This window comes from Lissotriton vulgaris, chromosome 7 (genome assembly GCF_964263255.1).
Source record: "Lissotriton vulgaris chromosome 7, aLisVul1.2, whole genome shotgun sequence".
In the NCBI taxonomy this organism is placed as follows: Eukaryota; Metazoa; Chordata; class Amphibia; order Caudata; family Salamandridae; genus Lissotriton; species Lissotriton vulgaris.
Genome location: NC_141695.1, coordinates 988,090,135 through 988,234,313, shown reverse-complemented (window position 1 = coordinate 988,234,313; position 144,179 = coordinate 988,090,135).

Below are 144,179 nucleotides of genomic sequence, written 5' to 3'. Positions count from 1 at the left end.
TTGACCCTGAAATGATCTGGGGGATTTTATGATTTTTTGGACCACAACTCATGATCAATGATTTTTTAAAATTAGTTGTTAGGCCTAAATCGGCCATAAAAAGGACAAAACCTGAGATTAAAATACGGAGTGCCTTGGGAGTGCGGCCCATCAGGACCGCATTGTCTGCATAAAGGAGGGTGGGTATAGGGACTCCATTAATATAGGGCACATCACTAGTTAGGGTGCTCAAAGAGCCGCTTAGCTTATTGATATACAAGATAAACAAAAGAGGGGCCAGCACACACCCTTGTCTGACCCCCCTACCAATGCTAATATCATCAGAGACTTCACCCATTTGATTCACACGTACACATGCTTTGAGGTCACGATGTAAAAAAGCTAAAAAATGTACCAAATGGTCATCTAAGCCGTATTCAAGAAGGGTAGACCAGAGGCGGGAGCGGTTAACGAAATCAAAAGCCGAGCTCAAATCCATAAAACCAAAATATAAAGGGGATTTCTTAGCGATGTTATATTTTGCCATGATCAGGTTCAAATTCAAGCATTGTTCCACCGTTCCGACACTACTACGGAACCCAAGCTGGCTAGGGTGTAGGATGTTATTCTCATCAGTCCAAGTTCTTATCCTTTTAAATATGATCCGTCCCAAAACTTTCAAGGTGTTATCTATTAAGGAAATTGGGCGGTAACACCAAGGATCCAGCCTGTCACCCTTTTTAAAAATGGGAACAATAATGCTACGTGACCATGTTTCCGGGATCTGCCCGTCAGTTAAATTGTTAAAAACATTGCATAGCAATGGGGCCCAAAAGTCGGGCTCAAATTTTAACTGGTCTATAGAGAGCCCATCGGATCCGGGCGCTTTATTCCCGGCGCTTTCTAAGATAGCATCAAATACCTCAGTTGTGGAAATAGACAATGGGTGTAGAGGGGGTAACAACAAGGGAGGATTATCTGGTGTTGCATAGATTTTACCAAAATGTGCGACCCATGTAGGACCAGTAATGTTACAATTGATTTCAGTCAAATTAGAACCAATTGATCTTATTTCCTTTACCTCCTTCCAGAACCCAGTGGTATCTTTCAGGTCAGCAGATCGTGCCAGGGAATCCCAGTGGGTTTTAAGTAATTCATTTGATCTGGTGCTTAAGGCACGCTTGTACTCTGCTCTGAGCAGCCTTACTCGTGGTATATCCCTCGGTTCAACTTTTAAGGCAGCTCTAAGCATCCTATTTGCTTTGGAGCATGGGGCATCAAACCATCTAGGCGTTTCCTCAGCCTTACTAGAGGCTGGTCTGGAAATTTCACCTTTAATTACGGTACAAAGTTCAGAAAATGATTTAATCACATTAACCCCATGGTCCTCAGTGGTAAGACAATCTTTGATCAAAATTGGGTATTTTTTACAAATTCCTGCCAGGATTCCCTTATTGTCTGCTCCCTTCCAGATTACCCTCAACTTGTCTGTCGAGACTTTCAGACCCCTTGCGCCTATTTCATGTCTTGGACACTTACCCTTCGGCAATGATAAATGGATGGCAATTGGGTAATGATCGCTGTGAATTTCACACACTACTTCTGCCCTTATTAATGCCTTTGCAACGGCGTGTGAAACGAAAACATAATCAATTGTTGTACCACCCCCATGTCCAATAAAGGTGGGAAATGGGGATGCGTGGTTTTCCATACCTGCATGTTCCATGCAATTAACAAGTTCACTAGTAGCAAGAAAATCTAACAGTTCTATACCTCTTTTACATGGGGGATTTCTTGGGTGTACATGTGCATTAAAATCCCCCCCTAAACAAATGCCATCAAATTTCCCATGTACCTGTCCATCCATAATTTCATTAATAAAATCAAATAAGAGAATAAAATTTGGGTTGGGTTGGGACAAAAAATCATTGTTATAGAAGTTGATTAAACACAGTTTTATCCTCTGGGTATATGAGAGTGCCATGAAACTAGGACAATTTGTTTGTAGTTCGGCAATTTTAGTTTCAGCAGAAATTTTTATCCAAATGGACAATCCACCACTAGGACGACCAGCCAGAGGGACCGGAACAGTCCTGTTGTGGCAACTGTACCCCTCAAACAATAGGTCCTCAACACACCAGGTTTCTTGAAACATTAATATGTCATAACAATTGACACAGTCCCTCCATGAAGGAATTCCCATCTTGGACTTCAGGCCCGCAATATTCCAACTAAGAATTGTTAGGTTATTGTTTTTATTTTTCCTCAAACAAGGACCCTGGTTAATTCTTGAGGCGGATTTAGTTGTAACATGCCCCTGTTGATCGCATAGTGTACTAGATGGAGAGATCTCCAGTGTTAACGGGGCCGCCTCTGGGGGTGATTCCACTAACTGAACTGTCTCAAGGCACACGGAAAGTAGTTCGGTGCTTTCAGAGGGCAGTCAGTCCAATGTGTCCAGGTCCTGGAATATTCCAAACCTATTCTGTAATGGAAAAGCTGGAGGGGGTTGCATCATCTTGTGGGGAGGACGGTAAAAATATTTTAATGGTAGAGGGGTCACCACAGTAGATGGGCCGTGTCGACCAGGGTTGTAGTTCAACAGGAATTTTGCAGTGCCCGGGTTTCTAAAGTTAATTACAATACAGTCTCCATTGATGTTTTTATAAAGGGGACCGACCCAGGTTACTCGCCGCGTGGTTATGATCTCTTTTGAAATATCATAACCCACTCCCTTGTACTTTGTTAACCAGTCTATACACTTATTGTGCAGTTGAACCCATGATTCTCCTTGACCTTCCTTAAGCGGTGGAATACCAGCCAGAACTAGAACATACGGACAAGCCTCAGGTGGAAGATGTAGGGCCGGACCCTGATGTTTGATAGGCCTGTTGTCCTCATGCGTGGTCTTTTTGTTGTGATGGCTGGGGTTAAGAGGACCCTTCTGTGCTAAGGTGGTCTGCTTCGCTGTGTTACTCTTTTTAATAGAATTAATTGAGGATCCGCTTGCAGCGTTAGCGGAAACAGAGGGTTTGGATGAAGTAACATGTCCATGTGTAGGGTTACATGGGAGTAAGGGGGTGTTGGTTTGATGGTCAGGCGAATTACTGCCTGTTGTGCCCTTACTTTTAGTCACCTTAGGTGTAACAGACTGTGTTGGGTTAGTAATGGCTTGTTGTTCCACTGCCCTGATGTTACCATGGTCGCCAGTAGTGGGGACACGAGTAGTGGATTCAAGATCTTTTAGCAGACGTTCTACTCTCATTTTGTCCAAGTTCGCTATACCTTTTCTCTTTGCATCCTCATTTTTAATTATATTCTCCAATTTGTCAAGTCTTTTAAAAATATTATTAAATTGTTTGATCATTTGACCTTCCAAATTTTTAAAAATGGTATCAGCAATGGTCTCAATAAGGTTCCCCTCTGACTTGGAATAGTGACTAGGTTTGTCAATTCCGTTGGGGGAATCAGTCTGGGTGGAAATAGATATGTAATTTGACCCGTCGTTATTTATAACGACGACGTCACCCAGATGCGGTTGTTCCTGTATAGGTACAATATGTTGGACCAGCTTCTGTCTCTTCCCCTTATTCCACATACTTTGTGGGGTTGGTTGGTTAACAGTACTTAGTGGCTGCTTCCGTTTGTTGTGGGTTATTTTAGCAGGGCCCCTCTTTCTCTTGGCTACAACTTTATCAGATACCTTGTTAGCAGCCTCTGTAGATGTTGTTACTGAGGCATGGCCAAGAGCCACTTCTGGTGCTATGTACGTGACAGTGTCATCATCGTCTAAGACAATTGGTACATCAACAACGGGATGTGTGGGTTTTACAATAGTTATTTCAGGGTTTATATGGGTATTGCCATTGAGGCTGCTAGTGGCATGTAGTTGATTAATACTCATTGGACCCATAGAAAATCTCCTTTCAGTCTCAACAATCTCGTTGAATGCAGTGTCTATCAATGCCTCGAACGACGTTAGCAGTGTTACAGGGGACTCTGCGTCCTGAATAAGGATGTCAACATTATTACTTGTTGCGGTACAATCAGCCATTGTAGGAAACCTATTGGGAGACTAACCTTATTGAGAAGTGTTGGTGGGGTGGCCCCCCCGACCACTGGTGACCTCTGAGGGCCTCAGAGGGCCCGCCCTTTGCCCGGGCTTCGCCCCAGGCGTCCCGCTCGCGTCCCGCGATGCGGGGCTCTCCTTCCTTTGAAAGGCTCTGGCGCCCCCACGCAGCGCGACCCGCGTCACTGCAGACGCGCCGCCGCGAGGCCTGCCGGGATTTGTGGTCTCCCGGAGCGGCGGCGCGGAGTCCGGTGTCCAGGGACTCTTGGCGGTGGCTGGCTGCTGCTGCTGCTGGCTGCCCTCTGACTCGTGGCGGTGGCGGCAAAATCGGCGATTTCAGGTGAGTTTTGCTTCCCCCCGCTCTGCCGGGCTCTCCTTCCTTTGAAGGGCTCTGGCGCCCCCACGCAGCGCGACCCGCGTCACTGCAGACGCGCCGCCGCAAGGCCTGCCAGGATTTGTGGTCTCCCGGAGCGGCGGCGCGGAGTCCGGTGTCCAGGGACTCTTGGCGGTGGCTGGCTGCTGCTGCTGCTGGCTGCCCTCTGACTCGTGGCGGTGGCGGCAAAATCGGCGATTTCAGGTGAGTTTTGCTTCCCCCCGCTCTGCCGGGCTCTCCTTCCTTTGAAGGGCTCTGGCGCCCCCACGCAGCGCGACCCGCGTCACTGCAGACGCGCCGCCGCAAGGCCTGCCAGGATTTGTGGTCTCCCGGAGCGGCGGCGCGGAGTCCGGTGTCCAGGGACTCTTGGCGGTGGCTGGCTGCTGCTGCTGCTGGCTGCCCTCTGACTCGTGGCGGTGGCGGCAAAATCGGCGATTTCAGGTGAGTTTTGCTTCCCCCCGCTCTGCCGGGCTCTCCTTCCTTTGAAGGGCTCTGGCGCCCCCACGCAGCGCGACCCGCGTCACTGCAGACGCGCCGCCGCGAGGCCTGCCGGGATTTGTGGTCTCCCGGAGCGGCGGCGCGGAGTCCGGTGTCCAGGGACTCTTGGCGGTGGCTGGCTGCTGCTGCTGCTGGCTGCCCTCTGACTCGTGGCGGTGGCGGCAAAATCGGCGATTTCAGGTGAGTTTTGCTTCCCCCCGCTCTGCCGGGCTCTCCTTCCTTTGAAGGGCTCTGGCGCCCCCACGCAGCGCGACCCGCGTCACTGCAGACGCGCCGCCGCGAGGCCTGCCGGGATTTGTGGTCTCCCGGAGCGGCGGCGCGGAGTCCGGTGTCCAGGGACTCTTGGCGGTGGCTGGCTGCTGCTGCTGCTGGCTGCCCTCTGACTCGTGGCGGTGGCGGCAAAATCGGCGATTTCAGGTGAGTTTTGCTTCCTTGGTATATTCCAATATATGCTAAAGACAGAAATGGAATTGGTCCAATCAACATTGTGCACAAAATGAGAAAACAAGGAGACATGTAAATAAATCTGTTTCTGCATTCCTCAGAGATTATAGCATGGGTTCTATTTACCACAACGACTTGCGTTACCACATGCAAGACATCTATAGGAGAGATGGTGTTCATTTCACGGATGAGGGAAACAGAATCTTCCTCTGCAACATCAGGCTCTGCATCGGTACTTACTTATAAATGCAGAAAAAACTCAATTAACACAAGGGCTCTTTTCAGAGCCACCTTATATCAAAGCACTCAAACTTCTGATTTATCTCCATTTTCACACTCTTGTAAATAGGTGTGCGCGACCGAGTGCGCGCACCACGCAACTTTAAAAAAAATATATATATATATATATTTTCGCCTTTTACGGCCTTACTGCACACCCTGAGACAACCTACGCAGCAAAACAATCTCTACCTTCTCCCCTTTCCATGTTCCAACGCTTTGAAATCAACAATATATTTACTCGCAATGACAAAATGGCGGTCAACACTTCCTGATTTCCTTCGAATCGAACGTTAACAGACGTCACGCAGCAAAATTCCGCTCGCGCGCGCAGCCGCTTGAGTGCGCGCACCCGTCCGCGCGTATAGATATATAATTGACTTTAACTTTAATTTCCTCAGCAACTACTGAACGGATTTACACCATTCCAAAAAAAGCGTAATCTGCGAGCCGGACTCTACAGTTTTGCCAAATTTCTTATAAATCCATTCAGCCGTTCGACCTGTAGCCGAGTCTAAAGGTCCTATGGAAAATAACATGGAGAAAACACATTTTGGGACCCCCTTTTATCTCAGCCCCCACTTGACCAATCCCCCCCAAACTTTTAGGGAAGGAGCGCAGCGGACCGAGCCATCTTCTTTGAGAAATTCGCTAAGATTCTTCAACCAGGGCCAAAGTTATTCCAAATAGAATGTTGAGGATTTCCTATGGAAACTAGCTCCTAACTATAACTACCTACTGGCGACCGCCAGTAGGTAATATATATATATATATATATATATTTTACCTAATGGCGGTCGCCAGTAGGTAGTTATAGTTAGGGCCTAGTTTCCATAGGATATCCGCAACATTCTATTGGGAATAACTTTGGCGCCGGTTGTTGAATCTTTGCGAATTTCTCAAAGAAGATGGCCCGCTCCGCTCCTTCCCTGAAAGTCTCGGGAAGATTCGTCAAGCGGGGGCCGAGAAAAAAGGGGGGGTCCCAAAACATGTTTTCCCCATATTAATTTCCATAGGTCGATTAGACACGGCTACAGCCCGAACGGAATTAAACCAAATTTGGGAAAATGGTAGGGTCTGGTACACAGATCACGCTTTAGGTCAAATGGTGTAAATCCCTTCAGTAGTTCCTGAGAAAATCAAAAGAAAAAAATATGTATATCCGGGCGGAGCCCAACCACACATCTCATCGTGAGATCTGATTGGCTGTCAGCACTTCATCCAAGAAGTGTTGGCAGCCATCTTGGGACCAATATACATGATAGCACCTCATTAAAAAGCATTGCAGTTAATAGAAGGTTTTAGGACTTTAGTTACATTATAAATCATTTGTTGATGGGACAATACTCATTTTAGGAATTGTGGTGTGTTCTAGGTTGATTTTACCATGTGAAAAAGCCTTCTGCTGGGATATCATGAATCATGTTTGAAAGAAAACTATTATCTCATGCTTTTCCCACAGTGGTTTGAAAGGGAATCTATAAGCTAAACTGAAAGCATATTTTCTGTAAATTCACATTATCTTTCTCAGTCATGTGAGAATGAAGTCTGACATTCTCAGTAAAACATGTACATCCAACAAGGACAGAGACTGTCAGTTGATTCCTTTGTGTTCTACTGCAGCTTCCCAGAGTGCTCTAAAGAACAACTAGAGCTCTAACAGTCCTACTTATTACAAAGGTATGGAACACGTGAAGCTATCTTGATTGGAATAAAGTGGTAACTCTTAAAACATTCAATTTAAAAAGGAACAAAATGAGGGGGTATATTTTGCCATAGAAAGTATGATTAGTGCTGCAGAAAGAAAAATTAGGGCACATTTTGAGTGACTTCTCAAATCCTCTTCTATTTCATTAAAAACGTCTGACATGCAGTCTCCCAAGATGGCCACCAGAGACAAAAGAGCCCAAATGTAGCCCAAATATCACCCATATGTATCCCAAGTATAGCCCAATGACAGAATGTCCCAGAGTGTTCTAAAGAACAACTAGAGCGCTAACAGTCTTACTTATGACAAAAGTATGGCACACCTGAAGCCATCTTGATTGGAATAAAGTGGAAAGTCTGAAAACATTTAATTTAAAAAGGAACAAAATGAGGGGGGTCATTTTGCCACAGAAAGTATGATTAGTGCTTCAGAAGGAAAAATTAGGGCACATTTTGAGTGACTTCTCAAATCCTCTCTATTTCATTAAAACATTCTGACATGCAGACTGAAACATGCACTTTCAATACCAGCAGCAGACTTCCCTGGTGAGCAGTAGCTTTACTACAGTGATCTAATACTCAACTAGAGTGCTAACATTCTGAATTTATGGCAAATATGTGTCACATCTGAATGCCTTCTTGATGGAATCAAAGTAGAAAACTGAAAGTATTTCCTACTGAGGAGACTGTAGTAAATGAGGAAATTAGGAAACTTCATAACAAATAGGTCTCCCAAGATGGCCACCAGAGGCAAAAGAGCCCAAATGTAGTACAAATATTAGGGCACATTTTGACTTCTCAAATCCTCTTCTATTTCATTAAAACAATTCTGACAGGCAGACTGAAACATGCACTTTGAATACCAGCAGCAGACTTCCCTGATGAGCAGTAGCTTTACTACAGTGATCTAATGAGCAACTAGAGTGCTAACATCCAGATTTAATGGCAAATGTGTGACACATCTGAATGCCTTCTTGATGGAACCAAAGTAAACAAGCATTGAAAATGCAATAGATCGCGCCCTCGTTTAAGTTAAAGCCATTCTGTTTGTAATGAGGTGGCTTTTTTGCTTTGCTTTTATTAGTGTTTTTCAAACTTTCATGTAAATAACATGCATATGTATGCATATATGTATATGTATGCATGCATGCATTTATATTTGTATTTATATAGATATGCAGATTATATATGTTTATATATGTATGTATATATATATATATATATACGCATACATATATATATAAATTCACATGTATATATATATATATATATATATATATATATATATATATATATATATATATATATATATATATATATATATATATATATATATATATATATATATATATATATGTGTATATGTGTGCATGTAGAGAGAGGTAGAGAGGAAGAGGTGTAGAGGTAGAGTTGTAGAGGTATTGAGGTATTGAGGTATAGAGGTAGAGGTAGAGACGTAGAGGTATAGCGGTAGAGACTAGTAGAGAGACGTAGAGAGTAGAGAGTGAGTAATAGAGAGTAGAGAGTAAAAAGTAGAGAGCTGTAGAGAGCAGTAGAGAAATTTGCAGAGAGTGAGTAGTAGAGAGTAGTGCAGTGAATAGTAGAGTGAGTAGTAGAGAGTGAGTAGTAGAGAGTGAGTTGTAGAGAGTATAGAGAGTAAGTAGTAGAGTCAGTAGTAGAGAGCAGTAGAGAGTGAGTAGTAGAGAGTAGTAAAGAGTGAGTAGTAGAGAGTAGTAGAGAGTGAGTAGCAGAGAGAGAGAATAGTAGAGAGTAGTAGATAGTGATTAGTAGAGTGAGTAGAAGAGAGTAGTAGAGAGAGAGTAGTAGAGAGTGAGTAGTAGAGAGTAGTAGAGAGTGAGTAGTAGAGTGAGTAGTAGAGAGTGAGTAGTAGAGAGTAGTAGAGTGAGAGTAGTAGAGAGTAGTGGAGAGTGAGAAGTAGAGAGTGAGTAGTAGAGAGTAGTAGAGAGTGAGTAGTAAAGAGTGAGTAGTAGAGAGAGAGTAGTAGACAGTAGAAAGTAGTAGAGAGTGAGTAGTAGTGATTAGTAGATAGTGAGTAGTAAGGAGTGAGTAGTAGAGAGAGAGTAGTAGAGAGTAGTAGAGTAGTAGAGAATGAGTAGTAGAGAGTGAGTAGTAGAGAGTTGTGGAGAATATTCCAAAGTTTGGCACAGCACCACTTGCAAAATAAGTCCAATCAAATCATATCACTTAGAGTCCTTATTGAAGCGCTGAATCTTGGTCTATATTCAAATGCTTTTATTTTCCTTAAGTTTATGTACCACAGCCAGCCGACGCGTTTCGTCCTGTACAACAGAACTTCTTCAGGGCGTACTTATTTCCTTCAAGTTATGTCGGTATCCTGTTGTCATATAACTAGATATGTCTTCCAAATGTTAGAAGAGTCGTAACTACATTCTTATTCAAAGTGACTAGGTATCAATTTTGAAAGTCTGACATAATATCGACAGACAGAATATCGAAATACAAAAATATCAGCACAAAAATATCGACATCAAAAATATCGGAGTCATTTCTTCATAAAGGTAAGTACAAAAATATCGAAAAAATAATATCGTAGTACAAAAATATTGAAATTAAAAATATCGTTTTTTTAAATGTATTAATAATAATGTAAACATAATTTTAAAATACATATAATTTTACAAATATTAAATAAAAATATTAAAACAAAATTAAAACTAATACATATACATTTAAAATAAATAAAACACTTAATAATTCAATGTAATTTTCTTTTTTTTAATTTCATTTAATTGATTTAATGTAAAACTGACCCTGAATCCTAAAAATACCCCTTTACCCAAAAACTGAAAACTGACCCTGAACCCTAAAAATACCCCTTTACCCAAAAACTGAAAACTGACCCTGAACCCTAAAAATACCCCTTTACCCAAAAACTGAAAACTGACCCTCAACCCTAAAAATACCCCTTTACCCAAGAACTGAAAACTGACCCTGAACCCTAAAAATACCCCTTTACCCAAGAACTGAAAACTGACCCTGAACCCTAAAAATACCCCTTTACCCAAAAACTGAAAACTGACCCTGAACCCTAAAAATACTCCTTTACCCAAAATTAATTAATATTATTTAATTACCAATTAATTATTAATTAACAATAACAATAAAGTAAATATATTAGCACATTAGCTGTAATTAATTTAATTTAATAATTAATATTATTTTTTCCCAATTAATTAATTAAGAATAACAAAAATGATATATAAAAAAATTACTCTAATTATTGTAATTAACTAATTAATATTAATTAATTACCAACTAATTACTAATTATAAATATGTACAAAATTATATTAATTAATTAACTAATTAATATAAATTAATTACCAATTAATTATTAATTAAAATATTTACAAACATATATTAATTAATTAAATATTATTAAATTACTTCCCACCCTATTCCCCTATAAACCCATAACCCGCTACAGAACATATTTATCAATTAATCAATTAATTAAAATTAATTAAAAATTAATTCTCAATTAATTAATTAATAATTCCTACTAATTAATAATGAATTTAACATAATTAAATTACTTCCCACCCTATTCCCCTATAAACCCACAACCCGCTACAGTAGTAAAAGACAATATTTAATTAAATTACATTAAAAATAAATAATAAAACATAATAAATACAATATAATATACACTAAATTTATTTAAAAATTGATATTAGTAACATCGAAATTATTTATTTCGATATTATTGACATCGATATTTAAAACTTTGATATTACTGATATCATACTAATATCGATATTAAGACTGTCGATATTACTTACCTTCGATATTTTGTCCCATCGATTTTTTAAACTTCGATATAATTGTATTTTTTGTATATTTTGTCTGTGTACCATCAATTTTATCCACACAATTTGGACAGACTTGAGTAATTTATAGCATCCTCAAAGTCAGTCTTTCAAAAATTCCAAAGTATAGGACATGATAATCCAAATCCAAATGTTTCTCAAGAAAAGTCATTTTCAATCGTTCGGAATATCGGCGTTTGGGCAGATATGACCCACGGACATGGTTTATGACTTTTCTTGAGAAACATTTGGAATTGGATTATCATGTCCTATACTTTGGAATTTTTGAAAGACTGACTTTGAGGATGCTATAAATTACTCAAGTCCATGAATGCTGCTGGGAACGCCCCCAGCAACGCCCATTACACACCTCCTTAATGCAGGACACTGCGTTAAAAAGACTGATATTCATGAGGCAGGATTACGCCACAAAAAGTGGCTTAGTCCTGCCTGATAAATGTCACTCAGTCTTCTGCGCTACCGGAACATCACAAAAAGTGATGTTCCGGAGGCGCAAGGGGCTCGTAAATAAGGCCCCATAGGTTTCACACTCGTTATAGTTAGGAATTAGCATTTAAAAAACGTTTGAAATTCACTGAAAATACCATAGGTTTCACACCAGTTATAGTTAGCTGGACATTTTACTCATACAAAACCATTGAAATTCCCCCGTTATAGTTAGTTGTACTCACTATAACTTGCACGCCCGCAATCCACTGCTGATGATGTCCCATATTACATCATTCATGACATGGTCAGTGACATCACTGATGACATCACTGATGACATCTCAAATGACATCACTGATTACATCATCCAGTGAATGTGGTTTGCTTTGATATTTAAATATGTATTGTAAATACACTACTTTGCATTGAAGAATGAGTGGATATATAAATATAAATGTGTGGATGGTGGATTTAGTAACAGTGTTATTGATTGTTTCCTTGACTAATTTGTAGAGTCTCACTATATATAATGTGTAGTTACTAAACTGTGTGAAAGTCTTTATTGCTTTGTCTTAATTGCTATGTTAAAGACTATATTTGTTATTGGTTTCTTAACTGAGTATTTGTATGGGTAAATGAATGTATATGTGATTTGGTGGGGGGGGTGTGATTGCCAAAACATGTGTGAATAGTTCATTCAGTAGGTATATGAGGTTAAGACTACATGGTATAACAGTTGTTTCAGTGAGTGTATATGTTTATGGGTGTGGTGGTGATAAAATATTTCTCTCAATGGTACATCTCCATTAAACTTGAAAAAAAGGCAGTGTATGTGACAGTTATATCTTATTAAGTGTGCCTAAGACTTAGAGATTGTATGAGTCACTAAATGGATAACTGTATACTAGTAATAGTGATTTTATAACACACTAAGTGTGAGTTACTATCTATATAAATAGTTGAAGTGGTGTTTGTATAAGTGTGTAGGTGAGTAAATGTATGTATAATCAATTGTTTTTGACTAAGTCAGAAGGATATCTTTATAAGTGAATACAATGTTTGCTGGTGTGTAATGTTGAAATAGGCGTATAAGTATATTTGATAGTGTTCTGTTGATTATTCACTGCATATAACACTGAATCTATAGGTAAGTAGGTAAACAGACAAAAAATCGACTACAAAATATCAAATGGACATAATATCCAGTTCAAAATATAGGCTGGAAATTATATCGAATGGACAGAATATAGACATCAAAAATATCGTTTTGAAGGTAAGTAATGTAATATCGAAATTTAAAATATAGATAGTCAAAATATCGAAGTACATAATATAGATTAATAAAAATATCAAAAATTTAATCATATCGAATTTTTTATAGTGTATTTTATGTGTTAAAAGTGTTTATTTATGTTATAATTTATTTTAATTAATGAATTTCATGTTATTTAAATTTTGCGTAATTTAATTCTGTAGCGGGTTGTGGGTTTATAGGGGAATAGGGTGGGAAGTATTTTAATTATAATTAATTAAATATGTAAATGTATTTATTGGTATTTGTTTATAATTAATTGTTAATTTATTTTATTTTGTAATTATTTACAATGTAATTGCCAATTCATTTTATTTAATTGATTAATTGATAATTATGTTAATTTAATTAATGTAATTTTTGTAGCAGGTTGTGGGTTTATAGGGGAATAGGGTGGGAAGTAATTTAATTATAAATAATTAAATATGTAAATGTATTTATTGGTATTTGTTTATAAGTAACCTTATCTACTGTTGCACTCTTTGGAGTGGGAATAGTAATTTTACACTTCCGCTATCCTACGGTAAGAATGGTGGATATTTTTTTAATTATATTATGTTACTATATACATATATATGTTTTAACAAATATGATTGTACATTTTTTTATTTATAACTTTAATTAATTATTTCATTATTATAAGTTAATTTAAGTGTTTTTAAATATATTTTAGTAAATAATTTTTAATATTAATTTAATTTAACATTGTTTTTACTAAAGTCGATATTTTTACAAACTATATTTTAATCTGTGATTAACTGAGTGGGTGTTTAGAAATTTCTATTGGTGTGTCAGTGGTTTCAAATATGGCACTTTCTATTTTACAGTGAGTGATGAAAGATTAGACTAGTGTGTGATGAGGTGTATTTGATTGTCACATGGATGATGTCATCAGTGATGTCATCAGTGATGTCATTTGAGATGGCATCAGTGATGTCATCAGTGATGTCACTGACCATGTCATGAATGATGTAATATTTGACATCATCAGCAGTGGATTGCGGGCACGCGAGTTATAGTGAGTACAACTAACTATAACGGGGGAATTTCAATGGTTTTGTATGAGTAAAATGTCCAGCTAGCTATAACTGGTGTGAAACCTATGTTTTTTTAGTGAATATATATATATATATATATATATATATACACGTTCTGAATGTTCCCTATTCCTACATAATTCATACCTACTAATTTACTATCAGTATTTTTAGCAGAATGACAGAACAACTGTGTGGCACAACAGAGGAGGAACAGCAAAAACGTTTACAATGGCAGACAGCTACAAAGGTATCTAGTCAAAGTTCAACCAATCAGTGGCTGTGTCTGCTATGGCACTTCCTCCAGCAATGATTTTCTTTTCTATGTTGTTCAAGTCTTCAATGGCCTTGGTGATGGAGCCATTTTCTTCATTGTTGGCAATGTGCAACACAAACTCCCTATCCAAAGGCATACTTTCCTCTTGATATTTCGAAGCCAGAGTGCGGTTGCCTTGATCTGGAACATCACAATGATGGTGTTGGAGAAAAGAGCCGGACCCTGTTCAATAGGCAGAAGTCCTTCGGTATGTTTTTGAACGCTGTCCACCCATAGTACTCAGCAAACCACCAATGTCGGTGGAGCAAGATAACAGAGCCAGAGATGGGCATGAATGTGGGAGATATTTGCTGCTGGAACGATCATGGAGACTCCATGCATTGATCTAGTGAGCACAGGCTGCACCCTCGAGGAGGCTGTTGAAGATAGAGACATTCTCTGCAGGCCCAGTAAGAGTCCATTAGGCTGGAGGTGCCATATCGCATGTCCAAATTATAAATGGTGCCGTTGCTTCCATAGTTGCGCCTAATAGGTACTGTGCCATTTCCTAGAAAACAGAGAAGAGGTGACTTTAATTTGTAATCTTTTTTTGTAATCTTTTTATAATATTGGACATTTTCTCCCCACCCCAAGTACTTCCAGTCTATCCCATCTTCATAATCTTAGTCTACCCTATGTGGCCCTAAGGACTCTGCTCTATACCTCAAGTGACCTGGGGCACTCCATTTGTCATAAATTTAAATTTGAGCACATAAGCGTAAAGCCGTTCTATTTTGGCATGGACACTGTAGGGTGTGGGGCAAAGAGCCATGACATTCTGGTAGTGATCCTGTTATCATAAACCCATTGTTCCTCCCAAAGCTACACTGAAGTCGTCATCAGGAACTCCTATCATAAACATCTTTGTTCCCTTCCCTTCCATTCTGGAATTGTCAGTGATAACCTAATGCATCATTGGGGTGTGGTCCAATACTGTTCTATTTACCAACCCTTTAGATTTGTTGGCCTCAATAATCTGAACTTGCCCCTGTATTCTGTAGAGGAACAGGTGTAGGAGATATTCCAAAGTGTGTGGTGGTATTTCCCTTGATCTGCGCCTACTGCATGGGACTGTTTGTGCCACATAACAGTATTCCTTAGTCTTCTGCCTACAATGTGTTGTTATCTGCCTTAACCACATTGTGTCGTGAAGGGAATCATGAGTGGCATGCTGTCTATCTACTGGGGCATCCCGAAAATGAAAAGACAATAGAGGGGGGCGTAGTGTGATATAAATGGTATCGTCCCCTTCAGTATTATTTTCAACAGGGGAATGTGATGAGGACACACAGTGGAGATAGGTTTTTGGGGTGATGACGGTACTGGCAGAGGATGTTAAACCTTTTGCCTTTCTATGGAACCACTTTCAGTACACGTGCTGGCAGGTATATTGGGAGGTGACATGGAGTGCATAGTGGTATTGGAAACTTCAACATTTTGAGGAATACAAGCCTTTCTATCAATACAACGAGATATAACAGTGAACTAATTACATATTCCTAGAGCCACTCCGACAATAATGTAAAATATTATGATACAAATACATATCTTCGCATAGGACACTTCTTTGTGGCGGCGGCTGAGCCCATAGACCATCAAACATTCATCATCTTCTTCTTCTGGGACAGTCAATTGGAACACGTTACCCTCCGTCGTTCAGTGTTGAGGGGGTGCAGGGTCGACCCTGAAGTCTGTTCTGATAATAATTTGCTCTTGGCAATAGGAACAGCTGTTGGTGAATAGTCTATGACATAAAAATGTCCTTCAAATTGTGGATCACCATCTGATATTTTTTCTGGACAAAAATCTGGGTTCAAAGGAGGGTATGTCGGAAATCAGGAATGATGGGGCCCTTCACCTTCCGCCTGTACACCTGAGTAGCAAGAAACTTTGCAGCGCGTGTTAACTCATAAAAATACACTTACATTCACTTTTCATAATTTAAGAAGAACTTTAACTTTCACTTTTAGGTCTAGTTGCTGGTACTGATACATTTATTAATTGTTCAGTGACAAGCTGATGGGGTGTTAAGAAAACAGGGTGATCCATAGGAAGTAAACTGTTTTTTTTTCTTAATTATTTTTTTTCTTTCTTTACCTCAATTGTGGCCCTTATCTTGTTTATTTTATTTGTACGCACTCCAGTCAGGCATTGATGACTTTTGGTTGCTGCTTGAATATCACAGTGGACACGTAGTGCATCTTTGATCAAAAGATGAGGGAAACTTGTAGTAGGGCCTGTGGTATGACATGTTTTCTTGTTGCAGCCTGCCTAGAGATAAAATCTAGGGTATCTAGTTGTACTCCCCACTTTTTTCTAACCAGACATGAGGTGATGGAAACATGAATATTGAGTAAATGTATGCAAACATCCCAAAAACAGGAAACCTGGTAAACTTCTTAGGGACGTAGTTAGGAACCCAAAAATAATAATGTTGCAAAACCTGGAAACATCAATTAACTCCAAAATTGAAAGAAGAACCAAAACATTGTACTGTAATGGTTCCCAGGAGATAGGAACGTCTTAATAATCTCCATTCCAGCAAAACAATTGTGAAATAAAACTCATAGTAGTTGAATTGCAAAATATATGCAACTACCTCTGAAGTCTGCAACTGCAGTTTAAAAGGCACTTTTAAATTTACACACATTTTATTCTGTCAATATTGCAAAAATAAGCATCGCTACTCCATGCATATTCTTCTTCTTCATTGAAATACACTTTGGGGCTGATTCCGATTCGGGAAAATGCCCTCCGAATAGCCATACTGAGCTTTTTTCCGTACGATTCGTATGGAGAACCGTACCCATACGTACCACCTAGTACGATGTTTACCCAAAGCAGTTCTCCATACGAATCGTACCAAAGAACATACAACTCACTGATCCGTACGAATCTCTTTCGGAACGTAGGTACTTGGTGGGTCGTACGGCATGTTTACGAACCATACGGATCACTGTGAGAGTCTAATTCGTATGGATTTAGCCTTGTTTTTTGTACAGTTCGCATATGGAAATGGCTTCGAATACAAATCGTCGTATGGATTTGTTTCCCGAATCGGAATTGGCCCCTTTATGTTATCACTTCTTATTCATTCCTTGCATCTCCTAGTACTGGGCGTATGTGGAGGAAGTTGGTGTGGCAGCTATCTGTGGTAATCTATTCCTACGCATCTCTGGTCTCTGTACCAAAGTGGACCCTAAAACTGAATTCTAGAGAGGTCTAATTCATATACTTAAAATGAGGGAAGTCTGTGAGCAAAGCCCTGATGAGCTGCGCCGTTGGGCTCAATTCTTTTATTCACAAACCAAGCCGACATCGAGCCCACCACAATGCTTTTTAATTGATGCCAGGCAAAGAGGTTGTTGATCAGTCCTTTTGCTTTAGTACAGTGGTCATAGAGGATCGAAGCATATATATATATATATATATATATATATATATATATATATATATATATATATATATATATATATATATATATATATATATATATATATTCGCTCCACAACAGCCAGTCAGAGCATTGCGGTAGTCGTGAGCGGTCCGGGCCAGGCCACTGGCAAACCTTAAATATCACTCCAATCGCTTCTTGATCAAGAAGGTCGCCCAGACACACTGCGTTCGCTTATGACCATTTATTTCGGCAAGTAAAAAGTTACGACGCGTTTCACCATTACGGCTTATTCACGCCCGTCAGACCCACGAAGTCGGCCATTTTTAAATTACCAAAACACACCCATTGTGCATATCATGTGACAAACATTGTGAGCATGGCGGACATCTTTGTCTAGGCAAAATTATATATATAAAGTGCATTATATACGATTTCATGAGACATTTGTTATAACAATCACTGTAATATGCCCACATAGGTAATCTTATTTTACATTCATAGTGTCTTATCTGATATGTTAAACCAAATGTGCATAATTGAAATTCATTATTGCACTAAATTACAAACATGGATAGCCTCGGTAATTGCAAACTGATGGATTATAACACAGGCGATAAACAGTGAATGTGGCAAAGTTAGAATTACGCTCGTCACAGTCGTCATCTTTCTCTACGAGAGATCCAGAATCTTGCAGCGTAATTGGTGCGCTGTCACACGTTGTTTGTAAACAAAACCACAGTACCGCCCCAGTGGGCAAGTAACCCTTTCCACACAGTTTTAGTACCGCCATACGATGTGAATAACTCATCGTTATACTATAGTCCTAGCCCCAGTGGGCTTGTAGTCCAATTATTCCATCAGAAAGTCCATGCCATCCACGTGAATTCATATCAGTTGCCTTTCAGTCCTCCAATGCTATCTAAAAAGATTAAAATATACAATCAGATGGCTGACAATGTAACATTTTCCTATTCATACAGATGTACAGATAGTTCTTCGCTCATGTTAAGCCCTCTTGGGGCCAGGCTCTGAAAATCGATGATGTACTTTGATTCTAATTTTCTCAGTGATAATACGTAGTTAACACCTCGTACCCCCAAATCAACACAATCTATGACTACCATTCGCATCATATCTTCATTCTGCATGTGTACATCAAAGAAATGTCTTGCAATGGGATATTGTTTGTTGTGGGAGCGTATGGCCCTCAGATGTTCTAAGATTCTTTTTTTGGCCTCATGCTTGGTGCTTCCCACATACCACTTGTTGCAAGGACAAAGGAGTATTTTCACTAAGATATTTTTTTAGATGTTCATCTGAGTTTAAAACATGCCAGTGTTTTTTAAGAATGTTACGAACTTCCCAAGATTGTCATTTTGTTTAACTCTCACCTGTAGCAATTCTTCTCTTGTTTTGGTACCAAAACAAGAGAGGAATTGCTACAGGTGAGAGTTAAACAAAATGAGCCAGATACCATCAGGTTCATAACCACATTCTCAGGACAATCTTGGGAAGTTTGTAACATTCTTAAAAAACACTGGCATGTTTTAAACTCAGATGAACATCTGAAAAAATATCTTAGTGAAAATCCTCAAATTACGTTCAGCAAAGGAAGAACCCTCAGGGATGAACTTAGCCAGAACTATGTTACCAAAGCAGACCAAAAAGATAACTCTATCGGTGGGGGATACAAAAGATGTAGAAAATGCAAAGCATGCAAGAATTGTGTTGATTGTAATACTATTACCATACCTGGCACTACACGTGAATTTGTCATTCGCAAACATCTCACATGCAATACTCCTTACAGTGTTTACGTACTCATTTGTCCTTGCAACAAGTGCTATGTGTGTCACTGACCATGTCATAAGTGATGTAATATGTGACGTCATCAGCAGTGCATTGCAGGCGTGCAAGTTATAGTGAGCCCAACAAACTATAATGTGGGAATTTCAATAGTTTTATGTCAGTAAAATTTAAAGCTAACTATAACTGGAGTGAAACCTATGGTTTTTTTCAGTGAATTTCAAAGGTTTTTTAAATGCTAATTCCTAACTATAACTGGTGTGAAACCTATGGTTTTTTCAGTAAATTTCATAGGTTTTTTAAATGCTAATTCCTAACTATATATAAGGCCCAAAACCTATGTTTTTTTCTTTGAATTTCAAAATTATGTTAATAGCAAATGTCTATAGCTATGAAATGTAATATTTTTGAAAATGAATGAATCCTATATTTTATTTGTATTTAAAACAATTTTTTAAAGGTATATTTTTTTTTTACCCTGGAGCGCTCCCGGGGCGCGCCCCGGTGAGTGCCCCGGCTAGCGTAGTCTTTTGAAGCGCCCCAGGGCGCGCACCGGAGAGCGTCCGCCGCGAACGAAAACATCATTGTGACGTATCGCATAGCCGCGTCTACGTGATACGCACGGCGTAAGCGCACCCGGAAGCACTCGAGCGAATACGATCGCGCAACGTAAACATCCGACGCGCTTACGCGACGCGACCCGGGGCAAGCCCTCGGGCACGCCCCGGGGCGCCGCGTAAGCGAGTCAGGTCACGTGACCTGAAAATAACACTTTTAATTGGTGCAGAACAGCTTTGGTTTCATAATGATGAAATCCCTGGTCTTGTGACCTGAAAATAACACTTCTCATTGGTTCAGGCCTTTTTTTTTCCAAATGATGAAACACCCCACCTTTTTTCCTTATTCTGACTTTGTCCTTTGACTTAGGAAGACCTGTTTTGCAATCTTTGAGGTATATTTTGTACTTTGAAATGGCCACAGTAGCAGCAGCAGCTGGAGCCTCTGCACCACCACTACCACCACAACCACCAAGAGGGCCACCACAAGATTACATTGGTGGTCAACAAGAGGAGGAGGAGGAGGGGAGGAGAAGTTGGCTACCAGACCACAATACCCCGTACCAGCCAAAACCACACATTGTATGGGAGTTTTTTTGGATCCCAGAGGGCAAGAAAAAAGTCAATGCGGCCAAGGTGACTTGCCTAATCTGTGCATGGAACTTTCCAGGGGAAACCCTAATAAGAAATACTCTTTTGGAAACAACACCATGATTCGCCACATGCAGCGCAGGCATCCAATCAACTATTCTGCTGCAGAGATGAGGGAACTGGCCAGTAACCTTCCCCAATCTTCAAGCTCCACCTCCCAAAGAAATCAACCCACTCCAATGGGACCAGAGGCAAGGGAGACGATCCCTTGCATTCAGCCACGGTTTGGGGATTTCCGTATAACATGTATACATTGTGGTAAGACCATCTCGTATGGTGAACTGAGCATAAAGCTCATCGTCCTTGCTGGGGACAATTACAAATGCCCCAAAAAACCCTAATTTTTTCTTATTTTTTTTCTGCTCCAGTTGAACCATTTTCAATTCCCTGTTTTTTTGTTTATCCCCATAAAAATACCCCAAAAAATATAAAATAGTTCATAAAAGCGAAAAAAAGTACAAAATGTTCCAAAAACACTAAAAAAATATAAAACAACAAAAAGAAGAAAAAAACAGTTCTTTCATAGCCCCCACATCAAACCTAGGGGGTCAGGGGAGTCTACCCTGCCCCCTTATGGTCATTTCCCCCTTTTTTTCCTCCTCTTGTGTCTCTATCCTTCCGAGACACAAGATGGCGGCCGGTCCGGACTGTTTCGAATGTTTACAGACACCCGAGAGCCAATCAGCTTTTCGTGCGCTCCCCGGGGCGCGGCCATAGATATATATATTTTTTTTAACCTAAATTACTCAAAATCCACTGGAGCACATATCTTGAGACATAGCAAAGGCACATCGGGCTACCAGTCCCTGCAATTTTGCCAAGTTTTGTGCGAATCCATTCAGCCATTCGGGCTAAAAGTGAGTTCGACCGCCCTATGGAAATTAACATGGGGAAAACACGTTTTGGGACCCAGCTTTTATCTCGGCCCCCACTTCACAAATCCTCCCCAAACTTTCAGGGAAGGACCGGAGCTCCACGAGGCAAATTTGACGCCAAAGTTATTCACAATAGAATTTTGAGATTTTGCATTGAAAAAAATCCTAACTATAACTACCTAGTAGGTAATATGTATATATATTCACCGAAAAAAACATAGGTTTCACACCAGTTATAGTTAGGAATTAGCATTTAAAAAACCAAATAAATTCACTGAAAAAACCATAGGTTTCACACCAGTTATAGTTAGCTGGAAATTTTACTGACATAAAACCATTGAAATTCCCACGTTATAGTTAGTTGGACTCACTATAACTTGCGCGCCTGCAATGCACTGCTGATGACGTCACATTTTACATCACTCATGACATGGTCAGTGACATCACTCATGACATCACTGATGACACCAAACCTATGGTTTTTTCAGTAAATTCAATAGGGTTTTTAAATGCTAATTCCTAATTATAACGGATGTGAAACTTATGGTTTTTTCAGTGAATTTATTTGGTTTTTTAAATGCTAATTCCTAACTCTAACTGGTGTGAAACCTATGGTTTTTTCAGTGAATTTTATAGGTTTTTTAAATGCTAATTCCTAACTATATATAAGGGTCCAAACCTATGTTTTTTTCAGTTAATTTCAAAATGTTGTTAATAGTAAATGTCAATAGCTATGAAATTTAATATTTTTGAAAATGAATGAATCCTATATTATATTTGTATTTAAAACAATTTTTTTATTGTGTATTTAAAAAAATTTTTTTTTGCTTTGGAGCGCTCCCGGGGTGTACCCCGGTGAGCGCCCCGGAAAGCGTTGCGTAAGCGCGTCGGGTCATGTGACCTGAAAATAACACTTTTAATTGGTGCAGAACAGTTTTGGTTTCATAATGATGAAATCCCTGGTCTTGTGACCTGAATATAACACTTCTCATTGGTTCAGGATTTTTTTTTTCCGAATGATGAAAGACCCCTCCTTTTTTGCTTATTCTGACTTTGTCCTTTGACTGAGGAAGACCTGTTTTGAAATCTTTGAGGTATATTTTGTACTTTGAAATGGCTACAGTAGCAGCATCAGCTGGAGCATCTCCACCATCACCACCACCACCAAGAGGACCACCACAACATCACATCCACTGGAGCACATATACAAATCCTCTATCTTGCTAATGTTTATTGCAAGCATTATTAAAAAGCAAGACACAAACCAACAGCAAAGAAACTCAGGGCCTTATTTATGAAGGCCTTGCGCCACCGGTGCGTCACTTTTTCCCATGTTAAAAGTGACGCACTGGCGGCACAAGGCAATCATAAATAAGGCCCAAATGTAAATACCATTGATTTGCCCCTAAAATCGTTTTTTGAATAACATTTTAGAAACACAGCGCAGGTCCTATGTACAAGCATTCAATTTCACTACTGAAACTTCACTATTTCACAAAAAACAATTCCTCTATCTTGCATATGTTAATATCAAGCATTTCCAAAAAACATGCCACAAACCAACAAGAAAGAATCTCAATCTGCTTCCTAATTTGAGGTAACGCAGGTGACATCATTCTAAAAGGTTCAAATATATTTCTTTACAGAGGCAGACAATATTAATTGCTTCTCAAAAATATAAAAGCCATTCTTTTACCCCAAAATCGTTTTTTAAATAACTTTTTACAAACACAGCACAAGTCCTATGTACAAGCATTCAATTTCACTACTGAAACTTCACTATCTGCTTCCAAATCTTCTCCATAGAGCAAACAAGTCTCTATCTAAATTAAATGAATCATTACTTACCTTTACAAATGCTATGGGAGATTGAGAACAGTATCAGACACACACACCAATTTTTCTTTAGCAGAGCAAAAGGTATGCACTCAATACACTGAAACCAAGACTGGCACAGAAAACCTCTAAATCTACACACATATGCCTCATTTCAACCAATCAAAACTCTTCCCTCACTATTTTCAAACCAACACCCTTCCCCCTCTCAGACCTTTCTACCTGTTACCATAGCAACTCCCTCCTAACTGAACTCTCAGGTTCAAAAGTTTATTCTACAATGTTGCAAATTAAGTCAGCAAGGATGTTTTACCTCTCAATACACCAGCTTATCCAGGGCATTATTGCTTTAATTGACTTTTTCTTAAACATTCAAATTGCTTCTTTCACACAACACAACTATGCACCCTAACTTTCAGTTTTCAACTATCTGAATCCACCAATCATTGCTTGTGATTCAAGAGCAGGGAAACTCCAAAATTATTTTTTTGTAAACTCCTACTGTTCCAACTGCCTTTTCATTCCCACACTTCATCTGACTGCACCAAAACCTTCTCTCATCATGTATTCTGTGTGGATTATTAGACATAGCTACATCCACTGGGCTCAAAGGTATGCAGCTAGCAGAAATTTTCACAACCTTGATTTATCAAATGTGGAAATCAAGTGGATTGGCCAGAGAGGATTGAGATGTCACAAATTGATACCATTGGTGGAAACTTTTTCGCATCTGCCAAACCCTGACCTATTAATAGTGCACTGTGGTGGAAATGACTTGGGCACTTTGACTAGGGTTGGTCTGGAAATGCTTTTAAAGGACACCTTTGATCAATTGATGACACTTTTTCCACAAACTGACTTGGTATATTCCAATATATGCCAAAGACAGAAATGGAACTGGTCCAACCAATTTTGTCCACAATTTGAGAAAGCACGGAAACATGTGAATAAATCTGTTTCCGCTTACATGAGAGACTATGGAATGGGTTCAATATACAACAATAACTTGCGTTACAACATGCAAGACATCTACAGAGGAGATGGTGTGCACTTCTCAGATGAGGGGAATAGAATATTCCTCCTGAATTTAAGACTGTGCATTGGAACCTACTTGTAGGTACTTAAATCAGCCACAGAACCCAAAAGCTCTTTTCAGGGCTACCCTACCTCTGATCACTCATAATGATTTTCTTTTTCTACCTTTTTTCACTATTTTTCACCAAAGTACACTCCCCGGTATGCTCCCCGGTACGCTTCCCGGTGCGCGTACCGGGCGCTCCCCCGTGAAAAATGTAAAAATGTTTTTTTGGGGGGCATATATGGGCCTCTTAAACCCCCCTCAGAAAACCTAGAGGGTCAAAAAGTGTCTACCGGGCCCCCTTCTACCCATTCCCAACGTTGTTTGTGCTCCATCTTGTATCTCAATTCTACCGAAACACAAAATGGAGGACTCCCGTAACGCTGCCGGTGCGCGTACCGGGGCACGCACCGGTAAGCGCTCCCTAAAAAAAGGTGAGAAAGTAATTTACAGAAAAACCACTGGAGACTCTTTCACCAAATATAGAATAGGCCCCACTACATAGCAGTCCCTACCATTTACCCAAATTTAGTGGTATTCCATTGAGCCATTTGGGCTGTAGCCCTGTCTAAATATCCTGAGGTAAATTACATGACAAAAACACATATGAAACTGTTTGAATTTTCAACCAATTAAAATGTTACTTACATTTTGTACTTTTTTTGCTGACATTTGATTGGTTAAGAACATGAATATATTTGAAAAATGAGAGGGAAACACAGCCATTTTAACTAATACTACCTAAGGTACATTTGGAAAGAATTTTGACAGAAAACTTCAACTACTTTGAAAAAGGTAAGTTGTTAATTTGAAAGGAGAACTATGTTATGCACTTTAAGTTAATTTGGGAAAACGTTTTCTGATAGTTATTTACTGTCCCTCTGTAAGAGCTAGAGATTGAGATAGACTTCTCTGTTATTATTATGAATTGAGTTAGGCTTCTCTGGTATAATTATGAATTTACGTAGGCTTCATCACATGCACTTTTTAATAGTTCTACTTCCTGCCTGAAACCATACACTGCCCAAAGATAACTTCACTGTTAAAAACTCAAAAGTACCTGTCTGAACTTAAACCCAACAGTGCCCTAACTCTACTGATATATTTATTTTTTATGCAATTTACAGCAAAAAAATGGAAGGAGAAAAACAATCAACTGTTATTTCTTTGGAAGTAAAGGTGGAAAATCCAGAAGAACAAAAAGATTAATTTAATTTCATGGATGACTCTTTCGACCAACAGTTACTAATATCTTTGGAACAAATAGAATCATGTACTAATGATTATGAGGAAATTCCGGACGATATTATGTTAGAAGTTTTATTAAATTTTGAAAAAGAATCAGAAGAATAAATTTATATTTAATGATTAAAAACAGTTTGAGACATTATTCATTTTAATATGTATTTCATGAAGTAGTACCAAAATGATTATATTATAAAGTGAGACTTATAGTATACTATGCAACTTTTTTGTGTTACATAGTAATTTTACTCATAGTTACTACCTTTCTCCCACTATATTATCTCCAATGTGTATTTTACATCTCTATTTCATCATAAGGGAACAAGATAGATTGCCCATGATCCCCTAGGACTTCTCAGGGATTGCTTAAAATATCTGTTTCTGCTTTCCTGACACACTATGGTATGAATTCCATATACCACAATAACTTCTATAACAACATGCAAGCTATCTACAGAGGAGACGGTGTAAATTAAATTTAAGACTCTGCATTGGTACCTACATGTAGGTACTTAAATAAAATTAAAATAAAATTAAAAAAAATAAGAAAAAGAACATTTTTGTAAAACAGCTACTTTTTTTTAAAACTGTCATTCTTTTTCCCCATGGTACGCTCCTCGGTGCGCTCACCGGTGCGCGTACCGGGCCCTCCCCCGCGAAGATCGAAAAATGTTTTTGTTTTTTTTGCCCCGTGGGGCCCTTTTATGGCCCCCACATCAAACCTTGGTGGTCAGGGGAGGTCTACCCTGCCCCCTTATGGTCATTTCCCCCTTTGTTTTTGCCACCTCTTGTGTCTCGATCCTACCGAGACACAAGATGGCGGCCGCTCCGGACTGTTTCGAATGTTTACAGACACCCGAGAGCCAATCAGCTTTCCGTGCGCAAGTCGCGTAGCGCGCCCGGTGCGCTCCCCGGTGCGCGTACCGGGGCGCGCTTATAGATATATATATATTTTTTTTTTAACCTAAATTACTCAAAATCCACAGGAGCATATATCTTGAGACATAGCAAAGGCACATCGGGCTACCAGTCCCTACAATTTTGCCAAGTTTGGTGGAAATCCATGCAGCCGTTCGGGCTAAAAGTGAGTTTGACCGCCCTATGGAAATTAACATGGAGAAAACACGTTTTGGGACCCCCCTTTAACTCGACCCCCACTTGACAAACCCCCCCCACATTTTCAGGGAAGGAGCAGAGCGGAGCGGGCCACCTACTTTGAGAAATTCGCGAAGATTCGTCCACCGGCGCCAAAGTTATTCCCAATAGAATGTTGCTGATTTCCTATGGAAAGTAGATCCTAACTATAACTACCTACTGGCGACCGCCAGTAGGTAATATATATATATATATATATATATATATATATATATATATATATATATATATATATATATATATATATATATATATATATATATATATATATATAACCTACTGGCGGTCGCCAGTGGGTAGTTATAGTTAGGATTTTTTTCAATGTTAAATCTCAAAATTCTATTTGGAATAACTTTTGCACCGGTTGACGAATCTGCTTGAAAATTTCCTCAAAATGGCCTCTTCGAGCACCAGTCCTTCCCTGAAAGTTTGCGCGCAGAAAGCTGATTGGCTCTCGGGTGTCTGTAAACATTCTAAACAGTCCGGAGCGGCCGCCATCTTTTGTCTCGGTAAAATCGAGACACAAGAGGTGGCAAAAACAAAGGGGGGAAATGACCATAAGGGGGCAGAGAAGACCCCCCCGACCCCCTACGTTTGATATGGGGGCCATTAAAGGGCCCGCGGGGTCTCCAAATTTTTTTTTTCGATTTTCGCAGGGGGAGCGCCCGGTACGCGCACCGGGGAGCGTACTATGGAGAAAAATGAATCACTTTTAAAAATTGTATGTTTATTAATTGTTCTTTTTGTTGTTTTTTTTATTTAAGTACCAACATGTAGGTATCAATGCAGAGTCTATAATTAAATATACCTAGTTTCCTTTGTAGATATCTTGCATGCTGTTACAGAAGTTATTGTGGTATATGGAACTCATAACATAGTCTGTCAGGAAAGCTGAAACAACATTGAGTCAGGAGATGATAAAGAGATGTTAAATACACATTGGAGATAATATAGTGGGAGAAAGGAAGTAACTATGAGCAAACTTTCTATGTAACACAATAAATTTGCACAGTATATTATAAGTCTCACTTTATATTTTAAACAATTTTTGATTATTAAATATAAAATTATTCTTCTGATTTTTTTCATAATTTAATAAAACTTCTAATAAAATGTTGTCTGGAATCTCTTCATTTACATTCTGTGTTTCCATTGATTGCACACATTCAAGTAATTCAAGGTCCAGAAAATCATCCATAAAGTCAATGTTATCATTTTCAGCATTTTTTCCATCCTGGTTGTTGTTCAAAACAATTTCAAAAGATATATTCTTTTCTCCTTCCATTTTGTTGCTGTAAATTGCATAAAAAATAATTATATCAGTAGAGATAGGGCACTGTTGGGTTTAAGTTCAGACATGTAGTTTGTATTTTTTAACAGTGAAGTTATCTTTGGGCAGTGTATGGTATCAGGCTGGAATTTGAAATATAACAAAGAGTATGTGATGAAGCCTAAGTAAATTTATAATAATACAAGGGAAGCCTAACTCAATCCATAACTATAACAGAGAAGCCTATTTCAATCTATAACTATTACAGAGGGATAGTATATAACTAACAGAATATTTTTTGAAAAATTAACTTAAAGTGCACAACATACTTCACTTTCCAAAATAACAACTTACCTTTGAGAAAGCAGTTGAAGTTGTCAGTGTTATTTCTTTTCAAATGTACTTCAGGAAGCAGTAGTCAAAATGGCTGTTTCCTTCTCTTTTTTTTTATTTATTCATGTACATAACCAATCAAATGTCAGGAAATAATCGTAGAAAATGAAAGAAACTTTTTAATTGGTTGTAAATTATCATACTTCATATGTGTTTTGGTCATGTAATTTACCTCATGATATTTATTCAGGCCTATAGCCTAAATGTCTCAATGGAATTCCACCAAATTTGGGAAAATGGTAGGGACTGCTATGTAGTAGGGCCTATTCTACATTTGATGAAAGTGTCTTCAGTGGTTTTTCTGTAAATACTTTCCCACCTTTTTTTATGGAGCGCTTACCGGTGCGCGCCCCGGTACGCGTACCGGCAGCGTAACGGGAGCCCTCCATTTTGTGTTTTGGTACATTCGAGACACAAGATGGAGGGCAAACAATGTCCGGAATGGGTAGAAGAATTCCAAATAAGAGGAATCGATGTTGATCCCTTTATACCGGTTAAAATAGAAAATCATAAATATCAAAAAATGTCATTTTATCAAGGCATAAAATCCGGTCCTCGCGATGGCCTTACGGCAGCGCCTGAAAAGCTAAAAATACGGATATCAAAAAATGACCGACAGGTGATAATTAATAATCCGTTGCCCATCAAACAAACTAGGGTAAAGGATATTGATCAGGAATGGAGTTGGTTGCCCGCTGTCTTATCAGATAAATCAGGTTTTGCAGCCAAAATGAATTCAGAGTTTTAACGATAACTTAAAAATAATATCGTGGAACATTGCTGGATTAAACCAGAGCTCAGAAAAGCTGTTATTTTTGCAGTCTCTTGACGCTGATATTATCTGTTTGCAGGAAACGTGGTTGGCAGGGAACTTTCCGGTTGTAAAAGATTATTATGTTTTGGAGAGTAGTGCTATTCCCTCTATGAGAGGCCGAGCAAAGGGAGGGTTAGCCTGCCTTCTGTCCAACAAGGTTAAATGGAATTATACTCACTACCAGGATCCAAATAAATTATTTCAGGCAATAACTATAACAAACTCCGCCATGGACGCCTCTCAGAAATCATTTGTAATAATAAATGCTTATTTGCCCCCAGAAGCAAAGTATAATTCGAGTATTAAGATGATTAGTTCTTTTATATTAAATTTACAGGAATCCCCTTTTCCCCCCCACATTTTACTACTAGGAGATCTAAATGGTAAAATATCTAATTATGCCCTTGAGATATTTAGGAATAAGATAAGAGAGGAAGCATTTATGATACCTAAAGCTATCTTTCCGGAGAGCATTACAATAAATAAAAGCGGGAAATTAATATTAGAGAGTTTATCCGAGGTAGACTGCATTATAATTAATGGAAGGTTCCCTTCGGATATTCCCGCCCATTTCACTCACAAATTAGGAAATGGTGGTTCTATCCTCGACTATATGATAGTTGATAGTACCTTCTTTTGTTTCTTAGATGATTTTTCCGTTCTAGTTACTGATCTTAGTGATCATAATGTTCTACTTTTAACACTAAATATAACATCATCTCAAAGTGATTCATGGAAAATTGGTAATGATTTATTGAACATTAATAATAAAGAGAAATGTTATTGGAATTTAGGGTCCATTAGAAGTTTGTCTAATATATTAGAACACACAGCTGAGAATTTAAGTTCATGGGAAGGTAGAGAGCTATCTTATTTTGCGTCTCTTTTACAAACTTTAAAAACTAAAGTTCGAAAGCCACAATCAAGAAAGCCAATTCCTAAAATCCCTCCTGACCTTCGTTACCTAAATAAAGAAATAAATAAATTAGTCAGGGCTCAATATCTTTCCTTTATTCCTGAACGTAGGCAGAGAATTTCTCTTCTGAGAAGAAGAAGAAATAGGTTAAAGGTTAGATTAAAACGGGAGAAAGAAGATGCTCTCTGGGTTAAGCTTCATGAGGCATCTAAGAATGGGCAGGTAAAGTTTTTCTGGTCATTAATTGGAGAAGGATGTGGGGTGCGATCCAGACCCTCTCCTATATCCATTAATGAGCAGACATGGGTTGATTTTATACATCAACTATATAATAGCAATGATGAGAAGTTCTGTTCTGATAAACTGCAGGAGGATTCAACCCCATATGACCCTCCTTCTGAATTAGAAATAGTTGCAGCAATCAAAGCTTTACGTTCATCTGGCGCACTAGGCCCAGATGAAATCCCAATTTCCGTGCTAAAATCCTATAGCACGTTATGGGGAAAAATCTTATACCCAGTCTTTAAACTTTGCTTTATTAATGGCACGGTTCCACATTCTTGGAAGGGGAGTTTACTAATCCCGCTCCACAAAAAGGGGGCTAGAGACTTACCTCAAAATTATAGACAAATAGCCCTCTTAGATGCCATAGGCAAAGTTTTTTCTAAATGTTTATTGAATAGTTTAAATGATTGGGTAACGAAATCTGCAATACTCCCGTTGGAACAGACTGGATTTAGGAAACAGCATGGTACTTTGGATAATCTTACTGCTCTTCAAATCCTGGTGGAAAAATATGTTTTAGTTCGTAGAGGGGGTGTATTTGGGGCTTTCATTGACTTCTCTACGGCTTTTGATAAAGTGGATAGGTCCCTGCTGTGGAGTAAGTTAACCAAATTAGAGATACCATCTAGTTTATTAAAATTAGTTATCGCACTACATACAGATACTTGGTGCAGAGTTTTAATGGGTGGCGAGCGAGGACTGTCTAGGGTTATACCCACAGATAATGGTCTGAAACAGGGCTGTCTATTGGCTCCCCTGTTATTCTCCCTATATATCACCGACCTCCCCAAAGCCATTTTATCAACCAGTAATGGTATTGCTCCACTTTTGGGGAGAGATCCAATAGCGTGCTTAATGTACGCAGATGATATCTTAATCTTGGACCTCACCCCAAAAGGTTTGAATAACCGCTTACAAGCCCTGTCCTCCTACGCTAAGGCTCACTTTTAAAAAATCAATATCTCAAAGAGTAAAATAATGTGCTTTCAGAGAAAGAGAAATTCCAAATATGAAAATTACTACTGGTCCATTGGGGGTGAAAGATTGTAAGTAGTGAAATCTTATCCCTTCCTTGGTAAGATTGTCATGAACAATCTTAGTGAAAAAGCCCACACGGAGAATAACAGCAGAAAAGCCCTCGTTCAAGGGAAGAGTCTTATTTCCCTCTACAAAGCGACTGGCAGAAGGCATTTTTCCATAATGCTCGAGGTTTTCCGAGCAAAAATCCCTGCATCCCTAATCTATGGATTAGAAATAGTGGACATGGCATGCTGGAATTTTTTAGATTCTACTGAAGGAAAAATATTACGCAATTTAGCCTCTGTCAGTACCGCAAATTCTACCTCCTCTTTAACACGAGAATTTGGATTGCACAGCTCTCGGGCTCAGGCATCTGCGAGTGTGGTGCGTTGGGTCTATAACATTGCAAGAGGAATGCCTGGCACATTGAGATATCCAATAAAAAATGAGCTGTTGGGTACCTTTATTGCTCATTCCTCCATTGTGAGGAATTTCCGACAGGCTGTTGTGCTACTACAGCTAGACGAACAAAGTCTTTTCACATTATCTGACACCCAACTGAAGTTATCTTTAAAATCTGCCTCTTGGGAGCTGAGCTTTAGAGTTGATAGTGGGACCAGTAAAGCGGTGAGTGGAATGTTCCCTATTGGTAAATTTTGTAAAATAAAAACTCCCCAACCATACATATGCTGGAATCTTCCTCATGGAATTAGGCGATTTATGCTGCTGTTAAGGTATAATCTGCTCCCGTTAAATTGCCTTCTGTCCAAATGGTATGGTAGTTCAGATATCTGTAATCATTGTAACCTTAATACCCAGGATATGTACCATGTTGTTTTCGTTTGTCCGGCCCTTATGGCATTTAGACGTAAATGGCTAAGACCTATGTGCCTCCAACTGGGCATTCGTACTGCTTATGATTTCATTGAAGCAATGCTTAATCCCCCCGATGAAATGTTTGGTTTTAAATTATTTTATTTCTTTAAATGCTTTTTAACATTATATTGATTACTTAATACTAGGTATATTTCCTTTGTACTTTTTATGGAATTTTGTTGTATGACTTTATGAATTCTTATGTGGATCTCTTTTGAGTTCCGTTATCATAATAAATAAAATTTGTGAAAATTTGTGATTTGGGTAGAAGGGGGCACCGTAGACATTTCTTGACCCTCTAGGTTTTCTGAGGGGGCCTTAGGAGGCACATAAAGGCCCATAAAAAAAAATCTTGAATTTGTTGCGGGGGGAGCGCCCGGTACGCGCACCGGTGCGCGTACCGGGAAGCGTACTTTGGTGAAAAATAGTGAAAAAAGTTAGAAAAAGACAAACGTTTTGAATGATCACAGGTAGGGTAGCTCTGAAAAGAGCTTTTGGGTTCTGTGGTTGATTTAGGTACCTACAAGTAGGTTCCAATGCACAGTCTTAAATTCAGGAGGAAAATTCTATTCCCCTCATCTGAGAAGTGCACACCATCTCCTCTGTAGATGTCTTGCATGTTGTAATGCAAATTATTATTGTATATTGAACCCATTCCACAGTCTCTCATGTAAGCAGAAACAGATTTATTCAGATGTTTCCGTGTTTTCTCAAATTGTGGACAAAATTGGTTGGACCAGTTCCATTTCTGTCTTTGGCATATATTGGAATATACCAAGGCAGTTTGTGGAAAAAGTGTCATCAATTGATAAAAGGTGTCCTTTAAAAGCATTTCCAGACCAACTCCAGTCATAGTGCCCAAATAATTTCCACCACAGTGCACTATTAAGAGGTCAGGGCTTGGCAGATGCAAAAAGGTTTTCACCAATGGTATCAATTGATGACATTTCAATCCTCTCTGGCCAATCCACTTGATTTCCAAATTTGATAAATCAAGGTTGTGATAATTTCTGCTTGCTGCATACCTTTGAGCCCAGTGGATGTAGCTATGTCCAATAATCCATACAGAATACATGATTTGAGAAGGTTCTGGTGCAGTCAGATGAAGTGTGGGAATGAAATGGCAGGTGGAACAGTAGGAGTTTACAAAAAAATAATTGTGGAGTTTCACTGCTCTTGAATCACAAGCAGTGATTGGTGGATTCAGACAGTTGAAAACTGAATGTTAGGGTGCATGGTTGTGTTGTGTGAAAGAAGCAATTTGAATGGTTAAAAAAAGTCACTAAAAGCAATAATACCCTGGATAAGCTGGTGTATTGAGAGGTCAAACATCCTTGCTGAGTTAATTTGCAACATTGTACAATATACTTTTGAACCTGAGAGTTCAGTTAGGAGGGAGTTGCTATGGTAACAGATAGAAAGATCTGAGAGGGGGAAGGGTGTTGGTTTGAAAATAGTGAGGGAAGACTTTTGATTGGTTGAATTAAGGCATATGTGTACAAAGTTAGAGATTTTCTATGCCAGTCTTGGTTTCAGTGTATTGAGGGCACATCTTTTGCTCTGCTAAAGAAAAATTGGTGTGTATGTCTGACACTGTTTTCAATCTCCCAAAGCATTTGTAAAGGTAAGAAATGATTTATTTAATTAAAATAGAGACTTGTTTGCTCTATGGAGAATATTTGGAAGCAGATAGTTATGTTTCAGAAGTGAAATTGTATGCTTGTATATAGGTCCTGTGTTGTGTTTCTAAAATGTTATACAAAAAACGATTTTGGGTGTAAATGAATGGTATTTTCATTTGGCCCTTATTTATGATTGCCTTGTGCAGCCGGTGCATCACTTTAAACATGGGAAATAAGTGACGCTCTTGTGGCGCAAGGCCTTCATAAATAAGGCCCTGAGTTTGTTGGCTGTTGGTTTGTGTTCTGCTTTTTGATAATGCTTGATATCAACATTTGCAAGATAGAGGATTTGTATTTTGGGAAACACTCCTCTTAACTTACACTCATTGCTATTTTCTTTCCCTCTGTCACTACTGTTTTTTTTCTCTGGTTCTGTCACTATCTGTCATTCCCCATACTTAAGTCTCCTTCCTTTTACTTTCATCACCCATTCACATTTTCCCAAAACCTCTGCTTTAGTCTTCTTCCTCTTTCTTCTCTTCTTTTGCTCCCATATTCATTTTCTTTTTGTCAGTTACTTCCTCTTACACCTTTTCTCTGTCTTACTATCTATTACACAGTCCTACTGTGTTCCTCCCTCTAGCTCTCTTTGTCTTAACACCACTCTCTCTGCCCCCATTCCTCATGCTCACTCTTTCATTATTTTTTTTTCTTTTTTTTTGTTGGTGCGCTGACGGGGCGTTCACCGGTACGCGCACCGGGAGCGTACCAAAGTCAAATATGAAAAAAAAGAAAATACTATTTTAAAACAAAAATATTATCTTAATATACAATATAGGGTTCATTTTTAGAAAAACATACCTTTCTCACTTAAAGACATGATTATATATTATAGGTATGAAGCCCTATAAAAAGTTAAAAATTAGCAGTTAAAAAACCTATGAAATTCACAGAAAAAGACATAGGTTTCACACCAGTTATAGTTAGGAATTAGCATTTAAAAAACCTATGAAATTCACTGAAAAAACCAGAGGTTTCACACCAGTTATAGTCAGGAATTAGCATTAAAAAAACCTATTAAATTCACTGAAAAAACCAGAGGTTTCACACCAGTTATAGTTAGCTGGAAATTTTACTGACATAAAACCATTGAAATTCCCACGTTATAGTTAGTTGGACTCACTATAACTTGCGCGCCTGCAATGCACTGCTGATGACGTCACATATTACATCACTCATGACATGGTCAGTGACATCACTCATGACATCACTGATGACACCATCCTTGTGACAGAGTGACAGACCTCCTTTCAGTGTAATGTAACCCTTGAAACACATATTCAAAAATAGAATTAACATTTTTTTAAAAATGGAGATAACCATATCAGTTACAACAACCAATTCAGTAATTCCACCATCTATATACACATCTACTCATTCACAAACAGTTCAATATACTCACTCACACATATACTCACTCATCATATGTAGTGATACACCTATACATCCTGTTACACACCGACAGTCATCCAAAAGTTACTCACACACATACTCACACATGCAAATAAACTATTGAACATCCATTTATTTCCATATAGAGCTATACACACACTACCACCTTACTTCTATTGAAATTTAAAGATATTTATTCTCTTAAGCAATCCCTTATAGAAACACATACTTATTTAAACAGGAACTCTTACAATCTCTTACTCTCACATATACTCACTTATATACATCAATATTCATATATACTAGATTAAAACATATGTAGTTACTGATAAAGACACTAGTAAGACAGTCATTCACTCACTAACATACACATATACACACTCATACACCCATACAGTCCTGCACAAATGCTGTCTTCAAAACACATACAGAGAGTCAGTCAATTATGCATCTATATGCTAACTAACACCCCCACCAAACCATACACACACTCATACTGATACTAAAAAAAATCCAATAACCCCTATACACACACATGTAGCTACTCACCAACCCATCCAGTCACTTATACACAAAGTGAAACACTGATACAAACATTTAAATATTTAAACAATACTCACTAATATATGTATTCAGTAAGATACACTTAATAAGTCAGTTAACCAATCAATTAAAAAAACATACATTAAGACTTTTATTTAAACATGTATTCTTCCATTGACCTTTACATATACATATATAAAACATATTTATTTTTGAGAAAGACACACATTCACTGGATGGTGTCATCAGTGATGTCATGAGTGATGTCACTGACCATGTCATGAGTGATGTAATATGTGACGTCATCAGCAGTGCATTGCAGGCGCGCAAGTTATAGTGAGTCCAACTAACTATAACGTGGGAATTTCAATGGTTTTATGTCAGTAAAATTTCCAGCTAACTATAACTGGTGTGAAACCTCTGTTTTTTTCAGTGAATTGTCAGTTACTTTCTCTTACACCTTTTCTCTGTCTTACTATCTATTACACAGTCCTACTGTGTTCCTCCCTCTAGCTCTCTTTGTCTTAACACCACTCTCTCTGCCCCCATTCCTCATGCTCACTCTTTCATTATTTTTTTTTTCTTTTTTTTTGTTGGTGCGCTGACGGGGCGTTCACCGGTACGCGCACCGGGAGCGTACCAAAGTCAAATATGAAAAAAAAGAAAATACTATTTTAAAACAAAAATATTATCTTAATATACAATATAGGGTTCATTTTTAGAAAAACATACCTTTCTCACTTAAATACATGATTATATATTATAGGTATGAAGCCCTATAAAAAGTTAAAAATTAGCAGTTAAAAAACCTATGAAATTCACAGAAAAAGACATAGGTTTCACACCAGTTATAGTTAGGAATTAGCATTTAAAAAACCTATGAAATTCACTGAAAAAACCAGAGGTTTCACACCAGTTATAGTCAGGAATTAGCATTTAAAAAACCTATTAAATTCACTGAAAAAACCAGAGGTTTCACACCAGTTATAGTTAGCTGGAAATTTTACTGACATAAAACCATTGAAATTCCCACGTTATAGTTAGTTGGACTCACTATAACTTGCGCGCCTGCAATGCACTGCTGATGACGTCACATATTACATCACTCATGACATGGTCAGTGACATCACTCATGACATCACTGATGACACCATCCTTGTGACAGAGTGACAGACCTCCTTACTTCTATTGAAATTTAAAGATATTTATTCTCTTAAGCAATCCCTTATAGAAACACATACTTATTTAAACAGGAACTCTTACAATCTCTTACTCTCACATATACTCACTTATATACATCAATATTCATATATACTAGATTAAAACATATGTAGTTACTGATAAAGGCACTAGTAAGACAGTCATTCACTCACTAACATACACATATACACACTCATACACCCATACAGTCCTGCACAAATGCTGTCTTCAAAACACATACAGAGAGTCAGTCAATTATGCATCTATATGCTAACTAACACCCCCACCAAACCATACACACACTCATACTGATACTAAAAAAAAATCCAATAACCCATATACACACACATGTAGCTACTCACCAACCCATCCAGTCACTTATACACAAAGTGAAACACTGATACAAACATTTAAATATTTAAACAATACTCACTAATATATGTATTCAGTAAGATACACTTAATAAGTCAGTTAACCAATCAATTAAAAAAACATACATTAAGACTTTTATTTAAACATGTATTCTTCCATTGACCTTTACATATACATATATAAAACATATTTATTTTTGAGAAAGACACACATTCACTGGATGGTGTCATCAGTGATGTCATGAGTGATGTCACTGACCATGTCATGAGTGATGTAATATGTGACGTCATCAGCAGTGCATTGCAGGCGCGCAAGTTATAGTGAGTCCAACTAACTATAACGTGGGAATTTCAATGGTTTTATGTCAGTAAAATTTCCAGCTAACTATAACTGGTGTGAAACCTCTGTTTTTTTCAGTGAATTTAATAGGTTTTATAAATGCTAATTCCTAACTATAACTGGTGTGAAACCTCTGGTTTTTTCAGTGAATATATATATAGATATATACATACCCAGTTACTGAACTGCATGACGTGAAACCTGAAACCCTGTGTTTAATCTCGGCTTCCCCATTTTACTAAATTGCCTGATCTTAGGCAATTTATTTATTTTGTTCTCCTTTTCTAGCTTTGTTCAATACATGCATGTCTGTCATGGTGGGGAAGAAAATCAGTCTCTCTTAATTCATTCTTCAAAGCTATTCCTTGAAACAATCATTTTTCTCAATGCACTTGACGTAATCTGATGTACAGGACAGGAAACTTATACACTAAAACATTTTTTTTTCTTCAAAACTGTTAATCCAATCACACATCTCTTTGTGTTCCGCTAACTGTATACATATAACAGACCTGAAAAACTACCGGCCCATCTCTCTCCTCCCCTTTGCGGTCAAAGTCACTGAGAGACTCGTAAACACCCTGCTGACCGCCTTCATAGAAGAGAACTCCATCCTAGATACCTCCCAGTCTGGATTCGGCAGCAACCACAGCACCAAGACCTCCCTCCTTGCTGCCACTAACGACATCCGCACACTACTCGACCAGGGACACACCGCAGCCCTCATCCTTTTAGACCTCTCCGCAGCCTTCCACACTGTGTCTCATCGCACTCTCACAGCCAGACTGCGCGATGCTGGAATACACGGAGCCACCCTCGACTGGATATAATCCTTTCTCTTTGGCAGAACCCAGAGGATCTGACTTCCTCCCTTCCTCCCAAACCCACAGAAATCAACTGCAGAGTATCCCAGGGATCATTACTCAGCCCCACGCTCTTCAATATCTACATGGCCCCACTTGCCGCCATCGTCAGACAGCATGGGCTCAGCATTGTATCCTACGCCCAGCTCATCCTGTTGCTCACGAAGAATCCTGAGGACACCAGACACTGTTTCCAGGAAGGTATGAAGGATGTCGCAGCCTGGAGGAAGGACAGCTGCCTAAAGCTAAACTCTGAGAAGACCGAAGTCCTCATCCTCGGGCCCTGCACCTCTGCATGGGACAACTCCTGGTGGCCCTTCGCCCTAGGGAGCCCATCCACCTCTACGGACCATGCTCGGGTTCATCCTTGACTCCTCCCTCTCCATGAACTGCCAGATTAACACCGTCACCTCCACTACTTTCAACTGCCTTCACATCCTCTGGAAGACCTTCAAGTGGATCCCCCCAGACTGCAGAAAGACCGTAACCCAAGCACTCATCACTAGCAGGCTGTACTACCCCAACAACCTCTACGCTGGAATCAACAAGACTCTTCTTCACAGGCTCCAGACCATCCAGATCGCCGCAGCCAGACCCGACATCGGAACACTACACCTACGAGACCGCCACTGGCTCCCAAACGAGAAGAGGGTCACCTTCAAACTCCTTACCAACACCTACAAATCCCTCCACAACATTGGACAAAAATACCTCAACGAGCTAATAAGCTCCACTCCGCCGATCTCGCCCTGGCAGAGGTTCCCCGCATTTGCTGAAACAGAACCGGTGGAAGAGCTTTCACCTACATTGCAGCCAAAAACTAGAATGAGATCCCTGTGAACATCAGATGCTCTCCGGCCCTGCACTGCACACGTTCAGAAAGGACCTCAAAACCTGGCTCCAAGACTGATCTGGAGTCAACACCCTCAGCAGCGCCTGGAGACCCTCACGGGTGAGTATCGTGCTTTACAAACCCCTGATTGAATGATTGACATAAATTTATATATTAATATATTTTTTTTAATTTCCTGTTGTTTTGTAACTACAGGAAATCTATTGCAATATGTCTTTCTGCCTGGCTCAACACCCAGAATCTGTGGCCAGTCAGAAGCGTTACTTTGAAAGGCAGCCCAAGAAAAAATCTGTTAACCCTTCAACACCACGTAACATCTAAACACATGTGTTGTGTTTAATTTTACGTTATGCTAAATAGAACCTATTTTAACATAAAATGTCTATTCTGTAAAGCTCACGTTCACTCAGAATGTTATTCTGATGCATAAATAGCAGATCTTTCTTGTTAACCAACTCAATAGTACTCATTTTATCCACCTCTGAGTGATGAAGGGCTGAACAGACCTGGCATCTATCCACCTCAGAAGGATGAAATGCTCAGTAGACCTAGAAGCATTTGAACCTGTGACCATGAAGTCACAAGCAGTCTCCCACAAACCCAACTCACGTTCATTATGTGACATGCATGTTGTGTAATTTGCCATATTTTCTAGTCTATTGCTCCTAAGGGCCAACAATAATGTATTGGACCTGTATTTTGAAGCGTATTATTGTGGATAGGAGATAGATGTCATTGAATCTCCAGCCAGGAAATGTTATATGTTATCCAAGACGAAAATTTGGTGTAGTTAGTGTGCATACCATTCCATCAATTTGTTTCTCCTCTTCTCCTCTGTAGTTCTGTGCACATGAAATCGTGAGAGAAGTACAGTCTTACTTGGCTAATTCCTTTCTTCTGTCTAATGATTACCATCTGCTCCGATATTTACGTTGCTCTTAGTCTAGTGTCACTGATTTCCTTGTTTATCAGCCACAATTTTGAAAAATTCCTTTCTATTAGGTAACTGTGTGCTCTGTAGCTGTACTTCCTGGATCACTGCTTCCATTCAGGCCACCACCACTGCCTGGAGGGGTGACACTCCCTCCTGCTTGAGTTGTTGTTGAATTGGATGCAGGTAGGCGTAAATTATTTGGGGCTTAGTTGCTTAGTGCTGCAGTCGTTTGTGCTGGTGTAAGCTCCTTTGAAACGTGCGTCTACTTAATCCAGCAGCCTTGGAACTACAACTTCTATCACTGACCGGGGACCAGTAAGACATTACAGTGTTTGACCTGAATTTACTATGTCAGTTTTCATTTTGGGAGGGTGGATAGAAGGAGAAGGTGATCTTGTAGTGGAAGGGAACAATGGCTGCCCATCATTTGAAGTCGGGGCAAAGTCTAGTGTGTAATAGTAACCAGAGACGTAAAACATCAGCTGTGTGTTGTGGTCAATAAAGCCCTGCGAAATCCCTTCTCCCCCTCTATCTGCTACTTGACTAAATAGTCAAGTGGAGGATCCATTACTATGGGGCCAAGCACGCAGATGAGGTGAGGTGAGAATCCTGTGGTGTGATGGTGGAAGCATTGTGAAGGCTGCTATTTGGAAACAAAATGTGACAATGCACTATTTAAACACGAGTTAAAATAAGTTATGGGCAGAGAACGAGAGGTGGCAGGGCATGGTCAATGTAACAGGACTTTAACAGAGGCCACATATGTAATCAACATGCACACAACATATAAATCTGCATTTATACACATTGGGTCAGATTTATGATGCCCTTGCGCCGCAATTGCGTCACTTTATTTGACGCAACTGCGGTGCAAACAATGCGCCCTATTTACAACGTGATGCATCTAGGAGATGCGTTACATTGTAAAGCCCTGCGCCATAAGGAGGCGTTCCTGCGCAGGAACGCCTCCTGAAAGTGGCTGAGTGAAATCTATGAGATTTCACTCAGTCACTTTCAGGCCAATGCTGCGTCAAAACCCTGCGCCTGCTTGAAGCAGGCGTAGGTCTTGATGCAGCATTGTGTAGATGCGGCACCCCCGAGCCTTGCTGGAGCTGCGTCGCGCTTGCGACGCAACTCAGGCAATGCACCACATTTGCGGCACAGATGCGTCACGCATCTGTGCCGTTTTGTGCACCATGGTGCTCCGCATTATAAATGTGGCGCACCATGGGTGGCGGAGCTGTGGCGCACTGTGGCGCTCGTTAAGTGGCGCATCCCTGGGGATGCGCCAGTTAACATAAATCTGCACCTTAGTTATTATTATCTCGCTAAAAAAGGAAAAGAGTCTTCAATCGATGCACCGGGCACCGGTCTTTTGGAGAAACCACAACAGAATCAATAGGAGGTATGGAGACAGAATAACAATGAGCTGGTCATGTAAATATGAGTCGAAGTGGCAAAATCAGGCACCTGAAGCCCAAAAGGAAGAGAAAGGGAACAGAGAAATGCATTAGTTCGACATAAGAAATGTTAAAAAAGCAGTTGTTTTTTGCAACCGGGGAGAACAGGAAGCTTCAAAAGGAAGCTAACTTTGAATGAAACAGACTTTCTCTTTCCTCAGCTACGCGCTTTTAAAACCACTTTCTCATGTAATTCGATAATTTTTCAAAGTTTATGTATTCTTCTCTATAGGCCATTAACTATTTCATTCAGAAGCTGGATATTCGTAATGCTGTTTTAGCACGAAAGAAACTCTCTTGCCAGACACTGCTGACGATCACTTACTTGCAGAAGCTGGACATTCGTAATACTTTTCTTAGCACTGTAAATGGCCCTTGCCAGTCACTACTGATCACTTTTTTTGAAGTCCTGACTAGGGGTGGGCAGAATTTGTGTAGCCGCGCTACGCAAAGCTCAGCGAAAATGTAAAAAAATCTTCGCAAGCATGCACAAGTTCAACAAACACGCGGAATTGCTTGTTCCGCCCGTTCGCGATGCTTTTTTCCTGTTTGCGAATGCTGTTTGCGTGCTCGGGGAGAAATATCTCGCAAACACGCATTTTTTAAGTGGGAACAAGCAAAAAAGTCCGCGATCTACAGCTTCGCGGACTTCTCTGCGGAACGCGTAATTACCCGAATTGCATGAGCAGAACGGAATTTGCAACCCAGCCTAGTCCTGACCCGCTCAGAACACGCAGGAGCTGGGAGATGCAAGGTGCCACTCCCCTTGCCTATCTTAGAGAGTAGGCGCTTGACCGTTGCGCATCAGCTATCGAAGAAGATACGCTGGCTTGCCTCTAGGCGCATGAGAAGACCTGACATATACTTGTCCTATCTACCCGCATGCCATGTTCCACTGACAGACCAATGAAACATGCGATCCCTATCTAATTTTAGACAAGCGATTTGAAGAGAAACATATAACATGAAACCCTGTGCACGGGAAAATCATAGCCTTATAAGTCAAAATCTAACAATAACTCCGGTTCAGCGCCTGCTTACGTGTGGCACTGTTCGCAGAGGGTTTTTATTTTAACGTGGCAACACCCAGTCACCCAAACATTAGGGGTGGGCGGACATCTCCGTTCCGCCCATGGAATGTGCGGAGATTTGCCCTTGCGCAAAAAGGGCGGAAATTTGCAGCAAATCTCCGCACATTCAGGGGCGGAAATTTGCAGCAAATCTCCGCACATTCAGGGGCGGAAATTTGCAGCAAATCTCCGCATATTCAGGGGCGGAACGAAAGTTGGCCCCCGCCCGCCTCCCGCCTGCCTTATTAAATTATATTTAAAAACCTTCCCCATCGCAGCTTCATCTTGGAAACTGCGCATGCGCAGTCCTGGCGAGGAATGCGCATGAGCAGGCTCCCACGCATGCGCAGTTTGCAGATGAAGACGCTATGGGGAACGTTGCGGCAGCAATAAGGTAAGTTTTATTCAAGTTTCATTTCAGGCTTTTAAATATAATTTAATAAGGCGGGCGGGAGGCAGGCGGGTAGCGGGAGGCGGGCGGTGGGAGGGAGGGCGTCGCGTAACGGAAATTTGCGGAGAGGCACGGAGATTAGTTTAATCTCCGTGCCTCTCCACGAAAGTCCATTACGCGACTTCCGCCCACCCATACCAGACACCCAGTCAGCAAGGACCCGTGGCTTTGGGCAGTATTAACCCCACAAGTGCTCGACCTACCACAGCCAGAAGCTTTCCCCAGGACAAGGCAAAGAAAAAAAAATATTTGACTTACTGTGCCATGCGTTGCTGGTCAGGCAGGAAGAAGTACCAAAGGGGAATCTCTAGCCACGGCCACAGAGGAAATATTTCCTTGTCTTGCAGATTGGAAAGTCTGTAGGCACGGCTGTAGTGGTCGCCAACTGTTGTAATGCACCGTAAAAAAACACCTGCAACAACAAGGTTCCAATGAGCATTCTGCTGGGGAGAAGAGGGGGTGAAAGGTAGAAACCAAAGCAAGGGAAAGGAAAAACTAGTACTGGATACAACACATCTCCTTCCTATGGGAAACAAAGAAGGGAGCAAGGAAAATATTGCAAAGGAAAAGCTAACATAACCACGAAACATAGACAGTAAGAAAAAAAAACAGGACCAGGAGGAGATGGACTAAACGAGATCATAATTTTTATGTCATGGAGGTTTAGTACACTGCCCCCTCAGAGAGATTTTGTCATAGTCACAACCACTAAAGTATTCTTCTCCTTCCTCCTCATCAACGTTAGCAGTATTATCTTTCACAACTCTCTCCATAGTCCACATTTCGTTGTTGTCAAGTACTACAACATTTTTCATTACCTTGCAAGTCTTTTTGGGAGCTGAAATTTTTGTAGAACCAGGATAAACCGAATGAGGCAATTTCATTCTCATCTGGTCTCTCGCCTCCCAGTTTTTAGGATCTTGGCCCATTCTGCTGTTGGATTTATCAGAATATTTCAGCTGGTAGGCTTTAACTCTTTCTATGACCTTCCCATGATCAATTTCAGTAGCAATATCCCCCAATCGCCATCGGGGACACATCTTAGTAACTGGATTCCTCCCTTTTTAGGATTAGAAAAGAGAAACCCCTGTAATTGTGTGAGGGCTGACACTGTAAGACCAAATAATTTATCCCAAAGCAAGTCAGCATTCCTGCATACATTAAGTTGGATGCAATCTTTGATCATTCGGTTGACATGCTCAAGCAAACCATTCGCACTTGGAAGGTATAAAGCAGTTTGAAGATGTCTAATAGGATTTTGTCTAGGTAAGCTTTCATTTGTGCAGATATACATTTTAAACTATTTAGGTGTGTGAAGAATTGCCCTCTTTCTACATGGTTGCCCCCACTTTTTGCCGAACTGCTCATGTGCTTTGACAGAGTGTTCCCTGGGCTCCTGCCAATCAGGGACACAGGGCCTATGTTCCCTAATCCTGCATTGAAAACAAAACCCAATTGGCATATCCTGCCACATGTCAGCCCCTGGTAAATGGTACCACAGGTACCCAGGGCACTGTGACCAGGAAGACCTATAAGGGCTGCAGCACTTTTTGTGCCACTGTAAGAGGCCCTGTGCCATCACACTCACACACTGCCTTTGCAGGCTGCGTTTCTTGGTGCATAACAAAGTGAAGAGTCCACATGTGTGCAAACCACTGCCCTGGCATAGATCAGTTATCGCTCATGCTTGGTGCCCTATACAAGTGGTGAGGGTGCAGGTACATGAGCCCTGTAACCCTACAGTTTCTAAGTCCATTCTTAGACATTATAAGTGCAGTGCTGCCATTAAGTGTACATGGTGCTCGGAGTTTGTCATTCTGAACTCCACAGCACCAAAATGGCTACATTGAAAACAGAGAAGTTTGGTATCAAACTTCTCGGCACATTAAACCCACACTGATGCCAGTGTGGGATTTAATGAAAAATGCACACAGAGGTCATCTTAGGGATGCCACCTGAAAAACGACCTACCACAAGTATCCAGGCTGAGTGGCTGCTTTCAGCTGCCACCACCAGACATGTTTCTGGACCCCTGGGTCGAGAGCCTGCTGCTCTCGGGGGCCTGAAACAATGCACATCCTGGGATGAGGTGCTAAACCTCCTCCCCCAGGATGGGCAGGCCCACAAAGGGGAAGCTTTAAAGGCTTGCCACCTTTGTGAGCTTCGCCAGGCTACTTGCTGCTTTCAGCAACTTGTCCCCACTGGTTCTGACCCCCACTTTGTGTGGGAGAACTGGTGGGAAAAACAAGTGAGGAAGAGAGATGTGCCCACCTCTGCCAACTCCACCCCTCAGATGGGGGAGGCGAGTTGAAGCCAACTCTCACTCCCTGCCATCTTACAGATGGGGTGACAGAGCCAACCAGAGTGAGGCATCTGTCCCCTTCCACTGGAGGGTGGCATGATAGGAGTTGTACCCACCTCAAGGAGGGACCAACTGGTCCTAACTTTTATTTACATGTTACATGTAACACCCCCAAATCTAGTATTTAGGGGTACCCCGAAACTTGATTCCTCAGACAAGAAACCAGGGGAAGAAAATAAGAAGGACCGAAGCTAGCAAGAGGAGGACACCCACTGACTTGGCCCCAGCCCACCAGACCTGTCCCCACCTCGAACCAGCTCCAGTGAAATCCTGGGGTGTCCTGCAGCCAAAAACCTCAAGAAACCCAGAGGACCTGCCTGCCTTCAATCTCAAAGGCTTTGTCTCCGGAAGACCCGCAAGGATCTGCGAGTTTGCACAACTCTCCACCCGACGCCCACAGCCCAAGTTTGAATGACAAACCCCAAGAGGAGGTCTCCCCGTCGATCCTAACCTGAGATCCGGTGACCCCTGACCTGTCTCTCTGCCTGCCTGCTATCCACAAAGCCCTTTCACACCAATTTACTATTCCTCAGCCTGTGCTCACAAGCTGCCGATGAAGAAAAAAAAACACAACATTGTTTAAGAACTAGTTGGCACAGTGTGGTAATCGTATCCTACCGTTATTTTCAATATACAATTTAGTTATTCATGTCTAATAGCTATTGTTCATGTCACATGGAACTGTAACATGTAATGTGGAATTCACTGATGCAGGAGCTTCGGTTTGAATATAGCAGAAGTGGTTGGAGTTTGCATCAGCACCATGTCTTAACTCTCTGCACAAGAATGTTTTTGAAGACAATAATGTATGGTTTGACCAGAAGTATACAGAATTTGCTTCTCAGAAGCAGAATGTTTGTGTGCCTCCTCAAAGTTCGAATGTGGATAGAACTATTACCAAGTCTGACATGCACCAGATTGAATCTACTGTACAACAGATTCCTAACTGTTCTACTGTTGATAATTTCGGGTTACAAAAAAGCAGTACCAGGGTAACTAAAAAGTTTGATGATTACTGTTCTACTGTTGATAATTTCAGATTACAAAAAAGCAGTACCATGGTAACTAAAAAGTTTGATGATTACGTTTTGGAAATTCTTTGTTTTCTTTGTTTTCTTAAAGCATACATGTGGTAATCGTATCCTACCTTTATTTTCCTTATATAATTTAGAGTCATCCAACTCTAATGAGTATTGCTTATGTCACATGAAACTGTAACATGTAATGTGGAATTCACTGATACAGGAGCTTACGTTTGAATCCAGCAGAACAGGTTGGAGTTTGCCTCAGCTGGATGCCTTAGCTCTTACACCAATGGGTCCATTGATGGCACTTAAATAAAGACACTTTTTATATAACTTTCAAACTCCATTGCTTTATTACACACAGCCACTTTCTTAGACACACCTGATTTCACCATTAGTCTTCTATGGCATTGCAACATTCTGCATTATATTCTTCACGAGTATTTCTTTATTCCTGCTTGCTAAAACACTACATTTGTGTCTTCAGACCGGTAGAGGTGAATATTTCGCTTCCTACTCCCTGTATAGTATAAACACTACTTACACAGGTATGCTACAGCAGCCAGTATCCTACAGCGCCCACAGCACATCACTTTACAGCAATCAGCTCACGGCTTAGGCTCACGGTTTCATCCCCGAGTCTTCAGACAGGTAGCAGTGAGTAGTTTGCGCCCAGTATGCTACAGTGCCCAGAGCACATCAGTTTATAGCACTCAGCTCACAGTTTAGGCGCACGCTTTCATCTGTGAGTGTACCGACCCCTCACCTCGGCACCATCTCACTCTGGGCAAAACAGCACGTTCACACCGGTAGGGGTAAATACTTTGCTTCCGTCAGTACGCTACAGCACCCAGAGCACATGAGTTTACAGCACTCAGCTCATGGTTTAGATGCAAGCTTTCATCGTTGACTGTACTGACACCTCACCTCAGCACCATCTCAATCTGGGCAAAACAGCACTTTCACACCGGTTGGGGTAAATACTTCGCTTCGGCCAGTATGCTAAAGCGCCCAGAGCACATTAGTTTACAGCACTCAGTTCACAGTTTAGGCTCGCGCTTTCATCCCCGAGTCTACCGGCACCTGACCTCAGCACCATCTTACAGTGGGCATAACAGCACTTTCACACCAGTAGGGGAAATACCATGCTTCTGTCAGTACGCGACAGCCCCTAGAGCACATGAGTTTACAGCACTAAGCATGGGTGAATTTTGCGAATTCGCAATTCGCGAATTTGCGGATTTGCGAATTGGCAATCAGCAAAATTCGCGAATTAACGTGAATTAGCGGCTTTTTTTATTTTTGCGTGTTCGCGGGTGTTCGCGAGGCGCTTTGCGTGTTCGCTGGTGTTTGCGAGGCGCTTTGCATTCGCTGTTTTTTTTTTGCCTGCTTAATCACTGCCACCCTCCCGTTTTTTATGCCCGTCTGCCCTCTGTACCACTCGTTTCTGTGCTCTTCTGCCCTCTGCCCCACTCATTTTTTGTCCCCTTCTGCCCTCTGTCCCACTTTTGTGCCCTTCTGCCCTCAGCCCCACTTAGAATGGCACCGGCAAGCTGCCAGCACCATTCTAAAATAGCTAGAAATAGCTTCAACAGGAAGCACTAATAGATAAAGTAAAGCAGGTGCTCCAGTTGAAGGTCAAATTAAGTTACACAATCATTAATCACCCCAAGTTTGGGGTGATTAATGATTGTGTAACTGAATTTGAGCAGCACCTGCTTTACTTTATCTATTAGAGCTTCCTGTTGAAGCTGACTTTGTAACTATTTTAGAATGGCTCTGGCAGCTTGCCGGCGCCATTCTAAAAGAGTTACAAAAGTCAGCTTGAACTTTTGACCCAATCCGTTCCGCTTGCGGATTTTGTGGGAAATTCGTGAATCTCGTGGATTGCGAATTTACCGAAAATCTGCAAAATCCGCGAGCGGAACGGATTTTCCGCCCATGCTTATATAGCACTCAGCTCATGGTTTACATGCAAGCTTTTATTGCTGACTGTACTGACACCTCACATCAGCGCCATCTCACTCTGGGCAAAACAGCACTTTTACACCGGTAGGGGTAAATACTTCACTTCACACTCCCTTTATAGCACACCCTAAAGACCACATAGACGTTACAGTGCTCCTACCCTCCTCTTTCCTACTTTTTTTGCCCTTTTTTTGTCCTACTCGCTTCAACGGAAACACAAAATGGCAGCCAACACTTCCTAGTTGCAACCGAGCGCCCAGAGCACATGAGTTTACAACATTCAACCCATGGTTTACGCTCACACTTTCTTCCCCGAGTGTACCAGTACCTCACCTAGGCACCCTCTCACTGTGGGGAAAACAGCACTTTCCACCAGTAGGGGTAAATACGTCACTTCACACTTCCTGTATAGCACACCCTGAACACCCCACACACATTACAGTGCTCCTACCTTTCGCTTTCCTACTTTTTCGCCCTTATTTCCCCTTACTCACTTCAACGGAAACACAAAATGGCATCCAACACTTTCTAGTTGCAATCGTTTGCAGCAAATAAGCAGCAAGTTTGTGCTCGTAACGCATCAGCCATATAGATGACAGAATTCACAAATATCTATCTGCAAATTTTGATATTTCTCTAAAACCACTGAACGGATTGACTTCAAATAAACAAAAGCGTGCTTTCTAGACAAAGACCCTTCCCCCTGCCAAATGTGGAGTAATTCCATTCACCTGTTCAACCTGTAGCCTTGTCTAAAGTTTCCTACGGAAATTAACATGGAGAAAACATGTTTTGGGACCCCCCTTTTATTTCGGCCCCCCTTGACAAATCACCCACAAACTTTTAACATAGGAGCTGATATGAACAAAGAATTTGTTTGGAAACTTTCATTAAGATTCATCAAACGACGCCCCAAAAAAATGCTCTTCCTATGGAAACATTTGTATTTTTTTATTTTAGAAAAACCTTTATTGAACAAAATTCAAGGTAGACACAGTACAAAGTGCAGTATCAAATGGCAGTTACATATACAGCAGTGCATATCTCAGGAATATCGGCCACGATAACAGAAAACACACCTTGAAAAATGTGGACATAACCCCCAACCCCCGGGGGGCGCCCCCTCACAGGGACCCAGCAGACGTCTGGTCCAAAAAAAAAAAAAAGGGGGGGGGACAACTAATTCCAAGTAGGCGAGATACCCGTCAGGGCAGGGGGAAAGCATACTACTGGCCAGCACTGGCGGCCGCCGCGGACCCAGGGCCGGCAGGGAGCGCGGGTGAGGCGGCGCCACTGGGGCAGGGACGAGAAAGCAAATAGGCGTCAAAGGGACCCCAAATGTCGACAGGCCAAGATCTTGCGGCCAATAAATCCCAAAATTCAGACAGGAGAGTTGACATTGAGAGGCATCCTCCAGCCAACTCTTGAACCCCAGCACATGGCCACCCTGCGCCTGGCGATGACCAGCAGCATTGCAACAAGACGGCGTGAGGCATCAGGGCCGGGCTTGACAAAGCCAAGGAGGCAGAGGGAGGGATCAGGGCTGACCACCACACCAGTGATCTCTGAGATAGCCAAGCACACTGATTGCCAGAAGTCCGATACCCTTGGACAGAGCGAAGCGAGATGGGCAAAGTCCGCGGCCGGCGCAGCACAACGCATGCAATTATCACCAGGTAAGAGCCCGAGCTTATAAAGCTGCACCAGGGTTCGATACAGCCTATGCAAATATTTCCAATGAATCAAACATAGACAATAATTAGGCGATAACTTCTTCATCTGGCCACAACAATACAGCATGTCCGCCGGCGAGATTTCGGCGCCGAGGTCATTACCCCAAGCCATCCTAGCACGATCAGAAGAGATAGGGGCGGACACTAAGGTGAGAGCATACAGGCGAGTTACAAGTTTATGCGGAGACGAGGAGGAATAAATGCAATCCAAGGCAGGCATGGTGGGAGGAGATTGAGGAAAGGAAGGGTGCAGCTTCCGACATGTGGCATGTAGCTGGTAAAAGTGGAGAATTTCCTGTAAGTCAGAGCCCTCCGGAAAGATGTAGAAGGTATTCCCCGGATAGAGGTCCGCTATCTTAGCGAAGCCCAGGCGCCTCGCAACGGCAGTCAAACTGGACACCTGAAGTGAGGGAAAACCATGGGCACGGAGTTAGCAGAGAGCAGGGGGGCACCAGAGAACCGGCGAAGTGCCGACCAGGCCCAATGTAGCGTCTCGACCGTGTCCACCTCCAAAGCAGGTGCGAACAAGGCCGCGGAGAGAGGCCACGGGGCCGCCAAATCCATCTCCACCGCCACATGTGGCTGATACAGAGAGGGATGGATCCAAAAATGAAGAAAACTGGCCTGTGCACACAGGGCATAAAGTTGGAAGTCGGGCGTGCCCATCCCGCCAGCGGCCATGGGCTGCGTAAGGATGTCGTAGGCAATTCTCAGCTGTTTGCCCGCCCATATCAGCGAGATTATTAAGGAGCGGAGCTTGCGAAAAAAGTGTGAAGTGAGAAGGATGGGAACATTAAGATACAAATAAAGGAATTTAGGGAGGACCACCATTTTTGCAATTGCAATGTGGCCTGCTAAAGACAATGGGAGCCGACTCCAGGACGGGATTGTAGACTCCAGCCAGTCCACGGGGAGCGCCCGAAATTCGATCTCCATAGTTCGTCCAGATCCCTGCTTATCCAGACACCTAGATATCGCGTGGGGCCAGTGGCCCAGACAAAGGAAAAATCAGGTACAAAGGGCAGAGTGGCCTCCGTCAAAGGGAAGAGGACGGACTTACCCCAGTTCACCTGTATCCCCGACAGCCCACCAAACGGAATAGTCTCTCGGACCAGCGGGCTAAGGTTATCTTGAGGGTGACGAACATAAAGCGTAACATCATCCGTGTACATTGACACCAACAATGAACTTTAAGAGAACCCAATACCTCTGAGTGTGGTGTTGTCGCAATCTTGCGGCCAGGGGCTCCATTGCCACAGCAAAAAGCATGGGCGACAACGGACACCCTTGGCCTGTGCCCCTCGTGACAGGGAATGGGTCGGAGATCTGGCCGTTGACACGGATCCGCCCCACAGGGCCGGCATATAAGAGCTTAACCTTACGAAGAAACGTATCGCTGAAACCCATGCACGGCAGAACATAGAACAAAAAAGGGCCATTCCAACGTGTCGAATGCCTTCGTGGTGTCTAATAAGGTGGCGACAGCTGGCAACTCAGGGTTAATTTGGTGCAAAACCAAAAAAATGGCGCAGAGGTTATGCGAGGTGGCTCGCCGGGGATAAAGCCGGACTGATCGGGGAGGGCAATAGTAGGCATAAGCAGGAGTAAACGAGCAGCTAACAATTTGGTCAATATTTTATTGTCAATATTAATTAGGGAAAGGGGACGGTACGAATCACAGCCATCTGCCGGTTTATCGGGTTTCAGAAGCAAAGTTATCAGCGCCTCACAAAGCGAGGGCGGGAAAGTTCAGTTGTCCATGGAGTCGTTCTACATAGCAGCTAGGTGAGGCACCAGTATTTCCACATGAGTTTTAGAAAACGAAGCCTGTAACCCGTCAATACGAGGGCCTTATGCCCAGGTATGCCATTGATGGCCGCAAGGATTTCCTCCCTGGAGAACGGCTCATCCAGGAACTTACGATGATAATCCTCCAGCCAGACCAGCGCTATAGAGTCGAAGTACTGATCAAGCTCCACTCGCGCCTGGGGAGCGGCAACGGAATACAGCCGAGAGTAATAGTCAAGGAAGCAAGATTGTATTTCCACCAGGGAGGTGGTCCTATCAGTACCACCATCACATAAGGCAGTGGCATACGGTGCGGCGTGGGGAGGGTGCAGAAGGTTGGCAAGTGTGCGCCCCGGGCGATCCCCTTCCCCGAAACGGCGTGCCCGACCCTCCCTATTCAGAAAGGACAGCTTGCGCTCTGCCTCCTCCGCAAATTCATTGTGTTTTGCATGGAGTAGAGCTAGCGTCTCGGGACTGGGCCGGGCTGACTGAGCTTCAACCAGCTCATGAATCTCTGTCTCAAGCTTTGCCAGGGTGGCACGAATAGAGCGAAGAACTCCTGCCTGCTTAGAGATACATTCGACGCGGATAACAACCTTGAACCCCTCCCAAAGGGAGGACGCGGAGTCCATGGTGCCAACATTAGTGTAAAATTAATTAGTGATGGTGGTCTGTATATCGGCACAAAAAGTGGTGTCTGGAAGGGCATTATGTGGGAGACGCCAGGTGAAGGTCCTACGTGGGGAGTAGGGAGGGTGAATACGAATCTGGACCAGCGCATGGTCAGAAAATATAAAAATCCCCCCACAGAGAAAAGCAACAGGGCCGCAGGAGGAGATGAGGTGCCATACGTGTGCAAAAATGTCCGGATCATCACTATTTGGGCCATAAACCGGGGCAATTGTGACTGGCTGCGCAAAGAGCACGCCATTGAGAATCAGGTATCTGCCTTCCGTGTCCTGAATTGCTTGTATAGTCTGCCAGGGAAAACCACGATGCAGCAGGATGGAAACCCCCTGGCGTAGGAGGAGTAGGTGGCGGAATAGATCTCCCCCAAGTACCGAGAGCGCAACCTGGAGACCGTCCCGGGCAGAAGATGCGTCTCCTGCAAGAGACAGATGTCAACCTTGTGCCGCTGTAGGTGGGATAGAATCAGCCGGGCTTTGCGGTGATCATTTAAGCCCCGGATATTCCAGGACCAACATACAACATCAGTCATGGCAGGAGAAAGTGAGGGAATGTACCGCGCAGCCGCTCTAGTGGGATGCAAAGTCAAACAGGACCAAACTACGGATCAAGATTCCAGGGCAGAGGGCTGTCCATCCGCGTGGGCGTGGTGAGCTAACGCCATGGGTCTGGGCACAGTCAGGGACCGCTGTGCGAGCGGGGGATGGGGGGTGCAGCAGCAGATGGCGGAGGGCCGAAGCCCCGAGAGCACAGGCCAATCTCAGGCTACCCATGAGGGGGTGTAAAGCGGGCTAGGGAAAACAAAGCGTGATAGCAAGGGCAAAGGGCCAGGGAAACAATAGGACGGCTAATAGCACCAGCAGGTAGAGGCAAGACAAACAAAGTAGCACTGAAGAGCAGGACCCAGAGGAGGAGAAATAAAAAGGTGACCATGATAACATGCACAGCACAGTGGCAATGTGGAAATTGTCAATTGCATCTTGAGAAAACCAAACAACAGCAAACAAGTGCCATCCCAAACCCAACCAGGTGGTGACATAGAGACAAAGGATGGAGCATAAGAATTTCACGGCGGCAAACTGAAGCCGCCTCCTCGGTAGAGGACACAGACAGCCCCCATCCCCCACCCCCCTCCAACTTTCCCCAAAACTACCATCCCCAACCACCCCACACCCACTCCAACCCCCCAATCAGGTTGAATAACCCACCGCTCCCACCCCAGGGACCCACAACCAGGAAACAAGGGACTGAAGGAAGAGTAGGGAATCATCCCGTGGGGGCAAGGCAGGGCCCAGCGTACACCCCTGCAGCAAAGCAGGGTGGCCAAGCATATCAAGATCAGACATCTCTCAAAGAATAAAACACAATTCAGACTTCCAATGGAGAGTGCACTATTCAATCATTATCACTGAGGCGGCCAGCTCCGTCGGACTGAGGCGTGGAAGGAGAAAAGCGGGCATCCTTGTCCAGTTTTTTGGCAAATGTGTGGGCCTCCTTGGGATCCGGGAAGACCAGCGTCTTCGCCCTCTGGCGGACTCGAAGTTTCGCCGGGTAGGCCAATGAATAGGAGACCTCATGCTTAAGGAGGATGCATTTGGCAGGTAAAAATTCCCTCCGGGCGGCCTGAACTGCGAGGGTGTAATCAGGGTAGAAGGAAAGGGTGTTACCCTGGTGGGTGATGGCTCTCCTGTCGCGCGCCACCCGGAGGATTGCGTCCCGGTCACGGTAGTTTAAGATCTTCACTATGATGGGACGCGGGGGGAGACCAGGCCGCGGGTGGGCTCCCAGGGACCGGTGTGCCCGCTCGACAATAAAGACTGTGGACAAGACGTGTCCAAAAAGCTCCTTAAGCAACTGTTCCACAAAGTCCTCCATCTTTGTAATGTTCGTGGACTCCAGTAGGCTGGTGATACGTACATTACATCTTCGGGATCGGGCCTCCAAGTCCTCATTCTTGTCCCGAATTATGGCCAGTATCTTGTCCATTTGTCGTAATTTCTGCCGGTCCTGGGTGGCAATGTCTTCCGCGTCAGAGACCCTTGACTCCAGGTGCAGCAGGCGATTGTCATGGGAATCCACTCGGGACTTCACCTTGTCGAGACGGGCCGAGATTTGGTCCAGTTGCGCGGCTATGCCAGTGACAGTGTACTTGACATCCAGCATTATGGCCTTGAGGTCATCCTCACGGGATGGCAGGACCACCACTCCCCGTGGCAGAGTCGGCACCCTCAGCACCCGTGATGTCCTGCCGAGAGGACCTGCGCAGCTCAAAGGCTATTTTTGGCTGTTTAGGATCACTTTTTCCCTTTCTATAAGGTTGTGGTCTGCCGTGACCGCCCAAAAGTTAAAGCAAGTGCTAGCAAGGGGCCCTGCGGCAAGTCACAGGAGAGGGGGTGGATGGAGGTGCAAAGACCAACAGCTCCCATTCAAGGGAATATCAGAGGCGGCCCAGGGGTGACCGAGAAGGGCCGGAGAGTGTCAAACGGCGTTACTGATGCCACAGGGTAATTAGCAGTGCAAACTGGGCCGGCACCACATCGTGCCCGTGGCCGGCGATCCAGTACAGCGAAATGTACAGTGCTCAAGAAGGATGGCCATTGAAGCAGTCCGCCAGATCGTGACTCTCCCACTATCACAGTGGGTGCTAGCTCGGAGCCCGAGAGGGCAGGACCCCCATTGTGCTCTCCAGACCAACAAAAGGCCTTTTCCTCGCAGGCAGGAGTGTCGGACCAGGTGAGAGGGTGCTCCGATAATAGTGTGGGGCTCTGGGCAGCAGGCAGTCATAATGGCTCTGGTGCCGCCACGGCAACCGCGGGCATTCCGACAGGGTCGATAGCAGTATAAAGGCACACCAGGCGGCAGCCACCAATCCAAAGAGTCCAAGTCCTTACCCACCCAGCACCTCAGCGTAAGTTGGGGGCTGCAAACAGCACAGTGCCCCCCAGGTGTAATCCACCAGAAGCGTGGGTTAAGGAGCCCGCTCGGCCCCAAAGGGGACGTCCAGGAGACACAGGTGTGGCGCAGCCAAGCCACAGGAGGCAGGACCAGATGGAGCCGATCAGCAAGCCATCCCCCGAAGTCAGCAACTCCCACAATTGAAGCCGGGACAGGCAGCAGTCGATCACGCCCCGGGGTCTCACCGCAGGTGACCAGCAATCAGCAAGCCGGCCCACTCCAGCAGCAGGCCCAGGAGCAGAAAGGGGCCAGCAGCAAGCAGGCTCTTGGTGGCCCCACTGGCAGAGGAGGCAAGCAGGCCACAGAGCCTCCGGACCCCGAGGCCGACACCCACCACGAAGGAGGACACCAGCGAAGGAGGCGAGGGGGGCCCATCGCACAGACAGCCAGGCACTGGCAGTGCCGCAACCCGTGCGGGGACCAAAACGAAACAGCCGGGCCACAGCACCGCACCACTGCACCACCGGGCCTCACAGCATTCGGCCCCCACCCCCGCAGGCACACCCCCGGGCAACGGCGCAGCTCACCGGAGAAGGCGGGCCGATCTTCGTGGCCCGGGCCCAGCATACACAGCAAAATCTCTGCCAGGCAGCAGCGGGTCCGACGGAGGCACAGTTGATCACCAGCACGGGGCCTCACTCACAAGAAGGACAGCTTCACCAAGAAGGTGCGCAGAGACACCGGAACCGGCCAGGTAGGAGTAGGGCGTCAACAGGGAACCGATTAATGTCGAGTGGCACTCAGAGAGGTGTGATGTCTGCAGGATTATTCCGGATTATATCGCTTGGCCAGCAGAGCCCACTCAGAGTGCAGCCATCTTGCATCCGGCCAAGCCATGCCCCCCTCTTCCTCTGGAAACTTGGTCCTAACTATAACTACCTACTGGCGACCGCCAGTAGGTAATATCTATATATCTATATGTATTTATATATAAATATATATCCACGCTTGACTACTCCTGCCACTTCCGACTTCCACAGCGGCGGTACGGCGAAGAAGGAGGCACAGACCCCACAGCACTTCAGGCAAGATCTAGTTTATTTTTTATGACCCAACACAACGCGTTTCGAGCTGTGAAGCCCTTGCTCACGTGTCACCATAGGTTTCAGGCCTGATTTCGTTAGGAATTAGCATTTAAAAAACCTTAGAAATTCACTGAAAAAAACATAGGTTTTAAGGGTGTTATAGTTAGCTGGATATTTCACTTGTACAAAACCATTGAAATTCTTCCGATATAGTTAGTTGTAGTCACTATATCTTGCGCGCCCGCAATTTATTTCTTGAGTTTATAGAGTGCGACAGCTACCCGTAAGGGTTTCCCGGCGCTAGAAAGGCAGAAGCAACCCTGCACTCACCAGTCAGGATTATTGATTAAAGAGCCAGGTTTTAACGGCTCGGCGGAAGCGAGCATGACAGTTCTCCACACGAATCTCGAGGGGGAGAGAATTCCAGAGTCTTGGCCCCAAGTTGGCAAAGGCACCACCTCCGATTTTCGAGAGTCTGTAATTCGGTACGGAGAAGAGATGCTGAGAAGAGGAGCGAAGGGTGCACGGGGAGTATAGCTCTTGACAAGAGACTGAAGGTACACAGGTGCAACCCCCGCTCTGATCTTATGCATGAAGCTTAAAGCCTTAAACTTCACGCGACTCTCGAGTATGAGCCAATGGAGCTCGCGGAGGCGTGTGGTGATATGGTCCATTTTACGACAGCCGCAAAGGAGGCGCGCGGCCGCATTTTGCACCAATTGAAGTCGACGTGTGACCGTCCTGGTGGACCCCAGGTAGAGAATGTTACCATAGTCTAACCTAGAGGTCACCAAGGCGTTCACAACGGACTTCTGCGTATCAGATGGAAGCATCCAGAATATTTTTCGAAGCCACCGCAGAATGGTGAAACAAGTCGCCGCCACCTTGTTGGCTTGACATTTCATAGACAATGTGTTGTCAATGATAACACCTAAGTTTCGCACATGCTCTGAAGGAGTGGGAAGTGGACCCATCACATCTGGCCAATGCCTAAGATTTCAGAGTTCAGGTTTATTCCCAAGCACCAAAACCTCAGTCTTACTCCCGTTAAGTTTGAGTAGGTTGAGGTTCATGCAGTCAGATATTTCACTGAGGCCGACCTGCAGGGGGGAGGTCGAAGTAAGATCCAATTGGGAGACGGAAAAAACAATTTGGGAATCATCGGTATAAGTAAATAAAGTCAACCCCGACTGTTGTGCAAAAAGGGCCAAGGGGGCAACATAAAGATTAAAAAGAAGAGGACTAAGGATAGAACCCTGGGGAACACCCTGAGGAGAAAGATAGGTTTTAGATTTAGACAAATGTGAAAAGATTTGAAAAGTCCGGTCCGTCAGAAAAGATATTAACAGGGCTTTACCACCAATCCCAATGGTCGCAAGGGAACCAAGAAGAATCTTGTGGGACACAGTGTTAAATTCTGCACTAAGATCAAGCAATATCAGTGCAACGGTGTCACTGCAATCCAATAGAAAGCGCAGGGTGGTCTCAGTAGAAAAACCGGGACGGAAACCGGATTGGGAACATTTTTAAAGGTTATGGGTAGTCACAAACTGGGACAAGTGCTTGTGTCCTTCCAAAATTTTGGAAAACACAGGCAACAGGGAAATGGGACGGAAGTTGGAAGGGACCTTGGAGTCTGCCGTAAGTTTTTTTAATAGTGGGGTAACCATAGCGTGCATCCAACAACCAGGGACAGTAGCAGTGCTAAGGGATTGATTAAGTAAAGTGCAAATCATAGAAAGCTGAGAAGTGTCCAAAAGACGCAGAACTGGGACGGGCAAGGGATCTCAAGGAGAGCCCGATTTGACTTTCCCCAAAAGTACATGAAGAGTAGAGGGATGAAGGGTGGGCCAGGACAAAAGTAAGGCAGAGGAATGGGAAACAGGTCGGTAAATTCTCCAAGACTACTAGAAGATTTGGTGTTTCTTTGAACAGAAATATCATTGTACATGGTGTCAATTTTGGAGATAAAAAATTGAGCAAGTGCATCACACTCGGTGTTCGATAAAGGAGGAGGCTTGGCTATAGTCTCCGAGTCAGCGAGGTTTTTAACCACCTTAAAAAGTACTTTGGACTTGTTGACCGCTTCAGATATTATGGTGGATGCTTAGTTGGCCCTGGCCAAAGCACAGGCTTTGTGGTAGCGTTTCAGCTCACTTTTATAGGTAAGGCCCGCCGTTGGACAGTACTCCCTTCTCCAAATGCGTTCCAATTTTTTGCAACGAGACCTATTGGCTTTTAATGACACATTATACCAAGGGGCAGGGGTTTTGTGAGGTTTCACTTTCTTAGAGACAGCCGGAAGACAGGTATCAATGGCTTCAAAGAGCCATAAGTTGACAATAAAGGCCGCAGTTTCTATCTCCTTGGAGTTCGGCAGGTCAGTAGGAAGATGTTTAGCAAGTGACTTGTTGAGAGAAGTAATATCCAACTTTTTCCAGTCTCTTTTATTGACACTAATTGGGGAACTATATAGAGGCATAGCTCCGGTGGCACAAAAAGAAAATTTGATTAAATAATGGTCAGACCATAGAATAGGCAAGGCCGGTGAGCAATGTAACTGAGAGATGTTAGAAAAAATGGGGTCAAGAAAATGACCGCCACAGTGAGTGGGGCCCTGATTCTGAAGAATGATGTTCATGGATTCTAAGTCAGCAATTAGACGGCTGCTAACACTATTCTTAAGATCCTCCAAGTGGATATTAAAATTAACCCTGGGCGAAGCACTACGCTACGCTCGCGGAGTTTGCGAAGTTTGCGCAACTTCGCACTACGCGAGCTGCACGTAGCCCAGTGCGAACACGAATAGTGGAGCGTAGCGTGGTGCAGTGCTAATTTTTTGCTTGTTCGCGGTCCTGAACGTCATGTTTGCGACCGCGAGCAAGCAAAATGACATCCCGGCAAGATTCTCAACGCGGGGAGGTAAGATTTCTCATTGTGAGTGGTTGTGCATGCTCGCGACCGCTCTCAATGAGAAACTACCAGTTCGCATTGAGAAAGCTGCAGCTCGAGTAATGATCTACTCGAGCAGCAGAAAACTACAGCTCGCACTGTGCAAGATGCCGTTTTCAATGATTGCACAGTGCCGGATGCTTGTCCGCACTGTGCAATCATTGAAAACACATCTTGCACAGTGCGAACATGCTACTACGCAGCTCGCGTAGTGCTACGTGAAGTTCGCGTAGTGCGAAGTGCACTTCACGTAGCTTCGTGTAGCTTCGCGTAGCGCTACTTCGCGAACTACGCCCACCCTTAACCCCAACTACCATAAAGGTATTAGATGTAGTAAGAACCGAAACTATGTACTCAGAGAGTAAAGCCGTCCAGGCATTAACAGGGCCGGAAGGGCGATAGACCAATAACCCACTAAGGGTGAGCCTGGGATGAAGAGCAAGCTTAAAAGATGCTGCCTCGCTATTGCCTATTGTCAGGGTTATGCTCCGAAGGATTCGATTGATGCAATATGGGTTCCACCTCCAGACCGCACCAACACCCCTAGTATATCACAGGGTGTTCGAGTGATCAGGTAAGGGAAAATATGAACAAAATAACAAACAGGAGGAGAAGGAAGGGAACAGCTGGGAAGGGATAGCTGAAACAAGAGAACACACACAGGATTATACCTCTTTCTATAATCCTACTCTCATTTCAATCTCACTACCCTCACTTGTGTCAATATTCACCTGAGCCCTTTGAAGTCACCGCTCTTCTCTTACTTTAGCACAGAGTACTATCATGTAACATCAACTCCCTATGTAAAACAAAGGTACACGTTAGAAGCCTAGGAATATTCCCCTTAGCTGATGCAATATTATGAACCACTCTTGATTAGAACATACCCTCCTGATTTGTTGTAAATAAATGTAGTGTTTCCCTTTTAAAGACATCCATTTGGAAATAAGACTTTCTCCATTGGACCAAACAAGTTTCCCATGAACGAATCGTTCCAACTAAAGCAAAAGTTTCACCACAGTGTATAATCCACAAAAGAAATAATTTCTGCACGGTATAAGGTAGCTTTACACCACTTTTATCCGCGCTATCCTTTATTCACTGTTCATTAACATCAATTGAAATCCCGCCTCCTGACACGGTAGAATGTAGGGAGCTACCCCACTACCCTCCGCTCAGGCAAGGAATTAAGGTTTCCTTTATCTTGGTTGATGCTACAAAATCCCCTCTCCACTTTATGAGGGAAACAAAATAGAATCTTAGTATGCTCAAATACGTCTTTGAAGCCACACTTATCAGGCTGTATCCAAACAGAAGTTCATGCTACAAAATCCCCTCTCCACTTTATGAGGGAAACAAAATAGAATCTTAGTATGCTCAAATACGTCTTTGAAGCCACACTTATCAGGCTGTATCCAAACAGAAGTTCATCAACCTAATTTAAAGCACTAGCACAGATTCTTCTCAGTTCTTAAGTTACTTTTGCTCGTGCTATATCTCGCTTGCCAGGGAATAACAGCGCGTGCAGGAAAGAACAGATGCACCACAACGAGCCTGCTGTAGCTTTTGTTTTCCTACCGCACTGAATGTCAAAACGCCGACCTTCGGCTTGGCACGCTTTGTTACTGTCAGGATTCCGCCCGTGATGAATGACTCACGCGGCAGCTTCCACGCTTCCTGAAGAAACACCGACCCGGTTTCTTCTACTAAGAATGACGGTCGCACTGGAACCAGTGACCCGATCTCTTCCGTGAAACAATCCAGAATACAAATTACACACGATGTCCCTAGGCCACGCCCCCTCATTTATGCTCCTCCAGCCAGCCAGGAATTCTGGGAGTTGTAGTCTTTAGGCTAGGTAGGCGCAATGTAGGTTTTAAATCCTGACAGTATGTCCCCGTCCCTAGCGCCTCCTAGGACCAGGCTTCTCCGGGCAACGCAAATGAAAAGATCTCACCGCTCTGGGGGCATGCACATTGGACCAGGGTTCCCAGGAATCATCCTCTGCAGAATATCCCTTCCAAGACACCAGGTACCAGAGCACTCCTCTACGTAGCTTGGAATCACGAATACTCCTGACCTCATATTCAACACCTCCCCCACTGATCACCGGAGGAGGCACCGCCCTTCTAGAGGACAACGCAGGTTTCATCAGTTGTACATGGAACACAGGATGTATTCGCAGAGATCCGGGCAACTTCAGTTTATAGGCAACAGGATTGATTTTCTTAACAATCGAGTAAGGGCCAATGAATTGAGGGTGGAACACACTGCGCAGTTTAAAGTGGATGTTTCTTGTTGATAGCCAGACTCTATCACCCACCCGGTACTGACGACCCTCCACTCGATGTTTGTCCTCCCATTTCTTGTATGCTTCTTTAGCTTTCACTAGATGTGCCTGCACCCCCTTATGCACCCTCCTCAGTAATTTCACCTGCTCTCTCACAGCCGGCTGATTCTGAACCTCATCAGGGATGTCAAGCGGCAAGGTGTGTGCATCATACCCATAATTAGCTTTGAAAGGGGACATACCAGTCGAGCTGTGCCATGCATTATTGTACGCCAGCTCCGCCATCCACAACAGCGCCACCCAGGATTCATGGGCCTCTTTGGAGTAGCATCGCAGATATTTTTTCAAGGTTTGATTAAGTCTCTCAGTCTGTCCATCCGTCTGAGGATGGAAGCTCGTAGACAAGGACACATCGATGTTAAGCGCATGACACCACATTGTCCAAAAACGTGCTATAAATTGTGGCCCCCTATCGCTGACAATCACCTTGGGTAATCCATGTAATCTAATGACATGGCTGACCAACAACTGCACCGTCTGACTGGTGGTAGGCAGGTTTTTACAAGGGATAAAATGTCCCATTTTTGTAAGGCTGTCCACAACAACCAAAATGGCATTGAACCCTTGGTCCATAGGAAGACCAGACACAAAATCCAAGCTAATGTTCAACCATGGACGCTTGGGAGTAGGCATCGGAATAAGCTTCCCGGCCTTCTTTGCATTCACCCCCTTGGCTATAGCACAAACATCACATTGCGTTACCCATAACGTTATGTCCTTTACAAGAGATAACCACCAGAAATGTCTTTGGACCATGATTATAGTCTTATGGACGCCCGGGTGTGGAAAAGGCAATCCCTGTTTCACCATTCTGGCTGGATTACCATCGGCCCAAGCATTCCATCCCCCTCGGTGTTGATGTGCTTTCACCTCATCCAAAAAGGTCTCAGCCCTCACTACACACACCACTTTGGTCGCTGGTATTATAGCCTTTACCTCTTCCTCTTTAGGCACCACTGGTAGAGTCTGCCTAGATAATGCATCAGCTTTGCGGTTCTCAGAGCCTGGTCTGAAAGTAACCACAAAATTGTATTCCGCAAAAAAGAGCATCCAACGCATCTGCCGTTGCGTCAAGTGTCTCGCAGAAGTCATATATTGTAGGTTTCGATGGTCCGTGTACACAGTGATGACGTGACGTGCCCCCCACAAATACTGCCTCCACTCCTGAAATGCCCTTTTTATAGACAGCAGTTCTTTTTCGGCTATTGTATAGTTGAGTTCAGCCGAACTCAACTTCCTTGACAGATACGCCACCGGGTGTAGCTGTCCTGTATGTTTATCTCTCTGGGACAACACTGCTCCTATGGCTTCATCAGAGGCATCGGCCTCCACCACAAATGGATGTTCTAAATTCGGATGGGCTAACACAGGAGCTGTGATAAATGCTGACTTCAGACTCTCAAAGGCCTCTCCTGCTTCACTTGTCCATGTAAAGGTGACTCCTTTCCTTACCAGTCTAGTGATGGGCACAGCTATTTGCGAGAATTGCACAATAAACCTATGATAGTAGTTAGCGAAGCCCAGAAAACTCTGGACCTCCCTCACGTTCTTAGGAACAGGCCAATCCTGTACTGCTTAACCTTACGTTCTGACATCTGTAGTCCTCTAGGACTAAGCATTACCCCTAAGAATTCAACATTGTGCACACCAAATTCACATTTGCTCAATTTGACATAGAGACTGTGTTCCCTTAATTTCTCCAAGACCATACACACATGTTCGGAGTGCCTGGCAGTCTCCATAGAATACACCAAGATGTCATCGATATATACTACAACAAACAAATCAATATACTCCTTTAGTACACCATTGATGAAGAATTGAAATGCCGCAGGGGCATTACATAGCCCAAACAGCATAACCAAATATTCGTACAACCCGTACCGCGTCTTGAAAGCCGTTTTCCACTCATCCCCCTCCCGAACCCTGACCAGGTGATAAGCGCCCCGCAAATCCAATCGGGTATAGATTCTTGCTTCCCTCACCTGGTCAATCAGAACTGTAATGAGGGGGAGAGGGTATCGGTTCCGTATGGTGTTTTTATTCAAGATGCGGTAGTCCACACACGCTCGGAGATCGCCATTTGCTTTTGCTATGAAGAACAGAGGCGAGGCTGCGGGAGATCTTGAAGGTCTAATAAACCCCAACCTCTCATAATGCTCCAGGTACTCCTTCAAGTGTGTGGTCTCAGGGACCGATAGCGCATAGACCCGACAGGTAGGAATAGTAGCCCCTTCTACCAAGTCTATGCGGCAATCATAGTCCCTGTGAGGGGGCAAGGATTCCGCTTGAACTTCACTGAATACATCTTGGTACGACATGTATTCTACTGGCAACGTCACATCCTTTTCAGCTGCAGTAGCTACCATAAATGAACTAGCCAACACTGCTACATGCGAGCATACACAGGAAACAAAATGATCTTGGCATATTTCAGACACAAACTGTATTGTTCTGGTTTTCCAATTGATTAATGGGTTGTGATAAATCAACCAGGGCATACCCAAAATGATCTCGTATTGAGGGGCATCTATGATATTCAATTCCAACATCTCAGAGTGTCTCCCCTCTTCCACCTCTATGGATACCCTCATTTCAACTGTTTTCTCCATGATAAGTCCTGACTTAATAGGCTGCCCATCCACCGCCAACACTTCCTCGGGGTTTTCCCTAGGAACTCGTGGCAACTCCAAGCGAGTAACCAACCCGTTATCTATAAAGTTGCTGGTGGCTCCGGAGTCCAACATTACTAGGACGTTATGTGTTTTGCTTTCGCATTCCACCCACATATTAAGAACCAAGTGAGACTCTGTTTCTCCTGTTGCATTAGTGGACAACGAAGTAAGCTTCCACGGAGGGGTTTCTTCTTCTTTCGACTGAGTTGTCTTCCTTTCATCCTGCATCTTGACGGAAGAGGAAGCCGCCACTTTCCTGCTCTTATCCCAGGTATTGGCTCCATGTTTTTTAACTGGACACTCTCTTACATAATGCCCTTTCCGACCACAATACATACACAGGCCCTGAACCCTTCTACTCTCTCTTTCCTCTTTGGACAATGGGGCCCGTATGGCACCTATTTCCATGGGTTCTGGTCCAGAGTCTGTGGCACTCGTCGCCTTGCGGGGAAACCTGTCATAACTATATCTCCCCTTCTCCCATCGCTTCCTATCTCCACCTCTTTCTGACATTCTACAATCCAGTCTCAAGGCCAGGTTTATCATATCCACACATGTAGTGGGTTGAGGGTCTATCTGAGCGATGACGTCTTTAATCTCATCTCTAAGCCCTTGATAGAAGAGGGACATACGTTTGCCTTCCGGCCACTCAGATTCTGCCATCAGCCGGTTAAATGAGGTCATATATGTGATTAGTTCTCCCCTCCCTTGTTTCAACTCCATCAATTGCTTATCTGCGCTAAAGGTATTAGCCCTTCTATCAAAAACCTTTTCAAATTCAGCTCTAAAAGCTGACCAATCAGAGAGGATTGCATCATCATTTTTAACCAATGGAACTGCCCAGTTAGCTGCTTCGCCCACCAGATACAAGATGGCGAATGCCACCCTGGAATGATTACTTGGAAAAGCAGCGGGTTTACAGGAAAAGTGAAGTAACACTTGAGTGAGAAACACCTGGATCTTACGGGGATCCCCTGCATACCGTTCAGGATTAGCCAAGGGAATGGGGGGAGGCACCGTAACCTGTATCTGAGAAGGACCAGAGGAAAAAGGGTTTTTTGAGAGTTGCTCTACCCTATCCTTCAACGCAATGGCCTCAGCCTTGGATGCTGCCAATTCCTGCTGCACCAACACCAGTGCATGTAGTACATCCTCCAAGGTGGCCATATCTACAACAACCGAATCAGGCGGAGCGTTATTCTTGGGTGTGTAATTCTGTCAGGGTTATGCTCCGCAGGATTCGATTGATGCAATATGGGTTCCACCTCCAGACCGCACCAACACCCCTAGTATATCACAGGGTGTTCGAGTGATCAGGTAAGGGAAAATATGAACAAAATAACAAACAGGAGGGGAAGGAAGGGAACAGCTGGGAAGGGATAGCTGAAACGAGAGAACACACACAGGATTATACCTCTTTCTATAATCCTACTCTCATTTCAATCTCACTACCCTCACTTGTGTCAATATTCACCTGAGCCCTTTGAAGTCACCGCTCTTCTCTTACTTTAGCACAGAATACTATCATGTAACATCAACTCCCTATGTAAAACAAAGGTACACGTTAGAAGCCTAGGAATATTCCCCTTAGCTGATGCAATATTATGAACCACTCTTGATTAGAACATACCCTCCTGATTTGTTGTAAATAAATGTAGAGTTTCCCTTTTAAAGACATCCATTTGGAAATAAGACTTTCTCCATTGGACCAAACAAGTTTCCCATGAACGAATCGTTCCAACTAAAGCAAAAGTTTCACCACAGTGTATAATCCACACAAGAAATAATTTCTGCACGGTATAAGGTAGCTTTACACCACTTTTATCCGCTCTATCCTTTATTCACTGTTCATTAACATCAATTGAAATCCCGCCTCCTGACACGGTAGAATGTAGGGAGCTACCCCACTACCCTCCGCTCAGGCAAGGAATTAAGGTTTCCTTTATCTTGGTTGATGCTACAAAGTCCCCTCTCCACTTTATGAGGGAAACAAAATAGAATCTTAGTATGCTCAAATACGTCTTTGAAGCCACACTTATCAGGCTGTATCCAAACAGAAGTTCATGCTACAAAATCCCCTCTCCACTTTATGAGGGAAACAAAATAGAATCTTAGTATGCTCAAATACGTCTTTGAAGCCACACTTATCAGGCTGTTTCCAAACAGAAGTTCATCAACCTAATTTAAAGCACTAGCACAGATTCTTCTCAGTTCTTAAGTTACTTGTGCTCGCGCTATATCTCGCTTGCCAGGGAATACCAGCGCGTGCAGGAAAGAACAGATGCACCACAACGAGCCCGCTGTAGCTTTTGTTTTCCTACCGCACTGAATGTCAAAACGCCGACCTTCGGCTTGGCACCCTTTGTTACTGTCAGGATTCCGCCCGTGATGAATGACTCACGTGGCAGCTTCCACGCTTCCTGAAGAAACGCCGACCCGGTTTCTTCTACTAAGAATGACGGTCGCGCTGGAACCAGCGACCCGATCTCTTCCGTGAAACAATCCAGAATACAAATTACACACGATGTCCCTAGGCCACGCCCCCTCATTTATGCTCCCCCAGCCAGCCAGGAATTCTGGGAGTTGTAGTCTTTAGGCTAGGTAGGCGCAATGTAGGTTTTAAATCCTGACAGTATGTCCCCGTCCCTAGCGCCTCCTAGGACCAGGCTTCTCTGGGCAACGCAAATGAAAAGATCTCACCGCTCTGGGGGCATGCACATTGGACCAGGGTTCCCAGGAATCATCCTCTGCAGAATATCCCTTCCAAGACACCAGGTACCAGAGCACTCCTCTACGTAGCTTGGAATCACGAATACTCCTGACCTCATATTCAACACCTCCCCCACTGATCACCGGAGGAGGCACCGCCCTTCTAGAGGACAACGCAGGTTTCATCAGTTGTACATGGAACACAGGATGTATTCGCAGAGATCCGGGCAACTTCAGTTTATAGGCAACAGGATTGATTTTCTTAACAATCGAGTAAGGGCCAATGAATTGAGGGTGGAACACACTGCGCAGTTTAAAGTGGATGTTTCTTGTTGATAGCCAGACTCTATCACCCACCCGGTACTGACGACCCTCCACTCGATGTTTGTCCTCCCATTTCTTGTATGCTTCTTTAGCTTTCACTAGATGTGCCTGCACCCCCTTATGCACCCTCCTTAGTAATTTCACCTGCTCTCTCACAGCCGGCTGATTCTGAACCTCATCAGGGATGTCAAGCGGCAAGGTGTGTGCATCATACCCATAATTAGCTTTGAAAGGGGACATACCAGACGAGCTGTGCCATGCATTATTGTACGCCAGCTCCGCCATCCACAACAGCGCCACCCAGGATTCATGGGCCTCTTTGGAGTAGCATCGCAGATATTTTTTCAAGGTTTGATTAAGTCTCTCAGTCTGTCCATCCGTCTGAGGATGGAAGCTCGTAGACAAGGACACATCGATGTTAAGCGCATGACACCACATTGTCCAAAAACGTGCTATAAATTGTGGCCCCCTATCGCTGACAATCACCTTGGGTAATCCATGTAATCTAATGATATGGCTGACCAACAACTGCACCGTCTGACTGGTGGTAGGCAGGTTTTTACAAGGGATAAAATGTCCCATTTTTGTAAGGCTGTCCACAACAACCAAAATGGCATTGAACCCTTGGTCCATAGGAAGACCAGACACAAAATCCAAGCTAATGTTCAACCATGGACGCTTGGGAGTAGGCATCGGAATAAGCTTCCCGGCCTTCTTTGCATTCACCCCCTTGGCTATAGCACAAACATCACATTGCGTTACCCATAACGTTATGTCCTTTACAAGAGATAACCACCAGAAATGTCTTTGGACCATGATTATAGTCTTATGGACGCCCGGGTGTGGAAAAGGCAATCCCTGTTTCACCATTCTGGCTGGATTACCATCGGCCCAAGCATTCCATCCCCCTGGGTGTTGATGTGCTTTCACCTCATCCAAAAAGGTCTCAGCCCTCACTACACACACCACTTTGGTCGCTGGTATTATAGCCTTTACCTCTTCCTCTTTAGGCACCACTGGTAGAGTCTGCCTAGATAATGCATCAGCTTTGCGGTTCTCAGAGCCTGGTCTGAAAGTAACCACAAAATTGTATTCCGCAAAAACGAGCATCCAACGCATCTGCCGTTGCGTCAAGTGTCTCGCAGAAGTCATATATTGTAGGTTTCGATGGTCCGTGTACACAGTGATGACGTGACGTGCCCCCCACAAATACTGCCTCCACTCCTGAAATGCCCTTTTTATAGACAGCAGTTCTTTTTCGGCTATTGTATAGTTGAGTTCAGCCGAACTCAACTTCCTTGACAGATACGCCACCGGGTGTAGCTGTCCTGTATGTTTATCTCTCTGGGACAACACTGCTCCTATGGCTTCATCAGAGGCATCGGCCTCCACCACAAATGGATGTTCTAAATTCGGATGGGCTAACACAGGAGCTGTGATAAATGCTGACTTCAGACTCTCAAAGGCCTCTCCTGCTTCACTTGTCCATGTAAAGGTGACTCCTTTCCTTACCAGTCTAGTGATGGGCACAGCTATTTGCGAGAATTGCACAATAAACCTACGATAGTAGTTAGCGAAGCCCAGAAAACTCTGGACCTCCCTCACGTTCTTAGGAACAGGCCAATCCTGTACTGCTTAACCTTACGTTCTGACATCTGTAGTCCTCTAGGACTAAGCATTACCCCTAAGAATTCAACATTGTGCACACCAAATTCACATTTGCTCAATTTGACATAGAGACTGTGTTCCCTTAATTTCTCCAAGACCATACACACATGTTCGGAGTGCCTGGCAGTCTCCATAGAATACACCAAGATGTCATCGATATATACTACAACAAACAAATCAATATACTCCTTTAGTACACCATTGATGAAGAATTGAAATGCCGCAGGGGCATTACATAGCCCAAACGGCATAACCAAATATTCGTACAACCCGTACCGCGTCTTGAAAGCCGTTTTCCACTCATCCCCCTCCCGAACCCTGACCAGGTGATAAGCGCCCCGCAAATCCAATCGGGTGTAGATTCTTGCTTCCCTCACCTGGTCAATCAGAACTGTAATGAGGGGGAGAGGGTATCGGTTCTGTATGGTGTTTTTATTCAAGATGCGGTAGTCCACACACGCTCGGAGATCGCCATTTGCTTTTGCTATGAAGAACAGAGGCGAGGCTGCGGGAGATCTTGAAGGTCTAATAAACCCCAACCTCTCATAATGCTCCAGGTACTCCTTCAAGTGTGTGGTCTCAGGGACCGATAGCGCATAGACCCGACAGGTAGGAATAGTAGCCCCTTCTACCAAGTCTATGCGGCAATCATAGTCCCTGTGAGGGGGCAAGGATTCCGCTTGAACTTCACTGAATACATCTTGGTACGACATGTATTCTACTGGCAACGTCACATCCTTTTCAGCTGCAGTAGCTACCATAAATGAACTAGCCAACACTGCTACATGCGAGCATACACAGGAAACAAAATGATCTTGGCATATTTCAGACACAAACTGTATTGTTCTGGTTTTCCAATTGATTAATGGGTTGTGATAAATCAACCAGGGCATACCCAAAATGATCTCGTATTGAGGGGCATCTATGATATTCAATTCCAACATCTCAGAGTGTCTCCCCTCTTCCACCTCTATGGATACCCTCATTTCAACTGTTTTCCCCATGATAAGTCCTGACTTAATAGGCTGCCCATCCACCGCCAACACTTCCTCAGGGTTTTCCCTAGGAACTCGTGGCAACTCCAAGCGAGTAACCAACCCGTTATCTATAAAGTTGCTGGTGGCTCCGGAGTCCAACATTACTAGGACGTTATGTGTTTTGCTTTCGCATTCCACCCACATATTAAGAACCAAGTGAGACTCTGTTTCTCCTGTTGCATTAGTGGACAACGAAGTAAGCTTCCACGGAGGGGTTTCTTCTTCTTTCGACTGAGTTGTCTTCCTTTCATCCTGCATCTTGACGGAAGAGGAAGCCGCCACTTTCCTGCTCTTATCCCAGGTATTGGCTCCATGTTTTTTAACTGGACACTCTCTTACATAATGCCCTTTCCGACCACAATACATACACAGGCCCTGAACCCTTCTACTCTCTCTTTCCTCTTTGGACAATGGGGCCCGTATGGCACCTATTTCCATGGGTTCTGGTCCAGAGTCTGTGGCACTCGTCGCCTTGCGGGGAAACCTGTCATAACTATATCTCCCCTTCTCCCATCGCTTCCTATCTCCACCTCTTTCTGACATTGTACAATCCAGTCTCAAGGCCAGGTTTATCATATCCACACATGTAGTGGGTTGAGGGTCTATCTGAGCGATGACGTCTTTAATCTCATCTCTAAGCCCTTGATAGAAGAGGGACATACGTTTGCCTTCCGGCCACTCAGATTCTGCCATCAGCCGGTTAAATGAGGTCATATATGTGATTAGTTCTCCCCTCCCTTGTTTCAACTCCATCAATTGCTTATCTGCGCTAAAGGTATTAGCCCTTCTATCAAAAACCTTTTCAAATTCAGCTCTAAAAGCTGACCAATCAGAGAGGATTGCATCATCATTTTTAACCAATGGAACTGCCCAGTTAGCTGCTTCGCCCACCAGATACAAGATGGCGAATGCCACCCTGGAATGATTACTTGGAAAAGCAGCGGGTTTACAGGAAAAGTGAAGTAACACTTGAGTGAGAAACACCTGGATCTTACGGGGATCCCCTGCATAACGTTCAGGATTAGCCAAGGGAATGGGGGGAGGCACCGTAACCTGTATCTGAGAAGGACCAGAGGAAAAAGGGTTTTTTGAGAGTTGCTCTACCCTATCCTTCAACGCAATGGCCTCAGCCTTGGATGCTGCCAATTCCTGCTGCACCAACACCAGTGCATGTAGTACATCCTCCAAGGTGGCCATATCTACAACAACCGAATCAGGCGGAGCGTTATTCTTGGGTGTGTAATTCTGTCAGGGTTATGCTCCGCAGGATTCGATTGATGCAATATGGGTTCCACCTCCAGACCGCACCAACACCCCTAGTATATCACAGGGTGTTCGAGTGATCAGGTAAGGGAAAATATGAACAAAATAACAAACAGGAGGGGAAGGAAGGGAACAGCTGGGAAGGGATAGCTGAAACGAGAGAACACACACAGGATTATACCTCTTTCTATAATCCTACTCTCATTTCAATCTCACTACCCTCACTTGTGTCAATATTCACCTGAGCCCTTTGAAGTCACCGCTCTTCTCTTACTTTAGCACAGAATACTATCATGTAACATCAACTCCCTATGTAAAACAAAGGTACACGTTAGAAGCCTAGGAATATTCCCCTTAGCTGATGCAATATTATGAACCACTCTTGATTAGAACATACCCTCCTGATTTGTTGTAAATAAATGTAGAGTTTCCCTTTTAAAGACATCCATTTGGAAATAAGACTTTCTCCATTGGACCAAACAAGTTTCCCATGAACGAATCGTTCCAACTAAAGCAAAAGTTTCACCACAGTGTATAATCCACACAAGAAATAATTTCTGCACGGTATAAGGTAGCTTTACACCACTTTTATCCGCTCTATCCTTTATTCACTGTTCATTAACATCAATTGAAATCCCGCCTCCTGACACGGTAGAATGTAGGGAGCTACCCCACTACCCTCCGCTCAGGCAAGGAATTAAGGTTTCCTTTATCTTAGTTGATGCTACAAAATCCCCTCTCCACTTTATGAGGGAAACAAAATAGAATCTTAGTATGCTCAAATACGTCTTTGAAGCCACACTTATCAGGCTGTATCCAAACAGAAGTTCATGCTACAAAATCCCCTCTCCACTTTATGAGGGAAACAAAATAGAATCTTAGTATGCTCAAATACGTCTTTGAAGCTACACTTATCAGGCTGTTTCCAAACAGAAGTTCATCAACCTAATTTAAAGCACTAGCACAGATTCTTCTCAGTTCTTAAGTTACTTGTGCTCGCGCTATATCTCGCTTGCCAGGGAATACCAGCGCGTGCAGGAAAGAACAGATGCACCACAACGAGCCCGCTGTAGCTTTTGTTTTCCTACCGCACTGAATGTCAAAACGCCGACCTTCGGCTTGGCACCCTTTGTTACTGTCAGGATTCCGCCCGTGATGAATGACTCACGTGGCAGCTTCCACGCTTCCTGAAGAAACGCCGACCCGGTTTCTTCTACTAAGAATGACGGTCGCGCTGGAACCAGCGACCCGATCTCTTCCGTGAAACAATCCAGAATACAAATTACACACGATGTCCCTAGGCCACGCCCCCTCATTTATGCTCCCCCAGCCAGCCAGGAATTCTGGGAGTTGTAGTCTTTAGGCTAGGTAGGCGCAATGTGGGTTTTAAATCCTGACACCTATTATAACTTGGTCAAGTTGACATTGAAAGACATTTTTAAATATAATTGCAATGCCACCCCCAGTTTTCTTAGATCGATCACACCTAACTATGGCATAACTAGCGGGCAATGCTTCCGCAATATCGGGACCGGAGCCCTCATGGAGCCAAGTCTCCGTAAGGAAAAATGCATCCGGCAGTTCATCCACGAGTATGTCAAAAATCTCACGTTTGTGTTTATGAAGTGAGCGAAAATTTAAACAAACAAACGTAAACTGGGGTAAATTAACAGAGGTAATCTGAGGGGCAAAGCGGCAACATAGCTGCGGGACATCCAAGAAAAATGGGCAATGAGGGCATGACTGAGGGAACTGATCCAACAAATTGAAGGTAGTGGCCACCTGCTCAGGTAGAGGTCTTAAAGCGTGCAATTGCTCTGCATCATAGCTAAGTCTAGGCAATGGAAATTGACCAGGGATTGTGGCGCGGACGGGCACAGACGGGCACGCCTTTGGCGTGCCGCCAGCGCGCCCGCTGCGCAGACGAGATATGCCAGACATTTATACCGGAAACAGGGAGAGGGAGGGACGGTCAGATGGACTAGACCGCAACCCTGCACCTCACAGCAATATGGCGGCTCACCACCCGAGTAACCCACAGTAGCAACTAATTGATTGCTCGGGAAACACCCAGATAAAACAAAGTAGAGGGTAAGTGCCAGGGATCAAGAGAGCAAATAAAGATAATTTAAAAGCAGCTTTTAAAATCAAAGAGTGACAGCTTGCAGGCCTACTTTCCCGGCTTTCGGCCTCAGGAAAGGAAAAGTGCAAAGTGCAAAGCAAGCAATCCACTGCTGATGAAGTCACTTATTACATCATTCATGGCATGGTCAGTGACATCACTGATGACAACTCAAATAACATCACTGATGACATCACTGATGACATCATCCACGTGACACTCAGATACACCCCATCATACACTTGTATAACCGTTCATCACTCACTGTAAAATACAGAGTACCATATTTGAATCCATTGACACACAATACAAGTTTCTAAAAACCCAGTCAGTGATTCCTAGATCTATACACACATCTAATCACTTACCTATAGATTAGATTCACTGATACATGCTGTCAATGATCAATAGAACACAATCAAATATACTTATACACATATATCGACATTATACACCAGCACACATCCTATTCACTTATGAAGTCATACAACTCACTTATGCAAACAATGGATCATACTTACAATTACTTAGCTACACACTTATACAAACACTACTTTATCTATTCATATAGATAGTAACTCATACTTAGTGTGTTACAAAGTCACTAATACAATCACTGAGTCTTATGTATACTTATTTATATACAACTGACTACACTGCCTTTTTTTGTAGTATGTTGGACATGTACCATTGATAGATATATTTGCTCATCACCACACCCATAAAGGTGTTCAATCACCCAAACAACTGTTATAACATGTAGTTTTAACTTTGAATACCTACCGAATCAACTATTCACACATCTTTGGGCAGTCACACACCCCCCACCGAACCACACACACATTCACTCTCCCATACAAATACTTATTTGACTAATCAATACCTAATATAGACTTTCACATAGATAGTAACCAACTGGAGAAGCAGTTTACACATCAACTGAAAATGTGATACATATATTCACACAATTTAGTCACTATTCAATATATTTAGTGAGACACTATAAATTAGTCAAGTAAACAGTGTGTGGGTCAGTGCCTTAAATATCAGAGCTGGATGCTCATTGGGCGCGGCAGTTGTTAGGGAAAGAGGGATAGGTGGATCCATGTCCAATGGCTTGGACCCCTCGGCTGACACGATTCCCGATTGCCGCTGGCTTGGGCACTGCCACCACGTCGTGTGGATGGTTGGTCTGAAAGACACCTCTCGTCAACCACCAGGTTCCATCACAGTCAGCGCCGTGCCCAATGAGCATCTTGCGCTGGACATGGATCCACCTATCCCTCTTTCCCTAACAACTCCCGCGCCCAATGAGCATCCAGCTCTGATATTTAAGGCACTGACCTGCACATGCTATGTGTAGTACACGAGAGCTGGAAAAAGGCAGAACGCTGAAACGCATCCTCGAAACTTGTGTACTTTTAATAAAAAGGATTGAACTCACCCCACGAGTGCAGAGTGTTTTTGGACACCAGAGCTTGTATTTTAAAGTGGACACACCCCCACTATCTTGCACCCATCAGGGTGGACTTTGGAGCGATGATTAAATGGCGTCTTGCACCACCACTGGGCGTCTTAAACTGCAGCGATGTGATCGAGCGCCAGACAGACAGACTGGAGGAGTATTGGATATATACCGACCCCTGCGCTGACTGTGATGGAACCTGGTGGTTGACGAGGGGTGTCTTTCAGACCAACCATCCACACGACGTGATGGCAGTGCCCAAGCTAGCGGCAATCGGAATCGTGTCAGCCGAAGGGTCCAAGCCATTGGACATGGATCCACCTATCCTTCTTTCCCTAACAACTGCCGCGCCCAATGAGCATCCAGCTCTGATATTTAAGACACTGATCCGAACACGCTGTGTGTAGTACACGAGAGCTGGAAGAAGGCAGAAGGCCGAAACACGTCCTCGAAACATGTGTACTTTTAATAAAAGGATTGAACTCACCCAACGAGAGCTTGTATTTTAAAGTGGACCCACCCCCACTATTTTGCACCCATCAGAAGAGTGCGGTGCACGCCAGGGCGGACTTTGGAGCGATGATATATATATATATCAGCCACATTATAGTTAGGAATTAGCATTTAAAAAACCTTAGAAATTCACTGAAAAAAACAAAGGTTTCACACATGTTATAGTTATCTGGACATTTCACTCATGCAAACCCATTGAAATTCCCCGGTTATAGTTAGTTCAGCTAACTATAACTCGCGCAGCGGCAATGCAGTGCTGATGACGTCACATATTACATCACTCATGACATGGTCAGTGACATCACTCATGACATCACTCATGACATCTCAAATGACATCACTGATGACATCACTGATGACATCATCCAGTGAATGTGTGTCTTTCTAACAAAGAAATATTTTTATTGATCTGTATATCTAAAGGTCGATGGAAGAATAAATGGGTAAAAAAGTGTCTAAATGGATGTTTTTTTAATAAAAATGATTGCATAACTGACTTAAGTGTATCTTAGTGAATACATTTATTAGCGAGTAATGTTTAAATAAGTAAATATCTGTATCAGTGTCTCATTTTGTCTATAAGTGGCTGCATGGGTTGGTGAGTAGCTACATGAGTGTCTATATGGGTTATTAGTTGGTTTTTCTGAGTATCAGTATGAGTGTCTGTATGGTTTGGTGGGGTATTACTTACGGCATAGATGCATGAAGAGTGACTCACTGTATGTGTGCAGGACTGTATGGGTGTATGAGTGTGTGTATGGGTGTGTTAGTGAATGAATGACTGTCTCAATAGTAACTTTATGAGTAACTACATATGTTTTAAACTAGTATATGTGAGTGTTGATGTATATAAGTGAATATATGGGAGAGTGAGAGATTGGAAGAGCTCCTGTATAAATAAGTATGTGTTTCTATAAGTGATTGTTTAAGAGAGTAAGTATGTGTACTTTTCTGTAGAAGTAAGTGTAGTGGTGTGTGTATAGTTTTATATGCAAGAAAATGAATGTTTGATAGTTTATTTGCATGTGTGAGTATGTGTGTGAATAACTCTATGGATGAGTGTCAATGTGTAACAGGATGTATAGGTGTATGAGTATATATGATGAGTGAGTACATTTATGAGTGACTATATAGAACTATTGGTGAATGAGTGGATGTGTATGTAGATGTTGGAATTATTGAATAGGTTGTTGTAAATGGTATTGGTATCTCCATTTTTTGGAAAATTTTAGTTTCTATTTTTGAATGTGTGTATCAAAGGTTATATTATGGTGAGAGGAGCTCTGCCACTCTTTCACAAGGATAATGTCATCTGTGATGTCATCAGTGATGTTATTTGAGATGTCATCAGCGATGTCACTGACCATGTCATGAGTGATGTAATATGTGATGTCATCAGCAGTGCATTGTGGGCACACGAGTTATAGTTAGCTGAACCAACTATAACCGGGGAATTTCAATGGTTTTGTATGAGTGAAAAGTCCAGCTGACTATTACATGTGTCAACCTATGCTTTTTCAGTTCATTTCTAAGGTTTTTTAAATGCTAATTCCTAACTATAACGTGGCTGAAACCTATGGCTTTTTGAGTGAATTTCAAAGGTTTTGGAAATGATAATTTTTTAATGTATTAATTGGTATTTTTTTATACTGATTTACTCCATTTTTTTAAACTATTTATTTTTAGATATTTTATTTTTTAAATTTCATTACATATTTTTAATATAAATTGAAAAAAATGTTTTTAAAAGTATTGAAATTGTATTTTTTTATTTTTATTTTATATATATTTTAATTTATATATATTTTATATAGCAGGCAATGATATCCTATGGAAGGAAAATACAAGTTACTTTAAGTACGGTTAGAATTACTTTTCAGGATCAGTAGTGGGCTGAAAGATGCAGCACTGAGGTCTCTCCTGATAACAAGGTGAGTAAATCGGAATTCGTAGTTCGGCTTATTTTAGAGTAATATTTCTACATTTCAAAAATAGACACTTAGAAACTTTTCTGGTGAAAACCACACAATAGATTCCTATGGAAGGAAATACAAGTTACTGGTAAGTATGTTTAGATTTACTTTTCAGCGTCTGTACTGGGCTCAAAGATGCAGCACTGACGTCTCTCGAGATAACAGGTGAGTAAATCGAAATTCGTAGTTCGGCTGATTTTAGAGGAATATTTTGCTCAATAGTGAAGGAAGGGGACTGGCTGAGGTGACATGTGTGCAAACACGCCCTGTGGCGCGTTTTAAGTTGGGGAATTAATCCCTCTTCAATCCTGAGGTCCCCAGTGGGCCAACTAGCCCACCAGGTGCCTCCAGTATGCGCCAGGGAGATGTGTTGCAGAGAGGTGTTCAGAGGCCACGCTCCCTTTTAACAACACTCTGCAACGCAGCTCCGTGGCGCTTACTGGAGGTACATAGTGTGCTAGCTGGCCCCTAGGGGTCCTCTGGATTGAAGAGGAACTAATTCCCTAACTTAAAACGCGCCACAGGGCATGTTTGCACACATATCACCTCAAGCCCCACCCCCTACCCTCACCACTGTGCAAACGCGCCCCGTAGCGTGTTCTAAGTTGGGGGATTAAGTCCCCTTGCATACTGGGGGTCCCTGGGGGCCAGCTAGCCCACCAGGAACCTCCAGTATGCACCAGGGGGCTGCGTTACAGAAAGGTGTGAAAAAGAGCGTGGGCTCATTACACCTCTCTGCAACACAGCCCCCTGGCGCGTTTCCAGAGTCGGAACTAAATCCCATTGAATACTAGGGGTCCCTGGGGGCCAATTAGCCCACCAGGAACCTCCAGTATGCGCCAGGGGGCTGCGTTGCAGAGAGGTGTAATAACGGGCCTGGCCTCATTACACCTCTCTGCAACGCAGCCCCCTGGCGCGTTTCCAGAGTGGGAACTAAATCACCTTAAATACTGTGGGTCCCTGGGTGCCAACTAGCCCACCAGGAACCTCCAGTATGCACCAGAGGGCCGCATTGCAGAGAGGTGTAAAAAGGAGTGTGGCCTCATTACACCTCCCTGCAACGCAGCCCCCTAACATAGAATTGCTTGTTCGCAATGCTTTTTTACCGTTCGCAATCGCTGTGTGCATGCTCGGTTGGAAATATCTTGCGAACACGCATTTGAGAACACGAACAAGCAAAAAAATTTCACGAAGTCGCGGAACCCACAATTTTGGGCAATTTTGCGTTCTCCGTGGAACGCGAAATTATCCAAATTCCGCAAATTCCGCGAGCAGAACGGAATTTACCACCCAGGCCAAATATATATATATACAATAATAACAGTAACAGTGTTTACAAAATCCTCAAGAAAAACTGGTCAATCCTCAAAGGCATCCCCAGCCTCTCAGACATTATCAGTGACAATCCTCAAGTGACCTATCGTAAAGGGAGATCGTTACGAGATACTCTGTGCAGGAGCTATGTGACAAGCACCAGGCCCACTTGGTTTCCACCTAAACCCACAGGTTTTTTTAATTGTGGCTCATGCAATGTATGTCCCTTTGGCCGAAACAAAACTGTTGAATTCACCTTCAACTCATCCAAAACATATAAAATCACTGAATTCATCAACTGCAACACACCATACGTGGTATATGTGCTGGGTTGCAGTTGTGGAAACATATATGTTGGAAGTACGGTGCGTCCCCTTAAAGTCAGGATTCAAGAACACCACAGGGCTATTGCCAGTAAGGACGACCGCTACCCTGTCAGTACACATTATCATGAGAAACACCCAGAAGATCTTACCTTTTGGTTTCATGGAATTGATCACATACCACAAGATAGCCGTGGTGGTGACCGGGAGTTGATACTCCGACAAAGGGAAGCAAAATGGATTTGTCGTTTAAGGGCGGTTGAGATGGGACATAACACCGACAGGGAATTACATTATTTCCTTAATTGAATGTAACCTCTAGGTATGATGAAATTACAAGTGTGTTTGTAATATGTAAATCCTGGGAGCAATGTATTTACTAACAGTTTTGGTATATGTACAGGTGGACATCATACATCCCCTCACTAACATATCAGATTTGTCTTTTATTGCACATTGCCAATCTTACTTAATTCTTCTGATTTATTTTTTTCTCCTCCTTAATTCCTTATGAAATTCTGTGGAGGCCCTTTCGCAATTTATGTATATTTAATTTAATCGAGTTTCCCCCTACCGCTAATGCTACATTGCAGAACTGGACTAAGAAAAGGTAGCGGGTACAGCATGGTGTTTCCTCACTACTATAATTCCGCCATGGGTCTCAATATACGAATCTGCACTACTTCCAATCTTTTTTACACGAGCAGGCATAAAGATAGAATATACGTCTATACCGTGGGCGCCTCTGTTTTGAAGCCGATATGGGCTCCACCACGTGATCTGTAGCATTCCATGGGCGCCTCTGTTTTGAAGCCGATATGGGCTCCACCACGTGATCTGTAGCAGAGGGCGGGACTGACTCGGGAGTGGGAGGAATTCGTTCCATCCACTTCCGTATATTTAGCAGAATGGCGATCCGGCTCACAATCCGGGACGCCGCCACGAGACTACATACTAAATCCAAGCACCCGACCACAGGTAAGAGCCAAGGGGTCTGGTGTGATACCAGCGGTCTACTTGCCCGTTTGAACGTTTTTTGTAAATAATTGCTCGATACGACACGCATATACTTCCCTGCATAATGCGCGTGTAGGGGGGTCGGGGATTTTCTGGCTTTCCACATGGACCCAAACTATGCTTTACAAGTTAACTCGTAATTTGTTTTTCTCGCAGCTAAACTATTGTTTAATAGGCAATAGAATAGGGATATTCATTTGCCCCGCAATTTATTTTATCACAACCCTCAATCCTTACCGCTGCACCTTGACGTATGTATGAGACGACTTGATATTTTATAATATTTAAACATACAGACCCCGGGAGGGTATCATCCAACGCGAGGTCTGTTTCTTGATTAACCAAACTGATTTCATCTGCCGCTACCAATAAGTATCTTCCACTTTTTTAAATAAACGTGGCGAATAACACTTATGGTGCACTGATTGTAGTTTTATGCCTGCCTCTTTTGACTATAGGTGCTCGGTGGTCATTACTACGACCACCGCGTTCTACGGACCTCCACGGCCTCAATTTACGCCTGTACCGGAGTTGGACATTGAGAAATAGAATAAAGGAACTTTCCTTGCGAAAATTAGGTAATTTTGGCCTGATGCACTTTACATGTTTACTTATGCAGCTGTAACTCCCGCTTTAAAATATTATCTCTGGCCGTGAAAGGCCAACCATTAACTGTAGGGCATGCAATGAACCTGGTTTATTAGTTGGGCTTAATTAGATCTGTCCTTCTTGTCTTGGCCTGTTATTGTTCTTACAACAGACTCCCTGACAGACGCCCACACCACCTTGAACAATCGCCATACTTGAGCTTCCAAATTTCTGAACTCTGCTCGATTCAGCATTTGAATACCCACTGGGCCTTCCCACTCGTTTCCAGCTCAAATAACATCGCTGCATATAAGAAGGTAAATATTATAAACAAGTCCTATCCTGGAAATCGAGTTAGCCCTCCCACTGGGTGTATAATGTGGTCAGACGCCATGCAGGCAGTCATTAAGGGACTCGTGGAGTGTAATCACATATGAATCCCCTTCTTTTTACTTAAAATATTCTGGCTTTTTCCATGACTGTAGCTCTAGCATTTTAGCAACGTCACATTAAGGTTCATCAAGAACCAGAGTATACTGCCTATTTTTCTGTTTAAAATATTATGAACATGTCAATGGTTTATCAGAGACGTGATGAATTACTTATATTTTAGCGTTCCTGCCACTACTGCAAACAGTTAAGCCCTGTTTTATGCTTCAAACAAATATGTATACCTGGGGGCACCACCCACGTTAGAAATGTTGTGGCTGAATCTGTGGCGCATGGGAGTTCAGTGACCATCTTCCACCTCTCTGGAACACACTTGGTGAAGCTTTCTTTGCTTGAGCCTTCTTTCTACTCCGTTAGATGGTGAAACCTCTTTTATCTTCCTTTTAGGTTACATGCCTTGAAATCCCAGTGCTAGTTGCTGCCTGATCCACAGTGGTTGTTTAAACAGATTGACAAAAACTTGAAAATTAAATTATTCCGGTAAGTGGCTTACAACAATTGTCGCCCTCGGTCTTGGTAGCTACTGTGCTGACACACAGCGGACTCCTTCATAGTGTAAATCCTATAAGTAAACTTGGCAATGTGGCTTTCCCCTCTTGAGATCCTCCCCTTTTACCAATAGTGATGATGCTTACCTGTGACGAATTACTCCAGCCCTCCTTGTATGATGACAAATTGTAAATATAATTTTTGATATAGGTGTTTTTTCATCACACAGGTGTTTATATACAAAAAAAATCCTTTTTTTAATATTCAACCTTGAAATTCGATGTAGCCAATTTTTGGTTGCATATAAATGACACATAGATAGAAAAGGGTAGTTTTTTTAAATTGTGTGTATGTACATATATAGATTGTCTTTAGTTTGTCCTCTTGTCTTTAATATAAATATTGTAAATATGTGTGTCCTGGGTCATGACTTTTCTGTCTTCTACTGTGATCAATTCGTATGTGTAAGATTTTAATGTATATTTATGTATATGTATGTTTGTCGCTTTTTACAGCCCTGACGAAGTTCCACAAGGCTAATGGAACGAAACGCGTTGGCTGTGCCTGTTTTTGAAAACTGTTAAATAAAGAAGAAGATACAAAATACACTATACTTCCTTTGGACTTTGATTGTGTGCACCTTCCCTTTTATGCTTTCATATATATATATATATATATATATATATATATATATATATATATATATTCACTGAAAAAACCATAGGTTATAGACTATATATAGTTAGGAATTAGCATTTACAAAACCTTAAAAATTCACTGAAAAAACCATAGGTTATAGACCATATATAGTTAGGGATTAGCATTTACAAAACCTTAATTTACTCGCACAAAACCATTGAAATTCGCATATATAGTTAGTTACACTAACTATATATCGCGCACCCGCAATCCACTGCTGATGATGTCACATATTACATCATTCATGACATGGTCAGTGACATCACTGATGGCATCACTGATGACATCTCAAATGACATCACTGATGACATCTCATTTGACATTACTTATCGCATCACTGATGATATAATTCATGTGATAATACGATGAACCTCTTCAGATTCTAATATAACCTTAGATTCAATCAGTGTAAACAGACACTCACAGACTGTCACTCATCCATGGAGTTACTCACACACCTAGTCAGTCATGCAAAAAATCAATCACACGTCCATTTCCTCAACTATACAGTTATACACACCTTACTTATTCAAACATATACTAACACATATTTACTCTCTTATACAATCCTTGATACAAGTTTACAATGATCCAAACAGCCACTCACACATTCACTGGCTCTTATGCACAGTTATTTATATATGTCAACTCTCACATGTACTGTGTTTTACATATGTACTTACTTTGACATGTAGCACTAAGATATCAATTCACTCACCAATACACTCATGCACACAGTCAACCGCCCACACAGATAATTCCACATGCACTTTTGAACACATACATCTAGTGAATCAACTGTTCACACATCTATGCACAGAGTCACACACCTCCCAGCCACCCATACACACACACTCAGTCTCCCATACAAATACTTGGGCAACCAATCAATAACCCATATAGTTACTCATATAGCTACTGATCAACACATGCAGCAGTTTACAGAACAACAGACATAATGATGTACAAATTAAGACAGTTTAGTCACTAACCCATGCACTCAGTGAGACACATCTAATCTCTCACGCATACAATCAGTCATGCACCTACTAAATCCTACATCCAGACACTTATACATCCACTAATTCTTCAATATGTAAGACATATTTTAACTCTACAGAAACATACGGTCACTGGATGTTGTCATCAGTGATGCCATCAGTGATGTCACTGACCATGTCATGAATGATGTAATATGTGACATCATCAGCAGTGGATTGCGGGTGCACGATATATAGTTAGTGCAACTAACTATATATGCGAATTTCAATGGTTTTGTGCGAGTAAATTAAGGTTTTGTAAATGCTAATCCCTAACTATATATGGTCTATAACCTATGTTTTTTTCAGTGAATTTTTATGGTTTTGTAAATGCTAATTCATAACTATATATAGTGTATAACCTATGGTTTTTTCAGTGAATTTCAATGGTTTTTTAATAGCAAATATCAAAAGCTGTAAAATGTATTCTTCTTTTAAATGACACTTTTTCCCCAAACTGCCTTGGTATATTCCAATATATATCAAAGACAAAAATGTAAGTGGTCAAATTAATTTTTTTCCACAATTTGAGAAAGCACAGAAACATGCGAATAAATCTGTTACTGCTCACATGAGAGACTATGGAATGGGTTTAATATACAACAATGACTTGCGTTCTAACATTCAACACATCTACAGAAGAGATGGTGTACACTTCTCCGATGAAGGGAATAGAATATTCGTCCTTTATTTAAAAGTGTGCATTGGAACCTACTTGTAGGTACCTAAATTAGCCACAGAACACAATAGCTCTTTTCAGAGCTACCCTACCTCTAATCATTCAAAACGTTTTTTTTTTTTCTTCACCAAAGTACGCTCCCCGGTTAGCTTACCGGTGCGCGGTGCGCGTACCGGGCGCTCTCCCCGCGACAATTTTTAAATTTTAATTTTTTTACTTTTGCATATATCAGCGTCCTAATCCCCCCTCAGAAAACCTAGAGGGTCACAAAGTGTCTACCGTGCCCACTTCTACCCATTCCGTACATTCTTTGTCCTCCATCTTATGACTCAATTCTACCAATACAGAAAATGGAGGACTCCCGTAATGCTGCCGGTTCGCGTACCGGTTCGCGTACCGGGGAGCGCACCGGTAAGCGCTGGATAAAAAAAGGTTGGAAAGTAATTTACAGAAAAACTACTACAGACACTTTCATCAAATATAGAATAGGGCCTACTACTTAGCAGTCCCTACCATTTACCCAAATTTGATGGAATTCCATTGAGAAAATTATGCTGTAAGCCTGACTAAATATCCTGAGGTAAATTACCTAACAAAAACACTTATGAAGTGTTAGAATTGACAACCAATCAAAATGCTACTTTCAATATCTTCTATTATTTTATGACATTTGATTGGTTATGTACCTGAATATATATAAACAAAGAGAGAGAAACACAGCCATTTTGACTACTACTTCCTGAAGTACATATCAAGTGCATTTCAACTGAGAACTTAAACTTCTTTTTGATTGGTGAGATGATATTTTAAAAACTGAAGTATGTTCTGCACTTTAAGTTAAGTAGGAAAACATGTTCTAATAGTTATATACTATCCCTCTGTAATAGTTATAGAATAAGATAGACATCTCTGTTTTAGTTATGGATAGAGTTAGGCTTGTCTTGTATAATTAAGAATTAACTTAGGCTTTATCACATACATTTTTTTATATTTCTACTTCCAGTCTGATACCATACACTGCCCAAAGATAAAATCACTGTTTGAAAAAACAAACTACCTGTCTGTACTTAAACCCAACAGTGCCCTATCTGTACTGATATATTTTTTTAAAATTCGTTTTACAGCACAAAAATGGAAGGAGAGAACAAACCTAACTTGGAAATTGTTGCAAGAAGCAACACAGATACAGAAATTTACTCAGAATTCTATGATGAATCACGAGACTTTGAACTTCTGCAATGTGTGGAATCAGTAGATTTCCTAATTGAACATGAAAAAAAATCTGACAATGAATTATTAGAAGTTCTTTTTAATTTTGAAAATGAATCAGAAAAATAAATTTTTATTTATTAATTCAAAAATTGTTTGAGACATTATTCATTTTTATATGTATTTTGTAAACTAGTAGCAAATTGATTATAATGTAAAATCAGACTTTAAAAATACTGTGCAACTTTTTTGTGTTACATAATAAGTTTGCTCATAGTTACTTCCTTTCTCCCACTATATTATCTCCAATGTGTATTTAACATCTCTTTATCATCTCCTGCCTCCATGGTGTTTCTGCTTTCCTGACAGACTACGCTATGAATTCCATATACCACAATAACTTCTGAAACAACATGCAAGATATTTACAAAGAAAACTGGGTTTTTTTATTTTTAGACTCTGCATTGGTACCTACATCTTGGTACTTAAATAAAATAAAATAATTAAAAAAAAGAACAATCACATACAATATTTGAACATTATTTCATCCCATTTTCCCAATATTACGCTTCCCGGTCCACTACCCGGTGCGCGTACCGAGCGCTCCCCCCGCAAAAAAAACGATAATAATTTTTTTTTTTCTTTGACCCGCGGGGCCCTTTTAAAGCCCCCTCATCAAATCTAGGGGGTCAGGGAGGATGTACTCTGCCCCCTTATGCTCATTTCCCACTTTGTTTTTTCCACCTCTTGTCTCTCGATCCTACCGAGAGACAAGATGGCGGCCGTTCCGGACTGTTTAGAATGTTGACAGACACTGGAGAGCCAATCAGCTTCGCTTCGCGAAGTTCTGTTACGCGTCAGGTACGCGAACCAGAGAGCTAACCGGAGCGCTGTTACAGATATATCTGTTTTTTAAAACGTTAATTTCTCAAAATCCACTGGAGCACATATATTGAGACATAGCAAAGGCACGTCGGGCAAACCATATCTACAATTTTGCCAAGTTTCGTGTAAATCCATTTAGCCGTTCGAGCTAAAAGTGATTCCAACCGCCCTATGGAAAACTCATTGTTAAAAACACGTTTTGGGACCCCTGCTCAGAAACAATATGTGCCGTTTTCCTGAAAATTTCAGCCAATTCCGTCCACAAACGCCAAAGTTATTCGACATAGAATTTTCAGAAATCCCATAGGAAAAAAATCCTAACTATATATACCTACTGGCGACCGCCAGTAGGTAGTTATAGTTAGGATTTTTTTCAATGTTAAATCTCAAAATTCTATTTGGAATAACTTTGGCGCCGGTTGACGAATCTGCCTGAAAATTTCCTCAAAATGGCCTCGCGGCGTTCCGGTCCTTCCTTGAAAGTTTGGGGGGATTCGTCAAGCGGGGGCCGAGATAAAAGGGGGGTCCCAAAACGCGTTTTCCCCATGTTAATTTCCATAGGGCGGTCGATTTCACTTTTAGCCCGAACGGCTGAATGGATTTCCACCAAACTTGGCAAAATTGTAGGGACTGGTAGCCCGATGTGCCTTTGCTATGTCTCAAGATATGTGCTCCAGTGGATTTTGAGTAATTAAGGTTCAAAAAAATATATATATCTATAGCAGCGCTCCGGTACGCGCACCGGTACGCGCACCGGGCGCGCCACGCGACTTGCGCGCAGAAAGCTGATTGGCTCTGGGGTGTCTGTAAACATTCTAAACAGTCTGGAGCGGCCGCCATCTTGTGTCTCGGTAGGATCGAGACACGAGAGGTGGCCAAAACAAAGAGGGAAATGACCATAAGGGGGCAGAGTAGACCCCCCCTTGACCCCCTAGGTTTGATGTGGGGGCCATAAAAGGGCCCCGCGGGGCAAAAAAAAAATATATATTTTTTTATTTTCGCGGGGGGAGCGCCCGGTATGCGCACCGGGCGCGCCACGCGACTTACGCGCAGAAAGCTGATTGGCTCTGGGTTGTCTGTAAACATTCTAAACAGTCCGGAGCGGCCGCCATCTTGTGTCTCGGTAGGATCGAGACACGAGAGGTGGCCAAAACAAAGAGGGAAATGACCATAAGGGGGCAGAGTAGACCCCCCCTTGACCCCCTAGGTTTGATGTGGGGGCCATAAAAGGGCCCCGCAGGGCAAAAAAAAAAATTTTTTTTTTGATTTTCGCGGGGGGAGCGCCCGGTACGCGCACCGGGGAGCGTACCGGGAGCGTACCATGGGGAAAAAGAATGACAGTTTTAAAAGTAGCTGTTTAGAAAAAAAAAATTTAGTTTTTTTTTTTTTATACATACACAAACATATATATAAATGCATATGCACATATATATATGCATATATGTCTATATGTGTGCGTGTAGAGAGAGGTAGAGAGGTAGAGGTGTAGAGGTAGAGAGGTAGAGAGGTAGCGGTAGAGAGGTAGAGATTAGTAGAGAGAGAAGAAGAGAGAGGTAGAGAGGTAGAGAGTAGAGAGTGAGTAATAGAGAGTAGAGAGTGAGTAGTAGAGAGTAGTAGAGAGCAGTAGAGAGAGTAGCAGAGTGAGTAGTAGAGAGTAGTAGAGTGAATAGTAGAGTGAGTAGTAGAGAGTAGTAGAGAGTGAGTAGTAGAGAGTGAGTAGTAGAGAGTAGTAGAGAGTAAGTAGTAGAGTGAGTAGTAGAGAGCAGTAGAGAGTGAGTAGTAGAGAGTAGGAGAGAGTAAGTAGTAGAGAGTAGTGGAGAATATTCCAAAGTTTGGCACAGCACCACTTTCACAATGAGTCCAATCAAATCATATCACTTAGAGTACTTATTGAAGCGCTGAATCTTGGTGTATATTCAAATGCTTTTATTTTCCTTAAGTCTATGTACCACAGCCAGCCGAAACGTTTCGTTCTGTACAACAGAACTTCTTCAGGGCGTTCTTATTTCCTTCAAGTTATGTCGGTATCCTGTTGTCATATAACTAGATATTTCTTCCAAATGTTAGACGAGACATAAGTATATTCTTATTAAAAGTGACTAGGTATCAATTTTACCCACACAATTCGGGCAGACTTGAGTAATTTATAGCATCCTCAAAGTCAGTCTTTCAAAAATTCCAAAGTATAGGACATGATAATCCAAATCCAAATGTTTCTCAAGAAAAGTCATTTACAATCGTTCGGAATATCGGTGTTTGGGCAGATATGATCCAGGGACCCCCAGTATGCAAGGGGAATTAGTCCCCCCTCTGCAAACGCGCCAGTGGCCTGCATTGCAGAGAGGTGTAACAAGGGTGTGGCCTCATTATACTTCTCTGCAATGCAGCTCCCTCGCGCATACTGGAGGCTCCTGGTGGACTAGTTGACCCCAGGGACCCCCAGTATGCAAGGGGAATTAGTTCCCCCTCTGCAAACGCGGCAGTGGGCTGCGTTGCAGAGAGGTGTAACAAGGGGCATAGTCTCAATACACCTCTGCAATGCAGCCCCAGGCGCATACTGGAGGTTCCAGGTGGGCTAATTGGCCCCCAGGGGCCCCCAGTATGCAAGGGGAATTAGTTTCCCCTCTTCAAACATGCACGGGGGCTGCGTTGCAGAGAGGTGTAAAAAGGGTTGTGGCTTCATTACACCTCTCTGCAATGCAGTCCCCTGGCGCATACTGGAGATTCCTGGTGGGCTTTCAGGTCTTATATAGTTAGGAATTAGCATTAAAAAAACCTTTGAAATTCACTGAAAAAACCATTGGTTTCACACCAGTTATAGTTAGGAATTAGCATTTAAAAAACCTATTAAATTCACTGACAAAACCAGTTATAGTTAGCTGGAAATTTTACTGACATAAAACCATTGAAATTCCCACGTTATAGTTAGTTGGACTCACTATAACTTGCGCGCCTGCAATGCACTGCTGATGACGTCACATATTACATCACTCATGACATGGTCAGTGACATCACTCATGACATCACTGATGACACCATCCTTGTGACAGAGTGACAGACCTAATTTCAGTGTAATGTAACGCTTGAAACACATATTCAAAAATAGAAACAAACATTTTCAAAAACATGGAGATACCCAAACCAGTAACAACAACCAATTCAGTAATTCCACCATCTATATACTCATCCACTCATTCACCAACAGTTCTATATAGTCACTCATATATATGCTCACTCATCATATGTAGTGATACACCTATACATCCTGTTACACATCAGCAGTCATCCAAAAGTTACTCACACACATACTCACACATGCACATAAACTATTGAACATCCATTTATTTGCATATACATTTATACACACACTACCACCTTACTTCTAAGGAAACTTACACATACTTACTCTCTTAAAGAATCACTTATAGAAACACATACTTATTTAAACAGGAACTCCTACAATCTCTCACTATATATACTATACTCACTTATATACATCAATACTCACATATACTAGATTAAAACATATGTCGTTACTAATGAAGACACTAGTGAGACAGTCATTCACTCACTAACACACACATATACACACTCGTCCACCCATACAGTCCTGCACATATGCTGTCTTCAAAACACATACAAACAGTGAGTCAGTCACCAACCCCTGCAGCCACTTATACACAAAGAGAAACACTGATTCAAACATTTAAATATTTAAACAATACTCGCTAATATATGTATTCACTAAGATACACTTAATAAGCCAGTTAACCAACCAATTTTTTTTAAAAAAAACATACATTTACACACTTATTTAAACATTTATTCTTCCATCGACCTTTACAAATACATATATAAAACAAATTTATTTTTCAGAAAGACACACATTCACTGGATGGTGTCATCAGTGATGTCATGAGTGATGTCACTGACCATGTCATGAGTGATGTAATATGTGACGTCATCAGCAGTGCATTGCAGGCGCGCAAGTTATAGTGAGTCCAACTAACTATAACGTGGGAATTTCAATGGTTTTATGTCAGTAAAATTTCCAGCTAACTATAACCGGTTTTGTCAGTGAATATATATATATATATATATATATATATATATATATATATATATATATATATATATATATATATATATATATATATATATATATATATATATATATATATATATATCCAAAACACACTCCCTTGCTGTTTATCCGTTTAGCAGAAAGTCAAGCACATCTGGGTTTTCAGGTAAGAGCTGCTCTTTAATAAATCCATTGGCATGATGCGTTTCATTATCACAAACTTTCTCAGATGCAGCAGAGCACAACTGGTTCTCCTGCCCACCTTTTGAAACACCAATGCCCCTCTACAATTTGCTGAGGCATCGCAGGCATGAATACACAGGGAATGGCTCGAACTCAACAATGTAAGTCTATGCGGACCAGACACCTAACAAAAGTACTGGCCCCAGTGGGCGGTGTCTGCTCCTGCCCCATGCTTGCCTTAGATCTTTTAGTGGGTGCTGAGCAGCTCTCCTGGTCCCTCACGTCACCGCTTAAATCCTAAGTTTAAACCTGCCAGCACTGCCTAAGTAAGCAGCAACCTCCCACGAAGTCGCAGTCCATCAATGATTGTGAGGCAAAAGTTCCAGGTATGCGGGGTTGTGCCGTTTCAAAAAAGTTTTTTAGACAGCACAGTTGCCACTAAATCTGCCGGACCTCTTTGGAGATGGGTATATATATATATATATATATATATATATATATATATATATATATATATATATATATATATATATATATATATATATATATATATATATATATATATATATATATAAGAAAACCAAGAACCAATTGTTCTCTACAAAAAGGATATGGTAGAACGATTGAAGAAATTGGGAACTTCAATTAAAGAACGGAAAGCCCAGAAGTTCTTAAGAGATAAAAAGGACTATGATCGTGGGCAGATCTACACTTTTGCTACAAAGTTCGAGAATGTCAGGCGAATGAAAATGAGTGGTGCCACACAGAAACAGCAAGTGGCCCAATCAGGCACAAGTAGCGTTCCAAGTTCGGATGTGGTAACCTCAGCACAGGAGGGGCCAAGTGGGGAAGGTGGAGAACGAATCCCTACAGTTATAGATGAGTTTTTTTTTTTTCAAGAGGACCGATGGTTCAACCTACGCCCCAGAACAAAAGTGAACTACGCCAAACCGCCAAACCTCCAAGAGGAAAAGGCAAAGGAGGAAAAGGCGCCAAGGTGCACAACAAAGAACAATAAATAATGCACAAATAGATTCTGACATTGTCTCGGATTTGACACAACCCAAAACCTCAGTAATCAACTTGACCAGTATGACTCTAACAACTGAGGAAGAGGAAATCCTCAACTTAGGATTATCATTTTGCTCGACTGCGGAATTTAATTACGTCCAAACTAGGATAGACATTTTCAAATTCACGAGACTCTTGAAACTGAAAAAACATTTCTCTTTGAATCAATGTTCAGCGAGCGAGGCTTCTAATCAAGGAAACAGTGAGGCTTCACTGGGTGAATTGAATGTACAGGACATGGATTTCATGCTCGATATCCAACCATCTGGCACTGTGTATGAAGTTAATGAAAGCAGTGTGAGCTTTGAAAGACACATAAATGATGAGCCATCAGAATTGGTGAACCAAGCAGATGAGGTAGCAAGAACTGAAGGCCTGCTGTGTGTGTAATAAAAAATTCAATAAGCAAGAAAAAGATCAGGCTGCCCTTATTAATAAGATCAAACAGGAAGATATGTGCATAGTACGTTATGCAGATAAGGGTGGTAACGTAGTTCTCTGGGATAGGCATCCAGCTCTGATATTTAAGGCACTGACCTGCACATGCTATGTGTAGTACACGAGAGCTGGAAAAAGGCAGAACGCTGAAACGCATCCTCGAAACTTGTGTACTTTTAATAAAAAGGATTGAACTCACCCCACGAGTGCAGAGTGTTTTTGGACACCAGAGCTTGTATTTTAAAGTGGACACACCCCCACTATCTTGCACCCATCAGGGTGGACTTTGGAGCGATGATTAAATGGCGTCTTGCACCACCACTGGGCGTCTTAAACTGCAGCGATGCGATCGAGCGCCAGACAGACAGACTGGAGGAGTATTGGATATATACCGACCCCTGCGCTGACTGTGATGGAACCTGGTGGTTGACGAGGGGTGTCTTTCAGACCAACCATCCACACGACGTGATGGCAGTGCCCAAGCTAGCGGCAATCAGAATCGTGTCAGCCGAAGGGTCCAAGCCATTGGACATGGATCCACCTATCCTTCTTTCCCTAACAACTGCCGCGCCCAATGAGCATCCAGCTCTTATATTTAAGACACTGATCCGCACACGCTGTGTGTAGTACACGAGAGCTGGAAGTAGGCAGAAGGCCGAAACACGTCCTCGAAACATGTGTACTTTTAATAAAAGGATTGAACTCACCCAACGAGAGCTTGTATTTTAAAGTGGACCCACCCCCACTATTTTGCACCCATCAGAAGAGTGCGGTGCACGCCAGGGCGGACTTTGGAGCGATGATATATATATATATCAGCCACGTTATAGTTAGGAATTAGCATTTAAAAAACCTTAGAAATTCACTGAAAAAAACAAAGGTTTCACACATGTTATAGTTATCTGGACATTTCACTCATGCAAACCCATTGAAATTCCCCGGTTATAGTTAGTTCAGCTAACTATAACTCGCGCAGCGGCAATGCAGTGCTGATGACGTCACATATTACATCACTCATGACATGGTCAGTGACATCACTCATGACATCACTCATGACATCTCAAATGACATCACTGATGACATCACTGATGACATCATCCAGTGAATGTGTGTCTTTCTAACAAAGAAATATTTTTATTGATCTGTATATCTAAAGGTCGATGGAAGAATAAATGGGTAAAAAAGTGTCTAAATGGATGTTTTTTTAATAAAAATTATTGCATAACTGACTTAAGTGTATCTTAGTGAATACATTTATTAGCGAGTAATGTTTAAATATGTAAATATCTGTATCAGTGTCTCATTTTGTCTATAAGTGGCTGCATGGGTTGGTGAGTAGCTACATGAGTGTCTATATGGGTTATTAGTTGGTTTTTCTGAGTATCAGTATGAGTGTCTGTATGGTTTGGTGGGGTATTACTTACGGCGTAGATGCATGAAGAGTGACTCACTGTATGTGTGCAGGACTGTATGGGTGTATGAGTGTGTGTATGGGTGTGTTAGTGAATGAATGACTGTCTCAATAGTAACTTTATGAGTAACTACATATGTTTTAAACTAGTATATGTGAGTGTTGATGTATATAAGTGAATATATGGGAGAGTGAGAGATTGGAAGAGCTCCTGTATAAATAAGTATGTGTTTCTATAAGTGATTGTTTAAGAGAGTAAGTATGTGTACTTTTCTGTAGAAGTAAGTGTAGTGGTGTGTGTATAGTTTTATATGCAAGAAAATGAATGTTTGATAGTTTATTTGCATGTGTGAGTATGTGTGTGAATAACTCTATGGATGAGTGTCAATGTGTAACAGGATGTATAGGTGTATGAGTATATATGATGAGTGAGTACATTTATGAGTGACTATATAGAACTATTGGTGAATGAGTGGATGTGTATGTAGATGTTGGAATTATTGAATAGGTTGTTGTAAATGGTATTGGTATCTCCATTTTTTGGAAAATTTTAGTTTCTATTTTTGAATGTGTGTATCAAAGGTTATATTATGGTGAGAGGAGCTCTGCCACTCTTTCACAAGGATAATGTCATCTGTGATGTCATCAGTGATGTTATTTGAGATGTCATCAGCGATGTCACTGACCATGTCATGAGTGATGTAATATGTGATGTCATCAGCAGTGCATTGTGGGCACACGAGTTATAGTTAGCTGAACCAACTATAACCGGGGAATTTCAATGGTTTTGTATGAGTGAAAAGTCCAGCTGACTATTACAGGTGTCAACCTATGCTTTTTCAGTTCATTTCTAAGGTTTTTTAAATGCTAATTCCTAACTATAACGTGGCTGAAACCTATGGCTTTTTGAGTGAATTTCAAAGGTTTTGGAAATGATAATTTTTTAATGTATTAATTGGTATTTTTATACTGATTTACTCCATTTTTTTAAACTATTTATTTTTAGATATTTTATTTTTTAAATTTCATTACATATTTTTAATATAAATTGAAAAAAATGTTTTTAAAAGTATTGAAATTGTATTTTTTTATTTTTATTTTATATATATTTTAATTTATATATATTTTATATAGCAGGCAATGATATCCTATGGAAGGAAAATACAAGTTACTTTAAGTACGGTTAGAATTACTTTTCAGGATCAGTAGTGGGCTGAAAGATGCAGCACTGAGGTCTCTCCTGATAACAAGGTGAGTAAATCGGAATTCGTAGTTCGGCTTATTTTAGAGTAATATTTCTACATTTCAAAAATAGACACTTAGAAACTTTTCTGGTGAAAACCACACAATAGATTCCTATGGAAGGAAATACAACTTACTGGTAAGTATGTTTAGATTTACTTTTCAGCGTCTGTACTGGGCTCAAAGATGCAGCACTGACGTCTCTCGAGATAACAGGTGAGTACATCGGAATTCGTAGTTCGGCTGATTTTAGAGGAATATTTTGCTCAATAGTGAAGGAAGGGGACGGGCTGAGGTGACATGTGTGCAAACACGCCCTGTGGCGCCTTTTAAGTTGGGGAATTAATCCCTCTTCAATCCTGAGGTCCCCAGTGGGCCAACTAGCCCACCAGGTGCCTCCAGTATGCGCCAGGGAGATGTGTTGCAGAGAGGTGTTCAGAGGCCACGCTCCCTTTTAACAACACTCTGCAACGCAGCTCCGTGGCGCTTACTGGAGGTACATAGTGTGCTAGCTGGCCCCTAGGGGTCCTCTGGATTGAAGAGGAACTAATTCCCCAACTTAAAACGCGCCACAGGGCATGTTTGCACACATATCACCTCAAGCCCCACCCCCTACCCTCACCACTGTGCAAACGCGCCCGTAGCGTGTTCTAAGTTGGGGGATTAAGTCCCCTTGCATACTGGGGGTCCCTGGGGGCCAGCTAGCCCACCAGGAACCTCCAGTATGCACCAGGGGGCTGCGTTACAGAAAGGTGTGAAAAAGAGCGTGGGCTCATTACACCTCTCTGCAACACAGCCCCCTGGCGTGTTTCCAGAGTGGGAACTAAATCCCATTGAATACTAAGGGTCCCTGGGGGCCAATTAGCCCACCAGGAACCTCCAGTATGCGCCAGGGGGCTGCGTTGCAGAGAGGTGTAATAACGGGCCTGGCCTCATTACACCTCTCTGCAACGCAGCCCCCTGGCGCGTTTCCAGAGTGGGAACTAAATCACCTTAAATACTGTGGGTCCCTGGGTGCCAACTAGCCCACCAGGAACCTCCAGTATGCACCAGGGGGCTGCATTGCAGAGAGGTGTAAAAAGGAGTGTGGCCTCAATACACCTCTCTGCAACGCAGCCCCCTAACATAGAATTGCTTGTTCGCAATGCTTTTTTACCGTTCGCAATCGCTGTGTGCATGCTCGGTTGGAAATATCTTGCGAACACGCATTTGAGAACACGAACAAGCAAAAAAATTTCACGAAGTCGCGCAACCCACAATTTTGGGCAATTTCGCGTTCTCCGTGGAACGCAAAATTATCCAAATTCCGCAAATTCCGCGAGCAGAACGGAATTTACCACCCAGGCCAAATATATATATATATATATATATATATATATATATATATATATATATATATATATATATATATATATATATATTCACTGAAAAAACCATAGGTTATAGACTATATATAGTTAGGAATTAGCATTTACAAAACCTTAAAAATTCACTGAAAAAACCATAGGTTATAGACCATATATAGTTAGGGATTAGCATTTACAAAACCTTAATTTACTCGCACAAAACCATTGAAATTCGCATATATAGTTAGTTACACTAACTATATATCGCGCACCCGCAATCCACTGCTGATGATGTCACATATTACATCATTCATGACATGGTCAGTGACATCACTGATGGCATCACTGATGACATCTCAAATGACATCACTGATGACATCACTGATGACATCTCAAATGACATCACTGATGACATCTCATTTGACATTACTTATCGCATCACTGATGATATAATTCATGTGATAATACGATGAACCTCTTCAGATTCTAATATAACCTTAGATACAATCAGTGTAAACAGACACTCACAGACTGTCACTCATCCATGGAGTTACTCACACACCTAGTCAGTCATGCAAAAAATCAATCACACGTCCATTTCCTCAACTAAACAGTTATACACACCTTACTTATTAAAACATATACTAACACATATTTACTCTCTTATACAATCCTTGATACAAGTTTACAATGATCCAAACAGCCACTCACACATTCACTGGCTCTTATGCACAGTTATTTATATATGTCAACTCTCACATGTACTGTGTTTTACATGTGTACTTACTTTGACATGTAGCACTAAGATATCAATTCACTCACCAATACACTCATGCACACAGTCAACCGCCCACACAGATAATTCCACATGCACTTTTGAACACATACATCTAGTGAATCAACTGTTCACACATCTATGCACAGAGTCACACACCTCCCAGCCACCCATACACACACACTCAGTCTCCCATACAAATACTTGGGCAACCAATCAATAACCCATATAGTTACTCATATAGCTACTGATCAACACATGCAGCAGTTTACAGAACAACAGACATAATGATGTACAAATTAAGACAGTTTAGTCACTAACCCATGCACTCAGTGAGACACATCTAATCACTCACTCATACAATCAGTCATGCACCTACTAAATCCTACATCCAGACACTTACACATCCACTCATTCTTCAATATGTAAGACATATTTTAACTCTACAGAAACATACGGTCACTGGATGTTGTCATCAGTGATGCCATCAGTGATGTCACTGACCATGTCATGAATGATGTAATATGTGACATCATCAGCAGTGGATTGCGGGTGCACGATATATAGTTAGTGCAACTAACTATATATGCGAATTTCAATGGTTTTGTGCGAGTAAATTAAGGTTTTGTAAATGCTAATCCCTAACTATATATGGTCTATAACCTATGTTTTTTTCAGTGAATTTTTATGGTTTTGTAAATGCTAATTCATAACTATATATAGTGTATAACCTATGGTTTTTTCAGTGAATTTCAATGGTTTTTTAATAGCAAATATCAAAAGCTGTAAAATGTATTCTTCTTTTACACTTTTTCCCCAAACTGCCTTGGTATATTCCAATATGTATCAAAGACAAAAATGTAAGTGGTCAAATTAATTTTTTTCCACAATTTGAGAAAGCACAGAAACATGCGAATAAATCTGTTTCTGCTCACATGAGAGACTATGGAATGGGTTTAATATACAACAATGACTTGCGTTCTAACATTCAACACATCTACAGAAGAGATGGTGTACACTTCTCCGATGAAGGGAATAGAATATTCGTCCTTTATTTAAAAGTGTGCATTGGAACCTACTTGTAGGTACCTAAATTAGCCACAGAACACAATAGCTCTATTCAGAGCTACCCTACCTCTAATCATTCAAAACGTTTTTTTTTTTCTTCACCAAAGTACGCTCCCCGGTTAGCTTACCGGTGCGCGGTGCGCGTACCGGGCGCTCTCCCCGCGAAAATTTTTAAAATTTAATTTTTTTACTTTTGCATATATCAGCGTCCTAATCCCCCCTCAGAAAACCTAGAGGGTCACAAAGTGTCTACCGTGCCCACTTCTACCCATTCCGTACATTCTTTGTCCTCCATCTTATGACTCAATTCTACCAATACAGAAAATGGAGGACTCCCGTAACGCTGCCGGTTCGCGTACCGGGGAGCGTACCGGGGAGCGCACCGGTAAGCGCTGGATAAAAAAAGGTTGGAAAGTAATTTACAGAAAAACTACTACAGACACTTTCATCAAATATAGAATAGGGCCTACTACTTAGCAGTCCCTACCATTTACCCAAATTTGATGGAATTCCATTGAGAAAATTATGCTGTAAGCCTGACTAAATATCCTGAGGTAAATTACCTAACAAAAACACTTATGAAGTGTTAGAATTGACAACCAATCAAAATGCTACTTTCAATATCTTCTATTTTTTTATGACATTTGATTGGTTATGTACCTGAATATATATAAAGAAAGAGAGAGAAACACAGCCATTTTGACTACTACTTCCTGAAGTACATATCAAGTGCATTTCAACTGAGAACTTAAACTTCTTTTTGATTGGTGAGATGATATTTTAAAAACTGAAGTATGTTCTGCACTTTAAGTTAAGTAGGAAAACATGTTCTAATAGTTATATACTATCCCTCTGTAATAGTTATAGAATAAGATAGACATCTCTGTTTTAGTTATGGATGGAGTTAGGCTTGTCTTGTATAATTAAGAATTAACTTAGGCTTTATCACATACATTTTTTTAAATTTCTACTTCCAGTCTGATACCATACACTGCCCAAAGATAAAATCACTGTTTGAAAAAACAAACTACCTGTCTGTACTTAAACCCAACAGTGCCCTATCTGTACTGATATATTTTTTTAAAATTCGTTTTACAGCACAAAAATGGAAGGAGAGAACAAACCTAACTTTGAAATTGTTGCAAGAAGCAACACAGATACAGAAATTTACTCAGAATTCTATGATGAATCATGAGACTTTGAACTTCTGCAATGTGTCGAATCAGTAGATTTCCTAATTGAACATGAAAAAAAATCTGACAATGAATTATTAGAAGTTCTTTTTAATTTTGAAAATGAATCAGAAAAATAAATTTTTATTTATTAATTCAAAAATTGTTTGAGACATTATTCATTTTAATATGTATTTTGTAAACTAGTAGCAAATTGATTATAATGTAAAATCAGACTTTAAAAATACTGTGCAACTTTTTTGTGTTACATAATAAGTTTGCTCATAGTTACTTCCTTTCTCCCACTATATTATCTCCAATGTGTATTTAACATCTCTTTATCATCTCCTGCCTCCATGGTGTTTCTGCTTTCCTGACAGACTACGCTATGAATTCCATATACCACAATAACTTCTGAAACAACATGCAAGATATTTACAAAGAAAACTGGTTTTTTTTATTTTTAGACTCTGCATTGGTACCTACATCTTGGTACTTAAATAAAATAAAATAATTTAAAAAAAGAACAATCACATACAATATTTGAACATTATTTCATCCCATTTTCCCAATATTACGCTTCCCGGTCCGCTACCCGGTGCGCGTACCGAGCGCTCCCCCCGCAAAAAAAACGATAATAATTTTTTTTTTTCTTTGACCCGCGGGGCCCTTTTAAAGCCCCCTCATCAAACCTAGGGGGTCAGGGAGGATGTACTCTGCCCCCTTATGCTCATTTCCCACTTTGTTTTTTCCACCTCTTGTCTCTCGATCCTACCGAGAGACAAGATGGCGGCCGTTCCGGACTGTTTAGAATGTTGACAGACACTGGAGAGCCAATCAGCTTCGCTTCGGGAAGTTCTGTTACGCGTCAGGTACGCGAACCGGAGAGCTAACCGGAACGCTGTTACAGATATATCTGTTTTTTAAAACGTTAATTTCTCAAAATCCACTGGAGCACATATATTGAGACATAGCAAAGGCACGTCGGGCAAACCATATCTACAATTTTGCCAAGTTTCGTGTAAATCCATTTAGCCGTTCGAGCTAAAAGTGAATCCAACCGCCCTATGGAAAACTCATTGTTAAAAACACGTTTTGGGACCCCTGCTCAGAAACAATATGTGCCATTTTCCTGAAAATTTCAGCCAATTCCGTCCACAAACGCCACAGTTATTCGACATAGAATTTTCAGAAATCCCATAGGAAAAAAATCCTAACTATATATACCTACTGGCGACCGCCAGTAGGATATATATATATATATATATATATATATATATATATATATATATATATATCCAAAACACACTCCCTTGCTGTTTATCCGGTTAGCAGAAAGTCGAGCACATCTGGGTTTTCAGGTAAGAGCTGCTCTTTAATAAATCCATTGGCATGATGCGTTTCATTATCACAAACTTTCTCAGATGCAGCAGAGCACAACTGGTTCTCCTGCCCACCTTTTGAAACACCAATGCCCCTCTACAATTTGCTGAGGCATCGCAGGCATGAATACACAGGGAATGGCTCGAACTCAACAATGTAAGTCTATGCGGACCAGACACCTAACAAAAGTACTGGCCCCAGTGGGCGGTGTCTGCTCCTGCCCCATGCTTGCCTTAGATCTTTTAGTGGGTGCTGAGCAGCTCTCCTGGTCCCTCACGTCACCGCTTAAATCCTAAGTTTAAACCTGCCAGCACTGCCTAAGTAAGCAGCAACCTCCCACGAAGTCGCAGTCCATCAATGATTGTGAGGCAAAAGTTCCAGGTATGCGGGGTTGTGCCGTTTCAAAAAAGTTTTTTAGACAGCACAGTTGCCACCAAATCTGCCGGACCTCTTTGGAGGTGGGTATATATATATAGAAAACCAAGAACCAATTGTTCTCTACAAAAAGGATATGGTAGAACGATTGAAGAAATTGGGAACTTCAATTAAAGAACGGAAAGCCCAGAAGTTCTTAAGAGATAAAAAGGACTATGATCGTGGGCAGATCTACACTTTTGCTAAAAAGTTCGAGAATGTCAGGCGAATGAAAATGAGTGGTGCCACACAGAAACAGCAAGTGGCCCAATCAGGCACAAGTAGCGTTCCAAGTTCGGATGTGGTAACCTCAGCACAGGAGGGGCCAAGTGGGGAAGGTGGAGAACGAATCCCTACAGTTATAGATGAGTTTTTTTTTTTCAAGAGGACCGATGGTTCAACCTACGCCCCAGAACTAAAGTGAACTACGCCAAACCGCCAAACCGCCAAGAGGAAAAGGCAAAGGAGGAAAAGGCGCCAAGGTGCAAAACAAAGAACAATAAATAATGCACAAATAGATTCTGACATTGTCTCGGATTTGACACAACCCAAAACCTCAGTAATCAACTTGGCCAGTATGACTCTAACAACTGAGGAAGAGGAAATCCTCAACTTAGGATTATCATTTTGCTCGACTGCGGAATTTAATTACGTCCAAACTAGGATAGACATTTTCAAATTCACGAGACTCTTGAAACTGAAAAAAATTTCTCTTTGAATCAATGTTCAGCGAGCGAGGCTTCTAATCAAGGAAACAGTGAGGCTTCACTGGGTGAATTGAATGTACAGGACATGGATTTCATGCTCGATATCCACCCATCTGGCACTGTGTATGAAGTTAATGAAAGCAGTGTGAGCTTTGAAAGACACATAAATGATGAGCCATCAGAATTGGTGAACCAAGCAGATTGGGTAGCAAGAACTGAAGGCCTGCTCATCAATGCAAGTGATCCAACAAGCTTCAGACCGAGATCTTGATATATCCCGTACACTGCACGGGACACTATTGATGTTTTCAATGATCTAGTAGTGAATGATTTAAAGAATTTGGAGAAATGTACAAGTGTGTGTAATAGAAAATTCAATAAGCAAGAAAAAGATCAGGCTGCCCTTATTAATAAGATCAAACAGGAAGATATGTGCATAGTACGTTATGCAGATAAGGGCGGTAACGTAGTTCTCTGGGATAGGCAGAAATACTTGTTTGAAGCCTACAAACAGTTGAATAATAGATCTTGTTACTCTAGGATCAAACCAGAAACTATGTTTAACAGTCACGCACAGTACAACTCTGAACTTGATAATTGGTATGGCCAGCAATTGATCACGCATGATGAGTACAAATTTCTTAAAATAGTCAATCCGGTCACTCCGGTTTTCTATTTGCTCCCTAAGGTGCACAAGGACCTTTGTAACCCCCCAGGCAGACCTATTATCTCTGCAATAGGTAGTGGGCTAGAAAGCACATCAAAGTTCATTGACTCATTTTTGAATCCATTAGTTGCACTGCTTCCCTCATACATTTTGGATACTGGGGCATTTTTGAAATCCATCTATGACATTCCCTGGGAAGATGATATGATCTTGGTGACAATTGAGGTCACCACTCTTTATACGAGCATTAAGCACAGCGATGGACTCAATGCCGTAAGACACTTCCTGGGGACAAGACCAATCAAACTATGGACCCATACTCAAATGCTCTTGTCAATGGTTTCAACTTGCTTGAAGAATAACTATTTCATCTTCAATGACGAATTATTCCATTAGACGTGTGGCACTGTGATGGGCACCTGCTTCGCCCCCAGCTATGCTAATTTGCATATGGGCTGGTGGGAGGAGCAGGTGGTCCGGAAGCAGTGCCAGGAGGAATGGGACAACAACATCCTCCATTCTAGTCGCTTCATTGACGACTTGTTTGTTGTCTGGAGAGGCCCTTTATCTGACTTGAATGTATTTTTAGCTAAAATACAGAAAAACAGTTTGAATCTTAAGTTCACTAGTACTGTCAGTACAGAGTCTGTTAATGTTTTAGACCTTACAGTCTATATAAAAGACAATAAATTACAGACAAAACTTTATAGGAAAGAAACATCTGGGAACACTGTGCTTCATGCCAGTAGTTTCCATCCTACTAATTTGGTGAACAGTATCCCCTATGGGGAGGGTCTGAGGGTACTAAGAAACTGCAGTGACCCTATGGAAAGAGAATGTACACTGGAGACCCTTAAATCTCGATTTAAACAACGAGGGTACAGTGAGAACTGTTTAAACACTTCTTTTACAAAAGTCAGACAAAAAACCAGAGAAGATGTCCTCTTTAAACATAGGGGGAAGATGAAGAGTGAGGCTGAGAACGAGTGTAGGTTGACTACCAGCTACAATAAACTGCATGGATCAGTGAGGAAGATATTGTCACGACATTGGCATATCATCAAAAATTACCCAATTTTAGGTCCTCTACTAACCAGCAGACCCCTCATAACATTCCGGAAAGCAAAATCATTCAAGCAAATGTTAGTTAAAACCACATTGAATAAAACTAAAAAAAAGGGCAAAAAGAGTAATTGGTTGACTAGGAAAGATGGTTTTCTGAAATGTAGTAAATGTAAAAATGTGAGTACATACAAACCAGGTCTCTCCAATAGGATCAAAAAGATAAAGGGACAATATGACTGCAAGACAGATTATGCAATCTATGTCTTGAAATGTGATTGCAACCTGCAATATGTGGGGGCACGATCAAGCCCGTACATCAGCGGGTGTTGCAAAATCTAAGGGCGATACAAAATGCAGATAGATCTTATCCGGTCGCCCGGCATTTCGAAAGGTTTCATGACAAAGATGTCAGCAGTCTGTTCTATTTTGTAATTGATTCTATACCCGCTAATGAGCGAGGGGGGGGGACAGGATTAAGAAGCTACGCAAGCTTGAATCGTGGTACATTGTGGAATTAAATTCAAAAAGCCCATACGGATTAAATATTGAAGAGGATCTGTATACGCACCTATGAATTATGATTAATATTGAAGTGATGAATATTTTCTGTATTTTTGCTTTCTAGGAAGTGCCAATCATTTCTTAATTTTAAAGTTTTTTGTTATATCACTAGTTAGAATTTTGCTTTTTTCACTTTAAAATGAACTGAATGTTTCGCCCACTGGGGCTAGATTCAAAAGTCTATCAAACTTTGAATTTTGATGTTATTCCATCATATAATTTGGAGCATGAACTTTAGCATAGAGTCGAATGGGAGAATAAAATTTGTATTATTTGTGAATATAAAGAAACATCCTTTTAACATGCATTCATACATTTGTATGTTAATACAATGAGCTTTGGGTAAAGGTTAGACGTTATAAGCCCACTTGGGCTTGATTGCCTGCAATGACGAGTTACAGCTATCCTTTTCTATGAATATTGTGTGGTCAAGATGTTTGTGTCTATTTGCGCTTTACTGCGTGAATATTCCTTGTTGCAATTGTAATAATACTCTTCATTCGGCCTAAAATGGTTAATAAACCATTTTTTAATTTTATCTCCTCTTTCTGCAAATGAATTTTGTTTATATGATGGAATTACACATGACGGATGTTATTATTAGTCTGTTGTTCAGTTCGATAGTTTTATGGGTCAGGTGATGAGTCACGTGACACTAATGCACTTTAAATGTTGTTTGTCATTTGTAAACTTTATTCGTGACCAAGCCTGCTGGGTCAGGCCAAACGCGTTGAAAAGCGGCGTGAAAATAAAATAAAAAAGTTTCACCACATTGGATGTTGTCTCCTCTCCATACTTTCGTGTTGAGGTTGAATTTAGAATATATATATATAGATATAGATATATAGATATATTGTGCGCAAACCAGTAACTTGAGAAATTAACCTCACTGGAGCCGTGGCCTCTATTTGCAGTATACTTTATTAAGCAGACGGGTGCCCAACGCCTTTCGGAGTTCCTTCACTCCTTGATCACGGGATATATATATTTATATACTCGGAATGATGATTTGCTCATGCAGAGTTTTTATTACTCAGTTGCTACGTTTGTCAACAATAACACTGTCTTGATCAGTGTTACTGTCGAAACGCGTAGCAACTGAGTAGTAAAACCTCTGCACGAGCACAGCATAATTCCGAGTGTGCGCCTTATTGGACTTTTGCTTTTGGATTTAATTGTTTGGCTGTGGTTCCGCCGGCTTTGCGCACCACCTGACACACACATATATATTTATATTTATCCTTCACTCTTCAGTCATGGAAAAAAACATTTGCAAAGACAACCAGTTCAGTTTACATGTGCTTGCTATATATGTACTATTTACATTATATTATAGATGTTATAAAATTGTTTCTCATTGAGCGAGATCTAAGCTCACTTATTAGTTGGGACAGAAAGTGATATTTGCGATTTATGATTGGTGAAAATGGCCCTGTACTTTCTTGTGTGTTGTGTGTGCACATGAACGTGGCTGTATGCTAGAAAGGTTCAGGTATGTTGTAGTTTATTTGGGCGATTTTGTATAGCATAGGACAACCAATGGATCAAGATGTATTGGATAGAAATTCCTGGATTGTGAACAAAATCTTTATAAACAAGAAATTAAGGTTGGAATGTAATTATTCTTTGACTGGGAGCATGTGGCTTTTATGAAAAGCAAGGCATGTTTTTTATGGCTCAGACGTATGAGCCAAACCATGTAAATCCACTCATTTTTTACAAAGATGTTATCTGGCTGAAAAATACACAAGTCAAAAGGTGGGTAGCTTGCATTAGATTTCACCACTTAAAAGGTGCAATCACATGAAAACATTAATACATGTCAGACACCATAAAACCATGCTCTTGGCATGAACAATCTACTCATCCACTAGATTGTCTTTGAATCCGCCATCAAACCAGTACCGCCTCTACAGTGTTGGAGAAAGTCAGCAAATCTAGTCTGCCTCCCAATTATCCTAAAACAAACTTTTGACTTGTGGGCATCACCCAAATGCCACGGAGAGAAACTATATAAGCTAAAGTTTTGTTCAAGATTATGTAAAAACCTCATGTTAAGAAGACCTACGTGAATCTGTCTGGGGGGCCTTAATTAATATTTAGACCTGCGAACTACACATCACTCTCAGAAAGAACCATTTCAAATTGTGATATTAAATGATTCTAAAGTTTTGCAAAATTTTTAATTAGCTTTAACTTGCCATCGGTAGTCATGTTTTGATTTTGTTTTATTTCGCAAAATTACCTTGCAAGACTTGAAATCCTTGGCATGGTTTCACCCTGACTTTTTGCCATCAGACCGTATGCTTTTGCAATCTTCATTTTGCTAGCTTTAGGACTATGCGCACTACACTGCTGCTAAAAATTGCTAAAGTGATTTTGCTCTTTCCCTAAAATGTGGTAGCATTGACCTATACCCAATTGAGAAATGTAATTTACTTATAAGTCCCTATTAAAGTGGTAATACATGTGCCCAGGGCTTGTAAATTAAATGCTGCTAGTGGTTCTGAAAAAATAACAATTTATAGACAGAATGCAGAACAATGTCATGCATTCACCCCAGTACAGAGATCTGGGCCTAAATCCGTTGAGTTTCTTGCTCTAAAATTTCCACCTTTTAGAAAGCTGATTTTTTTTTCTCTCTTTTTTCTTTTTAAATTTTTTTTGTCCTCAACTCACCTTAGACCAATGCAGATTTTACAAGCCAGGTAGGTTAGACCTGGGGGCCCTGTGGCTCACTGCTTAGATCTAGGCCCCCCATGGGCTTCCTCACATAGTTGAGGTCAGGTGTAATCATTGGACCAGGATTCGACCACCGTATTTCTAACAGTTTATCAGGTGCAGACGGCGTCCCCAGACTAAAAGGGTATACCACATGTTTTCATGTGCTCCTGTCCTGTCTCCCTGGTCCAAACATGCCATATTCAACACAGATTTTACCCAGATTTCTCTATTGGGGGGAATCGGATCTTTCCACCTTAAGCAGAGCTCCCTCCTGGCTATGATAATAAGGTATAGTAGTAATCCCATATCTAACTGCGACAGCACCTCCCTTATAAAATCGTTTGAACCAAAAATCACAAGACTGACATCCATTTCCAAATTATGCCAAAAATAGCTGTCAACGTTTCCCCCACATTCTTCCAGAATAAACATAATTCTATGCATTCGAAGAACATATGGATATCGTCAGCTTTATCACATTTGCATCTAGGACATTGTAGGGTCGGGACCGGGGCAAACTTAGCAATTCTAGCCGGAGTATAATAAAGCCTGTTTAGCACAAAGAAGTGATTCTTTTTTAGCCTAGCAGGCTTTATAAATCTGTAGAGTAATTTTAGGGAGGATTCAAATCGAACTTCTGTGGGGTGGGCGTGGGGAAGGGAGTTCCACACCGATGATTGGGATGGGGTCTCGCTGTCCTCCCCATCAAGCAATCTTGCATATCTTGGTTGCGGGTCTTGAAGTAGCTGTTCAAGATCCTAGTTCCCTTTAATTTCGCTCACTTCAACCTCATACCATGATCTTAACTGGAGGTACTTAAACCTTGAGAAGGTGGGGCCAATATTAACTACTAACCGCTCCCATGGGAGTACCCCATCTAGGTCCACCAGGTCCGGCTATCTCCACAAATCAGCCTTCCTTATAGGAGTCGCTAGGCTGTCATTCAAGCATTCTGGGGTCCCTGGTGAATCCCATATTGGGGCGAAATAAGAAAAATAACCAATACCCCAAATTCGCCTCATTTTGTACCAGATTGACAAGGCAGTTTTCAAAACCTTGAGGCGCACATGTTTAAAAAATCGGGGAGCCCCGAGTTTATCCAGGAACCCACCTTGCCCGTTGTTCCCCTCTGCTGATACCATTTTCCCCAGAAGCCTACCCCATTTAGTCTCCGCTGGTGTTGTTAACAACATCCTGATGCCCTTAAACTAAAATGCCATTAAGTACTAGTTAATATCTGGTAAGGCCAAGCCGCCCTTTAAAAGCTTTCTTCTTAGTTTCTTCCAGGAAATCTTGTGCTTTTCTGCCCCCATATAAAGCTTCCAATTTTACCCTGGATTTTACTGATTATTTTCTGTGAAAAAGTGAGAGGGATCGTGTTGAAAAGATATGTCAGTTTAGGGAAGACCGACATCTTTACTAGGTTTACCCTTCCATAGATCGTCATAGGTAGGTATTTCCACTTAGCAAAGAGATAATCAATGTCCTTTTCAATTTTTACCAGATTTAAGAGGGGGATTTTCTTCAAGTCCTTCACTATTTTCATCCCGGGATATCTAAACTCCCCACTTTCTGAGACTCCCCTGTAGGTTGTATTCCAACACATAATTTCGGTTTTGGCCGAATTAGCAAGATATCCCGACAATGAGCCAAACTCCTGTAATAATATCACGATCCGAGGGATGGCAATGTTGGGGTCACTGGTATAGATGATAACATCATCAGCATAGAGTGCAATTTTACAATGGCAGTCTTGTGATTCAAATTGACCAATACCGTTATCTGACCTGATCCTCTGTGCCAAGGGTTCAATATATATATTGAATATATATTGAATAAGAGCGGGGATAAGGGGCACCCCTGCCTTGTTCCTGTCTGTATTTTGAAACTTGGAATCAGGGAACCATTTAGCAAGATTTTCGCAGACACCCCAGAGTAACATTTCTTTAGGGTCTGCACAAATATTGAGCCTATACCTGCAGTCTCTAACGTCCCCATAGATATCTCCAGCACACTTGATCAAAAGCCTTAGCGACGTCTAAGGCCACTACCGCTAAGGGATCACCCCTGATCTCTGCCAAGTCGATGTTCCCGATCAAAATTTGACCCGACCATGAAGCCTTTCTGATCGGTGTTTATTAGGCTTGACGCCAGTTTTGCCAACCTCCCTGCTAAAATGCCCATGAAGATCATTCAGCAGGCAGATTGGTCGATATTATTCTGCCAGCAGGGGGTCTTTCCCTGGCTTCAATATTAAAACTATTGTGGCCTCTTTCCAAGATCTTGGGACCATCCCGGAGGTGCTGTAAACAGAATTAAAAAGTGTATGAAGAATAGGCAAAAGCTCATCTGCTAACAATTTGTAAATTTCATTGGGGAGAGAGTCAAGGCCAGCCGCTTTTTTATTGTTTGCCCTCTTAACTTGCACCCCTATCTCCTCCATAGAGATAGGTGCTTCTAACGAATCTTTAGCAGCTTTGGTTAAAACGGGTAGAGACTTATCCCTTAACCATGAACTAATTGACTCAGGAGAAGGAGTTAGGCCCTCTCTATACAGGGTTGAAACGAGGGACTGAAGGTATTCCTGCATTTCTGCGTACTTATTTGATTTAATACCCTCACTATCTATGATAAGTTCATTTATATCATTTTTTGCTCGGTCCAACCTTGCTTTCCAGGCCAATAATGTTCTGGCTCTTTCCCCGTTTTTAAAATTCTCTATGTTCCGTGCTTGCCACTAGGCCTTACAATTCTCTTCTAGGAAAATCCTAAGATTCTGCCTGGCTTTCTCAAGTTACTTCTCCAGCTCGTCCAAATCAACTCAGCAGATATAATCTGTTCTTTCACTGAATAGGATAAGAAATTACCCAGGATTTTCCGAGGTTTCAACCGACCAGGGTTTCTTTTAAAAGCTTCTCTATGGACTCTCTGGATTTCCTAGCCTAGATCTATTCCGAGGTGGTCTTTCAGAACTGTGTGCTTCAATAGAGAGATCAGAAAACCCTCAATATCATCTCCAGCCATTGCTTCGGTGATGTTCAAAAAATTTTCAGGTTGTTTCTCCTTGAATGGTTCTCCAATCTCTCAAGATCGTCTTTAATATCTTTGTTCTGGATCGATAGTTTGTCCAGCTGTGACGCGGTAGCCTCCTTCACGGTCTTAATCTTGGGGATTTGTTTGTTTGTCATCTCGTCCTTCAGAGCCAAGAGGATAGCAGCCAACGAGTGGGAGATTGGAGTTAAGGTGGCCTTAATTTCAGGGAGGAGGGAGGTTGAGCCTTTGGTGTCCTGGCTGGTGGAGCTGCTCAGATCCTCCACCTGTCCTTTTACCATCTCTTTAGTTTGCTCCCTTGTTAATGGCTCTGATGATCCTTGCTTATCCATTCCATACCCTTCCTCCCGGAGTTGAACTTGTTGCTTTCCCTGTAATTGGTCCAGCCCCTGGTCGTCCTCTTCCTGCTGGTCGAGAATGGAGTATCTATTAACGAGGCTAATAGGTGGATGCACTTCTAAATCCGGATTAGATTTTGTAGTACATTCTGCCGAGTTGACTGCGATCTCTTGATTCAAGGAGGGGGCTTTCCCTCTGCACACTGTTCTGCTTGCTTTCCTTGGCCTCCAATGTTGACCCTTTCTGCACTTTGGGGGGGGCGGGGGAATGGAGGAGTGGAGACAGGAAAAGGGGACAGAGCGGTCACTAATCTTAGTGGAGATGCCACTTTGGGGCTAGAAGGGACTTGTAGTTGAGGTTGAGGATTCAATTTTGTGGAGGTGAGAGACATGACCTGGTAATAGGATTTCAATGAAGGGGTAATTCTTACTTTAGTCCCTGCAGATTTCTTTTCCCTTCGTTTTCGCTTTACCCCTTTGAGAGATTAAAAAAGCAGGTGCCGCTGGGACTTCTAAGCTCCCCTCCTGTTTGATCTGTTTTCCCTTCCTAGTCAAGATGTTAACTTCAGCTATAGGCGGAGAGACTTGCTGCGGAATCATCAAATGGGTGATCAACTTATTTGAAACTAAGTGTGCCGCCCTACCCCATAATGATTATCTAGTAAGTTTAGAGGGAGAAGTACCCTCTTGCGCAAAGAACCCGCTCTCCGTACATTTGGAGAGCACTTCACCGAAATTAGACCCCTCTGCCGTTTCCAGTATGCCTTCTCTATTGCAGGGGAAGAATAAAAATGATTTATTCTTCGTTAAATCCAAAATAGCCACCTCTACACCCAGCGATACTGTTCACACCGGAGAGCAATGTGGCCAAAGAAATTCCAGCAAACACACCGAGCACACCCCCACCTGGGGTCCTTGCCAGCCCTTCCTGCACCCTATCCCAGCCCTCTCTACCTGCTCTGGAGGTGAATATGGAAAATCCAGGCCAAGAACGCCGTCCGAACAGCAACGCGACAATACGAGCAGCCGCCAGCTCTGTTTCTATACATCTGCTGCGTTCCCCCACCTCCATTTCGGCGGTTGTTCAGCTGCTCCACGCTCGCTCTTCGACCGGCGCTTCAGAGGTGATCCAGTCTCCTACTCCCCTAACCCCAACACATACACCGGAACTGAAACCGGAGGGTCGGGGGCTGATTCTCCGCGCCGATTCTACTGCAGCCGCTGTAGCCGTCAACAAGAAAACATGTACCGGTACCGATAGACAAAAATGAGATTTCCCATTTGTAGAAGTCCACACCATGTTCAGAGAGACTGATACTTACGATTTGTAGTTGCTTTTGCCTCAAGGTCACATCGCCATCAGGGGCCCGGAGATGAGCTCCCGCGGCCGTTCAGTCAGCGGCCCCCATGCTCCTCCCTCGTTGAAAGCTGATATTTTCTTGCCTGGGACATTTTGTGCCTGCAGTCTTCCTGGGTCACATGATTGTGTGTAATTGGCAGTTGGGCTTTGTGTATTACTCCTAGACAGCAACATAGTGGGAGCTTATGTGTGACTGGATGGGCCATCACTGGCAGATGTCATGGGGGAGCTTGGCCTATCCTCTCTTACACCTGAATGGGCTGTGTCCAGTCTCCACACAAGGGACCTAATGAACCTGCATTGTCACTTTCACCAGCTTGGAGCCAAGGCGGGGTAGGCAGTGCACTTCAAAGGCATGCCTCCAGAAGCTTCTCCTACAACTGTGTATAAAAAAGGACCTCAGCCACCATCACCTAAGTACACTTCTGGACCTTTGGATACTCTGCCAGGAAAAAGGACTGCTGAGCTGCTACACGGATTGCCACTATGTTGGACTCCTGCTCTGTTCTGCTGCACTTTGCCTGGGGAAAAAGATTTGGACCTGAAACCTCGATCTTAAACCCAGGACCGCAGTGGCTCAAAAAGCTAGTCTACTGGTGATCTGATCAGAATCTCAGGGATATAACAGGCTTCCCCACAGCTTTTACACCCATCTTCCGTGGGTTTTTGATCCCCAAGAGGCACTTGTAAGGTCCTTAGCCCTCAGTGTGGTAATCAAGCTCTTAAATTCAAGCTTTTGGTCTCTTCTCAACTGCAAATGGACCCGTTTGCACTGGAAAAGCAACGCTTGCATGGAAAATCAGCGCACACTGCCAAAAGTCTATTTCTTCACACGACTAGCATCGTCAGCCCATGTGGACTGCCAATGGAAGCTCCTGTCTGCCCGTCCAATGAACCTGGCCTGTCCTTGTGCCATATCGACCACCAACAGTGATGCTATTCTTACTCCCTGCAGGCCTATTCAACGCGAATGGAACTCTTGGCACAAAACTTAACTAATCTGGGACTGTATCCGACCCACACTCCGCTGTCAACCTGAACTTTTGAGTTTAACCCAGTACAGCATGGCCAGATAGCCGCAGTTGAAGCTTTATGCTGTTAGGCAATATATTGCAGCTTATGCTTTTACACAGGGGTGGGCGGAATTTGCGTAATCGCGTTAAGCAAATCTCCACAAAACGGTAAAAAATCTCCGTGAACACGCACAATTGCTGCGAACACGTGGACTTGCTTGTTCACGATGCTTTTTTTCTTTTTGCAATCACTGTTTGCGTGCTCGGGGGGAAATATCTTGCAAACACGCATTTTGGGAATGCGAGCAAACAAAAAATGTTGCGAAGTCGCGGAATGCAGAATTTTGGTCACTTTCGCCTTCTCCGCGAAACGCGAAATTACCGAAAGGCTGCAAATTCTGCGAGTGGAATGGAATTTACCGCCCAGGCCTACTTTTAAAGTCATAACTTGTGTTTTACTGATTGAATGTCTGTTATTTTGATCATCTTCTATTTATCAAATTAAGTTCTATTATCTATCCTGTTGCTGGATCTTTTTATGCAGTATTTTCACAGCTTTACTGTTTGAGGTGTTGAACAAATAATTTACACATTCCCCCTATGTTTAGCCCGATTTCTGTGTACCAAGTTCCCAGGGGGCTGACCCCAGTAAACCAGTAAACCAGTTTCTAACAGACCTAATTTATTTAAAGATGTTCTAATATGATTACTACTGAGTATTTCAATAATAATTCACAAAGTTACCAGCTGAATGTTGTTTTTAAAGTATTGCATGTATTACATGTTACATTTTACAACAGTTTTCACAGCTCTATGGGATTTTCAAAATGCTGAACCTAAACATATCAGCATGCATCTATTGTTTCCCTTGTTAGGAATGATGAACCTGTGTGTATAACAGAACCTAAAATGTTTGGACAAGTGCAATGTTAAACTTAACCAAATTCCAAGATGGACAGAAAAATTGTTGTTTTCCTATATCGAGAATTGCCTATACCCATCAGAATGATAGATCCGAGTTGTGGGAAAACGTTTGTTTTCAGAACATTTTTTCTAGAATGGCCCTTAAGAAATAAGGAATTACCACGGAAATAAGAGTTTCTACATTGTAATTGCATGATATTCTACCATTTCCACCTTTTACAACACAGAATTGTCATGGGTGGGGGGGGGGGTTGGGATTTAGATATGTCGTCACTTGTGATTGCTGATTCCCCTGCAAAGTGGCTCAGTTGAGAATTGCACAACTCACAATGGAGGCTGTGGTATAATTGTCTAACAATTAGTTCTAAAGACATCAGACTTCTACCATGCCACTTGTCTATGTTTTCGGAATGTGATGGTATGGGGCTGTCCAACTTTAGGAACTACCTCTGGTCAAACTTCATCTTTATTTCAATTATAATTGTTCTATATGGTTTCTCCACTCTGCTTTTAAAGTACCTCCCAAAAATTACGACTTGACTGCTCAACAAAGTTACTTATGATTGTCAAGGTCCAATCTTTTGCTGGTGACCCAGAAGCCATTGTTCTAGGCAATAGTATACACATGAAGTTTCTCCTTTGAGAAAGGAGAAAATGTGACTTTGACAACCTCAAGGATCCCAGAAAATGTCTGACCGCATTCGTGTTGTGTGCATGGGTGAAAATGCAGAAAATGGGCTAGCAAATTGGCTTAAATATCTAGCTGCCTCTGTGGAAACAATAGCTTTGTGTTTCATCAATGATGGTGATAATAATGAGGAAATGGAAATTATGATTTGGACTAAAACTGAGGTGGCTCCCTGTTTCCGCCCTGGAGACTGACCTTGTTACATGATTGAGTTCACTTTTGACCATTTGGGCAGGTTTGGTGCACATTTTTTTTTTGTTTTGACCGGACTCACACGGTGTTGTCCCCCCACCACCTCCCATCCATCATGGTGTTTCTTGATCGTGTCTGTGCTCATTGCTGCTTGTAATTCACTTAGCTCCATATGTAGGTAGCTTAATACCAGTCGTGACGGCCGAAAATCTGTAAATTTCCCGTTACCGACCGGTATTTAGCTTTTTCTAATGTAGGTGGCTGGATTTAAGGATTCGGTAATTTACCGATTCGGTAATTTAAGGAATCAGTAAATTACTGAATCCTTAAAATACCAAATTGGTAAATTACCGAATCCTTAAATCCTATGAAGGGAGCACTCAAGTGAGTGCATTTTTGATTTAAGGATTCGTTATTTACGACCAACTACAAGTTGGTGGTAAATATCGAATACCTTTAAAAAAGCAATGTTGTGCTTTTTTAAAAGTGCCATGTGGCAGACATACATGGGCATGTATGTGCGCCACATGTGCACACATGCACGATTCAGGGGTGCAACAGGGTGTCAATGTGACACCCTGCCACCCTTGAATATGCTCCCCCTATTACCGATTCGGTATTTACTGAATCGGTAATAGTGAATGAATGGGAAGGTATTCCTTATTACCGATTTGGTAAATACCAAATCGGTAATAATTAATATTACCGAATTGGTAACAATTACTGATTTTTTACCTGCATACTATTTACGGATTCTTAAATACCGAATCGGTAAAATTCGGTATTTAGGAATCGGTAAATAGAAATTACCTACATCTGACCCATAATCTCTTAAAGTACATGCAGCATGTGTGACATGTTTGAATTACACAAACTTTGTTTATATGTATGATTTAGGAGGCAGCCCACCTTTTCTGTTAGCAGCACAGCGCCTGCTTCAGGGATGCCACTCTTCAGGTTGTCATCTTCTTTCCTCTTGTGTTCTGAGCTCTGCTGTGTTTCATCCCAGAGGGCGTGCTTCTAGTTCTGCTGCCACAGCGCTTGTATTTTGACTTAGGGACATTATTTCTAATGGTTTTAATTACAATCTGATTGAAAAATTAAAAACACATATCGTTTGTGTCAGTGAAGTGTGGCTGCCCCATCTTTGCTGGTGTGTTCTATTTTTCGAGTGAAGTTTTACACAACGTGTTGACTCCATGCATGCCAATATGTGTATGTATTCTTTTTTACTGCACGAAAGTGACCACCTACACCACAGCGGCACTGGTTCATGTGACAGGTGTACAAGAAACAATTCGAAGATACAGGAAATTATACTTGTATGATCACAAAGCAGTTGTATTCGCAATTGCGAGTCCGTCTGACCAGTGCTTTAAATGGGAAAAAATAAGTGCAGGTACTCTTAAAATGAGCTATGAGTGTAGCAAGTGGGTGGGGCTAGGGGCGGGGCTAAGGACAAGACATATAAGGCACTTCTACTATGTGGCGGAATGGTTATATATTCTTGATTGCACACTCACATAAACAAGCAGCAATGCTTACACAAAGCATATCAGAATGTCCTTTAAAATCCCTCCCTAATGTCTGGATTCTCTGCCTCTTTCACTCGCTTTTCTCTTACACACACACAAACATGCGCACACAAGCAGGCAAATACCCAGACACAAGCAGACAGACAGTCACATAAAACACTCAGGTGGGATAAAGGCCATTTACACCCCTTATCTCCCGTGGCTTTCTTAATTATGGCTATTGCTGCTGTCAGCCGGATGCCTGCATTCAGTGTGTGCACAAATACACACCATGGTGTGAATGTGATTGACAGCGCAGGTCATGAATGGACCCTGCTCTGTCAAACACAGCGTGGTTGTGAACACCGGACAATATGCAGATGAGCCCTGCAGAAGAATTTGAAGGTGGCTCCGCTTGGGCTACAGAGCCGCTTTGGCTGTCAGACAGCCTCGTTCGTGCGCGTGAACCAAAGCAACAATGAGCCTATCTTTGATGAGTACCGGTACTCTCCTTGGCAGCTGAGAAGTGCCGGTACTCAGAGCGGTAACAAATAGAAGTGCCGGTAGTCGGTGCCGGTGAGTACCGGCCCATTTAAAGCACTGCGTCTGAAAGTGAGGCTGTGATTGTCCTTTACCTTACAAAGCATGTGCTTCGTGTGTGCTCCTGGGTGCTTGCATTTCCTTTTCACAGCTACTGATAGAATGGTTTGCAAATGTGGTGTCCAATGTCAGTGCGCCCTGCCTTCTGCTGCCGATGATCGGAGGCTTGTGTCAGGAGGTGTCAGCCTGAGACAAATATCCCATTTTACTGCGGCAAAGGAGCTACCTCTCATGTGTTTCAACAGTCTTCCTTTACTTTTCTCTGTTTAATCAATCAACCAATCAATTAATCAATCAATCCATCAATATCTGCTTTGTAAAGTGCAACTAGTCCCCTGTTAGGTACTCAAGGTGCTGAAAGTGGTCTCCATGTTATACAGTGGTGGGATATATATATGGTGATTGATGCTGGCACAAGCAAGCATGGTTGGAATGTAGGTGGCCAGCATTTGCACAGTGCTTCACCCTAGATGTAAGTGTGCTTCGAAGGCCCTTCCGTGTGTGCCCCCATCCAAAAAAATAATTTCACCAAATTACACTTTGTTGCAGGGCAATCATTTTACTTACTGCAAAAAGAAGTGTTTCGGCGTGAAACACACCTATATAAAGTAATGCGCCAATTACATTTGAGAGGATGTGGCTTAACAGCCAGAACTGCCAACTTTTGATCTGGGGAACCAGGTTTGCATCTCGGCATCAACTCAATATCCTGTGATTTCGAGCAAATCACTTAATCTCCCCATGCCTAAAATGAAAGTGTCCTTGTATGATGTAGCTGGTGCTCATGTAAAGCGCTTTAATATCTAGGGGTCGAGTTCGCCCTCAATAAAAACTGGACAAAAAAAACATGAAAACAAATATAAGGATAAATCCATAGACAGAGAAAAATAAGCATGACAAGCAGTTAAACAACATTTCATGAAACCAGTGTTATGATTTTACATACTGTAACTGGTACATTCGGAGATGAAGCCCCTGTTGTATTTCACAATACTGCTGTATGTCACCTTCATTTCTCTTCACCCAGGGGGCCCTCAATGGGCCCCTGAAGTGAAAGTCCGTATTCTTTTCCACGGCGGAAAAGCCGCCGCGGAAAAGTATGTTTTTCCGACCATCCTAATAAGGCTGGCGGTGTCTGTTAGACACCTCCACCATATTAGGGCTTTTCGACCGCGGCGGAAAAGCAGCGGACAGAATTCAAGACCCACCAGCCATCCTAATATGGGTCTTTGGAGTGGTTTTTCCGCATCCTCTGGGCCGGCGGTGGCTTCCGGGCTGGCGGTGGATTCCACCGGCCCGTAGGATGCGGAAAAACCGTAATCATAATCGGGCCCTTGGTTAGCGGCGACTGATAATTTATGTGAGCAGTGACAGGTAGTTTTAGGCAGTTTGCTTAGTTTCTAACAAAAACGTCATAATACGCATGTCGTGACTTTTGTTTTTATTAAGGGTGCACAGATTATTGGCAAGACAATGGTAGTGATAAGTAGTAGAGTGCTCTTAAGCCTGTCAGAATAGTTATTTATCATTCGGTGTGCTTTGAATATATACGTATCTAGAAGGACAAAGAGGATCCGAAATTAAAATAAATTATTTTCATAATACGGATAGGTATTCTTTATGTGATAACAGTAGGCCTGCACCAAATATCCTAGGAGGAACATTTCACAATCTGACAATCTGAATTGTTGTATGGTAAGGCGTATTCAGAGGGCATTACTAGATCAGAGTGAATTTGAAAACAGGAACATACTGTTTTAACCACTGTGAATATTGCCTAATCAAGCTGGAGTCAAGCTTGGCATGCAAGGGTTGCTGCAAGATAAATCACTGGTAAGTGCTTTTATCTGCATGATCCTTTACTAATGTGAACATTTTTAATTCAGTGTTTAAAACAGTGAGTCGGTTATTCATTTTATATTCATATTTTCAGAACATTTTAAACAGAGTTTCTGAAGAGAGTGAACGTTTTGAAAGAGATTTTCATACCTTTTATTTTAGTCAATGCTCTAGAAAATATGTGTGGAATTTTGTAAATGCATTGACAAGGGTTAGAGTGTCTTCTCAATCAAAGGTTTCCTTGCATCTCAGAATCACTGTCTTTTAGTCAATGTGCAGGTTGGTATCATGAGGAATAGCCTGGAGATGGCCTCCTAGAATACTACTTGTCTGTTGATGCAACCATTCTGCTCCTGATTCTCCGAAGGTGCCACCTTCATGTACTGGACTTAAGCTAGACATGCCTTACCTCTCATAGTGTTTGAGGAACCCAGCAGACAGAGAAAAAGAGTCTTAATAACAAATGTCCTCTGGTGGTGAAGACAAGAAGGATCCCCTTGCTACATGGCTATCAGCTTGACTACCCTTACACTACTGATGGAACATACTGGCTCATGAGGAGGCAGGATTGGGGCAAATACGTTTTCTCCTGCTGATGCAGTACTTAAAATATTGGCTTTATGGTCCTCTGGAAGACAGTACCACACATGGAAAACTGATTTAGAAACTACCGGAAGAGTTATAGCCCCAGCAGACACAATTTGGATCGCCGCTAGAAAATCTACTGTCTGCTTATTGAAGTACATTTACCTTGCAAATTCCATCAGATCTAGAGATGACGTGACTGATAACTGGGTAAGGTCATTCTTTATCCCTTCTTCCACCGACTTGTTTTCCTATTATTCATAGATTTATCGGCTTATGGACAGGTTTTCTGTGCCAGATTAAAAAGAAGCATTGCTTGGCTTTGCAACAGTAGACTCTGACATATTCTACCTCCTCCTCTTCCAGGGTGCTAGGGTTCCCATCCTTCAAATTGGAAAGATTCATCTTTAAAAGAGTGTCCAGCATGTGTTCTAGCTCCTGAATATAATTCTTAGCTTTGCGCAGTACCTGCCAATTTATCACCCCATTAAACTGATCTGTCTCAGGTTAGACAGTGTTGTGCAGTTGCCTGACATGGCCTTCAAGGGTTGCCCCTTAACTTGCCTGTGACGAACTCTGCCTTGCCACGCGGTGCTCCAGCAGGTGAGGATTGAAATCAAAAGACACCCTGGAGAAGGAGCTGCAGCTGTCATTATCCCTGCATGCTGACAAAACACATTATTAGTTGAGTGGGCGTAGACTGTACATAGGGGTGGTTTTATCTGAGGATCTCTGTTCGCACTGTGATAGAGCAGAAATTTCACTCAACAATATTGTGACAAAAAGAAATGATTATGATAAAAGGTTATGCAAATGATGATGATCGTGTGCTAAGTTCTGCTTTTTTGAAAATTACATGCAAACTATGATTCAGAAACTGCATCATAAAAGCATGGAGATGGTAGAACAGTAAATAATATATTTCATATTCAATTTCAATAGACGTGACTATTAACCACTATTAATGAATTTGATTTATGATTTGATAATGTAATATTAACGAAAACAAAAAAATGTATACGCAGTAGATTCATTTATATGTAAAAAATATGAATTTATTGTTTCCTGTTGTAACCTGTGCACCGACAATGACAAAAGAAAATTAGGTGATACACAGGTTTAGTTAAAGTTGTTTTTGTGATACTTTCCTCTAAAGTACATTTTATATATGTGTACCTTGAATAGCATTCACATAAAGAGATTTATATGTGTAAAGTTGAGACATACATTTTTTTTATGAGTATCTTCTTACACAAATCAAGTTTGATTTGATTGGAGTATTTATCAATGTATTCACTTATGAAATTAATAATGTTCATTATTGATGAGAGATTTATAATTCACTATAACTCATGGTGTATTAGCGGTATTTCATGTAGGCCTCATGTCTTGCTCTCTTTTCCAACACAAACTTGTGAACTGATTAGTCTGAAACTTGTGGAAATATTCAGCAAAGTTACCATTTGTATTTTAGCTCTTAAATGTTTCCTTTGATATCCTCAGTACAGCTCAAATACAAATGCAACAATTTCTTTTTACATGCTGGAACAGCTGCTTGGGAGAGGAGTATCGAAGAGTTAGCATATTTTCTTTCCTCTCTGAAATATCTTTTTGTTCATATGACTATGCTTACATGATTTAAGAAAATTATGTAACTTGAATTACTTCCTTCTTCTGGAGTGTATTTATTTTACCTACTACATCACCCTCATCCCATCGAGAATGACCAATAGGACCGAGTGGTCTGACATTTCTGGTGATGCCAAGGGGTGTCACCCTGGAAACTTATGGAACATAATTACTCAGATTTTGTGACAGATGCGGCAGCAGACGTTCTTGGATTGGAGACGGCTCAATTTTGGACATCCTAGTATTTTGGCTACTTAAGACATGACGCTGCAATTTGCCACTGACTGGTGTGCTGATGTAGCGACAGGCTGAGACAGATTATTGTCTTTAACAAACTGGAACTGGTCACTTTGTCATGAAGTTCCTGTACATCTATATAGGCTCTGCATGTTTATTCAACATAAACTAAGAGATTGATGTCCAGACTGATTCCAGACACCCCCCAAGGATTTGTTAGTCTGTGGACCAGATAGCTCACAGTGCCACTATGAGCCACTCTTACCAAGGAGTGAATAGTTTCTGGCAACTATCGAAAATGACTTGTGCTCACTTTCTCTCAGAGAGATGTACAGAATAATTGATGGGGATGTTTTCAATAAGCATTTATTGAACCAGCGTCATTCAAGTAACAAACATTATCAATCATTTTTCATTCATTTCAAAAACTTTATTCGATTCAATGCAAGAATCATAAAAGTAGAAGTACATTTAGGACACACAGTTAAAAATTCGCTATGAAAACAGTTTTAAAAATTCTGGCACTATAAAAGTTCATTGGCAGATAAAGTCACATAACCATATTATTACTTTAAGTTAATCATCTCTGGATAATACATAATTTTATCAGGCAGAGGTATTTTTGGAAACAAGTAAAAATAATAAAAAGAATCACGATACAGGATTATAAAGTGCAGGATTATAAAGTGCACATGTCAAATGGTATAGTTCTTGGGGCAAAATTCTAGCCATACCGTTTCCTAATCTGGAGTGACACTCGTATAAAGTTCAACATTGCACAGCAGACTGTAGGGGATGACAAAGATATTAAGAAATCATAACCCTCTTTATAATGGCGTATTTGTTCTTCCTTGAGAATCGGTTTGATAAACCTGGTTCTTGGGTCTTTATATAAGGAACAAAAAAGAACAAGATGCATTGTATTTTGGCTATCTTTGTAATTACAGTTGCAAGGTGGGAGTTCCTTACACCAGCCCCCCTGTATGGGGAATGCAAAAAGAAAATGCAAAGTATGTAGCCTGAATCTTGTCAAGTAAAAACGCCATTGTACATGATTTGTAAAGGTCAGATAGAACTGATGCTGTAAGACAGCCTTGGGGGCATAGGGACTGTCCATACAATTTACAATCGATGATTTCCAGTAATGCGATTTAATTACATTTTTGATATCTCCCTGTATGTTTTCAGGGTTGTCAAAGGTGTCACCCAAGCCTATTTTATGAAACATTTCATTTACATAGGATAACCAGGGGATTTGGTTCATATTTGACAATTTCAAACAGTCCTGGATAATATCCTTAGTAAGCTGTAAGTCCTCCGATACCCATATTTTGCCCCATAACAACAAAGGAGAAAGACGAATAATGTCGCTTACATAATTTAAGCCTAGTTCATTGTGAGCGAATTTATTTGAGGAGCCTGATGGGATAGCCAAGACACGTTTTAGAAATTTATTTTCCATAATCTGTATCGTGTCGGGGCTGTCTGTCCCCCAGACCCCCGCCCCATAGGTAGCAATTGACAGACATTTTGCTCTATACAGAGTTTTTAAATGTGAAATGGGTTTTTGGCCTAATTTGCCACAAAAGCGGAACAATCCCTCTATTGAGCGACTAGCACTCTGCACTCGTGTTTTCATTAATGGTGCCCAACTTAATTTGTGATTAAAAAGGTTTCCCAAATAATTAAAATTTTCAACTTTGTCAATGACGGAGGTACTCACTGCGAACTTTCTGCTCTTAGTGCCCTTCGGGCCACAGACCATAATAAAAGACTTAGCAAAATTCACTTTGAGATCTAGGTCCAACATAAATTTGTGAAAGGCATCAAGGCAGTGCTGCATACTATTTGCAGTGAGTGTCATGAGTACCGTATCATCGGCATAGGAAAGCATTGGAATGCTTCTACCATTTGCTTTTGGGAAATCATGGCAATGGTCCAACAGGTATTTTTCCAGGCCATTAGTATATACAAGGAATAAAAAAGGAGCTAATATGCATCCTTGTCGGACACCCTCGGTCGAGGGGATGGACTTGGTTTTCTCCCCCCCTGGTCCAAACCTTATGGCCACCGTGGTGGATTCGTGGGTCTGCGAAGAAGAGTGACCAGGGGTTCCTCGAAACCCATTTCCTCCATCATTTGCCACAGCTTACTACGACACACAGTGTCAAAAGCACTTGATAGGTCCATAAAAGCAAGATGGATTGAAGATTTTTTTGCCTTTGTGTATTTCCCAATAATTAACGCCAAATTAAGGCACTGTTCAACAGTGCCTTTTCCTTTTCTAAATCCATATTGGGAATTTACAATCAGGCCCACCGAGTCCGCCCATGATTCTAATCGTGCTAAAATAACCCTGCCCAAAATTTTGCATGATGCGTCAATTAGAGAGATTGGGCGATAGCATCGGGGATCAGATCTATCGCCCTTCTTAAAAATTGGCACCACCACTGCCTCCTTCCAGGAAGCAGGAATGTGGCTAGTGACAACTGCTTTAAAAACATTCAACAATACAGGTGCCCAGACTTTGATATTGTGCTTAAAGAAGTCCAAAGGTACTCGGTCGGGGCCAGGTGCTTTTAGTGATGTACCTTTTAATAACGCGTCCTCCACTTCTTGCAGAGTCAGCGATGAACTCAGGGAGAGGGAAGATTGGGGAACCACAGATACCCTTTCATCTACTGTCGGTATCACATTTGGTTGGGCATTATCAATCAATCAATCAAGAGTATTTGTAAAGCGCGCTACTCACCCGCTAGGGTCTCAAGGCGCTGGGGGTGTTGGGGGCTTGGGGGGGGTTGGATGCTAGTACTCAAAAATTCAGGTCTTGAGTTGCTTCATCGATAGAGTAAATAGAAGGTAGATTTCTACCATAGTTCTAAAACAGTGAATGTATGCAGGCATATAGATACATGACAAAATAATGCGTACTCCTATGATGCAACCCCAACTACATGTACCTGAGTGAACCTAGAATGTATGCAGGTGTAGAGCCAAGAATCCTCCCAGGAAAGAGCCAAACTCATTAACTAATGTGAGAGAACAAAGGTCTCCATCTTGGTCTCGAGTTGGACACCCCACGTGGGAAGTCAGTCCACGGCGTGCTGGAATGTCTGCGTGCAGGGACCTCAGTGTCTTGTGTCAGCATGTAAGCTTCTCTTCTGGTTTGCCCAGCGAAGAAGTGATGTTTATATACTCAAAGGCACCCTCGGGCTTTCCATAGATGTTTCATTGTACTATGGGCATGTCGGCCAAGGATGACGATAGTGAGGACCCTTTGTTGGAAATGGGAGTCCTGGTTGGCTACGGCTGGCGCCAAAGTCAGGCAGAAACCACCACTCTAGTCAGAGCAAGGGGGAAACACTGTTGATAAACCCTACTCACCTGCTTGGTAGCTTGGCACGCGCAGACAGGCTTATCCGCAAGGCAATGTGTAAAGTATTTGCACCAACACCCACAAAATTCCACTGTGAAACACCATAAATGGACACCACACAGGTAGTTATAAAAATAAAGTTATATTTATCAAAATGAGGCAAGACCAAAACGACATAAATCCAACATACACAATAAAAAGCTTCTTCTTTAGATGGTTCTTTTGTAGTGTTCTTGATAAAACATAAACTTGTTGGTATTGCGTTCCTTTGAGCAATAGTTCTCTAGTCACGTACCGCAACGTAGGTTTCCCCAGCATGCATGGCTTCAGCACAAATTAACAACGCCCCCTCCTATTTGGAGCCCCTTTATAGTTCTGCCAGCTGACTCCGTGGTCAGTGTTGCCACACTATGCCCCCGCAAAGCATGAAGTACACAAATACCAACCAGGCAACAGGCCCCCGGTACCTCAGCTCTCCTGATACCGGTACGGGCCTCGCAGATCGCTTTTAAAGGATGCTGCCACAGTTCCCTGGGCTCAGGAAATTTCCTGCACAGTCCCGGCAGCCCGTCGACTCCCTACCCACTCTAAGCACACTCATGCAGCAGCACGGCTGGGATCGGTTTACCTGGGGTGCAGGTCTCTCTCTCGCTGCCTCTACTTCCGTCGATCCTTCAAAGGCGACTGCTGTTCTCCGGGATGAGGTTGGGCTGCGGGAAGACGCCTTGTGCTTCCTAGAATTCAGCGCGGGTCCTCCTGGTGACGAGCCTCTCAATGCCAAGGCGACGCTTCGCTTCTTCCTGATTGCAGTGAGGCTCCTTCTGGCGACTAGCCCCTCGTTACCTAGGCGATGCGCCGCGCTGGGACGAATCAGAGCATGGCTCTCCCCTGATGTCGGCACTGGCTTGGGACGGTGGTGGCGAGTCTCCAGGGCGGGCGGTCTGGACACAGTGCTTTGCCTTTCCTCGCCGTACCAGGCCGGCGGCTGTGATCTCGGCACCATTGTTGTGATGGCCGCGGGCGGTGCACGGTCACACACCCTCGAGCACCCGATCAGCGAGATAAGGCAAGGCAGACCTCGCCCGCCAATCTGTGTGACGATCGCACACTGAGCCACAAATGTACACGGCAGGCAGTCTTCGCTGTGTGCCGATCGCACACCAAGCCACAAATCACCAGCAAGCAGAGGTTGTGTGCAGACACACACACAGCTCCTTGACATATGTTTTCTTGGGAACCTTGATATCCCTGTTTTCCCAACAAGAGGACAGCTCTTCACAGGCCCTTGAAGACTCTTTAAAGACACAGCACACAGCAAAGTCTTATCCTCAAGCATGTGGGGGAGCACAGCACAGAGCAAAGTCCCCTTTTCTCCTCTTCAGTAAAAACAGCAAACTTCAGTTCAGCCCCGGAGCAGACAGCAAGGACAGTCTTCCTTCTCAGTTTCTTCAGCTGATCTTTTTCTGGTAGAGGTTCTCTTGATTGTAGAAGTCTTCTTTGGCAAACTTTTATAACCCTGAGTTTCAACATGAGGCCAGCTCTTCGCAGGCCCTTTGTGATTTCCTTTTCAGAAGGGGACACAGCACACAGCAACAAGTCCTTCTCCCTTTCTTGGCAGAATAGCAACTGCAAGTCAGCCCCAGAACTCACAGCAAGGGCAGTCCTTCTTCTCAGTTTAAAGCGCTCTTCTGCTTGGCAAAGGTTCTTCTTACTTCCAGGGTTGGACTACTTTTACAGGGGTTTCAGCACAGCTACTTATACTCCAAACATCTTTGCTCTTACATGTGTGATGGATCCAGGAAACAGTCCATACCAGTTCTAGGTGCCCTCTGCCAGGGCATGTCTTCTTTCTTTGTGAGGGGAGGCCAGGGCCATCATACACACAGCAGGAGGTGGAGCCAGCATTGTGAAAGGCAGGCACAGCTCTATTCAGGCCCAGGTGCAACTCTTCCCACCACTCTAAGTGCAGATAGGTCTATTCAGACTAGTGCTGACTCACCCTCCCTCCTGGAGACCCCCAGACCCTCTAACTCACAAACCAGACAGTCAATACACAAACAGGCAGAGGCGCACAGAAAGGTTGAACAAGAAAATAGCCACTTTCTAAAAGTGCTATTTTCAAACACAGAATTTAAAAACCATCCTCCCTAAAATATGTGTTATAAAATTCTGAGCTCCGGGATACCAGGTTTCAATTTTCCTTCTTGCTCCTATGGGAAGATATGCACATACACGTGGGACACAGGATTCCCCATTCTACCCTATGGGCAAGATGGCCTTTCAATGGTGAAAAACGAAATTGGCAGTATTTCAGTATCAGGACATGTTACCCACACTAGAACATGTCCTACCTTTCACATACACCGCACCTTGCCCAGGGGGGTACCTTGAGCCTACCATAGGATTGTCCAATGTCTAAGAAAAGGGAAGGGTCAGGCCTGGCCAGAGTGTACACTGGCCAGGACAACATGGCAGTTATCAAACTGCGCACAGACACTGCGGTGGCAGGCCTGAGACCTCTTTTTGGTGCTACTCATGTGGGTGGTAAAATCAATGCTGCAAGCCCACTAGTTGCATTTGAATTATCAACCCTGGCACACTCAGTGCACTTGACTAGGGACCTACTGGTAAAACAAATATGCCAATCATGGATAACCAATCCTAATAACAACTTACAGAGAGAGCAAATTAACTTTAGCACTGATCAGCAGTGGTAAAGTGGCCAGAGTTATATACCCAACAACCAGGTCAGGAAAATCAAGGCAGAAAGAAGCAAAATGTTTAGGGATAACCCTGCAAAAAGGACCATTTCCAACACTCTTATACAGAGTTATTATACAGAAGATGGTAATCCTGCTGTGATACTAAGACTCCTCATGCATAATAATTGAGGCTAGTTTTTCGGAAAAAAACACACATTTATTCGGCATTTAACTAGGTAAAAGGTCAGCGCCAAAACCGTTATGTAGAGTAAGGTTGGACAAATGTAGGTAAAAGGTCATGCAACTACCTGGGCCTATATTGGGGGACATTGAGGCTCATAATAAATTGGAACTTACTGAACCTTTCTGAGGGTTTGTATGAGGCTTAACTGATTTCCTACTGACACATATGCTGTTTGAGTCATTAACTGCCTAGGCTGATGAAGATTTTCCCCATCATCCTTGAATCTTTGAGGCCTGGTTTTACTTCAATAAATACTTCACAAATTGGAAATAGGTAGGAATGTTCTCGTTTTAAAAATAATGTTCTTTCCTTGCAAATGAATAACCAAACATTTAAATTAAATTCTGCTGATTCTGACTCATCATTTCTTGTGGGTAAATCATTTGGTTTAATATCCTTACAGTTAGTATTGAGTAATTCTAATGGTAAGCGGTAACATTTGAAGTAAGCAAAATATCCTATTCCTGCTCCTTAATGAATAATTGCCCATCCTCCGAATAATCAGTATCTTTCAGCACAGAACAAGACCATTGGAGGACCAAGGTAGTGTGATAGGTAGCAAGAGGTTAGAGAATAATAATATCCAAGAGTAAAGAGTTTTTGGGCACAGTATAACGCTACAGCAGTGTTGCTTTGTCATTCACTTGATGCGGCATTACTGGTTCTTTGTTTCACTGATTTTGCGAGCATACATTTTAGAGGGATTTTGGCCTTATTGTTATGGTCAACAAACAATTATATTTTCTTTCAGATCATAAATGCATGTTGGGGAAGGTTCACAAGACTATCTTGGAACACAGTGAGTTTATTTCTTAGGTCTGTCTACTGGCAGCTTTCACTGTCTGGTAGTACATAACGTCTTGATGGCACACCCACACAACATGCAGGAAGCGCACAGAAAGAGACTTAAGATTGGCCTTGGTCAGCTTTGGCTTGGTTTTCTGAGCTGCCTTTAGATACTGACTCAATGGGTTGTTTTTTCTTATTTTCTGCAAGCTGATGGTGTTTCGGGAATGTATGCATATTTTGATGTACTTTCACAAAATGGCCTTTTTCTGTACTTTCACAAAATGGCCTTTTTCTGTCCTCTGCTGCAGGGCACCCTCATCCAAACGAGAGCATCCAGTAGTCCCCCGCCCACTTACACTTCTTTTATTCTTGACTGCTGGCTGATGGTGGTGTTGGTGTTACAACCCAACCATTCAGACCCCACTTACTGTTCTGCATCCACTATTGGCCATTGGAATTAAAAACTCTATCTTGATCGCATCACTTGTTCTCACTGATCTGGGTGCAAAGAAGACACAATTGCAATGCAAACAGTATGGGGCACCGACCCGCAATTGCTGCATCATTATTTGTGTAGAGGTGGGGCTGCCTTTTCTAGTGCTACTGGAGCAGCATGTGAGGTTCCTTCTTGAGTGGGTGGGGCATATTTCCTGCAGCAACTCATTGACATCTCATGAAGGCAGAGCCAATCCTAGAAGACGCCAGGATTTTAGTCCACAAACAAGCTTACATCCAGGTAGTTGCATGCAAGCGCTTTGATGCGCCGCAAATATATTAATTTATGGCCCATGGAACATTTAAAAAAAACTCATTTTTGTTTCATGATTAAGAAAAAAACAAGAAAACTCTACTCTCTTTAAAACGTGTCAAATTAAATTAAATTAAATTAAATTAATTAAATTAAACACGTTAAACTCATCTATTCCATTATACTGGTGAAATGTCCTGAGAAGTGTTTGATGGGAGAGTATATATTATTCTCATGAATGTGTGTGTCTTTTCCTCCCTCTCTTGTTCATATCTCCACATCACCTCTTGTTCCCTCTCTCTCTCTCTCTCTCTCTCTCTCTCTCTCTCTCTCTCTCCCTTCTCATATAGCTCTTCCTTCCCCCTACTTCTCTCTCGTTCTCTCTGTGCCTCTGTCTACAAGTCTCTCTTGCACTGCAACGGGGAGCCCTGTTTAGGTAGCAACCTAACACACCTTATGGTGAGATGGAATTTTTTCTCTTGTCTGATTAAACAATTAAAAACAAAATAAAGACTTACGCTTTAATCAAGCATGACTGAAAGGGGTTACCTGAGAAAAACACAATGGCTGTGTGGGGCTCATGCAAGGTCCTTCTCTGTGTTGGTGTTTTTGTAATGGTGACATGAGTTCAGGAAGATAGCTAAGAGCTGTCTGAGCTAGGCCTAAAAACAAAATGTAATGCTGTGAAATGATGCACTGGCGTATTTTGGAAGAGCATCTTCCTGCCAAATATGCGAATAATGAGTACGCTGCTGTTGCCATACCTCGCCTGAAATGGTAGTAGGTTGTTTTCTTTATTCACATGGTTTCAATATCACGATATCTGGTGTTCATTGGAACACTTGTTCATCTACAATCTACGTATCTAGTACAAATTTTTTTAAAGCGAAGGGTAGATGTACGAACACTTGAGATATTCAGATGTAGTCTCAGTAGATGAAAATTGTTTAACTAGAAAAATGAATATGCTGGACCTTCTGAACTTAAGTCAGATTGGCAAATACATGTATTACAGGCTTTAGTGGATCCTTTGCTTTGTTGATGCTCTGACTTTTACGCCTTAACCATACTAATCAAGAATAAACCAAGAATAGCACAGCCCATAGAGAGGAGCTTGAAAAGTGAACATTTCAAATAAGTTGTAATAAACTAGCGTTTGCTTCATTGGGTGTATGCACCTGACTATTGCAGTTTCAAAATAATTTTCAACTTATCTTTTTTGTCTTGGTGATGGTCCCGTGTCTAAACGCATTCTTCATGATTCAAATCTGTTTTTATAATTTTTACTGCATAAGACAAGACAGGTATGTACTTACAAATTCCAGGCTCAAACGGAATAGAGGAAAGATTAACAATTGAAAATGGGGTTCCAACTAACGCCAATCCTCCCCTGTACTCGCTTAGAAAGCAGAGGCCACTGGGTGAATGATGCCCTCGGAATTTCTCAGGGGGGCCTCGGGTAGGTCACGCTGTGCCATGGTGTGTCATGTGTCACGGACGGCTGCAAAAAAGTATCCCCCTTTCAATCCAGGATTAAGCGGGGGGGGGGGGCCTTAAAATATTTGGGGGAGGTCATCTCATTAAATTCTTACGAGAGAAGTGAAATGACTGATGGCCATAGTTCTTGATAAGTGTCAAGACTGTGCTCTGATACCAGAGTCAGTTCTTCCATGCCTATGACCAGCCAGAGTATGTGCAGCCAGGAGGTGTGTAGGACCTTGTCAGAGCCCCAATGGGAGATAATAGCCTGAAGAGCCAGCCTCATGGCCGATCCTATCTGGAGCCCTCACTTGGATTTTGGTTGGTGAGTCAGGGCGTTGGGCAGGCCCAGTATGATATAAGTAGGGCAACGCAGCAACTGTATATTCATGTATGTGTCAGTATCCATCAGCACCTCCTTCCCGTGGCAGGTCAGCTTAGGGCAGGACCAAAGGAGGTGTAGTAGGGTCTAGTGGCGCTACACCCCCACCAGCAAGTAACACTGTGTGTCGGGTTACCCAGATGCAATCTAATTGGAGTGAGATAGATACCTGTTTGTGGCTAGTTTTATGGCTGATTCCATGCTGGCCTCATTGCACACAGTGTGACATGCGCGGTAATAAATGTCCTCCCATTCCTTAAGCGAGAGGTGCGTCCCACTTCCTTTTGGCATTGCAATTGCCCTGCAGATTTCTCTGCCGCCGTGGCTTGGTTGAGGAAGGCACAGATTTTGGGGATAAGGCGCTTATCTCCCTCCATTGTACGCAGCCCTTTCTCAAAGGGTGTCAAGTATGTCAGTGCACCCGACATCAAAGGATGTTGTAGGTCCCAGTGATGGATCTGAAGACATCAAAACTTCATAGTCCTCTTTCAGTTGGTAAAAAAGTTTGATCCTATGGACATCAAGGGAGTGTTTAATTGATTTACAGCCAACCCACTGCCAGGCAGCAAAAGATATGGGATATAGACCCAGGGAAAAGTTGGGGTGCCTAAAATCAGCGTTATAGGGGAGGAAAGTGTGATCAAGCCTCTGTGAGTAGATACAGAATCCAGTATGTGAGGGTGGCTTCAGTGACAGGCGATGAGTAAAGGCCCCAGGCTCTATGCTTACTTGGAATCCAGGGTAGCTTCTACTTATGTGTTTCTGCCACTGTTCGATCCATGAAGCACCATTGCTTTTCCAACTCGCTCCGGTACCATTATACCAGATAATGAAGCAGTGCAGCCTTGTAGAATTGCAGTAGGTTCAGGATCCTCTGGCCCCCCTCCAAACCCAGGCAACACCCCAAGGCCAGAGGCATACGTGGAAATGTACTGTTCCATACACAATGATGGATCTCCACCTGCAGCTGATTTAGCAAGCTCAATGGGTGCGAAAGCAGAAGGACCTGAAAAACATAAAGAGCTCTAAGGAGTATGGTAATTTTCAGAGCTGCAATAGGGAACAATTTTTCCATGAAGAGAAGTCCAATATAGTGAGGTGAAGGACGGTGTGGTAGTTGAATGCCTCTGTACTGGTGAGGGTATTGGCTAGCTGGACACCGAATTAGGGCATAGAAAGAAGCTCAGGTCAGGGAGAACTGGGCCGCTAATCACTCCCACAGAGGTGGTGTTACGTTAAGATTGAGAGCCTGGAACTTCTGCAGATTAACCTTGAACCAGAGGCCTTTACGAAGAGCTGTAGCTTATCTATGAAGGCAGGAATTTCATGCAAAGGATCACCACAAAGGGTCACTGAGCACTATCAAGGAGCATAATCAGAGCCCAGTGATATCAGGGTTGTTCTGCATATGTTAGGTTGAGGGTTCCTTAGAGAGTACAAACAGCTGACAGTCCTGTCTCATCCCCAACATATATGAAAGGGCTCTGAGCCGATAATGTTAACTCCCACAAGGGCTAGTAGGGCTCCTAAACCACTCAGGACCCAGCCCCTGAACCTTCTCCCAAATCCAAAGAGGTCCAGGATCACTGCTAAGTAGGGCCAATGGATGCTATCAAATGCCTTCTCTGAGTCTATATCCAAAAGCATACTCTCCGTCACAGTGCATCTGGCTTTTACTATAAGGTGCAGGATCGCTTGGTATTGTCATCACATTGTCTGTGGGGGAGAAATCCCACTTGATCTGGGTCAATCAGGGGTGGCATTAAAATGTTGAAGTGGGCCTTTAGGATGCTAGCAAAGAGCTTAGCATTGCCATTGATCAGGGAAAACAGAGTGATAGGAACCGCAATTAAGTTTGTCCTTCCTCGGTTTCAGGATTACGGTTATAGAAGCTTCAAGCATTGACTGGGAGAGAGACCCTATGTCAACAAAGGAGTTGTTCAGCTGAGTGAGATGAGGTGCGATGGTCTGGCAGAAGGTCTTAAGAATATAGGATGAAAATCTTCAGGGCCAGGGGATTTTTAGGAGCTTCAAGCGAACGATTGCTGCTATGACTTCCTAAATACAGTTGGACCCCTCAAGAAATTCCACTTGCTGAAAGGTTCGTTGGAAGATGCAGGTGCCCTGAAGGTATGCCTGGCTATCGGCATGACAGATGTATAGCTGTGTTTGGAATTCCCAGAAACAGTCTGTTATGTACAAGTTGTCTGTCCCCTTGGAGTCATCCGTTTTCTGAATGGTCTTGACCATACCGGTCTGTAGCTTGGTGCGCAGCCGGTGGAAGAGTAGTTTACCACATTTGTCACCCCCAGTCTAAAACTTATGCTGGTGGCGTAGCATTGGCACTGTGATGTGGAGCCCTCCCACTAGCATGCACCTACTGACATGTGTGCAGCTAGTGTCTGACATTTTTTCCCCTATGATCTGCCGAAAGGAATCAGAGACAATTATGGCAACACCATACTTCTTGGCGGAGCTGGATGAGAACTGGCGCAGGACGTGTCAGGATTTCATTCTGTGCTAGTCCTGGGCCAGCAGGTGGTTTTCCAGCAGGAGATATATACCCCCTCCCAAGTGCTCCAGCCATGAGAGCACAGATGTCATTTTAGCTGGGATGTTCAGCCCCCCCCCCAACCTTGAGGCTGACTATTGGAAGTTGTAGTAGCATGAGTCTGCGGTGAAGAGGTTACTCTGGGTCTTCCTGACTTGGATGAGAGACCCCCATGTGTAATGCCAAGGAGTGTGTGACAGACTGTTAAATTCCCAGTGGAAAATATAGCAAGAGAGAGTACAAACCCATTTCCTTTTCGAAAGAGCACAGTAACATTAGAACAGCATGATCGTCCAGGAAACCATGGAATGAGAATTAAATGTCTGGAACTGACGTCCCACAAAGAGGGAGGGTTTCCTCTCATCGGGGTGGCCATGCCTCACCAATCCCACCATACAGAAGACAAGGGGCCTGCCAGGGTGATACATGTCCTCCATCTTTCCAGGTGTACTCCCCAGTCAGGTTGTCTAAGCCAGGGCAGTGTCTCTGGCTACCTAGTGCTGCTGGCCATTCCTGAAGCTTTCCTGCAGAATCCAGACAGAGGCTCCAGGAAGGTTTAGTGATGTGGCGCCACTGTTGGCCTTGGCCTCCAGAGAGTTCTCGGTGTTCTTATGTGAGGCATTGGCGGTATCTGGAGGTGTAGGAGGCAACACGCCACATTCAGAGACCTGATTTGATGGATTTTGTCCTCCCAGTGAATGATGATCTGAAAGGGGTGGCCCTAGTTATTTCTATAGAGTGCTTCTGAGGAACTCAGGAATTTGGTGGAAGCTTCTACATTTCTGGAGGGTCAGATCTGCAAGGTCTTGGTATAGGGCTAATTTGTGACCATTGAAGAGGACTGGGTGGGATTTTTGAGTGGCCCGATGATGCATTCTGTAGCTAAAAGTCGTGCACACAAGTGAAAATTTCGGAGGCCTCACTCCATCATCTCTTAACTGGCGGTCCTTCTGTGTGCAATACGGCTGTTTGAGAGTTACATTGACCTCCCCGTGGATATGGTGAAAGAGGCTTTGGACACATCCCACTATATCTGTCCCCTCCACCCCCAAAGGCACCCCACTGATGCATGTGTTCTTGTGACAGGAATGATTCTCCAGGTCTTCTACATGGGCTCGAAGGGATGCCTGCTGGTTGCGGAGTCAGAGGTCCTCTTGCTGTATGGCTTCGAGTTCGATCACTTGTGCAGTGGAGTTGTCCTGTAATGCAGAAACTCTGTCTCCCATCACTTTCAGGTCTTGCCATACTTTCATCAGGTCCTGGGAGAGGTCCTGTTTCACAGCTTTGTGGACCTCTCATAAGGAGAATTACAGTAACTCCATGAAAGCCCTCTTGGGAGATGTCTCAGGGTCATTGTGAATTTCATAATTGGAGCTGTGAAGAGTTGGCAGGTTGTCGTCAGCAGTTGATGTGCCTTCTTTGCGAGTGCTCATGTCCTTAAAGCTGCAATCTTTCTTCCCCCTCACTGCTGGCATTGCACTGGGGTAGTAGGAGGCCACGGCCCAGCCCGTACTTGTGTTAGGACCTCTGCATTGTTGGGAGGATGTTCAGGGGGCCTCAGCAGATGGCCTACTGGGCCCATGAAGATGGCTCACCAAAAAGACAGAGGCTCCATGAACCTAGGTCTCCTGGGGGAGTACAGGGGTGCACAGGCATGGGTCAGACTGCCAACATGATGCAAGTGGGCAGACTCATGAGTTGATGATGCACTGTGGCATGGGCCAACTTGTTGCAACATGGGGGCCTGGGCATAGAGTATAGTCTCCGGTCTGTCTGGCAGAGACTTAAATGGCGGTCCCGGGGTAGCCCTGTTTGCTTAGGCCCGTTGCTGCCAGGTGTAGCCCTGAGGGTGTCTGAAGGTGCCCCAACATTTTCAGGTTGGGGTGGCCGTGATGGGGGTGAATAATTCATAAGACCCACCAGGAGAGGGCAATGTGTCCCTCTACCTCCCCCCATAAAGGCCTGCCACCCGTTACTGTGCTCATTATGACCACTAGGTCCCGGCATGTCTGCCCAACACAGGACTCCTTCTACCGGGCAATGTTAGTTTATTGGAGACTAATTTTCGCAAGCTGACACTGCTTTCACGGTTGGTATGCCATTGAGGAACAAATCAGTCTATCACATAACCAAATTGCTTTAGATTGTACAGTTTTGAACACTTACAACTGGGCGTTATTGTTTCTACAGAACAGAAGAGTGACATGATGTACTGAATTGTATTTCTCCAAAAGAAAAGATTCAGAAAGAATGCACCAGTATAGATTTAGACACGTAAAAATAAAATTACATTTTAAGTTTTACCCCTCACTCCTTTCCCTCCCCACCATCCCCACCCCTCGCTAGTGCTTGATGATTAACTACCAGAATCATAGGCCTGAAAATACAAAGCTGCCTGACTTGGACCATGAATATGGGGTGTTAATTGATAACAAGAGCGACCTTTGGTTAAAACAGAGTTATGTAGGAGGTGTTAACATATTTATACACAAGTGGCATTTCCCTGGAATCTTGTTTTAAAGATAAAAGGAAAAAAAAGATATTTCATACGGTGGTGCATATTTATAAGTTGTATTATGTAAACACAACAATGACATTAAATGATGACCTTTCTCTGATATTTACATTTTTGTATTCCTGTCTTATTGGCTTTGTTTAGCTCCACCACTGATGAACCACCAGCAACCAAGCACAACAAAGAAGCATCACCCATGCAGTGTGAGCTCCATCTTCTGCCCTGGAAGGCTGTGGCATGACAGCACTTAGGCATAATATTACTTTACACCCCTCCGACCAAACGCACTTAGCCATATTAACTTTAGAAATTGTATGGGAAGATTTAATATTGCGGCGGTACACTTTGAGTTCTGCATTGCTTCGCAATTAGCAGGCATAGAAGATGATTTAGTCACTGCACGGTGGCGCACTTTTAAAACCTAATCACACATTCACATTGAAGACCATAATGAGTCCACCAGGAGTAAACAAATTAGACTCCAGGATGTAGCATGCATTAATTAATCAAACTAATAGTCTTATGAAATCTGTAATAGCTGGGAATTAGATTTAGTTGCTCATTTTGTCAAACAGGAGTGGAGAAAAACTGTAATAAATTCAGTGCAATAAGAGAACCAACACATAGCAAATTAGGGCGGCAGTACCTAAATCATTGGTCCTTTACTCATTAAATTCGTTGTAGCATAGCAAAGGTGTTGAGCAGGAATGATATGGCTTTCAGACGGATCTCTTGTTATGTTCAGTCAAACATAGCGTTCCTGAAGAGAACACCTCTATTTTAGTCTGAGTCAGTAGTCTCAGGTGCAAATACTGGTGCAAAATAATAATTGAATGCTTGAGGGCCAGTGCAAAAGCAAGCTGTAATAGGGAGTCGCATAGAGTGTTAGAAGCTTGTGGTGTCTCAGAAATACATATGGAAATGTTGCTAGGTGAAGTGGTTGGTAAAAAAAACACGTTCTCTGGCGGCAAAAATTCTGGATCTGACTTTAGGCTGCTTTGAGTTTATTGCCTATTGATGGATATATTTCCATATCATAAAAATGTACCCAATGCACCCTTAAGCATAAATGTCATGGAATATACGCCTCCGGTGTTTGTTTAAGGTCTGTGCAAAAATTGGAGAGCAAAGACATCCCAGCATTCCAGAGATTAAATGTACGTAAGTCACCGAACACATCCATCGTTTTGTTACTGGATATTTATTGTTATAAAAATTTTCCTTCGCAAAATCTAGTGCTCCAAACCATAGTTCTGTATGGACATCGGCCACATGCATCAAAATACGGTTTTGCGATTCCTTATTTGCAACTTTTAGGGAATCGCAAATAAGGAATCGCAAAATGGGATGCATGATTTAAATCGCATAATATTTGCGATTCGGTAAAAATCGCAATTTTTACCGAATCGCAAATATTATGCAAATTCTAATTTGAGATTTGGCAATTCCCATTGATTCCTATGGGCCAAAAGGCCCATAGGAATCAATGGGAAGGCATTGACATTTTGTGAATTTCAATTAGCGATTCGCAAAATGTTAATGCATTCCCTGGGTGCAGGGGGGGTCCAAAGGACCCCCCACTGCACCCCTGAAATGTATTTTGAAGTGCATGTTTCAAACACACATGTCCTAAGGACATGTGTGTCTGTAACATGACAGTGTTTTAAAATGCAATTTTGAGCATTTTAATACATTTCCGCAAATTACCACGAGGTTCACCCTCGTGGTAATTTGCACCCCCTAATTGCGAATTCGCAATTTTAAAAGTAATCATGCATTGCTTTTAAGGAATCGCAAATTTACGATTCCTTAAAAGCAATCGCATTTTTGGAATTCGCTTAAAATAGCGATTTTGCCAAAAATGTTTGATGCATCCCAAAAACCTATTTAGGAATCGCAAACGGCCGAATTTACCGATTCGCACCATTTGCACTTCCTAAATAGATTGATGCATGTGGCCGTATAATGATTTGCATGGCCCCTTCAAGCACATTTAAGTTTCGGGTCACAGCACCATGCTCTCACTACCACAGCCTTTTATCGCCCCTCTCTTGATGGCGTCCCCATTGAGATATTCTAGGCATGTACTCGGATTAAAAATCCAAAGTCCTTCACACTTACTTTGACCCCCAGGTTTTCCAGGAACAACGAGAGCTTCCCTTTAGCATGAGACAGCAACTTCTTTTTAGTAGCTGCTTCTCTTGCTTGCACAAAAGTATGCTAAAACTGAGATATGAAAAAACACACGTTTTGGCACCACTTCACAAAGACGTCCCTTTTTATGGCTGCTTCTTGTGATGTAATATCCCTCTAAACTCGCACCTCTTGGTTCAGCTCGAATAGCGTCAAAGCCTCTGTCTGCACTGGAAGGTCTTCTTGGAGGACTACAGCACATGCGTAGTCAATACTTTGGAAGACTCCTCACTTTCTGAGGCTAAACCACTCAGGGAAATCTGAACCTCTGTTTTGAGATCACCACTGACTGTCAGCAGGATCAAATACGTTACAGTTACTTTAGCATCCTTCAAGGGGGTCAAGGTGGCCTCATTCCAAGCAACTCAAGTTTCGATTCCAGTTTAATCATTGAGACAAAATGACAGATAAATGTTTGAGGCATTGCTGTCATCCGCCTGATTCCGTGGTGCCATCCGCGAAAGAGTCTGACGCATATGCAGAGCTACTCCAAAAGAAAAATCACACACAGAATACAAAAGTAATGTTTTTGTCGCTTTATCAGCCCACACGCTAAATTATAAGCTGCAAATGATGCCACAAACTCAGTAGATTTCCATCAGTGACGTGTTTACTCCTACCTATATATATACACATTCAGATGTGTATATATAGGTACACCTACCTACCTATATATACCTTCTATGTGCGGCCTCCCCATAAACAGTAAGGCATGAATGGGGGGAGGGGTCAAAGTTTGAGTCTGTGCGCAGTCTCACAGTTTGATTACTGTCCCACATAGGTAGCTGAGTTTTCTACTTTTAATTTCGTCCTACCTGAGTTTTTCCGTGCAAATTGTTTAACTGAGTGTTGGTGAACACTGAAAGGGTAGGCGCCGTTTTCCTTGGAATTAACTGTAAATCCATTTTTTTGTACCCTAGAGAATAAAGGCATGTTGGTTATTGTTTTTTTCTGAAAACAAATTAAAAGTGGTACAAAATGCCAATTTTAACAAGAAAACCAACGTGCAACGAACCCCACGAGCTACATGGATAATTGATGTATTTCAGGGCTTTTGCGAGAGAAAAGCTTAGCAGGTTTGCACTGCTTAAGGAGGAGAGTTTGGAGAGCACATTCGCTTCCAGTGCAAAATGCATCAGTGAAGCAGGTACGTGGTGCGGTGGGTAATCATTGTTAACAGAGAACATCTCCCTTAGCTTGGGGAGGGAAATGCGTATTTTTGTTTTCTGCTCTGATGCAAAATGGAATGATTTTGTCCCTACCAGGGTCTGTAAAGAGGAATCTCGGTCATGGAAAAAAACAAACACTGGGTGGCCCCCTATTAATAAGCAAAATCACACTTTAAGCAACAATTATGTATGTTTAGTCATCATTTCATCACTACATGCTTAACAGTACACGCACAGTGGCAATTAAACACACATAGACTACAAAGGACTTTTTCTCAAATATTTTTATGGTGATGTCAGTCATAGACAGTGAACCTGAAATTTGGTCCAAATCCCACCCTTCCATAACCATGTACATTATGATATTTCTTAGTGGCTTTCAACAACATATTTTAAGTCATATCTCCTGTTCCCCTCATCCAATATTTGTCATTATAACGCATCAAGACCTGGCTATTCCCCTAAATTCTGCCCGCCTGCCAGTTACTCCGGTCTCTCCTCAGCAGAGTATTCTCCAGCGCCAGGAAGCCTGCAAGGTATCAGTCCCGCTTTATAAATACTCAAAATAATAATAAATAAATAATAATTATGATCTTATTTTATTAATTGGATTTATGTTCTTTAATGTTTTACTAAATTGAGTTAGGAGTGTTATAGTTTACATTTCTGACTTTAATGTTGTTAAGTTGCTCTTTACAATAAAACACATTTCTCATTTCCGAGTAAACTGGGTCATTCCAGACAAGGTTCTGGTTTACCAACTTTGTGTGAGTCCATACCCGGCTCTTCCCCGAGTTATTAACACCCCAAAAGTGTCATGTATCTAAAAAACATATAGTGGCAGCATCTGCAGAATAAGCATTGGCATAGCAAATAGGTCTTGCCATTAGGACCATATAAGTGTTTAGCCATGCAGTACATTATTCTGGCTGCTGAGACAAACAATTACTACACACTGGGTCATGCAGTGTGATTCAGAAATACATGCCTGCTTCTGGAAACTTTTATAGACACATTCCAAGGCTTTTTAACACACAGACAGAAAGACAAGTGCCTTGATGCAAGCACTATAAAATTATGTGTGCAACTACATCACTAGAGTACTGAACAGCCGATGAAACCAGTCCCCTGGGTATATGAACACTGGACATAGAAACAACATAATGCTCCCATTTGTCAAGTAGAGGGGAAATAATGAATTAGCAGGAACAGCTTTGGCATCACTTAATCTCTGTGCACTTAAAACCATAAATATTAACCTGACCTTGTATAATGGAACAGGCATTTTTGTAAAGCACTCCAATACCTTTGGGTCAGTTGGGTTCATGCTCTATAAAAATCCCCCAAAAATGAATATGACATTGTGTAATGTAACTGTGAGAGAAGTGTGGCTCACTGGTTAGAGCAGGCAGACCCTGAAGCAGAGGTCAGACCCGGGACCAGGGTTCAATTCCCGAGGCGGCAGGGTCTTGAGCTCAAATTTCCACGGACTTGATAATTCTCGCTTCGGTGCCTGACCTAATCATGGGTTCACACTCTGCAACTCTGGGCATTAAGCTTGCTTAATCTCCACAACGGCCCCCCGCGGCGGGATGCCTGGCTTTCACCTTGGGGATGCCCCGTAGGGGCTATCTCACAGGGAAAAGCCAGGACGGGTTCCCAAGGCAAGCGCCGAGATGCCCCCCGGTGATTCGAGCGCTATATAAGAACATACAAAAAAAAAAAATACAAAAAAACTAGCACTCATGTAAAATGCTCCGACACATTTGGGTTCCTCGAGTTCACATTAAATAAGCAAAAGTCAGAAAAAATGTGATGGGAGTTGCCCAAGCCTTGCCCTTACCTGTGCTGCAAGGTGCAAGGTGGAGTTGCTGAGGGCCAAGTGGCTGCGGCTCGCTAAATCAAAGAGTTGTGTAGCAGGAGGGCTTTGGCTAAATCCTTGCCCTTTGAACTCGGAGATAATTAAAGAAACGCCTCTTAAAACAACATCTGAAGAGTCTAACATTTCATCTCAGTATTTGAAGGGAAAGGGGGCATAAGTGAGGGGCACCAAAGGTAAGCCACCGAAGATGGAGAAACAGTGACACAAGCAGGAATACAAGAAAAAAATAGTCCCCCAAATGAACACATAAACACAGAAGTGTAATGTTAATAGTATTTGGGCAGTGCTCTGTGGAAGGAAACCATACACAATAAGGAGGGGAAAAAAAATAAGGAGGGGAAAAAAGGAAGGGTTAACCACTAGCAAGTAAACATTTTCGCATGGAAAATCAAAGGGACAAATAAAAAGGCAATGGGTTAGCTGTATGCCCAGAGAGTAAAATCAGCATGTCTCCCAGAGACAGCACATGTGCTGCCTAGGCTCGACCAAAAATGAATGTACTCAGAGGAGAAACAAATGAGTGTTTCAGCATAATGACCCCATGTATTCTGTCTGCACCACTACATAATTATACATTCACTCCGGACAAAAGTCAGTGACTTAACGTTGTAGGTTGTTAATTATATCACATGCAATAATGTCTAATACATATGCAGAATAACCTGGTATTATTAAGGACTCATATATTTACTATTACTGGGTGAACTTGCCCAGGTAACCTAGTCACTCTGCACTTCTGTAGCCCACATTTTGGGTTCTTTGAATGCTCAAAGACTGCCTTAAATATCTTTGAATGAGTGGGCTTGAGGTGCAGCTCTAGGACGTAATAGAGAGACTAATAATATGTGCATCTACACACTGATCACATTCATCAGCATAGCACATTAGCATTTATTCCCAATTAAAATTTGGAGGGAAAGTACATAACCTGCTACTGCAACTTCGACTGTCCCAGAGATGATGAATTGTACCAGAGAAATCGCACTCATCACCATCGTCCGAGGCTACATGTAATAAATATATAACAAAACAATGGGAACCGCAGCTCATGATGAGAGACTCAGAAACTATAGTTTTTGTAGTTTTTATAAGACAGGTGGTGGTTTGAACTTTCTTGTTGACAAAGGGTTTTATATTTTAATAGTATAAAGTATCCTCTGTCACATTTCTTGTCTAATTAGACAAGACAGGAGTACTGGTCTTCTGCAACAAAACCTCCTCATGGGACTCCACCTTTTGACCATCGGAGCTAGGAGCAACACCCACAGACCATGATACCAATCTAAGGATTACCCCCAACGACAGCTCAAGTCAATGCAGTGTGAATCTCTTGCTTCCACATCCTATGCATGCAACGGAAGATTATAAGATGGTTGCCTCAGAACACCAGACTGACCAGCAGGATGGCCTACAGCAAATCTATCTACTCCGGAATCTCCCAAAAACTCCTACACAGACTCGAGACTATCCAGAACACAACAACAAGACTCATACTTTACCTCCCATGCCTCACACACATCACAGTACACCTCAATAAGGTTCACTGGCTCCCTATTCACAAGCTCAGCCAATTCAAACTTCTCACGCACACATAAAAAAGCCCTATACAACACAGGACCAAAACACCTGAGGAAACGCATACACATATGCAAATCCACCAAACACCTATGCTCTGCCTCACTCTCACTTAAACACATTTTCTGCATCAGCAAGAGAAAAACTGAAGGTCGCTCTTTCTCCTACATCACACCCACGACATGGAATAATCTCCCTTAACATATCAAAGCCTCCTCCTCACTTCTTGAGTTCCGCAATAATATTAAGATTTTGCTGTTCATATAAAAACTTGTAAAATAACACACCTACACAGCTGCCCAAGTACCTAGATACCCTCTTGGATGATTAGTGTGCTGTACAAATCAACATAACATAACCTTGACTACCAATACATTCTGGGAAGATTCCAGACAAATAAGGGTGATTGTGATGGAGCACAGCACATGGTAAACCAGCATGTCAAATTGAGATGGTACATACACTCATCCTTTCATGGTCCATGCCTAGAACCTCTGATTGGAGATGGTTGGATAAACACATTTGTGAATTTCATAGGAATTTACTTTGTTTGTTCATGTTTTTTGTAATGGTGACATCAACTTTTAATGCATAAAGAGCACATACATCTCAATGTCTATTTCCCTACACAGGTGATGCTTCCACAAAATCCTTTTACAAAGTCTTTCCAAGGTTGTCGGGGCTTGGAAAATTATAATATTGCTCAAATTCTAATCCATCTTTTTCAGATCCAGTGAAGGATGCAAGAACACACTCATGTAGCTCTGTATTGATAGTCACCTTCTATACACTTTCTAAGGAGCTATATATAGGGTCACACTACTGCATCCCTGAAAATGATAACTAGTTATACCCCTGTTTCTAGTAATGCTAATTTTTCTAAATGTGCAGCAAAACCTATTTGAAAGCCGTCTGACCCATTAAGGGTCAAGGGACACTTGGAATTTTTTTCTCCTGCGTTTTTCCTAAGATCCTATATGATGCAGCTCCAAGTCTCATCTTTTTGTTTAAACCACTTCAAGTGATTGCCCACTTTTTACCAGTGTTTTTTTTCTCTCATGAATCCTCACTGGATAAGTTTGCTAAGCTCATCTTTAGTTCATGCCATAGCACTAACCCAAGAAACAAGCCAAATCGCAGTGTCCCGTTCTCCAAACCAAAGAAAATAACAAAATGTACAAAGTTGCTGGCCGGCAGGCATAGCAACTATATAAGTAGTTGCTGACCCAGTGGGAGGGTCTGGATCACTGATCACCAGCCAGACATCTGCTCCTCCCCCCTTAACGTCTACAAAACCACTGGACCTGCCTTCAAAACCGCTTTTGGTGTTTTTTTTTGCACCAGAGCCAAATCAGGTGCA